The 132,625-nt window shown below is 51.4% G+C and overlaps 3 protein-coding genes across 3 annotated transcripts; 1 reads left to right on the top strand and 2 right to left on the bottom strand.

The window, feature by feature from the left end:
* Positions 1-12,469: 12,469 nt before the first annotated feature.
* LOC142912424 (TPR and ankyrin repeat-containing protein 1-like) lies at positions 12,470-48,226 on the bottom strand. The gene is made up of 21 exons (XM_076060621.1): positions 47,961-48,226; positions 45,138-45,286; positions 42,509-42,623; positions 41,238-41,394; positions 40,310-40,434; positions 39,734-39,835; positions 36,256-36,391; positions 32,967-35,602; positions 30,723-30,966; positions 29,829-30,028; positions 28,471-28,608; positions 28,045-28,206; positions 25,175-25,337; positions 24,244-24,332; positions 23,373-23,476; positions 22,171-22,300; positions 21,218-21,285; positions 18,270-20,118; positions 15,723-16,866; positions 13,423-13,512; positions 12,470-12,996 (listed from the first exon to the last, which is right to left on the bottom strand). Exons 1-21 carry the CDS (start codon positions 48,003-48,005, stop codon positions 12,863-12,865), a joined length of 7,980 nt encoding a protein of 2,659 aa, XP_075916736.1. The 5' UTR covers positions 48,006-48,226; the 3' UTR covers positions 12,470-12,862.
* Positions 48,227-48,798: 572 nt separating this feature from the next.
* LOC142905344 (3'-5' RNA helicase YTHDC2-like) lies at positions 48,799-101,946 on the top strand. Its single transcript, XM_076060546.1, has 24 exons — positions 48,799-48,886; positions 53,886-54,035; positions 54,758-54,960; positions 55,168-55,334; positions 57,298-57,403; positions 58,369-58,525; positions 59,047-59,154; positions 63,632-63,777; positions 64,128-64,263; positions 65,207-65,333; positions 66,296-66,361; positions 72,339-72,517; positions 73,546-73,642; positions 74,727-74,814; positions 78,392-78,472; positions 79,587-79,669; positions 80,492-80,597; positions 82,640-82,759; positions 83,477-83,752; positions 85,632-85,758; positions 92,995-93,203; positions 94,017-94,281; positions 95,963-96,066; positions 99,470-101,946. Exons 2-24 carry the CDS (start codon positions 53,900-53,902, stop codon positions 99,851-99,853), a joined length of 3,471 nt encoding a protein of 1,156 aa, XP_075916661.1. The 5' UTR covers positions 48,799-48,886; positions 53,886-53,899; the 3' UTR covers positions 99,854-101,946.
* Positions 101,947-112,912: 10,966 nt separating this feature from the next.
* Positions 112,913-115,273, bottom strand: LOC142912385 (N-myc proto-oncogene protein-like). The gene is made up of 2 exons (XM_076060545.1): positions 114,519-115,273; positions 112,913-114,124 (listed from the first exon to the last, which is right to left on the bottom strand). The coding sequence occupies exons 1-2, from the start codon at positions 115,090-115,092 to the stop codon at positions 113,574-113,576; spliced, it is 1,125 nt and encodes a 374-aa protein (XP_075916660.1). The 5' UTR covers positions 115,093-115,273; the 3' UTR covers positions 112,913-113,573.
* Between the last annotated feature and the right edge of the window lie 17,352 nt (positions 115,274-132,625).

Here is a 132,625-nt window from a genome sequence, read left to right as displayed (position 1 = left end):
AGACTGATGGCTTTAATCTTAGTTGTCTTGTGGTTGTTGTTGTTGTTATTTGACTTGCATCCCACTGGGATTTTTTGCGCACAGCGTTGGTGTACGGTGCTATTTCAGGAATATTTTGATATTTTTTCCCTGTATTTTCTGTTTGCACAGTCACATAATCACTTTAAGATGTTTTCTTGTTCATGTATTTTGTTTGTTGCGGTTGCACCCGATTCAAGAGCCGAATGGCTCACAGGGCTATACCTAATAAATGAACTAACTATTAAATGAACTCAGCCCAGACCACTGGCTGCATGCCCAGGGAATCGCCAATCGTCAAGAAAAATGATTTGGGGGCATTGTGTTATGCTGGTGTGTTGGTTTCAGTTACATTTCTTTGGACGATTTACCATAAAAAAACCATCGTTGTGTAGACTTGCCACTCACTACCAGTCTGAACGGATTGCTCTGCTGTGTTGGTCAACTTTGGTGATTTTATCTCCTGCATAACATTTCAAATGAACGTGTGTAATAAGTATGTTAAGATAAGCATTTACTCCTATGCTTATTTCATTTACTTATTTAGCATGTTGACATTTCTTTACAAACAGATTTTTTTTTAAAATTAATCGACCTATTGCTTATTTGGGTTAATAGTATTTCATTAAAAAGCATACTATTTTTTTTTTGCTGTGAATCACATTTTAAATATATGTATACACAATGCTGGGTATGTTATTGTTAGAATGTTTAATAATTGCACCACACAGTGGAATGCAAACCTATAATTTGTCAATACATAAAAAAAAAATATTTGTTACAAGTTAAAACGGAATGCATTTAAGAAAAAAAACACGAATGTAGTTTGCTTGGTAATAATGAATATTAATATATTTTTTTATTTAAAGCTTTCGTAACTGCAGGGATTCATATTGTTGGTTCTTTCGGTAAAGTCACCACGTAGAAGGGAAACAATAAAAAAATATAAAACAACAAAATTCTCACGACGTTTCGACTGCAACCACAAGCAATCATCATCAAGCGTGAAAAACCACAGCGGGAAAATTTTCATTTTATTGTTTCCCTTCTACGTGACTTTACCCAAAGAACCAAGAACGTGAATATTAATCGTATATTAAGGACACTCTTAATAATGCAGGGCTAGTAGATTAGACATCGCCCTGCATGTCAAACACCCCGTTTGTTGGGCTATGGAGACACCGAGTTAATGGAAGTACATTAAGTAGGTTGGGAGACCTACTATCTATACAGATGTTTGAGTATCAACCCTCTGTGTATTGCAATGGTAGTCTCTGTGTAATGGTTTTGTTTCTCATAAGCAACGAAACTAAGTAAAAAAAAAATTGGACAAATGTCCCAAGGCATTTGATAAAACACTCCCTGAGTGCTTGGGGAAAAGTGATGATGGGAAGGAATTTGAATGCTGACCAGTGTGAAGGAAGAAGCCGACATAGTTGTGTTGTGACTTGCAAAATGTTGGTTGAACGTTGCATGGATTAGACAAAACAGTCTGCTCAACTCAATCTTCCACATTGATGCGGAAACAGAGACAACAACACCAAGTTGGTCCTAAGTAGTTCAAGAAAAAAAACATTCAAGAGCCTTCACTTCAGTTTCATTTCGTTGTAAAGTTTAGTATTAGGTATGAGAAGAGGTTTTCCACTTCTTTTCTGGCAACACAAGATGCAAAGTCTATCGTGGAGGGAGGGGGAAATGGAAAGCTTGCACGCAGTGTACGCTAAGTCGATCCACGTTACGTCCACCCACATTAAACTAATTTCAATGGTACAGTATATTTTTCAAGTAGTGGTACCCCAAACTTTCGCAGCTCTTATAAATTCCCTTTTCACACCATCAATAGGTAAACTCCCCCCCCCCCCCCGCGCCAAACGGCAAGTCCACCGGCACGTACACCACCTCTTTTCTAAAATCGGCCAATCAAATGCTAATTTTTATGCTAATTTCTTTGTCAGGACACCTTGTTTGCTCGCACACAGTTTAAAGGTCCGCGGTCTGAGCGTGGTTGTGTTTCGCTAAATTCTCCTGTTTGATTTGTACTAGGTGCCTCGGTGAATGTATATGCTCTGACTTTAACATAGCTATTTCTGTGACCAATTACAAGCTAATCACTCAGCTATTTCAATGCTAAATTCTATGCTAATTCCTTTGTCAAGGGGTGCCTCTGCGGATGTGTATGCTTTAACTTAGCTATTTCAATGAGCCATTTCAATGCTAAATTCTATGCTAATTCTTTTGTCAAGGCACTTTGTTTCTTCTCACACAGCTTAAAGGTCGTGATCTGAGCGTGGCTTTTTTCACTCCAGCGCTGTCCTCCAGACAGTCTCGTCCCTTCACCTGATGAAGGCCGCTTGTGTTGTGGCCGAAACGTCGTGATTTTTGTTATTTTATTTTTTACCTACGTGACTTTACCAATAGAACCAAAGAGTATCGATCCACGTTGTCCAGAGTGCACACATCAGGTGGGGCTTACATGGTCCACTGAATGCCAATTGTCCATGGAGTTCGCTTTAACTCTTATTAACTACACCGGGGTTTGGCTACTGTGAAAAAAAACATTTTAGAATCGCTTGGCCTGATTGGAATGGACTTAAAATCACTTAGAAAATATAATATACAGTATGCGAAGTTCCCAGCCTAAAACAATATCGTCATCTATTTGTCCGTAGACCTGAAACGTGGATTACGCACGTGGGCAGGCTCAGCATGCGCTTGTTCCGCCCTTGTTTCAATCTAGTGATGGATGAGGGTCTCCTCATGGCATTCAGGGTCGTGGGGGCTTATTTCACTTTACTTCAACGCTGTTCAGCGAATGTTGGTGAAGGCAGGGAGCATAGACGCAGGAGCATAGTGCAGCACAACACTTTTTATGCAGTTGCTAAAACGCAAACCCCCGCATGTGGGGAATATTGACGTGTAAATGCACATTCTTCCGTCTACGTGTGGAGAATATTTATAAAGATTTTGAAAAACCTGATGCTCTATCGATGATCTCCGCGGGTAGGTGTCTACCGAGTTTTGTAAGGACCCAGGTGAGGAATATTTGCGTTTGTAATCTAAAGGTCACGGACTACCACGCACCATAGGTCACCAATTATGATGCTGAAGACGTGAGTATGGTGAGCTTGACGTACTGAGCTTTTAACAATTTCTGGCAAATGTAAAACCTCAGTACGAATTTGTACGAATTTGCATGTTGACATTTCTTGACAAACAGATTTTTTTTGTTAATTAATCGACCTATTGCTTATTTTGATTAATAGTATTTCATTAAAAAAGGAAAACTTTTTGGGGAAATTTTTTGTCGGCTGCGAATCACAATTGAAGTAAATACATGCATACACAATGCCGGACGTGTTATTGTAAGAACGTTAAATAATTGTGTCGTGACATGGGGGCATGTCACACCGCATGGTGCCGGGCCCGTGGCGTGTAGTTTGAACAACGTTACCGTCCTCTTGCCCCGACGTTATCTGCTCGCCACACAGAGTCGTGAGCAGCGATGACACCGGTACGGAGGGATATAAAGGGGGGCACGTCCATAAATGACGTCACACGATTTGGCCGATTTTTGACCCCCCCCCCCTCCTCCTCGTCACACGGCGTCACAAAAAGTCAGACCCCCCTTTCAAATATGACGTCACAAAGCTCTGCCCCTCCCCCCCTAAACCATATTTCCATTTTGAAAATAAAACACGCGGCAAATCACTTTAAACTATTGTCATTGTAGTGCGTATTTAATTATTTTATGGTCTGCCTACCAACGAGACGACTTTACCGACAGAACCAAAGAGTGTGGATTCCTGTAGTCACGAACGCTTCAACTCGAGATTGTTTGCTTCAACATTCTCCCATAGAGAAGCAACTCACTCACTCAACCACCCACTCACTCACCCACCCACTCACTCACCTACCCACTCACCTCACCCACCCACTACTCACCCACTCACTCACTCACCTCACACACCCACTTACCCCACCCACCCACTACTCACTCACTCACCCACCCACTCACTCACCCACTCACTCACCCACCCACTCACCTCACCCACTCACTTACCCCACCCACCCACTACTCACTCACCCACTCACCCACCCACTCATCCACCCACTCATCCACCCACCCACTCAACCACCCACTCACTCAACCACCCACTCACTCAACCACCCACCCACTCACCCATTCACTCACTCACCCACCCACTCACCCACCCACTCACTCAACCACCCACTCAACCACTCACTCACCCATCCACTAAACCACCCACTCACCCATCCACTCACTCAACCACTCACCCACTCACCCATCCACTCACCCACCCACTCAACCACCCACTCACTCAACGACCCACTCACCCATTCTCCCATGGAGAAGCAAAATGCTCCTTCGTGGAAGAAATAAAAGATGGCCTTAGTCAATTTAAATAATCAAATAGTGAATAATGAATCAAAAGTAGCTGTGACAATTCTATTTAATTACGTTTATTTAAAGTTGCGCATTTTTACGTGACGTCACATTTCTCAAACCCCCCTCCTCCCTCCACCTCGTCACACATCGTCACAAATGTCTGACCTCCCCCCCCCCCCCCCATAGGTGCGTGACGTCATTTATGGACGGCCCCTGAACTTGACTTTCCAACATCGGAGGAAGCCCCCCAAACTCAATTGGGTAGCGCTCTAATCCCGTCGTCTGAAACGTGCCGCTGTTTTGCCGCTTGCACGAAGCTGGCCCGTGGTGAACACCGTGGCTGGACTCACCCACAACAACATTTGGGCTACTCGCGCTGCTAGTGGGGCAACGAGAAAAAGCATGTTGGCGCCAACAAAGTTACAGGCCATTGGCATGTTTGTACATGATGTGTATTTATTTAAAAAAAAAAATATTAATATATCGTCGTAGGAAGGAGATATCACTTGATTAAAAACATTGCTCACGTATGTCTGGTAAGTACGCTGACGATGTACGGTGGCAGTTCAGTACTATGTTCTTGTATATATGGCTTCTGGTTCATGTATATATGGCTTCTGGTTCATGTATATATGACACTTTTGTGAGGAGCAATGTGGATGAGGTTGGTCTAGTTAATTGTGTGAACGTAGCTCCTTGAATTTAAACGTGCCCCATTTGTTGCAAAGTGTAAATCTATACAATTAATTGTGCAACCGCCAAAGGTTTTTACAGTGGGGAAAATTACCGGTAAAAACGATGTTGCAGAGTTTCACCCTTACCAAACCCCAACTCCCTGGAATTTTGACAATGCAATAATCTATGTCGCATTTGCATTGTCTGCATTGAATTACATTTTGCCCAAGTACGCAAAATGTATCGGCGTAACATTTGCGCGCATTTCAATTCCCACTGGCGCAATTCTACGCGTGCATTTTACACGTTAGAACTGGTTACAGTAATAATAATAATAATTGCGTTACTTGCTCTCAGTATTGAAAATACAGCGACACGTTCGCCGGCGTTGTTGGCGCTTTCAGCACCAGCTCCACGCCGTGGTTCTCACGGTGAAGTCGCACGGTGGGTAGAAACACAATAATAGATCACGTGACGTTTCCATCGCAACACGAGCAAGCGTCTTGTTCTTACCTGCTGTGCGACGACGTTGCCGAAAGAACCAGACGGCATGGATTCCTGCAGTCACGAAAGCTTAAAATCAAGAGTCATTACACGCTCGTTATGGAGACGCGTGCAATGATACTATTTTGTTCAATGTTTACTTTTCTAAGGCCGCCTTTCAGAACAAATTAACTATATGGATGCCTCTAAATTAAGGGAATATATTTACGTGATCAATAACTTCCCCCCACCCCCCATAAAAAAACGGCGGCCCAAACGGATCCATAGAATGTGGCCAAATTCCCTTTCCAGTTTACTAGACGAACAAATCTTTAATTTTTCCCGGTAATGCCGACCGAGCTAAATGACCGCTTTTTCAGAAGTTGACCGGGCGATCACAAGCGACAGTCTCAGTTCTCATCCTCCTGCTTTACGGCGACTACATCCACCAGGAGGTCGCCACCTGGAGTCGAACCCTGACCTTCACGCTCCACCGTTATCTCCTCTTCACACTCCACCATCACTCCGGGCCACGTAGCGAAGTTGTTATTTTCTTCCGGTTCTTGTTTCATGAGAGATGGGCTCATGGCAGCGGCGCTGTGGCAATCGCTTTTTGTGTGTCAATGAGTGCCGTTCCGTCCACAGGACACCGACTGTTGGGGTACCTCGACACCAAATCGGGCCGCATCTACCGCTTGCCTGTAAATTCCCCGCTTATCTTTAACTAGAATTGTTTAAAAAGACCAGTGGATACCTTCTGCGAGCACAGGCAAAGGTTTGTTAGGTATTGTGTTTACATGATGGATGTATTTGCAATGTTATAATGTGCGCCAGGTGTAAAAGTAATGCATGTTGGGCAATTATTTTTAAAAGTGCATAATTCCGGTGGCTTATCGGAAGTCAGAGCGTTCCAGACGGCCGCAAGGGCCCGCCAGAAGCCGCTGATGTGAGGATGACCACCGGAGTTTGCGTGACGGTGGTTTTTTGCTCTTTGACGAGACCAGCGAGGTTACTGCGGCTAATTCGTGGCAAAGCGCTTTGCGTGTTAAATGAGTGCCGTTCCGTCCACGGGATACCGACTGTCGGGGTAACTCGACACCAAATCGGGTAGCAACTACAGCCCGCGAAACACGGAGGGGATGCCACGGAACCCCCACGCGGAGAGGCGCGCCGGCCGAGCGCTTGGTCCGGGGCCGTGCGAGCGTGGCGTGGCTGGAATCTGGGGTGACCGCTTTGTACCCACGGATAACGCTACGGGTCTTCTCGGTTGACGCTCGCATTCCAACATCTATTTAACTCTTTACGCGCAATCTCTGTAAACTTATTATATATGCAGGGCTTGGTTTCTTTAGAGCGTATATGCTGTCAGTTTCCTGCCAAGTCAACTGCATTTTCATAAGTTTAGAACGGCCAGGTATAATTGTATTGGTATTAGTTTTTTTACAGGATCTGATTGGTTGTTTGTATGCACGTGGTGGATTGTAGAGAAACCTTTCCTAAACCCACTTGCTCACCCTGTGCTTGGTTGACATCTAAATTTACACCAATAAAATATACATGCAGTAAAACCTTGGATTGCGAGCATAATTCGTTCCGGAAACGTGTTTGTAATCCATCAATAAAATATACATATACTCGTATATCAAAGCACTCGTATATCAGTTGTGATCACGTGACGCTCCGCAGACAAAGCGTGTACTGTACGTACTGCTCGTATTGCAAGACCTCGCTCGTTTATCAAATTATTTACTTAAAATTTTTGCTCGTCTTGCAGACCAAGTTACTCGCAATCCAAGGTTTTACTCTGCTGTATGCAAAGGGGAGATAAAGGAGACAGTTTCTCCAACGTCAATCAGTGAAATGAACACGTGTTGCAGAGACAGCAATTCATTTGGTGGCAGATCTGGAGCAACTCTAAAGCAGTGTCTGTTGTGTCAATCAGTGGCCCCTCGCAGATAGAAAAAAAAACGAAATCCAGGCCCTCCATCGTTTCTCCAGGAATTGATCAGAGATCCCTCCAATCACAACTCAAAGCTTTTCATCACATAATAAACAAGGATCTATTTATATTCTTGGTTCTTTCGGTAAAGTCACGTATAAGGGAAACTTCTACGAGACTTTACCAAAAGACCAAGAATATGAATCCCTTCAGTCACGAAAGCTTTAAATCAAAATTTAAAGGCTCTATTTGACAATGTAAATCAAGTAGACGCCTTGTAGGTGCAATGGCCGAAGGGCTTTGTGAACCGATGTTTTTTCAGCAGCAAACTTTGGACCAATTTAGATTTTCGGATTCTCAACTGCAGGACGTGGCCCGTAAAAAAGGTCGCTGGGCTAATCAATGTTATGGGGTCAGCGGCATTCTCGAGCGAACCCCGCGGATGATCGCGGTCAGTGCTCGCTGCATGTCCTCGTGAAATGTTCTCAGGCACAAATCGCCTTGCTGCTCAATCCATCAGCGAGGCGGCGGCAGTAACAGGAGCACTTCACCCCCTACACTAACAAAGGCGGAACAAAGAAGTGGCGAGTAAACTTTGTTTAAATCAAGCCGACGCTTTATTTCTATCTCACCATCGTCGTCATCATCATCAAACAGCAGCAGCGGCCAACGCAAAGATCGTGATCGCAATCATCGCGATCATTTATCAGTCGCCGTATTTCACGTGCGACTGCGGCCTCTTCTGTCAACCCGTCTGTACCGATTTGAGCAACGCGATTTTTTTTGTTGCTCCGAAGTTTTCTGATGATTAAAAAAATGTCCCTGGCACCCCCACCCCCACCTGACAGCGTGAACCACCACCACCACGACAAGACTGCACGGGAGCAACTCCTCAGTGCCCAGGGGCACCGTAGCACTGCGCCCTTTCACCCCGGCCGCTGTGGGCCACCCTCAGTCTGCGGGAGTGAGTAGAGACACTGGAGTGTTCTAGATTTAAAGCTTTCGTGACTGCAAGGACCCACACTCTTTGGTTCTATTGGGTAAAGTCACGTAGGTAACAAAAATAAAATAACAAAAATCACGACGTTTCGGCCACAACACAAGCAGTCTCGTCCCTTCACCTGATGAAGGCCGCTTGTGTTGTGGCCGAAACGTCGTGATTTTTGTTATTTTATTTTTTACCTACGTGACTTTACCCAATAGAACCAAAGAGTTTAGAGACAGAGTGGTTCGATGTTCAATTGCAAATGCGGCCGTCATTCCTGTACAAAGTGGTGGAATGTTGACCACAATCGAAAATGAATTGGACCTTTTAATCGTCTGATTATCTTTTTAATGTAAAACAATTACAATTTTGGCATGACATCATTCACGTGTCTACATTGCTATTGTAAATAAAAGGCTACTCATCTTGTTTCAGAACAATACAGACAAGATGCAAAAAAGTGTTACCAAAACGGAATGCCGAATTTATATTCGTCGCGTTGACAGCTAACAAAATCCATTTAAGATGTTAGAGAAGTAAATTAACGTGTACAGCGGAAGAAATCTGGGATGCGAATCCCATGCGTGAAGATGAATTTCTAAATGATCTACCGTGTTCTTTCGTTGCTGTCATTCTGTCAATCGCAGGAAGCGCCTGCTACGTAAAATGAACGCGTTCGGTGGTTACACAAAACTAGTTAAACCCCACGTAAACTATTACAAACAAACTACATTCACGTCCATCACGCCGACTTTTGGTCAATGATGACCTGGACACAGGCCCAGGCACGGTCCACAAAACTACGATTCAGTTTAGCGGCAAGAGAAGCACGTGCGGGACGCGGCCTGCTCGGCATTCTGGGTAGCTGCGTGAAAAAACGAAGTTGTGCATGTCGCGCGGCGGTCTCTCCGGCACTGCGAGCTCGGCTCGTGATGGTGTCACTGTAGAGAGTGGAGCGTGATGGTGTCGCCGTGGAGGAGAGTGGAGCGTGATGGTGTCGCTGTAGAGAGTGGAGCGTGAGGGTGTCACTGTAGAGAGTGGAGCGTGATGGTGTCACTGTAGAGAGTGGAGCGTGATGGTGTCACTGTAGAGAGTGGAGCGTGAGGGTGTCACTGTAGAGAGTGGAGCGTGATGGTGTCACTGTAGAGAGTGGAGCGTGATGGTGTCACTGTAGAGAGTGGAGCGTGATGGTGTCGCTGTAGAGAGTGGAGCGTGATGGTGTCGCTGTAGGGAGTGGAGCGTGATGGTGTCACTGTAGAGAGTGGAGAGTGATGGTGTCACTGTAGAGAGTGGAGCGTGATGGTGTCGCTGTAGAGAGTGGAGCGTGAGGGTGTCGCTGTAGAGAGTGGAGCGTGATGGTGTCACTGTAGAGAGTGGAGCGTGATGGTGTCGCTGTAGAGAGTGGAGCGTGATGGTGTCACTGTAGAGAGTGGAGCGTGAGGGTGTCACTGTAGAGAGTGGAGCGTGATGGTGTCGCCGTGGAGGAGAGTGGAGCGTGATGGTGTCGCTGTAGAGAGTGGAGCGTGAGGGTGTCACTGTAGAGAGTGGAGCGTGATGGTGTCACTGTAGAGAGTGGAGCGTGATGGTGTCACTGTAGAGAGTGGAGCGTGAGGGTGTCACTGTAGAGAGTGGAGCGTGATGGTGTCACTGTAGAGAGTGGAGTGTGATGGTGTCACTGTAGAGAGTGGAGCGTGATGGTGTCGCTGTAGAGAGTGGAGCGTGATGGTGTCGCTGTAGGGAGTGGAGCGTGATGGTGTCACTGTAGAGAGTGGAGAGTGATGGTGTCACTGTAGAGAGTGGAGCGTGATGGTGTCGCTGTAGAGAGTGGAGCGTGAGGGTGTCGCTGTAGAGAGTGGAGCGTGATGGTGTCACTGTAGAGAGTGGAGCGTGATGGTGTCGCTGTAGAGAGTGGAGCGTGATGGTGTCACTGTAGAGAGTGGAGCGTGATGGTGTCGCTGTAGAGAGTGGAGCGTGATGGTGTCGCTGTAGAGAGTGGAGCGTGATGGTGTCGCTGTAGAGAGTGGAGCGTGGTGGTGTCGCTGTAGAGAGTGGAGCGTGAGGGTGTCACTGTAGAGAGTGGAGCGTGATGGTGTCACTGTAGAGAGTGGAGCGTGATGGTGTCGCCATGGAGGAGAGTGGAGCGTGATGGTGTCGCTGTAGAGAGTGGAGCGTGAGGGTGTCACTGTAGAGAGTGGAGCGTGATGGTGTCGCCGTGGAGGAGAGTGGAGCGCTCGTTGATCACTGCACCGCGACACGAAGGAGATGCACCGTGCACGTTTTTCTCCGTTAGCCTGAATAACAAAAGCCAAACGCATTGGTCCGTACCAACCGTGGCCTTGAAATGCAAAATGTTATAAAGAACAGCTTTAAATTGGCATAGGAACTAGTTGCCTGTTGGTAAATATTAAGGTAACAGACAAACCCTTCAAAACGTACTAACACAAACTAATTTGTATTCAAATGTGAAATGTTGCAGGCACGTGGAATCCACGCACATTGCCTGGTCCGGAAGATGGTGTGTGTGTGTGTTGCGCTGGGGATGGTGTGTGTGTGTAGCTGGGGATAGTGAATGTGTGTAGATCTGGGGATGGTGTGTGTGTGTAGCTGGGGTTAGTGAATGTGTGTAGATCTGGGGATGGTGTGTGTGTGTGTGTAGCTGGGGATAGTGAATGTGTGTAGATCTGGGGATGGTGTGTGTGTGTAGCAGGGGATAGTGAATGTGTGTAGATCTGGGGATTGTGTGTGTGTGTAGCTGGGGTTAGTGAATGTGTGTAGATCTGGGGATGGTGTGTGTGTGTGTGTGTAGCTGGGGATAGTGAATGTGTGTAGATCTGGGGATGGTGTGTGTGTGTGTGTAGCTGGGGATAGTGAATGTGTGTAGATCTGGGGATGGTGTTTGTGTGTGTGTAGCTGGGGCTAGTGAATGTGTGTAGATCTGGGGATGGTGTGTGTGTGTGTAGCTGGGGTTAGTGAATGTGTGTAGATCTGGGGATGGTGTGTGTGTGTAGCTGGGATTAGTGAATGTGTGTAGATCTGGGGATGGTGTGTGTGTAGCTGGGGTTAGTGAATGTGTGTAGATCTGGGGATGGTGTGTGTGTGTAGCAGGGGTTAGTGAATGTGTGTAGATCTGGGGATGGTGTGTGTGTGTGTGTAGCTGGGGTTAGTGAATGTGTGTAGATCTGGGGATGGTGTGTGTGTGTGTGTAGCTGGGGCTAGTGAATGTGTGTAGATCTGTGGGTGGTGTGTGTGTAGCTGGGGTTAGTGAATGTGTGTAGATCTGGGGATGGTGTGTGTGTGTGTGTGTAGCTGGGGATAGTGAATGTGTGTAGATCTGGGGATGGTGTGTGTGTGTGTGTGTAGCTGGGGTTAGTGAATGTGTGTAGATCTGGGGATGGTGTGTGTGTGTGTGTGTAGCAGGAGTTAGTGAATGTGTGTAGATCTGGGGATGGTGTGTGTGTGTGTGTGTAGCAGGGGTTAGTGAATGTGTGTAGATCTGGGGATGGTGTGTGTGTGTGTAGCTGGGGTTAGTGAATGTGTGTAGATCTGGGGATGGTGTGTGTGTGTAGCTGGGGCTAGTGAATGTGTGTAGATCTGGGGGTGGTGTGTGTGTGTGTGTAGCTGGGGTTAGTGAATGTGTGTAGATCTGGTGGTGTGTGTGTGTGTGTAGCAGGGGCGGAGTCCCCGTTCAAAGCCTGAGTGCCGGAGCTTGGGGATAGTGAATGTGTGTAGATCTGGGGATGGTGTGTGTGTAGCTGGGGTTAGTGAATGTGTGTAGATCTGGGAATGGTGTGTGTGTGTGTAGCTGGGGTTAGTGAATGTGTGTAGATCTGGGGATGTTGTGTGTGTGTAGCAGGGGTTAGTGAATGTGTGTAGATCTGGTGGTGTGTGTGTGTGTAGCTGGGGTTAGTGAATGTGTGTAGATCTGGGGATGGTGTGTGTGTAGCAGGGGTTAGTGAATGTGTGTAGATCTGGTGGTGTGTGTGTGTGTGTAGCTGGGGTTAGTGAATGTGTGTAGATCTGGTGGTGTGTGTGTGTGTAGCTGGGGTTAGTGAATGTGTGTAGATCTGGGGATGGTGTGTGTGTGTGTGTAGCAGGGGTTAGTGAATGTGTGTAGATCTGGTGGTGTGTGTGTAGCAGGGGTTAGTGAATGTGTGTAGATCTGGTGGTGTGTGTGTGTGTGTAGCTGGGGCTAGTGAATGTGTGTAGATCTGGTGGTGTGTGTGTGTGTGTAGCTGGGGCTAGTGAATGTGTGTAGATCTGGTGGTGTGTGTGTGTGTGTGTATAGCTGGGGTTAGTGAATGTGTGTAGATCTGGTGGTGTGTGTGTGTGTGTGTAGCAGGGGCGGAGTCCCCGTTCAAAGCCCGAGTGCCGGAGCCGGGACTCCTCGGCGTCGCCGTGGCCCCGGCCTGCGCTCCGTCTTGTGCAGCGGGTCGAGCTCCTTGAAGGTCGCCGCCCCCTCTGGCTCTCCTTCATCCTCATGCACCTCGTCTGATGAACACCACCAGGGCCCGGTCAACCGCCCGCAACGGGCAAAACCACAGAGCGCGTCCCGCCAACAACGCAGGGCCCGCCGATCGACGCGCCGCCGAGCACGGGGGGCCCCACTCCTCCACCGGCCGCCTCCGCCGCGCACTCAAAATCCGACGCGGACGCCCCCGCGGGGCGGCCGAACACGAGACGGCGGAGCGAGGAATGTGGACTCAATGGGTCGTACACGGTCGCGCGTTGGCCATCTTTGTCCATGAGGGGTACGGGTGAAAGGAGAAACCCCCCCCCGTACGGCAAAACTGGTTCACGCGAGCTCACTTGGCCGACTCCAGCAGCAGACAGAGAGAGAGAGAGTTGACCGCCGTGAGCTCGTCACTCCGACCGGATGATTAAAAAACGACCTCGGGGTAAAATCGAGCGACAAACCTGCGTCGGCCGCTCCGCGGGCCACGATCGACTCCAGCTCCGTGGTGCACCTGTCCAAATGCTCCACCGCCGATCGCAGCTTCTCGCCGACTGCATGGTGAAATTCCCGACACGCACGCCAACACGCAAACACGCCCAGGCGGGGGATCATCAGGGATGCTCGTGGAATCGTCCTCCGCGGAGCCTGGAAGCCCGGAACGCCGTTTTCCCATCGCGACAAACCACCAATGCACCGGAACGAGACGAATTATTTGGCGATGCTGCGCAGAGCACAGCCTAACAAAGAAAAACCTCGCGTTAGTCACGGCCTCAAAACGTATCTACGTAACGCGACGTTTCAGGCAACGGCCCTCCTTCACAGCGCTGAGAAAGCGCCGGTAGAGGTCGCGTTAACAATTGCACGTCACCCTGCTGCGCACCGTGGCAAACCGGCCGTGTGGCTCAGTGTTGGAGAGAGGGGGGGGAGGCTCGCGATGGCTGCGAGTTCAAATCCTGGTTGGCGCTTCCTCTCCTCTCCCCGCGTGAACCGCCACCTCAAGGTGCTTGCGCCGACCTCTAAGGCCTCATCATTGCAAGCCTCCTCCGCGGAGGCAGAGCCGCGCGCGATGGCCCGCTCGGTCAATCCGAGGCCTCTAAGGTTGCGTTCGCATAAGCGGAGGGGATTGCCGAGAGGCGTCAGGGTCGGGATGTAACCCGCGACCTCCTGTATGCCGGGCGAGGTAGTTCACATCTCAAAGCCACCGAGGCGCCCCATCACGAGGCACCGCGACCGGGTCTGAGTGGCATCGCGGGTTTGGTGTTGCCCTGATGCGGTACTGGAGACCCGGCACCAAGGAGTCCGTGATCCGATGTGAAGATGCGGTGCTCTCACCATCTTCGGATTGACGACCACACGGATTAATTTGCTCTGTAAGGTTCCATCTGCCACAAGATGGGACCGCAAATCGCATTTATGTTAAGGGAGTTAATCAAGTAAACGGTGTTCAAAGTAATCTCTTTAAAAAGGAGTTAGGAGCCTTCACTCTGACAGGATACAGTTTTGATTACAAAGCGACGCTTCTCCAAGATCCATCATCAGCGGATGCGATTAATTAATAAACCGCATCCGCACAGAGCGGGGGCAGAAGCAGATACCTGATGCAGAAATGGAATATTAAAAACTCTCCTGGATGCGACTGTGGACACGTAACGACGCAATTCCCGATCATCCAACAAATACGCAGAAGACATCGTTACAGCGATACACCCGGTGTTCCTGACGCGATTGTCCGGCTTGACCCCCCATGCACGTCAAATTGTGCACGTTGCTCTGCATCCATATCGGCAGCCGTACGAATGGAAAATAAAAGATCGCCGTGATCAATCCACCGCCGAGTGAAGGCCTCCCGGGGCCACTGCCACCGCCCGCGCAATCCCGCGGTGCAACAATCTCGATCTCGTCGCTCCGGTGGACGCGACCTCTCTCTCTCTCTCTCGGACGCAATGTCCCTTCGCCGCTTGCTCCGTTATCGGCGTCGACCATCGGGTAACCGTCGTTCCTCCCGGTCCGTTGACGACGCGTCCTGCCCAAGCCCCCCAAGCTCGCTTCTCCTAGCAGCAGCACTTTGGATGTCTTTTGCTGGTGTTTTTTTAATACTTTGCCCAAGCTTTGATAAATACGAATACAAATCATCACTTTTGATTTAAAGCTTTCGTGATTGCAGGAATTCATATTCTTGGTTCTTTCGGTAAAGTCACCACATAGAAGGGAAACAATAAAATAATAAAAATATAAAAAAAATATTCTCACGACGTTTCAACTGCAACACAAGCAATCATCGTCAGGTGTGAAAACCACAGCAAGAACATTTGAAAAAAAAAATTATTGCTGTGGTTTTCACACCTGATGATGATTGCTTCTTGTGTTGCAGTCGAAACGTCGGGAGAATTTTTAAAAAAAATATTTTTATTGTTTCCCTTCTATGTGGTGACTTTACCGAAAGAACCAATAATACAAATGATCACTTATTTATATTTAGTGAATTGCTTAACCATCTTCTCAGTGTTGCACTCCTATCGGTTTTTATTGCATTGATTGCTGTTGTAACTGGCTGACCCAGCCCCCCCCCCCCCCATTCTGGACATCCGCGGGAAAGAGCTTCACAGCTCACCGGATTCCTCCTTGCAGTCTAAATTAAGATTCCGATCGGACGCGGCGAGCAGGAAACCGAGGAGGACATCTTGGTAAAACAAATCAAGGCGAGCGGATATTTAAACCCCCGATAGCCGTGCACGCGACGAGGAGGAGCAGCGACCCTTACCATCCCAAAGCACGCCGGTGCGCTGCTCGCGCTCCAGCAGCTCCACGCGCTTCATCGCCTCCCTCAGCTCCTCCCGACGCATCTCCAACCGCGCGCCGGCGCGCCCCCGGCGGCGCGGCCCTTCAGACCGCCGGAGCCCCGCCGCCGCCTTCCGCGTCGCCGGATCTACCAGGCGACGGAACTCGACGACGTAGGCGTGATACCGCTCCGTCCCGGACGCGTGGCCCCGGGACCCGTAGTGGCCGCTCGCCGAGACGCCGGACGCGCCGGCGGCGGCGGCGGCGGCGTCGGCGTCGGCGTCCCGCTCCTCGGCGAAGCTCACGCCGCACACGCCGCAGCGCCCCTGGGTCAGCCGCGCGGGTCTGAGGACCGTCTGTCCCGTGGCTTCCTCCCTCAGCCCGGCGCTCAGGGCCACGGCAAACTGCAGGGCCCGCCGTGCCGCTCTCCACCTGCGCCGAGCCTTCAGCCGCGTCCGCTCCTCCGTCTCCCGCCGCGCAGCCAGATGACGCAGCAAGAGCAGCTCGCTCCGCTCCTCGTCCTCGTCCTCCTCCTCCTCCCCCCTCTCCTCGCCGCCGTCGCCGTTCGGGAACCGCCCCGGGCTCGAAGCGGAAATCCCCGGCTCCCCCGGGTCGCGCTCAAATCGCTCGGGGAATCGGGAGGCCGACGACCCGCGGTGGAGGAAGAAGCCGCGCCTCCGCGAGCTCCACACGCAGTCGTAGAGACGATCGCCATCCCTCTGCCGCAGAAGCGCGTCCAGGGCAGCCGCCACGTCGCCGGGTCCTTTGGCCGCGTCGGCCGCTTCCAGGCAGCGCAGGAGACGCGGCGGCAGCCTGTCCCGCCTCTCGGGCGGGAGGCCCTCGCCGGCGTTCCTGACGGCCGCGCGGATGCGGGACTGGAGCTTCGCCCTCCTCAGAATGTGGACGTTAACGAGCATGACCAGGCACAGCACGACCAGGCGCTCCGCTGCCCCCGACTCCACGCAGGGGTCATCGCCGCAGGCGTCGAGTAGGAACTCGTTGCGCTCGCCGCACACCATGAGGGCCAAGTGGTCGACGTGCCTCAGCACTCTGTCGTGGCCGGAAGGTTGCTGCTGGCCTCTGCCGAACTCATTAATAGCCTCGAAGACGTCACGGTGATGTTTCGCCTGAAGGGGGGAACGATGAAACAATCTTGATTTTAAGCTTTCGTGGCTGCAGGAATCCACACTCCTTGATTCTTTCGGTAAAAGCCCACGTGGTAGGTAGAAAATAAGACGAAATAAAACGAATCGCGACAACAGGTGGGACAACCACAGCAAGAAAGAATTGCTGAAGTGGGCGAGAGGTCTTCCGTGACAAGAGGTCATATAGGTAAGAGAGGGGGGAGGAGAGAGAAGCGCTAGGGGAAGAGAGGACCTGAGACCGGGGGGGAAGTGGGCAGGGCTGGGAGTGGGAGGCTGGGGAAGCTGGAGATGCGGATATGAAGGCAACAACCATGAAGCAGTTAAGTTTTTTACCTGGTTAATAACATCCTTCCAATGATTGCTCAATTTGTATCCAAACCTTAACTGCTTTATGGTTGTTGCCTTCATATCCGCATCTCCAGCTTCGCCAGCCTCCCACTCCCAACCCCGCCCACTCACCCCCCCCTCTCTCTCCCCCCTTACTCCTCCCCCCTCTCTTACCTATATAACCTCTTGTCACGGCAGGCCTCTCGCCCACTTCAGCAATTATTTCTTGCTGTGGTTGTCCCACCTGCTGACGGACGCCTGTTGTTGTTGCGCACGAAACGTCGTGATTTAATTTATTTTATTTTCTAACCACCACGTGGACTTTACCGAAAGAGCCACAGAGTGACAATTAAACGGCGTGAGAGAGCGAGCGTCCGGAGCATCGCGCTCACGTGCTCCGTCAGCGTGTGTCACGTTGCGAGAGCCGTACGATGATACAATCGCACCAAAACGCGTCGCCAACTCTGCGCCTGAGTTGCCGTGGCCAATCTCCTCGTTGAGTTTTGGGCTCGGAGGCGGTTGCTGAATTTGGTTGTTGCGGATTGTCCGTCAGCTTACCGGTGAGCCGCAACTTTAAAAGTTTGCGTGCCGCGCCCGACGTTCAATTTGTTTGGCCGTGTGCGGCGGGTGCGGTGTTTCTAATGACACGCAGTTGGCCAGATCAACAATCGATTACGATTCAATACACGCCAAGACTCCGTCCACACACACACACATACACACACACACATACACACACACACGTACACACACGTACACACATACACACACACGCGCCTATCTGCTTGGTGCCGGCTGTTATAGCCACATCGTGGGCGCTTAAACTTTTCGATCAACGGGGACGGTTTTCTCACGATCAAATTCCGTTCGTGTCGGATCATTCTCAGCAGGAGAGAGCCAACGCAACCCCCGCGTTACAGAGAGACGGACGGACGGACGGCCGGACAGAGTTGACGCATGACTAACTTTCACTCTCCGTTGGAAAAGCCTCACGGAAAAACGTCCGGGAGGTAAATATCCGCGAGGCGCCCCCCCCGGTCCGCGCGTGGCGCACCCACCCGCGGGTTGGGCGGATGCATCCAGCTCCACAGGTTCAGCGTGGCGAGGTAGCCCTGCGGCAGGCAGACCGTGTTCACGTCGGGGCGCGCGCTCGCGTGGACCGCGCAGACCAGCACCAACTGCAGCTCCGCCATCGCCGCCGCGTTGGCCACGCTGGGCGCGAGGCCGCCGCCGCCGCCGCGACGCTGCCGCCGCGTCCCGATCAGCTTGCGGAAGCGGCAGAAGGCGTGGATCGAGCCCAGCACGTCTCCCCGCGCGAACGCCTTCTCCGCCGATTCCGCGAAGAGGTTGAAAAAGCTGGCGTAGCGTCCATTGGGCAGGACGAGCATGCCGGTGGCGCCGCCCGGCCCCGACCTCTTCCGCTCGACGCGCCGGCGAAACGCTTCTTCTTCTTCTTCTTCTTCGGCGCGCAGGAGCCTGCCGGGCTCCGTCGGAGAATTGACGGCGCGCGCCGCGCGGTACGCCTCGAGCCAAAGGTCGGTCGATTCCCTCCGGCTCTCCTCGCCGCGGGAGGCGACTTCCCGCGCCACGAGCTCGCGCATCGCGGAGCCGACGTGAGGGTTGCTCCGTATCGGCGCCAGGATGTCCCCGCAGGACGCCGGGCTCTCCGACAGCCCTCGCGGGTGGAAACGGCTGGGGAACAGCAGGGCGAGGAGGTCCTCGCAGTCAGCCAGCTCTGGCTTGGGAAGGAGCGCCTCCACAAATTTTGCCGCTTCGGGGCTCCGGGACTCCAGTTGCGGGATCGCTTCCAGGAGAATTCCGGACAGCGTCACCAGGTGAACTTTGCTCGCCACCAACTTTTTCAATTCCGCCCCGCCGGCCGCGCCGCCGTGCGCGCCGCGGCAATCTCGGAGCGGGCACGCCCCTCCCGTCGGGTGGCGCCCGCAGACCCCCGGCGTCTGGCGCGCGCGGGACTCCGCCGCCCGGGCGAGGCGCTCGCAGCGACCCAGCAGGTGCCGCGCGAGGACGCGGTCCGCCTCGGGCGTGGGCACGCGCGGCGGCTCGCCGTCGCCGTGCCTCGGGCCGCCGGGGACGTCGAGGAACCTGGAGCCCTCCTGCGTCAACACCCTGCAGGTCCCCTCGCTCCGGCTCAAGCCGTAAAACTCGCAGCTCTGCGCCAGCCACTGCTCCCGATGAGCCGCGGCCTCCCCTGATCTCGCGCCGCCGCCGAGGAAGCTCGCCACGAGCCGCAGCAGGGGCTGCAGCACCTCGAGTATGATGGGGACGACGTGCGGCGACCCCCCGCCCTCGACGTCCAGCAAAGCCGCGGTCGCTTCGGCAGCGCCCACGACCACGTCGGCCTCGAGGAAGAGCGTGATTGCTTCACGCAGGAGGTCTTCGTCGCTTTCCAACTTCCCAAGCATGTAGCAGGCTTCGGCCTTCCCGCTCACAAAGTTGTTATTCTCGCACGTTTCCCTCACGCTCTGGAGTTCTGCTTTTATTTCGCGCAAAGCTTCCTCCTCCTCCGCCTCGTCTCGTCGGCTGGCGCGTGCCCGCAACGCCCGCAACGCGGCACGGGCCTTCGCCAGGAGGCACTCGCCAGCGAATTGGCTCCCGGGCCTGGCGAGCCGCAACGCGTCGGTAATCATCCCGTGTTCTCGAAGCATCTTCCCGGCTTCTTCGACCCTGCCCCTCTGCTCGAGGAGGGCGACGGCCTGGGCCAAAAAGTCGTTCATCCTGAGGAAGGCGAGCTGCTCCTCGAAGGCGACGCGGGACAGCGAGCTCATCATCGCGCCCTCGTTGCCCCGCTCCACGTGACGCCTGGCGGCCACGAAGCGGAGCTCGCGCCACTTCCACGGGAAGTCCACGGGGGCGAGGCCTCCGTCGGGGCTCTGCTCGGCCTCACACCTGGGCGCACCGCACCGTGGCACGGGGGGGGGGGGGTCCAGAGTGACGGTGGCACCACGCCGTTCAACACTTTTAAACGTATGGCCGATCACGTTTTGATTCCATACAGCCCCTTCGCTAAGGTGCCCAATGGAGAATTGGCAATGATACATACAAGTGTTTTTTTGGGTTAGGTCGCTTAATTATAAACGTGTCCACATTAAGCCGGCCACCACCTGACACAGCCAATTGGTAATGTTTGGCACGTGAACGGAACGTGGCAATTGGTTACTAGTACAGCACACCGGTGTGTTGGGAGAGTAAATCCAAAACAACATTCATTTACAATCTGACTACGATGTTTCGCCAGCAATTACAACTAGCATCATCAGGCGACAGCCAGATTTATGGAAAAATCCTGCTGTTTCGCCTGATGATGCTAGTTGTAATTAATGGCGAAACGTCACTTGGATTGTAAATGTGGATTTACTCTCCAACACACCACCGGTGTGCTGTACTAGTAACGAATTGGCGTGTTCTGTTTAACGACACATTTATATTTACGCAATTTAACCCCAAAAAACCCCTGTATTATGAACGATATTGGTCGTGAAAGCCTACGTGTTGGAAATCGAACGGTGCGATGAGTAGCCCGTGAATATGATGAGTGCAATAAACGATGATGAAAGTGACAATCAGTAGTTGATGATGAATGAGTGTGATGAATGGGTAGGGAAGTTGGGAAGAGAGATCGTGTAAAAGATGGGGAATGGATGGGGAAGGGGAGTTGAGGGTAAGCAAGGGGATATTCGTCAGTTTTTAGAGAAGAGTGAAAAATAACGACGCTGATTGTTTGGCGATAATGCGCAAACCGTGGTTTCTCAATCATCCAGCTGTAAAAACACGCCAAACAATCTCTCAGAAACTTCACGAACTGTCTAACCGTTACAACAACTGATGCAGCGCCAAAATCGAAGCGTACCAGATCGCGCAGCGACACACGAGGACGACGACGACGGTGGGTTGTCGTACGACTTTAACATGCGAAGAGGGCAACCTGGTTGAGCGGATGAAAGTCGCGCGATTGAAATGCAACCCGGGGCACGGGCGGAGTACAAACCGTTCAATGAGCCTCGCGGCCTCGTCGTAGCACGAGCTCTTCATGTACCACCCGACTGCCTCTCGCACCTACTCGCACACCACGTGCAGCACGCGAGGTCAACACGAGGTCAACACGAGGTCAACGCCGGGTCAACACGAGGCAGTCCGACAGCGCTGCTGCTGCTGCTGTCCTCGCATTTCGACGTCATCGTTCGGTCACTGGGCGACCCATCGGCTCGCTAACACTTGAGAACCCGCATTATTCACAGGTGGCTGCAGCCCGGATTCGAATCCGGTTCTTCTCAGGGGTGGCCATCGCAGCGTTTGGGAACTCTTTGAGCCACCCGGCCACTTGGCCCCTAGCCCTGTATCATTAACGAGGCTCCAGCTCGTGCCAGGCAGCTCGGGATAGGCAACACTCGGTGAGCACGTGACACAAAGCCACGCCGTCCTTCAGGACGTGCCTCCTGCGTCGCTTGGCAATTGTCGCGATATCAATAATGGGGCAGGATCCAATGTCGTGGCTTATAATAACGGGCGACGTACTTAAGATGATGAATAACTTTTGATTTAAAGCTTTCATGACTGCAGGGATTCATATTCTTGGTTCTTTCGGTAAAGTCACCACGTAGAAAAGAAAAAATAAAATAGTAAAAATATAAAACAATAAAATTCTCACGACGTTTCGACTGCAACACAAGCAATCATCATCAGGTGTGAAAACCACAGCAATAATTTTTTTCCAAATTTTCTTGCTGTGGTTTTCACACCTGATGACGATTGCTTGCGTTGCAGTCGAAACGTCGTGAGAATTTTATTGTTTTATATTTTTATCATTTTATTGTTTCCCTTCTACGTGGTGACTTTACCAAAAGAACCAAGAATATGATGAATAACGTTTACAGGCGTGGGATGAAAGATGGTAAGGGGGGGGGGGGGGGGGTGGTGGTGGTGATGATGCCGGAGGCTCACCTTGCCGAGATGCTCGCACAGCCTGCCGCAGAGGGGGTAGCTCTTTGCGTTCTGCAGGCACTTGAGCGCCATGTGGGGCAGGCCACACTCGAGGTACGTTTTGGCCAGGGCAAGGTAGTCCTGGGCCTTGCTGCTCGCAACACGCGGGCAGCAGCAACAGCAGCAGAGGGGGAGCGTCGTTGCATACCGAGAAGCGGCGACGTTCTGTGGTGCTCAAGCCTGGCTCGGTATCCTTTAAAGCAGACGTGGGAAAAGTACGGCCCCCGGGCCCTATACGGCCCGTTGGGCTTTTTAATCCGGCCCGCCGAACTTGTCCAAATATTATTATTAAATTAAATTTTACCTTTCTCCTGTAATGCCCCCAGTTTCCCCATTAGATGGCGCACTTTGACCGTGAGTGTGGTGTATAGGCCCTATGTTCGTGCAATTTGTTAAACTGCCTTGCAAATAAATGCTTTGCTACCTGTTAAAGGCCAAATCCTTTCACGTAATGATTTTTAACACGTAATTTTTATTCAGTTCACACAAACACTCCATCCATCTGTTCCTGGCCCGGCCCCTCTGTCAAATTTTAGAAACCATCGTGGCCCGCGAGTCAAAAAATTTGCCCACGCCCTGCTTTAAAGTCATGGGCAGTGACAAAGGCTCGCGAGTTAGAGTTACAGTGTTAATGTGCGTCCCATTGTTTAAACAAAACTAAATATCATCGCCGGCTGTGTTCTATCAACCGTTAAATGAAGGCCTCCCCGAGCCGCCGCCATTCCTCATTGTCTAACAATTCAGCAATTAAATCAGCTTCTAGCACAAAAAGCCGGTAATCGTGGCTCCGTCTCCCACGGCGGTCGCCCTTCACCGGCGTTGCGTTCTACCCGGGACAATTTACTCTTTTCCGGTCAACTTGACGTCTCTGATTTCTGTCTCTTCTCTGATCCATGCGTTTTACCTTTTAGTCTCTCAGTGTAATTCCCCCCCCCCCCACCCCCCACCCCCCACCCCCATGTACCTCTGCACACTTCTTTGCGCCTTTCGTAACAAAAAACATTTGGAGGATTGGGAAGCGTGGAACCGACTCGCGGGTGGCACGGAACCGGCTTCCCCGGGCGCTCTTCCCCCCCAGGCGCCGCCGACGCCGGCTTCCTCGCTACCGAGCGCCGACCCCCCGCCTGGCCCTCCGCGAGGGAGCGGCGCAGGTGCGGCCGTACCCGGGGCTCCATCCGCTGCTCTGCGTGCGCAGCGCCGCGTCGTGAGCCAGCGCCAGCTTCTCCTTCACCGCAACCCCACCCTTGCGGTAGCACTTGGCTGCCACCTGGACACAAAGACAAAAATCTGTCGGGGCAAGCGCTGGTTGCGAGCGCGCTACGAAGCTCCGGCACGGCGCACGAGAGGCCGGTTGCCATCGCGCCGCCGTTTCCTTATCCTGGAGGAAACTTCCTTGCGTGGAAGCAAGCGCTTCTGTTTGTTTGCCTGCGTCATCACACGTGCGCGTGTGTGTGTGTGTGTGCGTGCGATTCCTCGCGTCTTATTTTGCGTTGCAAAATATGAACGCCTCCGGTATAATGCCAGCAAGGGTAAAACCTTTTTTTTTATCATCTCAAAACTGGCAAAAGGGTCGCCGTGGAAATGTTTTAGCTCTGCTATGTTCTGAGTGGGCCACCTCTGCCAAAGGCCTTGGGTTACAAGATGTTAAATACCTCGCCTGGGTTACAGGAGGTTGTGGGTTCAATCGCGACCCTGATGCCTGGAGTTTGCATGTCTCCCTCCCTCTATCTCTCTCTCTCTCTCTATTCGTGGACGCATGGAGTTTTCTCCGGGCACTCCGATTTTTCCCTCCACGTTGATCAATGTGCGTTAACAGGATTTGGCTGCTAGATTAGCCAGCGCATTGAGCTTTGATTTGTGGCCAGGTTGCTTCCGAAAAATAGCTCTATAACTCAGTGGGCCTTGCCTGGTCAAATAAAAAAGCTCAGTTTAGTGAAATTGGTAACCGTGAATTCAATAACAAGCACTGGCAAGCGACGGCTGGACTGCCACGCTGAGGCCCAGGTGTCCAGACCGAGCTGTCTCGGCACTCACCTTCCAGCGACGATGCTTGAAAAAGAAATCTCCCTGAGCGTTCCACTCCTCCGGCGTGGAAGAGCGCACAAAGACACCATCATCCAGGCCTGCAGGGCATAAGACAAAGGTCTCCCGTATAGCCTTAACAGACTGTTGGGGAAAGTGCTGTTAAGCGAGCTAAATCTTACAATGAGAGGAGAGAGGCAGGAGAGAGCGTGGAGGGTGGTGGGGTGAGATGAGAGGGGAGAGGCGGGAGAGGACATGGAGGTGAGTATGGTGAGATGAGAGGGAGGAGAATGCATGGAGGTGAGTATGGTGAGATGAGAGGGGAGAGGCAGGAGAGGACATGGAGGTGAGTATGGTGAGATGAGAGGGAGAGGCAGGAGAGGACATGGAGGTGAGTATGGTGAGATGAGAGGGAGAGGCAGGAGAGGACATGGAGGTGAGTATGGTGAGATGAGAGGGGAGAGGCAGGAGAGGACATGGAGGTGAGTATGGTGAGATGAGAGGGGAGAGGCAGGAGAGGACATGGAGGTGAGTATGGTAAGATGAGAGGGGAGAGGCAGGAGAGGACATGGAGGTGAGTATGGTGAGATGAGAGGGGAGAGGCAGGAGAGGACATGGAGATGATTATGGTGAGATGAGAGGGAGAGGCAGGAGAGGACATGGAGGTGAGTATGGTGAGATGAGAGGGGAGAGGCAGGAGAGTGCCTGGAGGTGAGTGAGATGAGAGGGGAGAGGCAGGAGAGGACATGGAGGTGAGTATGGTGAGATGAGAGGGGAGAGGCAGGAGAATGGAGAGTGCCGTGGAGTGAGACGAGTGCTAGTCAGTGGCTGAATGGAGGCTCTTGGGACAAGCAGGATCGTGCGAGCGCCAGTTGGACGGCCGATCGGCTCGGGAGCCGGCGGAGCGTTATCGCCGAAGCGGCGACGCGACTCCGCCACCCACCCTCCTCTTCGCCCGGGGTGGCACGGACGAGCGTGACGAGGTTCCTCCCGACGAGGTAGCGGAACATGGGCGTGCGCTTCTCCTCGTGGTCATCGAACACCCACAGGTTGACCCGGGCGCGCGTCACCGCCGTGTACAGGCGCTTGAGCTCGCCGACAAGCACCTGGGGGAATGGATACGGCGCGGTGAGCCGGCGCGCCGGCGTCGCCGCGTGGCCTCGGTAAAACCCCCTTGGCAAGTGGAAACCCTGCCGCTCGGTGTAGCCGCCGCCCTCCGCAGCATGTGTGTGTGTGTGCGTGTCTGTGTGTGTGTGTCTGTGTGTGTGTGTGTCTGTGTGTGTGTCTGTGCGTGTGTCTGTGTGTGTCTGTGTGTCTGTGTGTGTGTGTCTGTGTGTCTGTGTGTGTGTGTCTGTGTGTGTGTGTCTGTGTGTCTGTGTGTGTCTGTGTGTGTGTGTGTGTCTGTGTGTGTGTGTGTCTGTGTGTGTCTGTATGTGTGTGTCTGTGTGTCTGTGTGTGTGTGTCTGTGTGTGTGTGTGTCTGTGTGTGTGTCTGTGTGTGTGTGTCTGTGCGTGTCTGTGTCTGTCTGTGTGTGTCTGTGTGTGTGTGTCTGTGTGTGTGTGTCTGTGTGTGTGTGTCTGTGTGTGTGTCTGTGTGTCTGTGTGTGTGTGTGTCTGTGTTTGTGTGTCTGTGTGTGTGTGTGTGTCTGTGTGTCTGTGTGTGTGTGTCTGTGTGTGTGTGCGAGAGACGCGCCGAGTGTGCGGAGGCGCCCGGCGCGTAGCGTCGAACGTCTTTCACGCCGTACGTAGCCAACCGACCTTCGTAGGAGGCGCATGGGATGAAGAACAACGAAACTAAACAATGCGAGAAGCGGTCCTGAAGAAGGAGGGGCGTTTCAGAGAGCTGTGGAAGCGCACCCTGAAGGCGCGCGATGCGGCGGCCGTCTTTGTTCAACGGGCCAGCCAAAGGCCGCTGCAAGGGTGGGGCGGAGTTTGCGGCGATGGTTTGCGCTCGGTGACGAGATCAGCGATGGTTTTGACACAAACCGTTCCAGCTTGCCAATTTTCACGAGGGTACAAAAAAATGAAACCCCGCGCCAATTTTCACCCCGGGGGATTCTTCAAATGCCTTTTCATCGAACAATGTCGATGACGGCAACGGTTTGCGTTTGACAGAGTGCCACCTCCCTCCTGTACGCTGGGTCGTCCCAGAGTGCTGTACACCTTACATCTATCTATATTCTTGGTTCTTTCGGTAAAGTCACCACCACGTAGAAGGGAAACAATAAAATTATAAAAAAATAATTAAAATAAAATTCTCATGACGTTTCGACTGCAGCACAAGCAATCATCATCAGGTGTGAAAACCACAGCGAGAAAATTTGAAAAAAAGTGGTGCTAACGTTAAAAATAACCGCCACTTGTTTCAAATTTTCTTGCTGTGGTTTTCACACCTGATGGTGATTGCTTGTGTTGCAGTCGAAACGTCGTGAGAAATTTATTGTTTTATTTTTTTTATTGTTTCCCTTCTACGTGGTGACTTTACCGAAAGAACCAAGAATATGAATCCCTGCAGTCACGAAAGCTTTAAATAAAAAATCTTACATCTAATCTCAGATGAGGTCAAGCGCCAATTCACAAGGTGACTCGGCACTTGACCCGCCAACAGGCATGAGTCTGCCAGTCGCGGGCGATGATTACTGCCACGTGTAATCGCCACTGAGTAATCGCCTGGAATATTTGCTCAATATGCTCATCAGTTCTAAGAAGCTAAGCTGGTATTTGGGCCTGGCTAGTGCTTCCACGCGTGACCGCCATGCATAACACGTGCTGGAGGCCGCAGAGCTCCGTGATGAGCAGCAGTGGGAGAGGTGTAGCAACATCAAATTGTTATACTGCGCTTCCATGCTCACACGTCTAAGCTCCCCGACTTCGTCAACCGACGTTGACCGGCGTGGTGAAGTATGGTCAAATCACCCCCCCCCCCCCACCACAGCCCGCCTGGCCAATGGGGAGGCCCTCATCCAGCAGCGGAGTGACGAGACGGACGAATGTGCGCACGGGGTTCAAGCGCTGCTCCGAAGTCGACTCGGGTTTGTGAACGTCAGGTGGAGAGGCCCTGTGGGGGGGCGAACGCTCGGCACGGTCAGCGGTGTCGGTGGAGCCGGCTTTGTGTGCGGCGGCAACGACGTCAATAACCGGACGACGCGTCCCGTTCAACCAGATCTGTTGCCGCCGTGTGAAAAATAAAGTCGCTTTTAAAAACTTCCTGTCTACCGCAAGGCACTCTGGGAATGCGCGATCTGAGAAGCGTTGCGTGACGAGGAATGTGAGAAGTGCTTTCACGTGGAGGACAGGGATGTGCGGGTGCCACAGTGGCGAGATGTTAACTATCTCGCGTGGTACAGAGAAGGTCACTGGTTCCATCCCCAAGCCTGGCACCTGTGTATTTGGAGTTTGCCTGTTTCTCCCCCGTGGGCACGTGGATTTCTCTCCGTTTCCACATTTAGAAACATGCATTTGGAGTATTTGGCTGAGGAAAAATGAAATCCACATCATAAGTTAATTCACTGAGCTATGATTTGTGGCCAGGCCACTTCTGAAAAAGAGCTGTGTAGCTCAGTGGGCCTTGCCTGGCATGATTTGCCACAAGTACTGTGTGTGGTGGTTAATGCAGACTTGATGCCTTGCAAAATGTTTCTATTTTTAAACCTCCTGTTTAATTTCCCAGAAAGGGTTAAAACCTTTTCTTATTTTTAATTATGTAAAAAAAACATCTTTAAAATATCAACGAAGGAGAGGTATCGTCCGCTTGCTTTGTGTTGTGCAGCGATAGCTGGCCAGACAAGCGAGCGACCGTTAGCGAGGAGCCGACCTTGTGGGCAATGGGGTCAAAGTTGAGAGGGCGGGAGCCGGGCAGCAGCACCTCCTCCTCCAGCAACGTCTCCTCCAGCGGCCGCGGCGAGGGCACGGTGCCGGCGTCGTCGCTGCGGGCAGGCGCCTCGTACGAGTTCACCACCCGCCACTCCTTGGTTGCCTGCGCACGGCCCCCCCCGCGGGCGTAAAGAACGCGACCGGAGCGAGGAGGGTCGGCGGGGACGCGCGCACGCCAGACGCACGAGCGAGAGAACGAGACGAGCGGAAAGAGTTGAGCCGGCGTGACCAGAAGGAGGGCGAAGACGTGCCGCCAGGGCATGATGGCCGCACCGAGGAGTCCCCTGACAAGGAGGGAAAGGTGGCAATATCGGGGACACGTGCAACGGGCACCAAGCGGAGGCCGTGGGGGGGGGGGGAAGCTCGCCTCCGAGTCGGAGAAGAAGTTGTAGAGGAGAACGTCGTCAAACTCCAGCCCCTTGGCCTCGTAGACGGTGAGCACCAGGCCCAGGCTCAGCTCCTCTGGGAGCTGCTCCTTGGCTTTCTCATTACAAACCAGGATCACCTGTCGCGCGCAAGAGGCAAAGGTACCCCCTGTAGCGGCACCACGCAAGACTATTGGGGCGAGTGGCTCTGCTGAGCACGAGGGGGGTGGTGGTGGTGGCCAGCACCACGCCCGGCCGCCTTTGTTTCCCGAGCGCTGAAGTTTACACGCCGCACAAGATGGTCCTTTAAGGCTGAATCGACCAGTAATGGAACCCAGGTTTCCGGCTGATATCCACTACACCATGCGTGTTTACCTGTGTAATGACTCGCGTGTAAGGGGGCATACGTGCACACTCACAAGCAGACGATAACAATGCGCTACGTGTAGACGAGCCCTAACCTGCACCGAGCACTCCTTACGCTCGAGTACGGGCTCGGCTTGGAACTGCGAGGCTACATCTGAACACTAGCACGGTTGGTTACGTACGGAGGCGAAAGAAGTTCAACGTACGTTACATCCAGAGGTATCTCGGTAACAAATCGTTCGGGCCCATTTCTCAAACGAGGGTGCCATGCGCTTCGTACGCGAGTGGAAAGCTAAGACACGTACAAACCGCTGTTGCTAACTGGTAACTGATCCGATAACCGGCTTGAGCAACGATTACCGGTTATGAAAGTCTAGGAAACGGCAACCGATTCCAGTGGAACTTTTAAGTAACGAATGCACCGATTGGCGCACACGCGGACGTACAAACCTCACGGCGGCCTAGATCACCCCTCGGTTACATTTGTCCTAGTTACTGGGTCGAAAAGAGATAGAGGGGCAAGCCCTGCAATTGATTTATTGCTCATGCCACTTCCGGAAGAAGGGCTTCCAATAGAGGGTATCTGGCATTGTCTCCTAAGCTAACGTCTTGGAAGGAGGAGGCGTACCCTCACTTGATCCCACCACGCGTAACCTGCCAGTCGACTGCGGTGCGCCCGTGTATATTGCAGAGTGGATAGTGGGGGAGGGGAGGGATTTGAAAAACCTGCTCCATTGTTGCAGCTGCTGTGCCCCGGAATCAACGACCGCTGGATTGCAAGTCCAGCGTGCTGCCTATGACACCCACCGCGGCAGGCAGCTCCCTTCGTTGCCGAGTTTAAAAGGTTACGTTTACTGCTGCAGATATCTACACGTGCCGAAAACCGGTTCAGACCGCTTTATACCGGTTTCATACCGGTTTCCACCAGGTTGTACACGGATTACAGATGACAAAAAAAACAAAGCCGACCTCCGCCGCCCAATGGCAAACAAACCTGGTGCGCCCCGAACTCTATGGGCTGGGCGCGGCGCTGGTGGCCTCGCAGCAGGATGGCCAGGTCCTCGGAGCTGCACGAGTCGAGCAGGACGGGCAGCGGCCCCGCGAACAGCCCCTGGTCCCGTGGCAGCCAGTCCAGCGACTCGGGGAAGAAGTGCTGGAGCAGGTCCACGACGCTGGAGGCGAACGCCAGGATGCCTGGCGCGAAGGGACGCGGGGGGCACGTGGGAGAGGAAGGACCGGCGGTGGTTACGTGGGGGGGGGGGATCGTGCGGAGGCCGCGTGTTAACGGACCAAGTGTTTAAACTCGTGGTCCCGACCTGAGAAGAAGGCGCGGCTTGACTTTGCGCCGAGGTTGTCGCGTTTTTAATAGCATTACGAGAACCGGCGATACTCAGCAGCAGTAACTAATTGGCACGTTTTGATTACGTGACAAACCTTACCAATTTGCTGTGTTGGGTGGTGGTGGGTTTAATGACGCATTTTCACATTTACGCAATCTAATAATGGTTGCGAAAAGCCTCCATGTTAAACTATCTGCTGCAGGCTTCACCGTTCAATGAGCCCGACTAGTTTTGCTCCCGGCTGCATTCACGGAAGGGCGGCGGTGTACGGCAAAAAAGGGCCCTTCCCCAATAACCACAGCGGATTCATTAGATGCCGGTTCAGAGCCCGAGTCCAACCAGCTCGCTCAAGCCGACTCTGCCACACGGAGCCAAGGAGAGTCACCGAACACGGGCGGACGCCCCCCCCAACGCAAGGGCGCGTACCTCGCGCCGGGGACATCCGCAGACCCGGACCTCGGTGGCAGCGACGGCGGCTCGGCGTGCCACCCGCCTGCCCCCCCCCCCCCCGCCCAGGCGCAGGCCTGCACGTGTTCGCGGGCGCTCACCCGAGTGCGAGCGGTAGTTCTGGCAGAGCTCGTACAGACGCTTGGGCTTGCGCACGTCGATGCGCGAGCGACGCGCCGCGCCGCCGCCGCCGCCGCCGCTTGGCGGGAGGCTGGCGAAGTGGAAGAGCGAACGCAGCTCGCTGAAACGGAACGCCACGCCGCGCACGATGCTCTGGGCCGTGTCCCCCGTGAGGAACATGGCGTTGGGGTCGGCGCAGCAGCGCATGAGCAACGCCAGCTCGGCCTGCGCACGGGACACGGTGGAGTGGTGGTGGGTGGAGGGGGCGAAGGGGGGGCGGCGGTCGCAGGTGACGGCGCTCGGTCAGTCGGCACCTACTTTGCCGTCGTCTCTCCACCGTCAACGTCCTCCCGCTGCTGGGCAAACACCTCCCGGCGGTGTCGGCGGCTCTTCGCCGTCGCTTCTCCGAATCGCGTCGTCTGTCTACACCGCTTTCTCCTTCCTTGGAACCTCTACTCCGCCGTTAGTCTCGCCCGTCAGTCCCCCGACGTCCTAGCCGGATGTCCCGGCCCAGGGTCTATCTCAGCGTTTTTATTTTGTGGGAGACGTTTGTTCTGCTCTTTTTGATTCCCAAGTGTTGCTTCACACTTTGGCCCGTCGCTCCTGGTTATTTTCACTAATGGCGTGCTGTACACCTCCCTAACCTTGCTATTTAGTTATGGACCCGGTGAATGCTCTGTGGGTCACCGTGGTGGAATACAAGAATCCACACGTGCGCAATGCAGTTTAACACGTCACGTAGGCTTTCGCGACCAATATCATCCGTAATAGAGGTTTTTGGGTTAAATCGCGTAAATATATAAATGTGTCGTCAAAACAGCCAACTAGTAAGGATTGTCACGTAAACAGAACGTGGCCAATTCATCACTAGTACAGCACTAGTGTGTAGTGTCATGTATAGTAGTGTAGTGTATAATGTAGTGTATAGTGTAGTGTATAGTAGTGTATAGTGTAGTGTATAATGTAGTGTATAGTAGTGTAGTGTATAATGTAGTGTATAGTGTAGTGTACTAGTACAGCACACCGGTTGTGCGTTGGAGAGCCAAGCCACAACATTTACAGTCTGAGTACCGTGACGTTTCGCCAGTAATTACAATTAGCTTCATCAGGCGACAGCCAGATTTGTGGAAAAGTCTTACTGTTCCGTTCCTTATATAGAGGCATAGATGTGTTGACCACGCAGCTGGTCTCTTGCACAATTGAGGGGGGGGGGGATTACTGAGGCAACGTACATTATGCATGTGCATTATGCGAGGCCTTTGAACTTGTCCTTCCTCTTTATTATTCATTGTTTATTAAAATAGCCCTACCAATGGCAATCCCTATTGAAGTACGCTGCTCTTTGTAGGCACGCATTTAAATAACGTGTTATTTGATGATTCGCTAACCACGCAGCAATAAGGCAGTAGCGAATCATCAAGCTCGTCCCTTGGTGTGGACCAATCAGTTTCAAGGACAATTCCACATATATTATCATAGTGTGTGTTTTTTGTTTGCATTTTGACTGCAGGTATTGTGGTTAATGCAGTAACATTAATCCTTGTAAAAAGGTTTCAGTTTTGTTGCCAGAAAAAAAAGGGGAAAACCCTATTATTTTATTTTGGTACTGGCAAAGGAGGTCTAATGATGTAAATTCTGATCTCGTCCGAAATTCTTATCTAGGTACCAATTTTCATAATTTTTCAGATGCATCCAAAAATCAGGAACACATCTCCAAATGTGCCCTGAGATCTGGAGATCTGTAAAAAAAAGAGCTTTATAGTTCATATTCTTGGTTCTTTCGGTAAAGTCCTTTCATTTCGGGTCTTAATTGATTGTTCACGCTTACGGTGGCTTTCAGACCGCATCCATTATTTTCGTCTCCCCCCTCCTCTTTTCCAAACATAGATGGACTCGTCCATCTGAACAAACTTGTCAAATCGCTCTGCGTGGTGCTGACGTTAAGAAAAAAACGCCACTTTTTTCAAATTTTCTTGCTGTGGTTTTCACACCTGATGATGATTGCTTGTGTTGCAGTCGAAACGTCGTGATGGTTTTATTTTTATTATTTTATCGTTTCCCTTCAACGTGGTGACTTTATCGAAAGAACCAAGAATATGAATCCCTGCAGTCACGAAAGCTTTAAATCAAAATTTAGCTTCATAGCTCATCGGATTCCTCCAATGCAAATAAACGTTCCGATTCCGACCGACTTAACGCGTGCACCGGCACGGTTGATTTTGCACCTGCGTGAAGTCCTGGATCTCGTCCCCGTAGAGCTCATGTATTGACCAAGGCGTGACCTCGAGCCGGCAGAGGCGAGAGTAGATGTGGAACACCAGGTCCTCCTCGTCAAAGAAGCACCTCTGGGACTTGACGTGCTGGTAGGCGCGGAACAGCCGATGCACCTCGCCACGGTCCCCGGTGAAGTTTGGCGCCCGCTTCCGGCCCAGCTCCTCGTAGTGCTCCAAACCGAGGACCCCGTTGGGGCTCTGGAGGGCCTCCACGGAGCCCTTTACGAAAGACTTGATCTCCATCCACACCGTGGCAGGGTTATACGGGCTCTTCCCCTTCACCATGGCGGGCCAGATGTCGCTCGTGAACACTTCGTACGTCACGAACTTCCTGGGGTCCTCTTTTTTGGATTCGTGAAGTTTGCCGATGTCCGCCCGGTGGTCTTCCTCGTCGTCAGGATCCTCTTCCATCGCGTCTTCTGTGTCGCCGAGGCCCAAAATGTCGTCGTCCATGGACCACCCGCGGACGGCTTCCTTTAAGCTCCCGTCTCCGTTCCTGGCAAAGAACGGGTTCGCGAGCGACGCGTCGAGCAGCAGGAGGAGTTGTCGCGAGTTCAAGAAGAGCGGAAAGTTCTCGTCTTTGACGTCCTGGAGCCTGTACACGCCGCTGATGTCAACGGGCGAGTAGTGCCGGGTGCCGGCGGTAGATTTGGACAGTTCCACAAAGTTCCTTTGCGCCTCTCGAGACAGCACGTGGTTCTTGGTGACAAACAGCTGATGAAGATGTTCACAAATTGGAGCGGCACCTCCCTCGGGCTGGTGACTTGCGAGCCGTGCGGCACCGAGCTCGGCCGCAGGTTCCAAGAAATCATTTCCTCGGTCGACGTCGAAAAGCTCTGAAGCATGGAGGCAAGCTTCTCGTTCCGGCTCGCGCGTTCCCTTTCGGCCGGTATCACCCACACAGCCGTTCTTCACGGGGCAGTCAAACGCAACGTCCTCCCCGACTCCCGCGTCGTCCGGCAACGGAGGCGGCGGAAGCGCGGCCTTCGGGATCCACGGCTCTCCCCGGAGCGCGGTCGTCTGCCAATACCTGTCGAACGTGTTCCACAGCCGGTACATCAGGCACGTGGTCTTGCCGGTGCCCGAGCGGCCAACGAGGATGATGGCTTCCGAGGGCGTGGGGTTCAGGTTGATGACCGCGTGCTCCAGCTCTCCCACGCGGAACGGGTATTCGATCATCTGCTCGGGGCAGCGCAGGACGTTGAGCGCCACGGTCGTGCCGAAGGTGTGGAACTTCTCGATGTTGTACTCGTTCTCCGTCGTGCTCGCCGGAGGAAAGTAATCCCGGGCTTCCGCCGACACGGGCCGGGCACCGGCGGAGCCGCCCGCCTTGACGAAGAGCAGCGGGTACCTCCGCCGCACGTTCTGCTGCGAGGGGAACGATGCTCGCTCGATGCCCTTCAGCTTGCGGCGGAGCGAGCAGGACGTCCCACGGTCGCAGGAGGAAATGATCCTCTTTATTCTGTGGTCGAGTTGCTTGTGATCAAGGACAATGTCCCAAATGCGGATGATCTCGCTGTAGACTTCTCCAGTCGTCTCTCCTCCCGAAGCAGACTCTTCGGAGCCGGTGATTTTCTCGGGCTTGGCACTGCAACGTGGCGAAAAGTCGATCGCCAATTCCCAAAGCAGCCTGGCGGCCCTGTCTACCCTGGCCTCAAACAGCCTGATCTCGCTGGACTCGGCGACGCCTTTCACTTTCTTGATGCGGTGAAGGTGCCAGTCACCGTTGCCCAGCGAGTAAATCACCCTCACGATATTCCTCCTCGCGGCGCGCGGGAGGCTCTTGTCGTTGAGGGTTCTGAGGGCGTCGCGAGTGCACTCGATCTCCCAGGTCAGCGATTCGAAGTCAGGGCCCGCCGTGCCGTCGTCACCGTCGTCGTCGCCGCCGCCGTCCCCGACACCGTCATCGTCGCGGGCGTCTTCGCCGTCGGACAAACCGTCCGCTTCGTCGGGCGCGTCCGGAGGGCCGCCGCCGCCGCCGCCGCCGGCTTGGCGTTCGGCGACGCTCGGGGGCGGCTCGGCGGCCGTCGGCGCGGGAGACGCCGGCTCCGCGGATCTCGCCGCCCGCGTCTCCGCGGGGTCGTACTCCTCGATGAGCCCTTCGATTTCTCGGGCCAAGGCGTCTCGGGCCAAACTGACCGCATCCTCCTTCGCGGCGTCCACTTTTTCCACGCCGTCGTCGTCGCCGTCGTCGTCCTCCCCCGCCTCCTCGACCGTTTCGCCCACGGGATCGGAGGCGAGCGCCTCGGGCCCGGCCGCCCTCCTGCGCTCCGGCGGGCGCCTGCGTCTCCCGCCGTCGCGTCCGCTCCCGCCGCCGCCGCCGCCGCCTTTCTGCTCGCGGGCGAGGCTGTTCCACGTCCGCACGCGGGGGTCTTTCGGCCCGACGCCCCAGAACGCGCGCCTCCCCGCCTTGTCGCGGCACGCGCCGTCGACGCGGCACGCGGCGAGCAGGCGCAGTATCTCGTCGTGGCGCTTCGAGGGCGGCGAAGAGAAGACGAGGTGCAGCAGGGAGTTGCCGCCCGCGTCCCTCGCGTTGACGTTCGGGGCTTTCTCCAAGAGCAGCTTCAGGACGCGCAGCCCCTCTTCGTCTGGCGACAGATAAAAAAAACACGGCGCAAAGCGATAAGCAGCTCCTGAGAAACGCGGCTCTCTGCGCCAATCGCCCGGAGGCGCGCCTCCCGACCCTGTCGGTTCTCGCGAGCTAAGCAGGCGCCGAGCCCGCGACGTGGCCCGGGTGGCGAACCGACGTGCCGGCCAGTTTGCCCGTAGACGGCCGCTCACCGCCACGTGGCGGAGTTAGACTGATGGCCTTAATCTTAGTTGTCTTGTGGTTGTTGTTGTTGTTATTTGACTTGCATCCCACTGGGATTTTTGCACACAGCGTTGGTGTACGGTGATATTTCAGGAATATTTTGATATTTTTGTTCCTGTATTTTCTGTTTGCACAGTCAACACAAAGTCACTTTAAGATGTTTTCTTGTTCATGTTTTTTGTTTGTTGCGGTTGCACCCGATTCAAGAGCCGAATGGCTCACAGGGCTATACCAAATAAATGAACTATGAACTATGTACTGTAATAAAGAAGTTGCCTATCCAAAGTGTCTCCAGAACCCACCACACAAAACGGCGCAAAATTAATTAAACATACGTGCAATACAATAGCACCCCTGGGTTAACACACACTCTTACGCGTTTCCCACTTGCGCACCTCGAAGAATCACCGCGCACTTCTTGCTACTTACCATCAATGCCCTTGTGAAGGATGAGGATCATCGCGGCATGCAAGGGGTTGGCGCCGATGGAGGCGGGCTTCGCGCCGTGGCTGAGGAGCCACGTGACCAAAACGGCGATCCACTTCTCTTGACCCGGGGCCAGCAGCTGTGGCAAGAGGACACTGGTCAAAAAGTACACGGGAGGGCCCTCCACACGCCAGTTCACCACGGGTCTCCTCCCTTGAAACCGTTCTCGCTTAGGTTAAGTCAAAAGTGATTTGCCTACCCCAAATTAGTTGAAGCGGTGCTCATCTGCTGTTTCACGGCCCTAGCCAGCGGTGTAAACTCTGCGTTTCTACGGTGGGAGGGCGAGTCGATCCACACGCCAACTGCCGCTGACATCCTCACAAAGTGGTTGCTCATTTTAAAGTTTTGATTTAAAGCTTTCGTGACTGCAGAGAGAGATTCATATTCTTGGTTCTTTCGGTAAAGTCACCACCACGTAGAAGGGAAACAATAAAATACGTGACTTTACCGAAAGAACCAAAGAAGATGAATCATTGCAGTCACGAAAGCTTTAAATCGAAATAAAATTCTCACGACGTTTCGACTGCAACACAAAAGCAATCATCATCAGGTGTGAAAACCACAGCAAGAATTTTTTTTTTTTCAAATTTTCTTGCTGTGGTTTTCACAGCTGATGATGATTGCTTTGTTATCAAACGGTTGAGGGGTGATGATGATGGGTGAAGTGAACTCCCAACCAGGATTAGAACTCACAGCCCTCTAACTGGGAGCCGTTTGCTCTGCCACTGAGCCACCCGGCAGGTTGCTTAGATCACAATCACCGCCTAATAAGACACGGATGAGAAACGCAGAGAGCCACTGGGAAAACACCGGAAAATAAAAGCTGGAAATTACGCAAAAAATCACAGCGAGACATCCGTTGGAATGCACCGAGAGACAGGGAGAGGGAACAACGTCGATTAGAGAATAAGCACGCGTTAGAGGCTGCTGTATATTTGACTTTTCCAAAAAAGATTTTAAAAAATGCGATCTTGTCTGTCCCTTGTAGACATTTGTGTGTTATCTTTGAGTTCCAAGAGTTAAAAAAAACAGATGCATCAAAAAATAAATTAGCACAGTAGTTGGAAATCGAACAGGCTTGGTGGCTTGGAATGATAACAAGTTCACGTGAACCTGGGAAACTCCTTCCTCGAGCACAGGCATCACCAGAGAGGCCATACCCTGCTGTTTGAACTGTGCCCAAGACAGGGAACTGGCCACACTCAGTATCTGAACATTAATTTAGAATACATCCTGGTGATTGGAGTCGAAACGTTGATAATGACAGCCACCGCATATGAATATTCTTGATCATGGTATTAAACTTAACTTTGATGAGGACATACGACTACATGGTAATGCAGCTCAGGGTAAAAAAGGTTTTGACTATTTTGCATGACCTTATGAACAATCACCGACAGGTTGAGTCAGCCTACAGTGCGAATGCACTGTAGGCTGACTCAACAGGGGTATCAGTTGTGAGTGTGAAGGGACTGGTGGCTACGGGAGGTAATGACAAGGGTATCAGTTATGAGTGTGAAGGGACTGGTGGCTACAGGAGGTAATGACAGGGGTATCAGTTGTGAGTGTGAAGGGACTGGTGGCTACAGGAGGTAATGACAGGGGTATCAGTTGTGAGTGTGAAGGGACTGGTGGCTACAGGAGGTAATGACAGGGGTATCAGTTGTGAGTGTGAAGGGACTGGTGGCTACGGGAGGTAATGACAAGGGTATCAGTTATGAGTGTGAAGGGACTGGTGGCTACAGGAGGTAATGACAGGGGTATCAGTTGTGAGTGTGAAGGGACTGGTGGCTACAGGAGGTAATGACAGGGGTATCAGTTGTGAGTATGAAGGGACTGGTGGCTACGGGAGGTAATGACAGGGGTATCAGTTGTGAGTGTGAAGGGACTGGTGGCTACGGGAGGTAATGACAAGGGTATCAGTTATGAGTGTGAAGGGACTGGTGGCTACAGGAGGTAATGACAGGGGTATCAGTTGTGAGTGTGAAGGGACTGGTGGCTACGGGAGGTAATGACAGGGGTATCAGTTGTGAGTGTGAAGGGACTGGTGGCTACAGGAGGTAATGACAGGGGTATCAGTTGTGAGTGTGAAGGGACTGGTGGCTACGGGAGGTAATGACAGGGGTATCAGTTGTGAGTGTGAAGGGACTGGTGGCTACAGGAGGTAATGACAGGGGTATCAGTTGTGAGTGTGAAGGGACTGGTGGCTACGGGAGGTAATGACAGGGGTATCAGTTGTGAGTGTGAAGGGACTGGTGGCTACGGGAGGTAATGACAGGGGTATCAGTTATGAGTGTGAAGGGACTGGTGGCTACAGGAGGTAATGACAGGGGTATCAGTTGTGAGTGTGAAGGGACTGGTGGCTACGGGAGGTAATGACAGGGGTATCAGTTGTGAGTGTGAAGGGACTGATGGCTACAGGAGGTAATGACAGGGGTATCAGTTGTGAGTGTGAAGGGACTGGTGGCTACGGGAGGTAATGACAGGGGTATCAGTTGTGAGTGTGAAGGGACTGGTGGCTACGGGAGGTAATGGCAGGGGTATCAGTTGTGAGTGTGAAGGGACTGGTGGCTACAGGAGGTAACGACAGTGGTATCAGTTGTGAGTGTGAAGGGACTGGTGGCTACGGGAGGTAATGGCAGGGGTATCAGTTGTGAGTGTGAAGGGACTGGTGGCTACAGGAGGTAACGACAGTGGTATCAGTTGTGAGTGTGAAGGGACTGGTGGCTACAGGAGATAATGACAGGGGTATCAGTTATGAGTGTGAAGGGACTGGTGGCTACGGGAGGTAATGACAGGGGTATCAGTTGTGAGTGTGAAGGGACTGGTGGCTACGGGAGGTAACGACAGTGGTATCAGTTGTGAGTGTGAAGAGACTGGTGGCTACAGGAGATAATGACAGGGGTATCAGTTATGAGTGTGAAGGGACTGGTGGCTACGGGAGGTAACGACAGGGGTATCAGTTGTGAGTGTGAAGGGACTGGTGGCTACGGGAGGTAACGACAGGGGGAGTCAGCTGTGAGTGTGAAGGGACTGGTGGCTACGGGAGGTAATGACAGGGGTATCCGTTGTGAGTGTGAAGGGACTGGTGGCTACGGGAGGTAACGACAGGGGTATCAGTTGTGAGTGTGAAGGGACTGGTGGCTACAGGAGGTAACGACAGTGGTATAAGTTGTGAGTGTGAAAGGACTGGTGGCTACAGGAGATAATGACAGGGGTATCAGTTATGAGTGTGAAGGGACTGGTGGCTACAGGAGATAATGACAGGGGTATCAGTTATGAGTGTGAAGGGACTGGTGGCTATGGGAGGTAATGACAGGGGTATCAGTTGTGAGTGTGAAGGGACTGGTGGCTACGGGAGGTAATGACAGGGGTATGACCAGAAACATTCTACGGCCACATCGCAAACTCATCGACCCACCTGAAAGAGGGAGTAGAGACTCACTAATGACGCCGGCTCCACTCCCACCACAGAATTTAGGGGTCGGAGGTCATCGGGCGTACACGCCACTATGTACATCTCCTGTTATTTGCACACCGGACACAAATAAAAACCAACATCACCCACACACGTTCCACGACAAGAGGGCTATCCCCCCCCCCCCCCCCCCCAAGCATTAACGTCGGCCAGGTTAAAACCAGCACGAGTCGTTGGAAAACACCGCCGTTAATTCGAACAGGGCACGATCACTACGGGAACTGCGCGTGCATCGAACGGATCGCGCAACATTAAAACGCCGCTCGTTGAGCGTTCGCGCGCGTCTAAGACGGCGCGAACGCTGCGCGTGCCAATTCACACGCGCCAAGCTGACGGCAGAACGGAGCGCCGTAAAACCCCCATCGTTGTGCCGTACGATGCTCCAGGGTGCCCGCAAACGTCGCCTTGCTCTCAGCAGACGCGTGACACGATCCCACGAGGCCGAGCGGGAGATGCCGCCGCGCCCGTAGGGGCATCAGACACGACTGGCGTGCGCGACTCGCGGTCGGCCGCACGTGCCTTCCAGAGGCCCTGCTCTGCCATCTCGCGCAGCAGCTGTTGCCACACTTTCTCCGTGTGCAGCAGCGGTTCTTCTTGAAGCATGCGCAGAACCCCTACGAACAGGCTCTTGTTGTCGGTCTTGCCTGCGGCCAACACAGACAGAAAGGCCACCAAGTCAAGCGTGGGAGCATACGTAAAAGACAAAAACGTAGCAATGTCACACCGTAGGGTGTAAAAACGAAGGGAACATTTACGTGAAAAAAACTTACCATTTGTGTGTGCGCGTGTGTGCGCGTGTGTAAACGTGCGTCAGCTGCTGGTGAGAAAAGTGGCGTTCGTGTGCGTGTTGATCATACGTCCATGTGTGTGTCAGCTTCGAGTGAGGAATGCGGTGTTCGTGTGTGTGCGTTCCCAATGTGTACAAAATAACAACGCGCACCGTCCACTTACAGCACCTTGAGATGAAATCACATTTAGATGCACGCTACACAGATCCACATTATCTAGGAGGTGACCTCTGTGTCTAAAACCACACGTGCCTAAGAGATCAAATCACATTTAGATGCACGCTACACAGATCCACATTATCTAGGAGGTGACCTCTGTGTCTAAAACCACACGTGCCTAAGAGATCAAATCACATTTAGATGCACGCTACACAGATCCACATTATTTAGGAGGTGACCTCTGTATCTAAAACCACACGTGCCTAAGAGATGAAATCACATTTAGATGCACGCTACACAGATCCACATTATCTAGAAGGTGACCTCTGTATATAAAACCACACGTGCCTAAGAGATCAAATCACATTTAGATGCACGCTACACAGATCCACATCATCTAGGAGGTGACCTCTGTATCTAAAACCACACGTGCCTGTGTTGCGGTAAGTGTGCCCACAAACCGTATGACATTGCGCCTAATGATCCCAAGGCATACTAACGGTTCATGGCCTTGAACATTTCCATGAGGAATTCAACGGTGAGGTTGACAGTGTGGCCAGAGGAGACAAGCAGGACAGCCAGGCCATGTTGCAGCGCAGCGACCGCTTCCTTTGCCTCGCCCAGCCCAGCGAGCGCCGTGCCCAGCTGATAGTAACCCTGCACACAAAGACAAAGATCCCCCCTTGGAGCCTCAACAGACTTTTGGGGAAAGTGCTGTTTTGCAAACCACCTATGAAGACCAGCGTGGCACACGAGGGGGTGGGTGGCCAGCACCATGCTGGGCTGCCCGTGTCTCCCTAAGTTGCGATTATTTACACAATGCACCAGGTACTCATTTGAGGTCGAATCGAACTCGGCGGAAGCCTAGGAACGGTTCGGATAATGGTCACTGGTGTTGGCAATGAGTGTGGGATTGTTTCCTGAAAAAAACTTTCTATGAAATTGCAGTTCATGTGGGTAGGCAAAGAATTTACCTTGTTTTTTACTTTAAATTTTACTGTGCAACACAGTATAGTAATTAATAAATACATACACTATATAGTTTATACAGTACGGTACTGTAAATTGCTCTGTTATGCTAAATTATCACCATTTCTTGAGACTCCTGGGTAGGGCTAGGCCATTTTTCGACTTACGATGGGGGGGTCGTCGTAACGCATCTCCGTCGTGAGTCGGGGACTACCCTGTACACCGGGGCAAGGGCCCAGGACAAGTGTGGATATCTCTCACAACAGTTTTAACTGTGGGTGGACATTGAACACAGGTGGTGGGGTCGTTAAGAGCAACGCGCTAAACCGCTGAGACGCTTACTCCACACGTAACACGATCGCCTTCGCCGGGGCTGTGCCAGCCTTAGAGAAGGTGCTTGGTCGGAGCACGTGCACCAACAGCATATGCAGGTTATCTAGGAAATATTTGATACGTGTCTAGATTTGTGTCTGTCTCTGTGTGTCCCTCCCATCTCTCTCTCTCTGTGTGTGTGTGTGTGGCTGTGTTTCCCTCAACTCCCCGTCTGCGTGACATCCCACATTGCTGTTGAGCGGGCCTATCTCTCCCTGGGGGCTGTAAAACAAATTCCGTTGGGGGGGGCCACATGATGGCACAACTTCCAAATGCATTTGAAAAGCAGTTGGCAATGCCAAAAGGATTATACCAAATATGAATTAACGTAGCATCTGACCAGCGTACATATTTACACAGACGACAATTCGCGTTGTTGACTATGATGATGACTCGTGCAAAGGTGTGGCTTGCCGCCTGCAATGAATACCTTGCACCATTGCCGGTCAGCGTCGATGGACTTGCACGACATGGTCACAGCATCTTCGAATCTCCCCAACTTGACGTAAGTCATGGCCATGTTGCAGAAGAGCAGGGAAACAACTCTGCCAGGAGTCACACGTCAGCTGTCGCTTAATGCCACGACTCGGGGTTTGTTTCACTGAAATCCACTCGCAGCGATTAATGAATGAATGTCATGATTTACAGCAAAGGTCTCTAGTTTTTTTTTTAAAGGGCATTTACTGCCAATGCAACAGTTCATCCCACGAAAGCACAAACACCTCCTGGCATAGGCCTGGCCTACAAGGGGAAGCATTATCACCCGTTATTACATCTCGGACCCAGCTGATGCCTGTCTCTATGTGTAGTGGTTGGTGGCACTGTGCCATGAACTCAGTTACCCGGGTTCGATTCCCAGTCACGGCCACCACCAGTGACGATTATCTGAACCGGTCCTGGGCCTCTCCTAGGTCGACTCAGCCTCAAATGAGTACCTGGTGTGGTGTGTAGTAAACATCGCCACTGGGGAGACAAAGGCGGTCGGGCGTGGTGCTGGCCACCCACCCCCTCTTGTGCGGTGCCGGCTTCGTAGGTGCTCGCTAACAGCACTTGCCACTACAGTCTGTTAAGGCTACACGGGGGATCTTTGCCTTTGTATTTTGTCTTGCTGTCTCTCCTGTATCTCTGTATTCCTTTGTCTACCCTCGGTGCCTGTCTCTATTGGTAGTTCTCTTCACTTTAAGTTAATTTCACGAGTTATTTACTGTGGGTACTTTATTTAATGCAATTACATTGATTGTTTTTGGTCTCAGCCAAGAATGATTGGTACAAGTCTAGGCCTAGCCTAATGCATGGTAAATAAACAGTCAAAAGTGACTACTTTCTGTTAAAACAATTACTATTAAAATGTTTCGTGGTATTCCTTTGTCTACCCTCGGTGCCTGTCTCTATTGGTAGTTCTCTTCACTTTAAGTTAATTTCACGAGTTATTTACTGTGGGTACTTTATTTAATGCAATTACATTGATTGTTTTTGGTCTCAGCCAAGAATGATTGGTACAAGTCTAGGCCTAGCCTAATGCATGGTAAATAAACAGTCAAAAGTGACTACTTTCTGTTAAAACAATTACTATTAAAATGTTTCGTGGTATTCATAAACAAGACGGAAGCTTGTGTTGCCTCCGAAACGTCGCGATTTCATTTTTAGTCGTTTTCATTATTTTATTTTTTTACCTAACGTGGGACTTTACCGCAAAAAAACAAAGAGCACGAATCCTTGCAGTCACGGAAAGCTTCAAATCAAATTCTAGATTTGAAGCTTTCGTGACTGCAAGGATTCATAACTCTTTTGGTTTCATTCGGTAAAGTCGCGTAGATAAAATGAAATAAGACAAAACAATTAAATCACGGACGTTTCGGAGGCAACACGAGCTTCCGTCTTCGGGTGTAAAAGTCAACGCAGAATATCTGTGTCGGGAGCACAGTTCAGAGACGACCTGGATTATATATACACAGGTTAAGGGAGGGGCTGGGATAAGTTACCCCTTTGATAGCGATCAAAGGAGCACTTGCCCTGAAACGTGAAGCAGGCGTCTTCTTTGGTTCTATCGGTAAAGTCACATAGAATGAGAATAAAATAATAAATTGATAAAATAAAATAACACAATAAAATTCTCACGACGTTTCGGCCACAACACAAGCGGCCTTCATCAGGTGAAGGGACGAGACTGTCTGGTAGGACAGCGCTGGAGTGAAAGAGCCACGTTCAGATCACGACTTTTAAGCTGTGTGAGAGGAAACAAAGCGCCCTCAACTTTAGCACCACGGATAGCTACGGGCCCCGTTCAGACGGACGAGTTCATCCATGGTCGGAACAGAGGAGGGGAGAGAGAGACAGCTTAGAGTCGCGGCATCTCTTCAGAAAGGTGAGAGACTCGATTAGTTGAGCCTTCTTATCCCAGGCGGTTGAGGGAAGGGGGGGGGGGGGAGGAGTCAGCAAATCAAAGTTCAAATAAAATCCCGACTCGGGATGGTTGCGCAACAAGCGCCGAGTCTCCATCGCACAACGCACAGCAGCTGCTACCTCGCGACCGCGTTCCTTGACCCTGTAACAATCTCACGTTGTGACCTCCAGCCGATCAGCGCCACCACATTGATTATTCTTCTTTGGTTCTTTCGGTAAAGTCACCACCGTCACCACGTAGAATGAGAATGAAATAATAAATTGATAAAATAAAATAACACAATAATAATATTCTAACACGACGTTTCGGCCACAACACAAGCGGCCTTCATCAGGCGAAGGGGACGAGACTGTCTGGTAGGACAGCGCTGTAGTGAGAATATTATTATTGTGTTATTTTATTTTATCAATTTATTATTTTATTCTCATTCTACGTGGTGGTGGTGGTGGTGGTGACTTTACCGAAAGAACCAAAGAAGATGAATCCTTGCAGTCACGAAAGCTTCAAATCGAAATTTAACCACGTTGATTATTATTATTGTCAACGCCGGGGCAATCCCGTGACGACGTACGCGTGTGACCAAGCTGAGATGTCACAAATTCCATTTGGAACCTGCCCGTTAGATGTCACGATATGCGTCTGCATTTGACGATACCTGCCGACAGAGGCGGAGTGGCAGAGTTGCAGGGACAGAGCCTCCTCGTAGATTTTGAGGGCTTCAAGGTAGTAGCCCATGTGAAATAAATCCTTCCCCATCCGATTCATTACGATGGAGAGCGCATCCACTTCTTCTACAAATTCAGCCTGCACACATCACCCAACACAACATCAACACATCACCTGCACACATCACCCAACACTACATCAACACATCACCTGCACACAACATCAGCACATCACCGACAAACATCACCTGCACACAACATCAGCACATCACCTGCACACATCACCCAACACAACATCAACACATCACCTACACACATCACCTGCACACATCAGTACATCACCTGCACACATCACCTGCACACATCAGTACATCACCTGCACACAACATCAACACATCACCTGCACACAACATCAGCACATCACCTACACACATCACCCAACACAACATCAACACATCACCTACACACATCACCTGCACACAACATCAGTACATCACCTGCACACATCACCCAACACTACATCAGTACATCACCTACACACATCACCTGCACACAACATCAACACATCACCTGCACACAACATCAGCACATCACCTACACACATCACCCAACACAACATCAACACATCACCTACACACATCACCTGCACACAACATCAGTACATCACCTGCACACATCACCCAACACTACATCAGTACATCACCTACACACATCACCTGCACACAACATCAACACATCACCTACACACATCACCTGCACACAACATCAGTACATCACCTACACACATCACCCAACACTACATCAGTACATCACCTACACACATCACCTGCACACAACATCAGCACATCACCTACACACATCACCTGCACACAACATCAACACATCACCTACACACATCATCCGCACACATCAGTACATCACCTACACACATCACCCAACACTACATCAGTACATCACCTGCACACATCACCTGCACACAACATCAGCACATCACCTGCACACATCACCTGCACACAACATCAGCACATCACCTGCACACATCACCTGCACACAACATCAGCACATCACCTGCACACATCACCTGCACACAACATCAGTACATCACCTACACACATCATCCGCACACATCAGTACATCACCTGCACACATCACCTGCACACAACATCAGCACATCACCTGCACACATCACCTGCACACATCAGTACATCACCTACACACATCACCAAACACTACATCACCTGCACACATCACCTGCACACATCACCCAACACAACATCACCTGAACACATCACCTACACACATCACCCAACACAACATCAGCACATCACCTGCACACAACAACATCAGCACATCACCTACACACATCAGCACATCACCTGCAAACAACATCAACACATCACCTGCACACATCACCTGCACACAACAACACCAGCACACTACATCACCTACACACATCACCTACACACATCACCTACACACATCACCTACACAATTCACCTGCACACTACATCACCTGCACACTACATCACCTGCACACAACATCACCTGCACACTACATCACCTACACACTACATCACCTACACACTACATCACCTACACACTACATCACCTACACACAACATCACCTACACACAACATCACCTACACTACATCACCTGCACACAACATCACCTGCACACAACATCACCTACACACTACATCACCTACACACAACATCACCTACACACATCACCTACACACTACATCACCTACACACAACATCACCTACACTACATCACCTACACACTACATCACCTACACACATCATCACCTGCACACTACATCACCTACACACTACATCACCTACACACTACATCACCTACACACATCACCTACACACTACATCACCTGCACACTACATCACCTACACAATACATCACCTACACACTACATCACCTACACACTACATCACCTGCACACAACATCACCTGCACACTACATCACCTACACACTACATCACCTACACACAACATCACCTGCACACAACATCACCTGCACACTACATCACCTACACACTACATCACCTGCACACTGCATCACCTGCACACTACATCACCTACACACTACATCACCTGCACACAACATCACCTACACACTACATCACCTGCACACAACATCACCTACACACTACATCACCTACACACTACATCACTACACCAAACAACATCAGCACATCACCTACACACTACATCACCTACACACTACATCACCTACACACTACATCACCTGCACACAACACCTGCACACAACATCAACACATCACCTACACACATCACCTGCACACAACATCAACACATCACCTGCACACAACATCATCAGCACACATCACCTGCACACTACATCACCTACACACATCACCTACACACATCACCTGCACACTACATCACCTACACACATTACCTACACACATCAACTACACACTACATCACCTACACACTACATCACCTGCACAATACATCACCTACACAATACATCACCTGCACACTACATCACCTACACACTACATCACCTACACACATCACCTACACACAACAACACCTACACTACATCACCTACACAACAACATCACCTACACAACAACATCACCTACACACAACATCACCTACACTACATCACCTACACAACATCACCTACACAACAACATCACCTACACACAACATCACCTACACTACATCACCTACACAACAACATCACCCACACACCACACCACCGTGTGAACCACGTGGTGCACCACCACCACCCCCTCTCCTCTCTCCCCGTGTGCGCCCTCCTACCTGGCTCATCGTTGCCTGCTGACGGGTTCCGCCGATGCCAGCCATTGGCGAGGTTACACGCGAAAAACTATTCCCTCGCGTGGCGGTGCCGGCGGGCTGATAGGAGGGGGAGGTCCGACGTTTCGCGCCGCCGGGCCCGGGGTGACGCGACCCCCACGCTCGTTTGCGACCACGTGCGAGGCCTTAGCAGGGCGCGTTTAGAAAACGTAGCGCGGATAAGGCGACCACGTGACAGCGAGGCTAGAATTTCGTAGAACTGATAAGTGCTGCCCCTCCCCCGTAGACTCCTGTTAATACGCACTGTACTTTAACACGCGCAAGAGTACTGTACCTGCCCCCCTGTTACAGTCGTCCACAAACCCCCCCCAGCTTATAACCAATTTGGTTTCGCCCTCCCCCCCAGCTTGTAACCAATTTGGTTTCGCCCACCCCCCCAGCTTGAAACCAATTTGGTTTCGCCCACCCCCTCAGCTAGTAACCAATTTGGTTCCGCCCACCCCCTCAGCTAGTAACCAATTTGGTTTCGCCCACCCCCTCAGCTAGTAACCAATTTGGTTTCGCCCACCCCCTCAGCTTGTAACCAATTTGGTTCCGCCCACCCCCCTCAGCTTGTAACCAATTTGGTTCCGCCCACCCCCCTCAACTTGTAACCAATTTGGTTTCGCCCACCCCCTCAGCTAGTAACCAATTTGGTTTCGCCCACCCCCTCAGCTTGTAACCAATTTGGTTCTGCCCACCCCCCTCAACTTGTAACCAATTTGGTTTCGTCCACCCCCCCCAGCTTGTAACCAATTTGGTTTCGCCCTCCCCCCCTCAGCTTGACACCAATTTGGTTTCGCCCGTCAGCGTCACGATTTTGGTTCCACTTCACTTTGTAAGATCTCGGCTGGCCTTGGGAGTTTGCGGCTGAGGGAGTTTGCGACTGAGTGAGTTTTTTTTTAAACTTCCATCTTAATCCACCCGCACTTTTAAACATTTAAAACAAACAAAATACAAAATGTACCGACCGAGATTAATCGATTAACCCCTCGTTTTAAAAAAGCGATCGAAACTAAAAAAAAGCCGGCTTCGGGGCCTGCAAGTCTGGGGGCCTTTCGCCGATTTCTTCCCTTCAATCGATCGAATGATCGATCGATCGAACTCGTGGTGGTGGTGGTGGTGTTTAACGTCGTTCGCGTGGACATCGTGAAACAACACGCCACGTGAACACAAAGACAAAGATCCCCCGTGTAGCCTTCGCAGGCTGTAGGGGGCAAGTGGTGTTAGTGACCCCCTTCACATTCTAAAGATAAACACGTGTACACACAGTGTACACACACACAGTGTACACACACGTGTGTACACACACTCAGTGTACACACACACACACGTGTATACACACACGTGTACACACACACAGTGTACACACACACGTGTACACACACACACACGTGTATACACACACGTGTACACACACAGTGTACACACACACAGTGTACACACACACACAGTGTACACACACACACACACGTGTACACACACACAGTGTACACACACACAGTGTACACACACACACAGTGTACACACACGTGTACACACACACGTGTACACACACACAGTGTACACACACACACAGTGTACACACACACAGTGTACACACACGGTGTACACACACACACGTGTACACACACACACGTGTACACACACACACAGTGTACACACACACACGTGTACACACAGTGTACACACACACAGTGTACACACACACACATGTAGCAAGAACAACAACAATAACAACAACACTTATTTGCCCTCTGCTCGTCTCGTTGTGATCGTGCATGTGTCCGATTTGCTTGTGTTCACCGCCTTTGTATTCCTCAACTGTGTTGCTTAATTTTATTTTACGGGAAGCATATTAAGATATATTCTTAGTTCTTTCGGTAAAGTCACGTTGAAGGGAAACAATAAAATATATATAAAACAATAAAAATAATATGAATTACTGCAGTCACGAAAGCTTTAAATCTAAATTTAAGCATATTAAGAGTTTACATTTTAACGTAAAGTAACAAGAAAATGTTGACACTCGTGAGAACTTTCAACGAGAAATGTGTCTCTGGGGAAGGATTCCAGAGGCACGCGTTGACCAACGAAGGCGGACAAGTGGGGAGGAGAGATAATCTTTTTGACTTTGTGAAGATATTAACATCACGTTTGTTATCATGTTGCAAGTGTGTTAACCGTTCATTTATTTGGGTTGATAGTATTTCATTAAAAAGCATACTTAATTTTTTTTTGCTGTGAATCACATTTTAAATATATGTATACACAATGTTGGGCACGTTATTGTTAGAATGTTTAATAATTGCACCACACAGTGGAATTAAAACCTTTAATTTGTCAGTACGTAAAAAAATATTTGTTACAAGTTTAAACGGAATGCATTTAAGAAAAACACACGAATGTAGTTTGCTTGGAAATAATTAATGAATATTGATATATTTTTTATTTAAAGCTTTCGTGACTGCAGGGATTCATATTGTTGGTAATTCGGTAAAGTCACCTGCACGTAGAAGGGAAACAATAAAATAATAAAAATATAAAACAATAAAATTATTGTAAAACAATAAAATTATTATTCTTGGTTCTTTCGGTAAAGTCACCACCACGTAGAAGGGAAACAATAAAATAATAAAAATAATAAAACAATAAAATTATTGTAAAACAAAATTATTATTCTTGGTTCTTTCGGTAAAGTCACCACCACGTAGAAGGGAAACAATAAAATAATAAAAAATATAAAACAATAAAATTATTGTAAAACAATACAATTATTATTCTTGGTTCTTTTTGTAAAGTCACCTGCACGTAGAAGGGAACCAATAAAATAATACAAAATATAAAACAATAAAATTATTGTAAAACAATAAAATTATTATTCTTGGTTCTTTTTGTAAAGTCACCTGCACGTAGAAGGGAACCAATAAAATAATACAAAATATAAAACAATAAAATTCTCACGACGTTTCGACCGCAACACAAGCAATCATCATCAGATGATTTTATTGTTATTGTGTTATATTTTTATTATTTCATTGTTTCCCTTCTAACGTGGTGGTGACTTTACCAAAAGAACCAAGAATATGAATCCCTGCAGTCACGGAAGCTTTAAATCAAAATTCGTTCTTTTTTTTCTATTAAAAGCGACAGCCCCGTAATGTGTTAACATTTTTGTTGAAGCCCTCTATTGTATATTGTGTGCCGTTGTATTGATATGGGCAAGGATAACTTAGGCGACTATCTCTGCGAGTCTCGGTGAAATCCCCTAACCCCCTTCATCTCGCGAAACGTCGTGGGAATTGTATCGCGTGATTTTATTATTTTATTCTCATTCTCTCACGTGGTGGTGGTGACTTTACCGAGAGAAGCAAAGAAGACGAATCCTGTATCATTATCACTTAGGGGCCGCCCATAAATGACGTCACGCACCTATGGAGGGCGTCAGACGTTTGTGGCGATGTGTGACGTAGGGGGGGAGGAGGGGTTGAGAAATGTGACGTCACATCAAAATGCGCAACTTTAAATATCTATATTCTTAGCTCTTTCGGTAAAGTCACGTTGAAGGGAAACAATAAAATAATAAAAATATATAAAACAATAAAAATTCTCACGACGTTTCGACCATAACACAAACGGTCGTCATCAGGCGTTATGGTCGAAACGTCGTGAGAATTTTTATTGTTTTATATATATATTGTTATTTTATTGTTTCCCTTCAACGTGACTTTACCGAAAGAGCTAAGAATATGAATTACTGCAGTCACGAAAGCTTTAAATCAAAATTTAAATATCTACTTAATTAAATAGAATTGTTATAACGGCACTAATTTTGAATAATTTTCATTATTAACTATTTGATGTTTTAAATTTACTAAGGTCACCTTTTATTTATTCCATGAAGGAGCATTTCGCTTCTCCGTGGGAGAATGGTGATGCATACATTTAGTAAAAAACATTTTGAATGATTGTTATTAAACATTTTGATTTTAATGATTCTACCAGGGCTTTTCATTCTGTGGAATGAATATGTAATTGATATTATTGTACTCTCCATTTTGCTTCGTTCTACTGCAAAGTTTCAAGTATTTTTTTAATAGAATTACTTTTAATATTTTATAATTCTACAAATGTTTTCTCCTACAACATCAGAGTGCAGCGCCACATTAAATACGCACTACAATGACAATAGTGTAAAGCGATTTGAAGCGTGTTTCATTTTAAAAATGGAAATATGGTTTGGGGGGTGTGGGGGGCAGAACTTTGTGACGTCATATTTCAGGGGCGTCTGACTTTGTGACGCTGTGTGACGAGGGGGGCAGGGGGGGGGGTCAAAAATCGGCCAAACTCGTGTGACGTCATTTATGGACGGCCCCTTATGGGAACATTGCTTTTGACATACACGATTTTGAGATAGGCGTGCTTTTCGCGTATGCCAAGGAGTGCCTGTGGGGAGCGGTTAGTGTAGCGGTTAGTGCGCCGAGCTACAAACCTGGCGACCCGGGTTCGATTCCCACTCACGGCCAACACCAGTGACGATTGTCTGAACTGCTCCCGGGCCTCCCCTAGGTCGACTCAGCCTCAAATGAGTACCTGGTGCGATGCGGAAACATTGCCACGAAGGAGACAAAGGGTGGCCGGGCGTGGTGTTGGCCACCCACCCCCCTTGTTTGCTGTGCCGGCCTTCATAGGTGCTTCCCTAACAGCACTTGCCCCGACAGTCTGTTACAGGCTACACGGGGAGGGGGTCTTTGTAATGGAACAAATTCTGAATTAAACTCTAAGAGACAGGGACAGGAGCGTGTGTATGTTGAGCGTCTTTCGCACCGTACGTAGCCAAACCGTGCTGACCAGAGGCGTGGGGGAAGGGCAACGAACTTCAACGCAAAATCAGCTTCAAAGAAGTTTGTTTTCGGCATAGAGAAAGCACATTGATTAGAGAACGTACGAAAAGGTAAGAGACACATTGTCAAGAGAGAGGCGAGCGGGATTGTGCGGGGCGTTGGCGTTCTAAGGCACGGCCAAGGGCAGTGTCAGAGAATGTAAGTGTGTGGGCACGTCTAGTAGAACCTCTTTTGCACTGCACGTAGCTACCCGTGCTAATCGGGACAGCGGCCCAGCCAAGAGGAGAAAACGTGCCTGAGACCATCCCACTGCCGAGTTGGGAGCGATGAAAATCGGCTCATTCATTGGTTACGTTTTTTTGAAGCCAGCTGGCCAGGCGTTAGGGCAAAACGGAGCCCAACCTTTCACCCAGGCAACTGGCGAGCACGGACTAAGCTTGTGATTCGCATGCACTAACCTACGTACCCGCTCACCTACCCACCCAACCTATACAAGACAAAGATCCCCCGTGTAGTCTTAACAGGCTGTTGGAGGAGGTGCCGTTAGCGAGCACCTATGAGGGCCGGCACGGGTGGGTGGCCGGCACCACGCCTGATCGCCTTCGTCTCCCGAGTGGCGATGTTTACATACTGCATTCGGTAATCATTTGAGGCTGAGTCGACCTAGGAGAGGCATATGATCAGTTCAGATAATTGTCACTGGTGTTGGCCGTCAGCGGGAATCGGGTTCGTAGCGCAGCAGCGTGCTAACCGCTACAGTACCGCTCCCCATATCTACCTGTGCACCTGCCTGCCCACATGCATGTCCACCTACATGCCTACCTACCTGCCTGCCTGCCTCGTCACGCACTCGCAAACCCACTCATATACTTGCCCACCTACACGCCTACCCGTGCGCCTGCATGCACACCTATCCGTCTACCCGCTCGCCCACCCACCCAACCACCCACACACCCACACGCCCACACACCCACCCACCCACCTAACCCGCCCGCCCACCGGTAAATTAACGCTGCCCCCCACGTTCCTCGCTGCGTTTCGGTAGCAAGGGGGGGGCCGATGCAGCGCCTCACCGTGCGCAAGAAGGAGACAGCGGAGGTGGCGGGCGCCGAGATGTCATTTGCGCTGTCGCAACGGGCGCGCCACGCCGCCCGTGTGCTTCTGCAGCGCTTCCCCGACACTGGCTCTGACCCAGGTTCGTTCCCGCTTTGGAGTTGCCGGCGACGTTTTTTTTTTCCGTGGTGCTCCATTGGTGCCCTCTATCAACTAATCTATTCAGGCATTATTTTACCGGGTAAGGCTGCGCTGAGCTGCGTAGCCATTTATCAGCAGCGACCTGGCCACAAAATGATTGCTCGAATGAAGTGGCTTATCACGTGGACGTTCGCAGCAGCCAAATACGCTCAACGCACGTCGATTCGAGAGAGACACCGCAAACTCCAAATATACAGCAGCAGATGTCGGGGTTGGGATCGAACCCACGACCTCCTGTATACCAGGCGAGGGAGTTAACATCTCCTAGCCACCATGATGATGATGAGGGAGAGAGACACAGACTCCAAATATACAGCAGCAGATATCGGGGTTGGGATCGAACCCACGACCTCCTGTATACCAGGCGAGGGAGTTAACATCTAGCCACCATGATGATGACGAGGGAGAGAGACACAGACTCCAAATATACAGCAGATGTCGGGGTTGGGATCGAACCCACGACCTCCTGTATACCAGGCGAGGGAGTTAACATCTAGCCACCATGATGATGATGAGGGAGAGAGACACAGACTCCAAATATACAGCAGCATATGTCGGGGTTGGGATCGAACCCACGACCTCCTGTACACCAGGCGAGGGAGTCAACATCTAGCCACCATGGCACCCGTGACGCTGATGCAATTCGACGCGTGTCACTCACAGGGGCGAGACGCGAGGCGAGCAGGCCGAGCGGACGGCTCAACGACGGGATCGCTCAGGTCCCGCCACCGCGGGGGCGATCGGAGCTGGAGGCGTTCCGCCAGACCCTCCCCGTGGCCGCGTTCCGGGAGCAGTTGCTGGGCACCATCGCCAAGTCCAACATCCTGCTGGTGCTGGGCGAGACCGGCTCCGGCAAAACCACGCAGGTGCTCGCAGCACAGTCCTAGAACTCGGCGCTCCTTCATTCAGCATGTCGGGCTCATTTCCCCAGGACCACCACCACGACGAGCGGGGTGAACGTGGATTATTATTTTATTTTTTACCCCCGAATTGCGATCTTGAGGACTGCCTCCGATCACCGCTTAACACTCGGCGCGCGCCGCCGCCCGTGTCGTCCCCCACCCCCCCGGCAGATCCCTCAGTACATCCTGGACGAGGGCAGCCGTCTGGGGTCGCCGTGCCGCGTGATTTGCGCGCAGCCGCGCCGAATCTCTGCCGTCGCCGCGGCCGAGAGGGTGGCGGAGGAGCGAGGGGAGGGCGTCGGCCAGACCGTCGGCTACCAGATCCGGTTGGAGAGCAAGTGCGTGTACGCGTGTTGGCGCTTCCGTTGTGCGCGCGTGCGCGTGTGTGTGTGTTCTGTTGTTTTTGTTGTTGTTGTTGTGTTTTCCCTCTGGGCCGTGTGCTATTGTAATTTTTCTCGTCGTTTCATTCCAACTGTGCTAGTCGCGCCCCCACAATTAGCGCGGTCGGCTGCGTACGGTGTGAAAGACGTTCAACGTACACATGCGCACATGCACACATACGTTTGTTATTGTGTACTTTTACCGCTGTGTCCTGTCGTGTTTCTCCCTGCCCTGCGCCGTGTCCTTTCGTTGAGTTGTGTGATTTTTAGGGTTGTGTTCGGTTTGCGTTTCTCCGTCCTGTCTGAGCTCTGCAGTGACACAACTCTACGAAAACCGAGCCGGTGCAACAATATTTACGGCACATTTATTTTTGGTTAGGCAACGAAGAAATTATCTTGACAAAAACAGCTGTCGTGAAATCCTTCCTCTGCACGATGCAAGCCAAACAACAATTTGCCATGGGTATGGGTGGGGGTGCAGAACAATTGTCACAAGGAAATTTAGCATATCGCTTTATAGGCATTGTATACGATTGCTGAATTTGTGTTGATGGAATTGTTCTTCAACTCAACTGTCGGTGGTGAGCTGAAACAATCTTGTTGGGCGCACAGTGAAACACTTTTACCACCATGTGGTAATTTAATTGGTTTGGCTGTGTCGGCTGGTGGGGGGAGGACTTCACACACGTTGGACCATTGAGCACGGTTGGCTACGTACGGTGGTGCGAAAGAAGTTCAACTTGCATACCTACGTTAAATTTACGAATCGTAATATTGACTGACAACCTAGATGTTAGGTTAACAGGAAAACACCATGTATGTATTTGAGATCCCTTATACCTCAGCTTATCACTCAGCTATTTCAATGCTAAATTCTATGCTAATTCCTTTGTCAAGGGGTGCCTCTGCGGATGTGTATACTTTAACTTAGCTATTTCAATGAGCCATTTCAATGCTAAATTCTATGCTAATTCCTTTGTCAAGGGGTGCCTCTGCGGATGTGTATACTTTAACTTAGCTATTTCAATGAGCCATTTCAATGCTAAATTATATGCTAATTCCTTTGTCAAGGGGTGCCTCTGCGGATGTGTATACTTTAACTTAGCTATTTCAATGAGCCATTTCAATGCTAAATTATATGCTAATTCCTTTATCAAGGGGTACCTCTGCGGATGTGTATACTTTAACTTAGCTATTTCAATGAGCCATTTCAATGCTAAATTCTATGCTAATTCCTTTGTCAAGGGGTGCCTCTGCGGATGTGTACACTTTAACTTAGCTATTTCAATGAGCCATTTCAATGCTAAATTCTATGCTAATTCCTTTGTCAAGGGGTGCCTCTAGCGGATGTGTATACTTTAACTTAGCTATTTCAATGAGCTATTTCAATGCTAAATTCTATGCTAATTCCTTTGTCAAGGGGTACCTCTGCAGATGTGTATACTTTAACTTAGCTATTTCAATGAGCCATTTCAATGCTAAATTATATGATAATTCCTTTGTCAAGGCGCTTAGTGTTTTTCTTCTCACACAGCTTAAAGGTCGTGATCTGAGCGTGGCTTTTTTCACTCCAGCGCTGTCCTACCAGACAGTCTCGTCCCTTCACCTGATGAAGGCCGCTTGTGTTGTGGCCGAAACGTCGTGATTTTTGTTATTTTATTTTTTACCTACGTGGTGACTTTACCCAATAGAACCAAAGAGTATCCCTCATTAAAGGTCGTGATCTCAGCGTGGCTTCTCTCACTCCAGCGCTGTCCTCCAGACAGTCTCGTCCCTTCACCTGATGAAGGCCGCTTGTGTTGTGGCCGAAACGTCGTGATTTTTGTTATTTTATTTTTAACCTGCTACGTGGTGACTTTACCCAATAGAACCAAAGAGTATCCCTCATACCGTCGCGTTCCGCACGCGGCGTTGCGCGCAGGGTCTCGCCAAAGACGCTCCTCACGTTCTGCACCAACGACGTGCTGCTGAGGACCCTCATGGCCGGAGACAGCGCCACGTCTACCGTCGTGACGCACATCATCGTGGTACGTGCCGAGCTACAGTCGATCCACCACACACCGGTGCTCAAAAGTTTTCTTTTCAGTCTAATCTAGATTTGAAGTTTTCGTGACTGCAGGGGTCCACGCCCCTGGGTTCTCTCGGTAAAGTCACCGTGGTAGGTAGAAAATGAAATGAATTAAATCACGGCGTTTCGGGCGCGCGCACACGCAAGCGTCAGTCAGCAGGTGGGACAACCACAGCAAGAAAGAATTGCTGAAGTGGGCAAAAGGGCTGCTGCTGCTGTCACAAGAGGCTATCGAGGCCTGTAGATGTGGTTGTCCCACCTGCTGACGGACCCTTGTGTGTGCGCTCGCTCGAAACGTCGTGATTTTAATTTATTTTATTTTATTCGGTCTAACCCAAGATGTGGCCAGTTCCGGTTTCTGAGTTTTTGTTCGGTTTTAGTGTCTCAATCATTGGATTGACAACGGACTGTATGTACATGGTGAAGTTTAATTATTGTTATGAAGCTGGTGCTGATGCTGTTGCTACTGGTTGGTTAAAGGTGATGATGGTGGTGATGCTGGTAGTGTTGTTGCTGCTGCTAAGGGTGGTGGTTATTGATGGTTCTGCTGGTGGTGGTGATGGTTAAGGGTGGTGATGATGGTAGTGATAATTGTGGTGGTGGTGGTGATTAGGGGTGGTGATGATGATGGTGGTAGTGCTGGTGTTGGTTCTGGTGGTGGTATTGGTGGTGGTTCTTAAAGAGTGGTGCTTGCCACCCACCCCCTTGTGTACCGTGCCTGCCTTCATAGGAGCTACTCGCTTACAGCACTTGCCCCAACGAGTCTGTTAAGGCTATACGGGGGATCTTTGTCTTGTCAGTTGGTCATGATAGATTTTTGTTAACTGGTGGTGGCGAAATTGACAATGGTGATGATGGCGGTGGTGGTGGTTACATTGACGATGATGATGATGATGGCAGCGTTGGCGGTGATGTATCCACTAGGACGAGATCCATGAACGCGACCGCTTCTGCGACATCCTGCTCATCAAGCTGCGCGACATTCTGGAACGGCAGTGCAACCTCCGCGTCGTGCTGATGAGCGCCCCCCTCAACGTCTCACTCTTTTCAGAGTACTTCGGCGGCTGCCCCGTCGTCAGACGTGAGAGACGGCTAAATCCATCCGTCGGTTGAACACGTAGCGGTAGGCTTTCGCGACCAATATTATCGATAATGTATTAGAGGTTTTTTTGGGTTTGATCGCGTCAATGTAAATGTGTTGTTAAACCCGAGGGCCAATTTGTAAGATTTTGTCACGTAAAACAAAATATCGTTACTAGCACGGCGCACCGTTGTGTTGGAGGAGTAAACCCACAACATTTACCATTGGAGTGCGACATTTGCCGGTTGTAATTACCGAATGGTAAATGTTGTGGGTTTACTCCTCCAGCACACCGGTGTGTGCCGAATTAGCAACTCGTTGGCCACGTTTTGTTTACTTGACAAACCTCGCTAACCTGCTGCTGCGTCGGGTGGTGGCGGGTTTAACGACACAACATTTATATTCACTCGATCTAACCGTGCGTCGGCGGCGGCGGCGGCGGTGGCGGCGGCGGGCCAAACGCAACGGCGATGTTGGACGTGGCGGTGTGCACGCCATGTTGCCTCTCGTCCGTGGGCCAGTGCCTGGGAGGCTTTTCGAGGTGAAGCGGTTCTTTCTGGAGGACATCCTGCCCACCACTGGTTACAAGTCTAAGGAGATGGAGAGACGCCAGAAGGAGAAAGATCAACGTACGTACAGCCGGCAAAAACCACCCCCCCCCACCACCCACCCGCCCCCCGCATTGCTTGAGAGAGCCTCCCATTGTGTTGAGGCGGCGATCTCCAACTGTATCGGAATCAGGAGAATATTGATAGCGGTAGGAACCTCCTGGTTACACCACCAGCCCACACGGGGATTATTGTTGTTGTGTCCGTCCGTCGTGCATCCAAAAATGGGAGAGGTGGGGCTGGGTGGAGAGGGGAGGGTGGGGAGGGGCTGGGTAGGGAGGGAGGGGCTGGGTAGGGAGGGGAGGGTGGGGAGGGGCTGGGTGGGGAGGAAGGGGCTGGGTGGGGAGGGTGGGGAGGGTGGGGAGGGTGGGGCTGGGTGGGGAGGGGAGGGTGGGGCTGGGTGGGGAGGGGAGGGTGGGGAGGGGCTGGGTGGGGAGGGTGGGGCTGGGGGTGGGGGTGGGAGGGGTGGGGCCGGGGGGGCAGGGGCTGGTCACCCCGTGGTGCCCTTATAAAACTCAACGTTTAACCTACTCACGCCGGCTTGTGCCCGCCCTCACAGTCGGGCATATTTGCGGAATACACCACGGAGCCGCCGTTGACCCTGGTCGTTGACCAAGCAACCCAACGTTCCTACCGGCTCCCTCCGCAGGAGAATGTGTTTGTTCATATTGGAGGAATCCAATCAGCCAATGTCAACTGGGCTCTTCCGTCGCTCTTCTTCTTCATCATGATTGTGCAATCGCATCGCCACCGTAGCCGTGTTGTTATTATTAACACTGTGAATGTTGTCGTTATTGTTGTGTGTTGTTGTTGTTTTATAAACTGTCGTCCGTGTCGTTGTTATTATTATTAACACTGTGAATGTTGTCGTTATTGTTGTGTGTTGTTGTTGTTGTTGTATAAACTGTCGTCCGTGTCGTTATTATTATTAACACTGTGAATGTTGTCGTTATTGTTGTGTGTTGTTGTTGTTTTATAAACTGTCGTCCGTGTCGTTATTATTATTAACACTGTGAATGTTGTCGTTATTGTTGTGTGTTGTTGTTTTATAAACTGTCGTCCGTGTTGTTATTATTATTAACACTGTGAATGTTGTCGTTATTGTTGTGTGTTGTTGTTTTATAAACTGTCGTCCGTGTTGTTATTATTATTAACACTGTGAATGTTATCGTTATTGTTGTGTGTTGTTGTTTTATAAACTGTCGTCCGTGTTGTTGTTATTATTATTAACACTGTGAATGTTGTCGTTATTGTTGTGTGTTGTTGTTGTTTTATAAACTGTCGTCCGTGTTGTTGTTATTATTATTAACACTGTGAATGTTGTCGTTATTGTTGTGTGTTGTTGTTTTATAAACTGTCGTCCGTGTTGTTGTTATTATTATTAACACTGTGAATGTTATCGTTATTGTTGTGTGTTGTTGTTGTTTTATAAACTGTCGTCCGTGTTGTTGTTATTATTATTAACACTGTGAATGTTGTCGTTATTGTTGTGTGTTGTTGTTTTATAAACTGTCGTCCGTGTTGTTATTATTATTAACACTGTGAATGTTGTCGTTATTGTTGTGTGTTGTTGTTGTTTTATAAACTGTCGTCCGTGTTGTTGTTATTATTATTAACACTGTGAATGTTGTCGTTATTGTTGTGTGTTGTTTTATAAACTGTCGTCCGTGTTGTTGTTGTTATTATTATTAACACTGTGAATGTTATCGTTATTGTTGTGTGTTGTTGTTTTATAAACTGTCGTCCGTGTTGTTGTTATTATTATTAACACTGTGAATGTTGTCGTTATTGTTGTGTGTTGTTGTTTTATAAACTATCGTCCGTGTTGTTGTTATTATTATTAACACTGTGAATGTTGTCGTTATTGTTGTGTGTTGTTGTTTTATAAACTGTCGTCCGTGTCGTTATTATTATTAACACTGTGAATGTTATCGTTATTGTTGTGTGTTGTTGTTTTATAAACTGTCGTCCGTGTCGTTATTATTATTAACACCGTGAATGTTGTCGTTATTGTTGTGTGTTGTTGTTGTTGTTTTATAAACTGTCGTCCGTGTTGTCGTTATTATTATTAACACTGTGAATGTTATCGTTATTGTTGTGTGTTGTTGTTTTATAAACTGTCGTCCGTGTTGTTATTATTATTATTAACACCGTGAATGTTATCGTTATTGTTGTGTGTTGTTGTTTTATAAACTGTCGTCCGTGTCGTTATTATTATTATCACTGTGAATGTTATCGTTATTGTTGTGTGTTGTTGTTTTATAAACTGTCGTCCGTGTCGTTATTATTATTAACACCGTGAATGTTGTCGTTATTGTTGTGTGTTGTTGTTTTATAAACTGTCGTCCGTGTTGTTGTTATTATTATTAACACTGTGAATGTTGTCGTTATTGTTGCGTGTTGTTGTTGTTGTTTTATAAACTGTCGTCCGTGTCGTTATCGCTAATGTCTGGTGGGGCCACGTGATGGCTTGTCAATTCCCACTGAAGTGTTGTGTTAGGCCATGTAACGATCTGGCCAAATCTGTGTCGTCAAGACCCCCTCCGCCACCCCGAAGCAGCCAAACTAATTAGACCGTCACGTGCTGCAACAGGCGCTTCACGATGTGTCTGTTGTCATTGTTTCAGTTGTCCCACCGGTGAGTTGAAGGACAATTCCCGTAGCCGGATTCAGCGATTTAGATACGCGGCGTTTCGCTTGAAGCTACGTCAGGCGTTGCCGGGACGGTACCCAGGAATTCATATTCTTAGCTCTTTCGGTAAAGTCACGTTGAAGGGAAACAATAAAATAATAAAATATATATGACAATAAAAATTCCCACGACGTTACGACCGTAACACAGGAAGTCCGAATAATCGCATCACCTGACCGGGCTTCTTCATAGCTGCCATGACCTGTGAAGGTGTAGCGCCATGGATGGAACGGTACCTCGAACAATCAGGGGAGGGACTGCAGCACCAGCCCAAGAGCGGAGGGGCTGCTGGGGGCTCAGGATCCCCAGATAGTTGTCGTTGTTGTTGGCTTGCACCACATTGTGATTTTTTTGCACGCAGCGTTTTAATAAGTTTTTTTTGTGCGCGTGGAATATTTGCTTTGTTGAATTCCAGGATGTTTGTGTTGCGCGTCGTCGCTTTGGGATGTTCCGCGTTCAAATTTAGTTTGTTGCGGTTGCACCCGACTTAAGAGCCGCATGGCTCACAGGGCTATACCCAATACATGAAAATGAAAAATGAAAAAAATTAAAAAGGGCCGGGACGCTGTGCGGGCCGGTGGTGGGACTCTGGGCCAGTGGTGGGACTCTCAGCCGGTGGTGGGACTCTAGGACTGCCGGGGCCAAGGAAGCCAGAGTCTAGACCCGCACCTTGGCTGGGTCGGGTCAGGCGTAGCCTCCCCTAGGGTCATCATAGCCGGAGGAGCCGAGAGCGTAGCCAGTGTCAAGGCACGCTAGGAGTAGGCCGTGTCCCCTAGGCTGTAGCAGTGTATCAGGAGGACTGCTGGGAGTACCGTGTTGTCATAAAGAAGTTGCCTCTCCGAAGTGTCTCCGGAACCCACTACAAAGGCGTGTACACTGCTGTGTGTGTGTGTCTCTGCCTGCGTCTCTGTTTGTGTGTGACCCTCGTGGTGGGGAGCGGCGGTGCAGCGGTCAGCGCGACGCTGCGCTACGAACCCGGCGACCCGGGTTCGATTCCCGCTCGCGGTGATTATCTGAACCGGTCCCGGGCCTCCCCTAGGTCGACTCAGCCTCAAATGAGTACCCTGGTGCGGTGTTTAGTAAACATCGCCGCTGGGGAGACAAAGGCGGTCAGGCGTGGTGCTGGCCACCCACCCCCTCGTGTACCGTTGCCGACCTTCATAGGTGCTGCTCGCTAACAGCACTTGCCCCTACAGTCTGCTAAGGCTACACGGGGGATCTGTGACCTTTGACCCTCGTAGCCAATATCAGTGGCGGTTATCCGAACCAGTCCTGCACCTGCCACAGGACCAGTCTTGCACGGTGGGCGCCACTGTGGCTAGGAGATGTTAGCTACCTCGCCTGGTATAGAGGAGGTTGTGGGTTCGATTCTGACCATAACACCTTTATATTTGGAGTTTACATTTTCTCTCTCTCTGTGCTCGTGTGGATTTTTCTCCGGGTCCTCTGGTTTTTACTCTCCGCATTTGTAATCAACGTGCATTTAGAGTGTTTAGCTGCCGCTATAAATGTCCACTTGGTGACAAGCCGCTTGCTTGAGCTGTCATTTTTATGTGGCCAGGTCACTTCTGAAAAAGCTACGTAGCTCAATGGGCCTTACCTGGTAAAAAAAAAAAAGTTTTTCCTTGTTATTTCGGTCGACTCAGCCTTAAAATGAGCACATGGTGCAGCATATAGACAACCACCACCTTCTCTTGCGCCGTGCCAGCCTTCACATGCGCTCGCGAACAGCACTTGCCCCAACAGTCTGTTGAGGCTTTATACCGGGGGGGTGGGGGGTGGATCTCTGTGTCTGCGTGTGCGCAGTGGAGAGCCAGCAGAACAATCTGAGCGAACGGTACGAGGAGGAGACCGGACCGAGCGTGCCAGTGCGCGGTGCCAGCGTCGCACTCCTCACGGATCAAACCAAGATTCTCAACATCGAAGGGGGGGAGAGCGCCTTCGAACAGGAGGTATGTCGTGTGGAACGCTGGGGTGGGGGCGGGAGATGTTAACTACCTCGCCTGGTATACGGGCGAGGTAGGTGCTCGCTAATGGCGCTTGCCCCGACAGTCTGTTGCAGGATATGTGACGATTATCTGAACCGCTCCTGTTCCTCGCCTAGATCGACTTAGCCCTCAAATAAGTACCTGGTACGGTGCGCCAGCATCGCCGCTCGGGAGACAAAGGCGTGGTGGTGCTGGCCACCTGCCCCCTCGTGCGCCGTGCCAGCCTTCGTATCGGTGCCACTGGCGAACAGCGCTTGCCCCCAACAGTCTGTTTCGGCTACACGACGGGGATCTTTTGTCTCTTGCGCGGACAGGCGGAGCGCGACGGCTCCAAGTTGGAGCCGTGGCTCGTCAAGGAGATGGACGCGTGCATCACCAACATGTGGCTGCACAGGGACGAGGACGCATCCACGCAGCTGCTGCACCTGCTGATCAGCGAGCGCGTCAGCGGTGCGTGCCGGGGCCAGCGTGCCAATGGAACAGGGTGGCCTGGGAAATACCCTCCCTCCCTCCCCCCCACCCCCCACCCCTTCCTCCCCTCCCAACTTCTTCCCCCGTTAAACCGGTAGCCCTTTCCTGAATCGGTTACCACCTCGGTGGCTAGGAGACGTTAACCACCTCGCCTGGTGTGCAGGAGGTCGTGGGTTTAATCCCGACCCTGACGCCTGTTGCTGCTGCTGTATATTTGGAGTTTGCGTGTCTCTCTCCCCGTGGTCACGTGGATTTTTCTCCGGGTCCTCCGGCTTTTCCCTCCACATTTGGAATCAACGTGTGTTCAGGGTACTTGGCTGCTATAAATTTCCACGTCGTGATAAGTCACTTTTACCGAGATGTCATTTGCGACCAGGTCGCTTCTGAAAAAGTGCTGTGCATATATTGTTCCGTGTTTTGAGAGTCAGGAATCGGTAAACCGTTTTTTTTTTAATCGGTGGAACGGTTTGCGACGGGTTGCGTCGATTGGCCCACGTGCGCTGTGGCCCCGGTCGAAGTTTGGCCTTGTTTCTTATTTAACAGATTAAGGTGCAGCCCCGCTATTGCTGGCTTGCTTGCTTGTGCCACTGTTCTTGAAAGAGCCTACACTGAAGAGGGCTCTAGGGGGCGGGGGTGTTGTTTGGACAGGCGGTGGTGAAGGTGAGCGGTTGGGGAGGCTGGGCAGGGGCGGGGGGGGCTGTGATTTAATAAACTTGCTTCATCGTTTAAAATGCCGAATTGGAAGGCCAGTACTGCCAACCATTACAGCTCGGAATACTCCCTACGTGTGAGCGTCAGAATTCGAATGGTCGAATAAATTTGTTGCTGCACACCTGCCGCTGAAGCTGCTTCTGCTGCCCCTGCCACCGCCGCTGCCGCCGCCGCTGCCGATGATGATGATGATCGTCTCTCTCCTGGGCAGTCGACTACAGGCACAGCGAGAAGACCGCCACGCCGCTGATGGTGGCCGCCGGCCGCGGCCTCATTGACATCGTGGAGCTGCTGCTCCGGATGGGGGCCGACGTCAACTTGAAGGACTCCAACGGCATGTGAGGGCACACCTGCACCCCCATCCCCGCTTGATCGCAATCGGGCGTTGACACAGCCCCGGTGGAAGGTTGTAGCGGGTTCTCGGAGACGACTTGTGGAGGCAACGCGTTTGTTCAATAAACGCTTTAACAGCAACGGTCTCAGCCTTCGCTAAGGCTGCAGCCATTTTTACTCATCACCTAGGGAGGTGCAGCCTCTGGACGATCGCGAATTTACACCGGACTACAGCCCTCAGCTCCTCCCGCTACGAGTGACCTAGGGGAGGCTCCTCTGACCACTGGCCCACTCGGACACGACCCTTAACAAGGACGTCGGGCCGCGGGTTGCCAGAGTCTCACACCACTGGCCCACAGAGTCCCCGCCCTTACAAGGACAGCGGGGCTAGGGGGTCCCCAGGGTCCTGGCCAGCTGCTGGTCTTCTGGCTTCTGTCTTGGACTGGCCCCGGACACGTTGAGAGATCCCGGCTTTTATACACCTCCCCTGTGTGTCAGCCTCTGGCCACGCCTCCCTTCCAGAGAGTTCCAAGGGGGGGGGGGGAGGTCCCGGGGGATCCTAGAACACCCCACAGCCCCCTCCTGCTTATGGGCTGTTAATAACCGGGGTGGCCTGCCGGATGCGAATCGACAAACCTTCAGCAAGCGGCGAGCGGACCTAACCGCTCGGCCGCGTCTCCGCCGTTTGTTCCCCCGTCGCCCGACATCCGGCCTCGTGGTGCCTGACGCCCATCTCGTCGCGAGCAACATCCGCCTCTCCCCCTGGTTTAGTGGTTTTTGGGTCCGACAGACGGTCAAGCGCTGGTGCGGCCTCCCCTCCGCAAGATGCGCCGCCCCGTGCTCGTTTTCCCGGTTCGGCGCAATCGCCCGGTGTCGCCACGGTCGAGACGACCCCCACCCCACCCCCCCCCACCACCCCCGCCCCCCAAATGCCCTTGCCGTAGTTTCTTTTTTTTCATTTCCGCAGGAACACTTTCGACTGGGCGAAGAAATTCCATGAATCGGACGTGGTGGAGCTCCTGGAATCGTCTGCGTACGTTATCGGCGATGGCACCGCCTTATTCGGGCAACCGGTTTAATGTAATTCATTGTAGAAAACGGGGGCCTGGATTCGATGCCTGACTCGGGATACTTTGTCCGTGTTGTTGAGTTTGTGCGCTCCCTCTCCACGGCTGTCGTGGATTTCCCCTCCAGCTTCTTTGGTTTCCTCTCAAAGCTTAAAAGCGACAAAAAATTAACATACCTCGTCATTAGCATTGGTCACGCATCCCAGTGCTGAGAAATGTATCCTGCACGTTACTCAATTGGGGGGTGTCGCGCGTGACGGCAATATTTCTTCCGTTTATTTTTGAATGAAATAACTCGGCGGCATCTTCATGGAAAAATTGCCTTGAGACTCAGTGAGGATTTCCTGGGTACTTAACAGTCGCAAAAAGAGATCGTCATGTTTCAATCCACTGGAAGAATGCCTCTCAAATACGTCTCGTCTCTCACAACCTCACGATGCAACAATCTACCCCAGAGACAAGTCTTTCACAACCTCACGATGCAACAATCTAGCCCAGAGACAAGTCTCTCACAACCTCACGATGCAACATTCTACCCCTGAGACAAGTCTCTCACAACCTCACGATGCAACATTCTACCCCATAGACAAGTCTCTCACAACCTCACGATGCAATATTCTACCCCGCAGACAAGTCTCTCACAACCTCACGATGCAACAATCTAACCCCGGAGACAAGTCTCTCACAACCTCACGATGCAACATTCTACCCCAGAGACAAGTCTCTCACAACCTCACGATGCAACATTCTACCCCGGAGACAAGTCTCTCACAACCTCACGATGCAACAATCTACCCCAGAGACAAGTCTCTCACAACCTTATGATGCAACATTCTACCCGGGAGACAAGTCTCTCACAACCTCACGATGCAACATTATAACCCCTGAGACAAGTCTCTCACAACCTCACGATGCAACAATCTAGCCCGGAGACAAGTCTCTCACAGCCGCACGATGCAACATTCTACCCCAGAGACAAGTCTCTCACAACCTTACGATGCAACAATCTACCCCTGAGACAAGCCTCTCACAACCTCACGATGCAACAATCTACCCCAGAGACAAGTCTCTCACAACCTCACGATGCAACAATCTACCCCGGAGACAAGTCTCTCACAACCTCACGATGCAACAATCTACCCCAGAGACAAGTCTCTCACAACCTCACGATGCAACATTCTACCCCAGAGACAAGTCTCTCACAACCTCACGATGCAACAATCTACTCCAGAGACAAGTCTCTCACAACCTCACGATGCAACATTCTACCCCAGAGACAAGTCTCTCACAACCTCACGATGCAACAATCTGCCCCGGAGACAAGTCTCTCACAACCTCACGATGCAACATTCTACCCCTTAGACAAGTCTCTCACAACCTCACGATGCAACAATCTACCCCAGAGACAAGTCTCTCACAACCTCACGATGCAACAATCTACCCCGGAGACAAGTCTCTCACAACCTCACGATGCAACAATCTACCCCTGAGACAAGTCTCTCACAACCTCACGATGCAACAATCTACCCCAGAGACAAGTCTCTCACAACCTCACAATGCAACATTCTACCCCAGAGACAAGCCTCTCACAACCTCACGATGCAACATTCTACCCCGGACACAAGGCTCTCACAACCTCACGATGCAACATTCTACCCCAGAGACAAGTCTCTCACAACCTCACGATGCAACATTCTACCCCAGAGACAAGTCTCTCACAACCTCACGATGCAACATTCTACCCCAGAGACAAGTCTCTCAGAACCTCACGATGCAACATTCTACCCCAGAGACAAGTCTCTCACAACCTCACGATGCAACAATCTACCCTGAGGCAAGTCTCTCACAACCTCACGATGCAACAATCTACCCCAGAGACAAGTCTATCACAACCTCACGATGCAACAATCTACCCCAGAGACAAGCCTCTCAGAACCTCACGATGCAACATTCTACCCCAGAGACAAGTCTCTCACAACCTCACGATGCAACATTCTACCCCGGAGACAAGTCTCTCACAACCTCACGATGCAACAATCTACCCCAGAGACAAGTCTCTCACAACCTTATGATGCAACATTCTACCCGGGAGACAAGTCTCTCACAACCTCACGATGCAACATTATAACCCCTGAGACAAGTCTCTCACAACCTCACGATGCAACAATCTAGCCCGGAGACAAGTCTCTCACAGCCGCACGATGCAACATTCTACCCCAGAGACAAGTCTCTCACAACCTTACGATGCAACAATCTACCCCTGAGACAAGCCTCTCACAACCTCACGATGCAACAATCTACCCCAGAGACAAGTCTCTCACAACCTCACGATGCAACAATCTACCCCGGAGACAAGTCTCTCACAACCTCACGATGCAACAATCTACCCCAGAGACAAGTCTCTCAGAACCTCACGATGCAACAATCTACCCCAGAGACAAGTCTCTCACAACCTCACGATGCAACAATCTAACCCCATAGACAAGTCTCTCACAACCTCACGATGCAACAATCTGCCCCGGAGACAAGTCTCTCAGAACCTCACGATGCAACAATCTACCCTGGAGACAAGTCTCTCACAACCTCACGATGCAACAATCTACCCCAGAGACAAGTCTCTCACAACCTCACGATGCAACGATCTGCCCCGGAGACAAGTCTCTCACAACCTCACGATGCAACAATCTGCCCCGGAGACAAGTCTCTCAGAACCTCACGATGCAACAATCTACCACAGAGACAAGTCTCTCACAACCTCACGATGCAACAATCTACCCCTGAGACAAGTCTCTCACAACCTCACAATGCAACATTCTACCCCGAGGACAAGTCTCTCAGAACCTCACGATGCAACAATCTACCCCAGAGACAAGTCTCTCACAACCTCACGATGCAACAATCTAACCCCTGAGACAAGTCTCTCACAACCTCACGATGCAACAATCTGCCCCGGAGACAAGTCTCTCAGAACCTCACGATGCAACAATCTACCCCAGAGACAAGTCTCTCACAACCTCACGATGCAACATTCTACCCCTGAGACAAGTCTCTCACAACCTCACGATGCAACATTCTGCCCCAGAGACAAGTCTCTCACAACCTCACGATGCAACAATCTACCCCTGAGACAAGTCTCTCACAATCTCACGATGCAACAATCTACCCCAGAGACAAGTCTCTCACAACCTCACGATGCAACAATCTACCCCGGAGACAAGTCTCTCACAACCTCACGATGCAACAATCTAACCCCGGAGACAAGTCTCTCACAACTTCACGATGCAACAATCTACCCCTGAGACAAGTCTCTCACAACCTCACGATGCAACAATCTACCCCGGAGACAAGTCTCTCACAACCTCACGATGCAACAATCTAACCCCGGAGACAAGTCTCTCACAACCTCACGATGCAACAATCTACCCCGAGGACAAGTCTCTCACAACCTCACGATGCAACAATCTGCCCCGGAGACAAGTCTCTCAGAACCTCACGATGTAACAATCTACCCCAGAGACAAGTCTCTCACAACCTCACGATGCAACATTCTACCCCTGAGACAAGTCTCTCAGAACCTCACGATGCAACAATCTACCCCGGAGACAAGTCTCTCACAACCTCACGATGCAACATTCTACCCCAGAGACAAGTCTCTCACAACCTCACGATGCAACATTCTACCCCAGAGACAAGTCTCTCACAACCTCACGATGCAACATTCTACCCCTGAGACAACTCTCTTACAACCTCACGATGCAACAATCTAATCCCGGAGACAAGTCTCTCACAACCTCACGATGCAACAATCTAACCCCAGAGACAAGTCTCTCACAACCTCACGATGCAACATTCTACCCCAGAGACAAGTCTCTCACAACCTCACGATGCAACAATCTACCCCTGAGACAAGTCTCTCACAAGCTCACGATGCAACAATCTACCCCGGAGACAAGTCTCTCACAACCTCACGATGCAACAATCTACCCTGGAGACAAGTCTCTCACAACCTCACGATGCAACAATCTACCCCTGAGACAAGTCTCTCACAATCTCACGATGCAACAATCTACCCCAGAGACAAGTCTCTCACAACCTCACGATGCAACTATCTACCCCGGAGACAAGTCTCTCACAATCTCACGATGCAACAATCTAACCCCGGAGACAAGTCTCTCACAACTTCACGATGCAACAATCTAACCCTGAGACAAGTCTCTCACAACCTCAAGATGCAACAATCTACCCCGAGGACAAGTCTCTCACAACCTCACGATGCAACATTCTACCCCGAGGACAAGTCTCTCAGAACCAAACGATGCAACAATCTGCCCCGGAGACAAGTCTCTCACAACCTCACGATGCAACAATCTACCCCAGAGACAAGTCTCTCACAACCTCACGATGCAACAATCTAACCCCAGAGACAAGTCTCTCACAACCTCACGATGCAACAATCTACCCCGGAGACAAGTCTCTCACAACCTCACGATGCAACAATCTACCCCAGAGACAAGTCTCTCAGAACCTCACGATGCAACAATCTAACCCCGGAGACAAGTCTCTCACAACCTCACGATGCAACAATCTACCCCAGAGACAAGTTTCTCACAACCTCACGATGCAACATTCTACCCCAGAGACAAGTCTCTCACAACCTCTCGATGCAACAATCTACCCCAGAGACAAGTCTCTCACAACCTCACGATGCAACAATCTACCCCGGACACAAGTGTCTCACAACCTCACGATGCAACAATCTACCCCAGAGACAAGTCTCTCACAACCTCACGATGCAACATTCTACCCCAGAGACAAGTCTTTCACAACGTCATGATGCAACAATCTACCCCTGAGACAAGTCTCTCACAACCTCACGATGCAACAATCTACCACAGAGACAAGTCTCTCACAACCTCACGATGCAACATTCTACCCCTGAGACAAGTCTCTCACAACCTCACGATGCAACATTTTACCCCTGAGACAAGTCTCTCACAACCTCACGATGCAACATTCTACCGCGGAGACAAGTCTCTCACAACCTCACGATGCAACATTTTACCCCGGAGACAAATCTCTCATAACCTCACGATGCAACATTCTACCCCGAAGACAAGTCTCTCACAACCTCACGATGCAACATTTTACCCCGGAGACAAATCCACGCGACCACGGGGAGAACGTGTAGACTCCAAATATACAACGCGTCACGGTCGGGATTTACCTGGCACTTGCACAAGGGCTAATTTTCACCACACTGTCGCCATGTCAGATGTTCCGTCCGGCACTGAAAATCAATGTTAGAAATAGTTTTTATCGTTAAAAAGGTTTACACGAGTTTGAGACGTGATTTGACTACTTTTTTAATGAGTGGGCTTCGGCAGGATGAAGATGAGAACACGACCGGCCAAGACACACATTCACCGTGGAGATTAAATCAGTAATTTGCAGGTGCCTGGATAGATTCTTGCATTGCAGGACCATGAGGGATGGTGACAGCTTGGGATGTCCCTGATCCAGCTGTAGATCGATCATGGCTTATTATTAATATGTGGCCAACGCTCTTAAACCTCTTTCACTGCCTCTGTCCACCCAGCAGTGTGAGGCGCCACGGTGGCTAGGAGATGTTAACTACCTCGCCTGATATACAGGAGGTCGTGGATTCAATCCTGACCCTGACACCTGCTGTATATGCTCTCCCCGTGGTCACCTGGATTTTTCTCCGGGTCCTTCGGTGTTTCCCTCCACATTTTTAGAAGCACGCGTGTTAGAGTGTTCGTCTGCTGTACATTTCCATGTGATAAGCCGCTTCGTTGAGCTATCATTTGTGGCCGGGTCGCTATCGAAAAAGAGCAATGTAGCTCAGTGGGCCTTGCCTGGTAAAATACAAAAAATACTTTTAGTTGAATTCACCACCCTGTTTTTTCTCGCCCGGTCTCCCAGGGCTTCGGTAGGCGAGCCCGGGCCTGACCAGAGCAAGCTGGCGAACGCCAGCACCGAGCTTAGCCCCGAGTGCCGTGAGCTGCTCGGCGTCTACCACCACACCTTGGACGACGACGACAAGGTGGACCTCGATCTCATCCTGCACCTCCTCAACCAGATCTGCCAGAGCCCCAGCGATGGTGGGTGCCATCCACCGCGCCCCGGCCGGACGACGGCGGCGATGGTGATGGTGGTGGTGATGATGGTGGTGGTGATGGTGGTGGTGGTGATGGTGGTGGTGATGGTGGTGGTGATGGTGGTGGTGGTGACGGTGGTGACTGTGGTGATGGTGATGGTGATGATGGTGGTGGTGGTGGTGGTGATGATGGTGGTGGTGATGGTGGTGGTGATGATGGTGGTGATGGTGATGGTGATGATGGTGGTGGTGATGGTGGTGATGATGGTGGTGGTGGTGATGATGGTGGTGGTGATGGTGGTGGTGATGATGGTGGTGGTGATGATGGTGGTGATGGTGACGGTGGTGACAGTGGTGATGATGATGATGGCGGCGGCGATGATGATGATGATGGTGGTGGCGGTGATCGTTATTATTATGATGGGAATGATTTGCTGTTGACACAACTGCCCTCCATCACGCTGCGAGCGTCTCGGAGCGATTTGCGCTTTTCACTGGTGACATCTCAACAAGACTTTTGAAAGGGCAACCCCCCCCCCCACCAGTGGCAGCTGTCCCTGTGCGCCACGAGGTGACACGGCACCTGGCCTGTAAGCGGGGCATTAGTCTGGCCAACAAGAGGCAATGATCACCGCTTTGTATAATCCCAGAGAAGCAATTTGCAAGGGTGTTTTTAAAGTCTACAAATAATCATCATAACACCGGCATGCAGTTGGAGAACATCTCTGCTGTATAGCTGGAGAAAGGAAGTGCTGTGGTTCCCCAGGCAGCGGCGGATCCAAGCCAGCACTTGGATCAATTCATGTTCACGTGTTATGAAGAAGAGCTGTTGCCCGAAACGTCGCCTATTTCATGTTTGATGGCCACGTACTGAATAGACTTTTCAAGAGTAATCACGCCTTCAAATGACAGACAGACAGAGAGAACTTGTGCATTGACTCTTTCAACCTCAGCTGATAGAGCTTTAAACAAATACCGTTGAGCTCTTTGCTGATGTTTGTTGTTGGTGCTGCTGGTGCTGCTGTTGTTCAGGAGCTGTGCTGATTTTTCTGCCGGGCTACGATGAGATCATCGCGCTGCGGGACCTCATTCTCTGGGACGACAAAAGATTTGCGTGGCAGAGCCACAAGTGAGTACGCTTTACCCACCTTCCCGACTCTGATGGGTGGCCTGCCGCTGCGGACGTGCGTGCGTACGCGTCTGGGAGGAGGTACGGGCTCGTGTCCTACATACAGCTCGGCGGCGTTTTTTGGCCCTGTTAGCCGCCCGCCTGCACGCATGGCCATTGGCGCTCGTACCGTGCGTACGAGGGGCCCTTGACGACGGCGATCGTCATCATCGTCGTTTTCTGACTGTGAGCGCCTTGTGAAGGTTGCCACCTCGCACGCGGAAACATTTCTCTCAACTCTCTCGGCGACCGCGAGACCCTTCTTCCGTTCAGCTCCGTCCGTGATATTTTACCGAAGAACTCTGCTCGAGAACGCTCCTAGTTGCGTCCCATTGGTCAGATTGCTCGTGGACATTTTTTTTTTATCATCGAGGCAAAGGACGGGGCCCGTCGCGTCTCACTGCGACGCGCGTAGTACACACCGTCAACGTCAACTAAACCGGTTGTGAAAAGCAAGAGGGTAGAAAGTTGGGGAGCAGTCCCGCTGCCCCAAACCAGACTGGTCCCCACTGAAAGGGGTAAATTGTTCACTTGATTCGCTGCCTTGACCCGGCTTCTTGCATTTGCAAATTGCGCGTATTACGAAATAAGACGGAGCGGGTAGGAGGGTGCGACGTTCACCTCCCTGGCCTCGTGAATGCAGGAGGTCGTGGGTTCGATGCCGACCTTGTGACCCCTGCTGCGTATTTGGAGTCTGCGTGTGTCTCTTTCTTCCGCGTGGTCGCGTGGAATTTTCTCCGGGGTCCTCCGGTTTTTCCCTCCACGTTTAAAATCACCGTCACGCGTTCGGAGCATTTGGCCGCAGCGTGTTCCCGCGCGATAAGCCACTTTGCCGAGCTGCCCTTTGCTTTTAAGTAAGAGCTGCATAAGCTCAGTGGGCCTTGCCTGGTGAAATAAAAAAAATAGTTTAGTTTAGACGTCGCCCAGCAGCTCACCGCTCGTTTGCAGAGGTTCACGTTTTGGGAATCCAGCGGCCCGCCCCGCTTGAGCCGCTACTCGTCGGCCGCCGGTCGGCGCTAAAGAGCTCTGTCGCTTGTTGTGGCAGGTACCACGTGTTCACCCTCCACTCCAACATGCAGACGTGTGACCAGAGGAGAGTTCTCAGGAGCGTGCCGCCGGGAACCCGCAAAATTGTGCGTATTTTATAATGTTGTCTCCTCTTCTAGCCTTGGTCGCTCCCATGTTGGTCCACCGGGGTGGGAGCAGGACGGCGGTAACGCGCGTGCCTCACAGCGAGAAGAGCCTGGGTTCGACTCCCGACTCAACCCCCCGTCGTGCATTGGGTTTCCTCCGGGTTGTCGGAGGCTTTTCTCCCGTAGCAAAAACAACAAAAAAACTTGCACACCAAACTCTTTGGTTCTATTCGGTAAAGCCACGTTAAAAAAAACAACAACAAAAAATAATAAAAAATTCACGACGTTTCGGCCCACAACACAAGTGGCCTTCATCAGGTGAAGGGAGCAGACTGTCTAGAGGTCAGCGGTGTCCTCTAGACAGTCTGCTCCCTTCACCTGATGAGGGCCACTTGTGTTGTGGCCCGAAACGTCGTGAATTTTTATTTTAATTTTTTGTTGTTGTTTTTTAACGCGACTTTACCGAATAGAACCAAAGAGTATGGATCCTTGCAGTCACGAAAGCTTTAAATCTAGAATCGATAACCTGCACACCGTGTTACCGGTATTGGGCAAACATCCAAACGCTTGCAACAAAAATTAACCTTGCGAACGATTCAGTTGGAATTGCGCACAGCGGCGGCGGCGACATCGCGCCCCTACTGCAGAAACGCTCACGAACGACAGTGGAGAAAGCCAGCGAGGCCTTTCCAGGGTAAAGCAGCGTAAATAATAATAATAACACATTGAGCTCGAATGTTCAAAGTCTGTTCAAAGTTTGTTGAACTGATTTGTTTTATTTGCGTGCGTGCAGTTGGGGTAGATTCATTAACTCACAGACTGCTTAATTTTGGAATGAAGAACGCGAAGCAACATCGCCGCTTAACTTGTATAGACAAATTTCCGTTTTTCGGTACGCCCCAGCGTACACCTTGAGCCACAAGTGGACAGCTGCCACCGGGGGGGGGGTCCCTTGGCTACATCTCAGCAGGACTTTGGAACGATTGAGATGAAATGCGATGTCGGCCGCTGTGAGTTGCTGAGGCTTCTAAGCAATGCCCTGTACGTGCAAATCCATGAAGTCTTCGTCAGAATAACCGAGTCACCTGACTCCTGACTTCTTAAGCAGGTGTTAGACCGCATCCATTATTTTTCATCTCCCCTCCTCTTTTCCGAACATAGATGGACTCGTCCATCTGAAGAAACTTGTCAAATCGCTCTCCGTGGTGCTAACGTTAAAAAATACGCCACTTTTTTCAAATTTTCTTGTTGTGGTTTTCACACCTGATGATGATTGCTTGTGTTGCAGTCGAAACGTCGTGAGAATTTTATCGTTTTATATTTTTATTATTCAATTGTTTCCCTTCTACATTACTTTACCGAAAGAACCAAGAATATGAATCCCTGCAGTCACGGAAGCTTTAAATCAAAATGTAGGTGTCATGGATGTTGAACTTCTTTCACGCCATACGTAGCAACCGCACTAATTGGACAACATGCGTTTGTAAAAAAAAAAACGAGAATTAAATTTAGATTTAAAACAACAGATACTGTGTATAACAACAGTTTGGTTAAAATGATAGTTTTTCATTACGGGCGGTCCTCGACCTACAAACATCCGCACTTAGGAACACCCCACATTGACGAATATCCGCACTTACGAACACCCGCACTTACGAACCGCATTCCGTGAAACATAAATGTTTCTAACATCGACTTCGAAACGTGAACTCGTGCTTGCAAACTGAACCACGGGACCATTTTGTTCGGCGGTGCGGCGATCCTGTCTAGATTTAGAAGATTGTTTTCACGGTGATGAACGTGTGCGTGTGTGTGCGTGTGTGTGTGTGTGCGTGTGTGTGCGTGTGTGTGTGTTTGTGCGTGTGCGTGTGTATGTGTGTGTGTATGTGTGTGTGTGTATGTGTGTGTATGTGTGTGTATGTATGTGTGTGTGTGTGCGTGTGTGTATGTGTGTATGTGTGTGTATGTGTGTATGTGTGTATGTGCGTGTGTGTGTGTGTATGTGTGTGTGTATGTGTGTGTATGTGTGTGTATGTGTGTATGTGTGTGTGTATGTGTCTGCTTTATTGACCTGGTCAAGGCCTATGATACCATCAGTAGGCCTGGGCTCTGGGTCGTTCTTCGTGCTTTTGGAGTACCTGACCCTCTGCTCACGATCATTAAGGACCTTCATGATGGTGAGCGGGCCCGGGTAAAACTACGTGGCCGGGAGTCAGAGCCATTCCCTGTACACCTTGGGGTGCGACAGGGATGTCCTTTGGCTCCCACATTATTTAACATCTATTTTGACCACGTAGTTCGTGAAGCCTTCAATAGCTGTACCGGGGGAATCTCCATATGGTACAGATATAATGGGAGGCTAATCGATGCCCGGGTGCGGTCAAGGGATGGCTCCCTATTGCTCAACCACGTTATGTATGCTGATGACTTGGTAATAGCTGCTCAGTCAGAGGAGGAGTTGGAGACGCTGCTGCTGAGACTGGAGCATGCCACTAAGAGGTGGGGCCTTACCATCAGCCCCACCAAAACTAAGCACCTGCCTGGGTATTTTGTACCATCGGACACTCCACCACCACAACTCCCAATCGGTGATGGGGCAGTTGTGGAGAGAGTGGAGAGTTTCCCATACCTGGGCAGTGTGCTTATGACTGGCTCCAGTTTAACAGCAGAGGTCTCACTCCGAATCAGTCGAGCGGCAATATCTTTTCATCGGTTGCGTAACGCTGTGTGGAAGCTACCTGGTCTGTCGCTCCGCACTAAGCTTCAGGTCTTCTCGGCCACGGTCATTCCCTCCCTTCTCTATGCTTGCGAAACGTGGACCCCCCTAATGGAACATCTTCGCCGGTTAGAAACATTTAGGCTGGCCTGCCTACGATCCATCCTGGGTTTAACCAGACTGGATTGTGTGAGGAGCTCACAAATCCTTGAAAGATCTGGGCAGGGTCCCATCGGTGAGCTCCTCCGGCAGGCAAGGCTGCGATGGCTGGGTCATGTAGCCCGCATGCCCAGCCACCGCATGCCGAAACAGCTTTTGTTTGGCCGGATTGAGGGGGCTGAGCGGGCGCGGCACGGGCTAGAGAAGAGATGGAGTGATGTGGTACAGGAGGACGTGGAGCTGAGTGGACTTGCCGATGACTGGTACCAGCGGTGTCAAGATCGGCCTCTGTGGAGGAGGCTCGTGAAGGATGCTACTGGGCAGTTGGAGGCAGTCGCCCTCCAACAACAACGGAGGGCGGAGGAGCGACGCTCACAACAGCGAGCGGAGCGCCGGGTGGCTAAAGCACAGCAGGTTGGCACAGTAGGGGGCACAGGTGGTGCATCAGCCAGTCATCTCAGTCAGTCGACCCGTGGCACCTGGGCCTGCCCCGTGACCTCCTGCCAGCGGGCGTTCGACACTTCACGTGGCCTCAGGGTGCACATAGCCTGGCACAAGCGTCGTGGTGACGTCACCGCCACTTAGTGGCGAATGGCGGTTGTTGTTGTTGTGTGTATGTGTGTGTGCGTGCGGGCTGGAGGCGGTCACAGCTCGCTCCGTCCCTTTTCATTTTCTGTTTTAACCCCCAAACCCCGTCGCAAGATCCTGTCGACGAATATAGCGGAGGGCGGCATCGCGTTGAACGACGTGGTGTTCGTGATCGACTCGGGGAAAGTGAAGGAGGTGCTGACACACGCGTGCAGAGAGCGCGTGCACGCACACACACGCGCACACACGCGCGCATCAGCGACGGAACGCTCTTCCTCGAGATATCAGGGATCCCTGAATCTGTGTACATTTTTTTAGATGCCCCTCAAGACCTATTTATACGCTTCCGCTTATTACATTTTTTGTTCATTTAGCTAATTATTTTAAAAAATGTATTTATAATATTCTGTTCATGCTGAGTGTCTGCTGCTGCTGCTGCTGCATCTTGTACAGCAGCAGCCTCAACATTTTTGGCACCAGGGACCGGTTTCGTGGAAGACAATTTTTTTTCACTTGGGGGGCGGTCACGCTGCCGTGCGCCGGCTAGCCCATTCGCCGCTAGCAGCAAGAGGTTCACGGTTCGAATCTGGCAGGCGCCACCCTGGCTATCGCCGCGAATGTTTTAACGATCCGATACGTTTCCACTGCGCGTGCGTCTGCTTCGGTGGAATGTTAAAGACCCCGTGACGTCATTCGAGATGAGTAGGCCATTGTGTACCGGCTTCACCGGCCATTTTTTTAATATCACCCCCCCCCTCCTCCTCCTCCCAGCCAGTGCAGATTATTACTCAATTGGGTTCATAATAAGGTTTTTTGGATTTAAATTTCGATTTAAAGCTTTCGTGACTGCAATGATTCATCTTCTTTGGTTCTTTCGGTAAAGTCACCACCACGTAAAATGAGAATAAAATAATAAATTGATAAAATAAAATAACACAATAATAATATTCTAACACGACGTTTCGGCCACAACACAAGCGGCCTTCATCAGGTGAAGGGGACGAGACTGTCTGGTAGGAAGTCTGATTTTTTCCGATATAACAAGGAAATAATATTGGTCGCGAAAGCCCACGTGTTAAACTACTCAAATTGGGGTAGCAATATCGTCCCACCCCCCCCCCCACCCCCCCCTATTGCGAATACTTAGCAGGACCCTCCTGAGACAAAGAGTTTTTTGAGACTGGGTGGCGATTCCCCCCCGGGTGAACAAGCAAAATAATAAATGATGGCTATAATTTTCGGAGAGATAAGCGGGGGTGGTAATGTTTTGCCGCTGGTTGGGTGACCGTGCGTCCGTCCTGCCCTGCAGAAATCGTACGACGCGCTCGCCTCGGCCACCATGCTCAAGACGGTCTGGATTTCCCAGGCCAGCAGCCTCCAGAGGAGCGGCAGGTATGGGTTTTCACGGGCGTGCATCAACACTGTTGGCACCTCCGATTAGCGAGAGAATGTCAACTATACACACGTACATAAATGCATCGTCTCTCGACGTCATCTCATCTGGTACAAGGTGACTCGTCACCGAGTGGGCTGTCGGTAGCTCCCAACACGACCGTTTGCATAGTTCCCCGGCTGTAAGCGCGTCGGGGCAAAAGAGATGATGGGAGCGTGAATTCTGTAGCGAAAAAGTGCAAGGGGAGAAGCAAAGTGGGTGAGCGTTGTTAGTGAGGTGAGTGGGTGAGTGAGTGAGTGAATGCATCGTAGTGTCGGGGTTTAGCACTACGCTGCGCTACGAACCCGGCCACCCTGGTTCGATTCCCGCTCGCGGTCAACCGCGGCGACGGTCATCTAAACCGTTCCTGCGCCGGGCGTGGCGTCGGCCACCCGCCTCCCCCTGAGCCGCAATGCCGGGCCCTTCGTAGGTGCCCGCTAGCGGCGCTTGTTCCCGCGGTCTGTTAAAGGCCGTACGGGGGGGGGCAGGATGTTTACATTTCTGTCACGAGGACACGACACGCCACGAACCGAGCGACCTGGGGTTTTTCATCGCCGTGCTTTGCGACTCAGTTGGGGAATCTTCGTGTTGGCGTGACCTGCTGCGCTCGCGAGCGGTGGGACACGGCGGCGTCGACAGAGACGGAGGCACCGGTCCCGTGGGACGCGTCCACGGCGCGATTTGTGGAAGAAACGACAACGAGTGCCTGGGATATAAACACACACGCGGGGGGAATTCTCTCTCTCTCTCTCGTCTTCTTTGCGTTTTTTGTGTCGGGGCAGGGCTGGGAGGTGTCGCCCCGGCATCTGCTTCCACCTGTTCAGCAAGGTGCGCTTCCGGAACATGCCGGAGTTCCAGGCCCCCGAGCTGCTTCGAGAGCCGCTGCAGGTACGGACGACGCGGGCCAACGGGCAGCCAGAAGGCGCGCGAGGGTAAGAGCGCGTTCCAGACGGCGCGGCGAGTCGCAGACCACCAACAAATACTCGCCCGGCGCAACTGATGAATACGAAGCGCTCGCAGCGCTCACAGCGAACACCCCCGGGGAGGGGGGGTGAGGGGGGCGCCGTCGCGTGCCGTCGAGGGCCTTCAGGCTGACGTTGGCCCCCGTTCTGAAGAGATTTTTCGACGATCCTCACGAAGCCACGGCCGGTGGACACCGTCAGCGGTGTGACGCTCTGGCTCACTGTGCCTCTCTTCAGTATCCCAGGGATAGACGTTCATCATCGTCAATATTCATCATCGTCAATATTTATTATCATCATCGCCATCTTCATCATCGCCAATATTTATCATCATCGCCATCTTCATCATCGGCAATATTTATCATCGCCATCTTCATCATCGCCAATATTTATCATCGCCATCTTCATCATCGCCAATATTTATCATCATCGCCAATATTTATCATCATCGCCAATATTTATCATCATCGCCAATATTTATCATCATCGCCATCTTCATTATCGCCAATATTTATTATCATCATCGCCATCTTCATCATCGCCAATATTTATCATCATCGCCATCTTCATAATCGCCAATATTTATCATCATCGCCATCTTCATCATCGCCAATATTTATAATCATCGCCATCTTCATCATCGCCAATATTTATCATCATCGCCAACTTCATCGTCGCCAACTTCATCATCGTCATCAGCAGCATCATAGCCCCTGACCAAGAGTGCCCCGGAATGCGCCACGTCTTGTGACGCGTGTGACGTGAGTGTAGGAAACGGCTTGCGTTGTGTACGGTGGGTGATGATCCATCATGAATGGTTCAGGTCGACACGTGAGCACAACAGCGACGCGTTGTCGTACAACCCCTCCAGCCAGCAAGGTTTTGTCACGTCAACAAAACGCGCCAATCAGTTTACTACTTCGGCACCACCGGCAGTGTTGGAGAGTGAATCCGCAACAATTACGATTTCAGCAGTACAACGTTTTGCCGGCAATTACGTCCCCGCATCATCGGGCAATTTTGCCGGAATAGATTTTTCCAGAATATAAAACATTCTCCTGCGGAGGGAGCTGGTAGGAACCTGTTGCGTTGCTCGGTCAATAGCCAGGGTCAACGGCGGCTCCGTGGTGTAGACCGCAAATATGTAGTGTTGTAAAGACGAGTAAACTTCTCAGGAGGCACACTCTGTTTATTGTAACTGTTCCTTACACAATCCTTAACACACACAGAGGGATATTCTGTCCCCTCACCCGATACCCTAGGGAGGTACAGCCTCCTAGCTTGGCGGGACTCGCACGTCTACCGCTAACCTCCTAGCTTGGCGGGACTTGCACGTCTACCGCTAACCTCCTTGATACCTAAGGAGGTACAGCCTCCGGACTTGGCGGGACTCACACGTCTACCGCTATCCTAGCCTAGAGTCCTCCGGCTTGGACCTAGGGGAGGCTATCTGACCCACCGCTGGCCCCGGTGGGTCCTGACCGCCGGGTATGGCGAGCCTTAGCCCTCAAAAGGGCTGGAAGGCTGGTCCAGGGTCCTGGCCTCTTGTTGCTGTGACAGCTCTCTCGCTGGTTCAGCTGTTCCACTGCTGGATTGTTTTTTTTCGCTTGCTGTGTTGCGATCGAAACATCGTGATGTTTTACCAAAAGAACCAAACACTGTGGATTCCTGCAGTCACGAAAGCCTCAAATCGAGAATCATTAATTCGTTTATTCATTTGAGATTTTTTTTCTTGGTAATCGGGTTTTCATTTTCTTGGTAGTGGCTGTAATAAGCGATTCGGTCCTCATAAATAACTAATGTGTAGCGTCATAGGATACTGTTGTTGTTGTTATTATTATTACAACGCTTTTAAAGAATAGAAAAAGAGGATCAACGGGAGGGGGGGTGCCATCACGGTGATATTTATTTTGGGGGGGGGGATCACCTGCACCACCTCTGCCGCTGCCGCTGCCGCTGCCGCTGCAGGAACTGTGCCTGCACACCAAGCTGCTGGCGCCGGCCTGCATGCCGGTCGCCGAGTTCCTGGCCAAGGCTCCGGATCCCCCGCCCAATCTCATCGTCCGCAACGCCCTGCAGATCCTCAAGGTGCGGTGCGGTGGTGTGCGTGCGTGTGCGTGCGCGTGTGTGCGCGTGCGTGTGTGCGTGTGTGTGTGCGTGTGTGTGTGCGCGCATGTGTGTGTGCGTGTGTGTGCGCGTGTGTGTGTGCGTGTGTGTGTGTGTGCGCGCGTGTGTGTGTGCGTGTTTGTGTGCGTGCGTGGAAATTCACGTGGCCTGACCCAAAAACCAATTGAGTCGCAACAATATACGTACGAAGGAGAAAAACAAAAACCCCGGGTCGCTGGGTTCGTAACGCAAAGCGAGCTCACGGCACAGAGACAAATATCCCCCACGTAGCCTTGTCAGACGTTTCGGGGGCAAGGTGCCGGTAGCAAGCGTGCACGAAGGCCGGCGCCGCACGCACCGGGGGTGGGTGGGTTGCCAGCACCGCAGCCGGCCATCATCTCTGTCTCCCCGAGTGGTAATGTTTACACACACCGCACCTGGTGGTACTCATTAAAGGCAGGCCATTTTAGGATCGGTTCAGATAATTGTCGGCGGCGTTGGCCTCGAGCGGGAATCAAAACTCGACGATGACCGCCGTTCGCCGCCGAGCGGCGGCGACATCACCGCGGCGCTCGCGCCGGTCCGCGTGCTCTCTAAGGCCGCGTGAAGCGTCACGGGGGCCAGACCCCCAAAGCGCCGTGGCTGACGACGACGCGAAGGCATCAACCCAGGAACGCGCGAGCGTGTTCGTGCTCGCAGGCGATCGACGCGATGGACGACCGGGAGGACCTGACGGAGCTGGGTCATCGCCTGCTGGACCTGCCCGCGGAGCCTCACCTGAGCAAGATGGTGCTGCACGGCGTCGTGCTCAAGTGCCTCGACCCGGTGCTCACCATCGCCTGCTCGCTCGCCTGCCGCGACCCCTTCGCGCCGCCCGGCCAGCCGGCGCACAGACGCGCTGCCGCCGCCTTCTCGCGCAGGAATCTCGCCGCCTTCACGTTCAGCGATCACATGGCCCTGCTCCGGGCATTCCAGGTGGGGTGACTGACGCAGGTTGCAGTTGTCACGTGGGTGGGTGGGAGGGAGGGAGGGGTGTGTTTGGCATGTCGGTCGGTCTGTGAGATTTGCATTTCATCGAGCGCCACTCCGTTACACTGTGGCATTTCGGAGAGCGCTTTCCACGTGATAAGCGACATCCATAATAAAGGTTTTTTGTTGTCGGTTATCGCCACCACCCGACGCAGCCAATTTGTGAGGTTTGTCACATCAACAGAATGAGTTTCGTCTTCAGCACACCGGTGTGTTGGGAGAGTAAACCCACCACATTTAAAATTCAAGCACAAACAAACCTTACTTATTGGCCGTGTCGGGCGGTGGCGGGTTTAACGACACATTTATATTTGCGTGATCTAACCCAAAAAAATATACATTTTTCTGGATATAATTTGTCGTCGAAGCCCACTGCGTTTTTTGGTTTTGGCCATGTTTGTTTGTTGTAGTACGGAGTTCGACTGATGGCCTTAAATCTAAGTTGTCTTGTGGTTGTTGTTGTTGTTGTTTGACTTGCATCCCACTGGGATTTTTGCACACAGCGTTGGTGGTTTACACGGTGCTTTTTCTGGAATATTTTGCTGTTTTTTTCCTGGATTTTCTGTTTTTGCACAAAGTCACAGAGTCACACGTAGCAGTCACTTTAAGATGTTTTTCTCGTTCGCGTTTTGTTGCTTTGTTGCCGTGGCACCACGATTCAAGAGCCGAACGGCTCACAGGGCTCGCCTGCCTGCACCAAATAAATGAAACTGAAACCGATAGGCGACACGCATCATCACACCTCACCCTGGACGCGCTACGAAGGGGCACCCCCTGTGCGGCACCACGAGGTGGCTCAGCACCTGGGCCTGCACGCGGGAAATTCGTCCGTCTACAGCGGGCATCGATTTTTTTGCTCCTGAAAGTGCGATCCAAGCGGTGGTGTAATATTTTGAAAATGGCACGTTTTGGAGCGTGACGCATTTAAGGATCTGTAACATCCACTCTAAGGCATTTCTATTTAAAGCTTTCGTGACTGCAAGGATTCATCTTCTTTGGTTCTTTCGGTAAAGTCACCACGTAGAATGAGAATAAAATAATAAATTGATAAAATAAAATAACAATAAAATTCTCACGATGTTTCGGCCACTTGTGTTGTGGCCACTTGTGTTATGGCCGAAACGTCGTGAGAATATTATTGTGTTATACTGGTAGGAACGAAGTTGTAAACTGAGTGTACCAGCCTGCAATAGATTAATGTGTCCGTCCGTCCGTCCCCTTTCAATACTTTAACGAAGTGAAATCTCGTGCTGTTGGGTGTAAAATCAGCAATAGACAGCGCAGAGACTTGTCCTACCAGCCCACCCTGCAGGGACCTGTTATTTTTTTTATCAATGTATTGTTTTATTCTCATTCTACGTGACTTTACCGAAAGAACCAAAGAAGAACACTCTAAGGCAGTCAATTTTTTTTATTATTTTATCAAGCGAGGGCCATCGAGCTACGTGGCTCTTTTTCAGAAGCGACCTGGCCGACAGACGATAGCCCAATGAAGTGGCTTATTGCGTGGAAATTTAACGCAGCCAAATACTTCTGAAACGCACGTTTCTGAATGCGGAGAGAGAACAAAAAACGGAGAAACATCCACGCGACCACGGGGAGAATATGCAAACTCCACGTGTGCAGCGGGCATCAGGGGTCAGGATAAAACTCACGACATCCCGTATACCAGGCGAGGTAGTTAACATCCCGCAACCAAAAAAACCAGGGCCGGCCCGCCAGATTCGAACCGTGAACCTCTGCTGCATCTCCTGCCGGGCCACGTCACCGCCGCCTCTTTAAAAAGTTTATTTCCGTTGCGCTGTCTGCGTCTCCGTCCTGCCAGGCGTGGCAGAAGGCGTGCGCCGGAGGCTCGGAGCGCTCCTTCTGCGAGCGTAGCTTCCTGAGCCGGGGCACCATGGAGATGATCGTCGGCAAGAGGACGCAGCTGTTGGGTCATCTGCGCGCGTCCGGTAGGGCGAGCGGCCGGGTCGGCTCGGAAAGTTTCGGAGGGCGTCCAGCCGGCGGCCGCTGTGATCCTGGGGTACCAGGTTTCGGCTTCCCGTCTGCGATGAAACTGGGTTCTCAAGTGTAGCGACTTCTTGGTCTGAGCCCGGCTACTAATGACTAGCGTAGAGACCCATAGACTCACATAGAGACCCATAGACTCACATTGAGACCCATAGACTCACATAGAGACCCATAGACTCACATAAAGACCCATAGACTCACATAGAGACTCAAATACTCACATAAAGACCCATAGACTCACATAGAGACTCAACTACTCACATAGAGCCCCATAGACTCACATAGAGACCCATAGACTCACATAGAGACTCAAATACTCACATAGAGACCCATAGACTCACATAGAGACCCATAGACTCACATAGAGACACATAGACTCACATAGAGACCCATAGTCTCACATAGAGACCCATAGACTAACAAAGAGGCCCATAGACTCACATAGAGGCCCATAGACTCACATAGAGACCCATAGACTCACATAGAGACCCATAGACTCACATAGAGACCCATAGACTCACACAGAGACCCATAGACTCACATAGAGACCCATAGACTCACATAGGGACCCATAAACTCACACAGGGACCCATAGACTCACATTGAGACCCATAAACTCACACAGGGACCTATAGACTCACATAGAGACCCATAGACTCACATAGGGACCCATAGACTCACATAGAGACCCATAGACTCACATAGAGACCCATAGACTCACATAGGGACCCATAGATTCACAAAGAGACCCATAGACTCACATTGAGACCCATAGACTCACATAGAGACCCATAGACTCACATAGAGACCCATAGACTCACATAGAGACCCATAGACTCACATAGAGACCCATAGACTCACATAGACACCCATAGACTCACATAGGGACCCATAGACTCACATAGAGACCCATAGACTCACATTGAAACCCATAGACTCACATAGAGACCCATAGACTCACATAGAGACTCAAATACTCACATAGAGACCCATAGACTCACATAGAGACCCATAGACTCACATAGAGACCCATAGAATCACATAGGGACCCATAGACTCACATAGAGACCCATAGACTCACATAGAGACCCATAGACTCACATAGAGACCCATAGACTCACATAGAGACCCATGGACTCACATAGAGACCCATATACTCACATAGAGACCCATAGACTCACATAGAGACCCATAGACTCACATAGAGACCCATAGACTCACATAGAGACCCATAGACTCACATAGAGACCCATAGACTCACATAGAGACTCAAATACTCACATAGAGACCCATAGACTCACATAGAGACCCATAGACTCACATAGAGATACATAGACTCACATAGAGACCCATAGTTTCACATAGAGACCCATAGACTCACAAAGAGACCCATAGACTCACATAGAGACCCATAGACTCACATAGAGACCCATAGACTCACATAGAGACCCATAAACTCACACAGGGACCCATAGACTCACATAGAGACCCATAGACTCACATAGAGACCCATAGACTCACATAGAGACCCATAGACTCACATAGAGACCCATAAACTCACACAGGGACCCATAGACTCACATAGAGACCCATAGACTCACATAGAGACCCATAGACTCACATAGAGACCCATAGACTCACATAGAGACCCATAGACTCACATAGAGACCCATAGACTCACATAGAGACCCATAAACTCACATAGAGACCCATAGACTTACATAGAGACCCATAGACTTACATAGAGACCCATACACTCACATAGAGACCCATACACTCACATTGAGACACATAGACTCACATAGTGACCCATAGACTCACATAGAGACTCAAATACTCACATAGAGACCCATAGACTCACATAGAGACCCATAGTCTCACATTGAGACCCATAGACTCACATAGAGACCCATGGACTCACATAGAGACCCATAGACTCACATAGAGACCCATAGACTCACATAGAGACCCATAGACTCACATAGAGACCCATAGACTCACATAGAGACCCATAGACTCACATAGAGACCCATAGACTCACATAGAGACACATAGACTCACATAGTGACCCATAGACTCACATAGAGACTAAAATGCTCACATAGAGACCCATAGACTCACATAGAGACCCATAGACTCACAAAGAGACCCATAGACTCACATAGAGACCCATAGACTCACATAGAGACCCATAGACTCACATATAGAGACCCATAGACTCACATAGAGACCCATAAACTCACACAGGGACCCATAGACTCACATAGAGACCCATAGACTCACACAGGGACCCATAGACTCACATAGAGACCCATAGACTCACAAAGAGACCCATAGACTCACATAGAGACCCATAGACTCACATATAGAGACCCATAGACTCACATAGAGACCCATAAACTCACACAGGGACCCATAGACTCACATAGAGACCCATAGACTCACATAAAGACCCATAGACTCACATAGGGACCCATAGACTCACATAGAGACACATAGACTCACATAGAGACCCATAGACTCAGATAGAGACCCATAGACTCACATAGAGACCCATAGACTCACATAGAGACCCATAGACTCACATTGAGACCCATAGACTCACATAGAGACCCATATACTCACATAGAGACCCATAGACTCACATAGAGACCCATAGACTCACATAGAGACTCAAATACTCACATAGAGACCCATAGACTCACATAGAGACCCATAGACTCACATAGAGACCCATAGACTCAGATAGAGACCCATTTACTCACATAGAGACTCAAATACTCACATAGAGACCCATAGACTCACATAGAGACCCATAGTCTCACATAGGGACCCATAGACTCACACAGTGACACATAGACTCACATAAAGACCCATAGACTCACATAGAGACTCAAATACTCACATAGAGACCCATAGACTCACATAGAGACCCATAGACTCACATAGAGACCCATAGACTCAGATAGAGACCCATAGACTCACATAGAGACCCATAGACTCACATAGAGACACATAGACTCACATAGTGACCCATAGACTCACACAGAGACCCACAGACTCACACAGAGACCAATAGACTCACATAGAGACCCATAAATGTACGGAGACCCTGCAGACATTAGATTGAGATCCATAGTGTCACAGGGACTGAGCTGTAACAATGCCGGGTGCTCAAGTGTAAGGTAGCTGAAGGTCTCATCCCGGCTACTCATGACTCGCATCGAGACCCATAGATTTACAGAGACCCATAGACATTACAAAGAGATCCCTAGCCTCACAGACACTGAGTTATGATTAAACCGGCTTCTTAAGTGTAGCAAGTTTACGGTCTCGGCCAGGTCACCAAATGACCGCACACAAAATAAATCCTATTAAATTTGCTTCTGCACTTAATTTGGCTAAGATTCCAGCTCTGAGAATTTAACATTTTTCAGTTTGACCGTCATGCAACTGATATTAGTCTCATACAACAGAGCGACGTGTCAACTGGAGGTCACTTGAACGGGAGCTCTGTAGTAGCTCTACGATATCCGCCTCCGTTGGTCGCTCTCCATCACGGATGGTTGAGAGACCTCTGAAAGGATGACGCATCTCACGTCACGATGCTTGTGGCACGATGGGAATGATATTGAGGATTGATTTAAGGGAAAAAAAAAACTCGGAATATATATTGTGGTCCGTCTCTTCTTATTGTTGAGAATTCTGCACTAACTCTCCCGGCAGGTTGGCAGCCTTACACACACTGCAGTGTCAACACTTGTGCATCACAGCAAACAGGGTCTGGGTTCGATTTCTGATTTTGGCGACTTTCTGTGTGCAGTTTATTTGTTTGTACAGTTTCCTCTGGTTTCTCTGATTTCATCCCATAGTAAGCACTGGCGGAGCCAGTAGGGGGGGGGGGGGTGGCACGTGCCCAGCCAATGATCCGATCGAAATCCCTAATTTCGATCGGATCATTGGGGTTTATTGGTAATAAATCGGCATTTTGCAACCCCCATATTATTACTACGTGCCAGGGACTCTATGAGATGATAGGTTAATAGTCTGAGTCCACAATTGGCAATAAGTAACGGCAAAGCGGTTATAAGCGACTCACAGAATTGTGCGCAGTTGCGTATATACAGGATACGACTTCGCTGAAGGCATCAACACCTTCAGCGAGCGCGATGCTGATCACAAAACGGGGTTCAAATTCACCCCTCGATCACCGCACACGCGTCGAATAAAGAGCAAGGGACAATTTTTAATTGCTGGAGGGGTTGCCCCCACCTTCCTGAAAAGCCTGGCTCTGCCATTGATAGTAAGTAAATAAATATTAGCATAAAATGTAACTGATATTGGTCAAACATCCCAATGCTGTAAAACAATTATCTATAAATTACTCAATTGGGATCACACACACGGAGCGGCAACATCATCGCACCTCTACCACAAAAACTAGGCAGGACCCTTCTGTGCCATGGTGGGAAAATGTTAACGACCTCGCTTGGTACACAGGAGGTCGTGGGTTCGATCCCGACCCTGACGCCTGCTGCTGCTGTATATTTGGAGTTTGCGTGTCTCTCTCTCCGTGGTCACGTGGATTTTTCTCCGGGTCCTCCCTCCACATTGAGAATCAATGTCACACGTGTCAGAATTTGTTTTCCCATTTTTTCTGGCAACAACAACAGGTGTTAAGATCATTGGTGAAGCCATGTTTCTCGCAAAAGTGCGGAGTTGGCCTGATAACTTTAATCTAAATTGTCTTATGGTTGATCATTGTTTTTTTACCCTTTTATCTGGCAACAAAACTGACACCTTTTTTAAGACAAGGAGTCATGGTTGCGTTGACCACAATACCTGCAGTCAAAACGCAAACAAAAAACACACTCTGATAATATATGCATTAAATTTCGATTTAAAGCTTTCGTGACTGCAATGATTCATCTTCTTTGGTTCTTTCGGTGAAGTCACGTAGAATGAGAATAAAATAATAAATTGATCAAATAAAATAACACAATAATATTCTCACGACGTTTCGGCCACAACACAAGCGGCCTTCATCAGGTGAACGGACGAGACTGTCTGGTAGGACAGCGCTGGAGTGAAAGAGCCACGTTCAGATCACGACCTTTAAGCTGTGTGAGAGGAAACAAAGCGCCTTGACAAAGGAATTAGCATATAATTTAGCATTGAAAAGGCTGAGTGATTAGCTTGTGACTGGTCACAGAAATAGCTATGTTAAAAGTTAAAGCATACACATCCGCAGAGGCACCCCTTGACAAAGGAATTAGCATAGAATTTAGCATTGAAATAGCTAAGTTAAAGCATACATATCCGCAGAGGCACCCCTTGACAAAGGAATTAGCATATAATTTAGCATTGAAATAGCTGAGTGATTAGCTTGTAACTGGTCACAGAAATAGCTACGTTAAAGTCAGAGCATACACATTCACCGAGGCACTTAGTACAAATCAAACAGGAGAATTTAGCATTGAAATAACTAGGCGAATTTAGCATTGAAATAACTGAGTAATTAGCTAGTGACTGGTCACAGAAATGACTATGTTGAAGTCAAGGCCTACACATCTGAGCTATTCACAGTACTATATAGTGAACCAATAAAAAACTAAAATATAAATTACCTTAATGTTATCAATAAACTCTATATTCTCCAATCAGCTAAGCTACCAACAATAAGTCGTTATATATCACAATGCTATATGGCGAAAAAATGGGTGGATTCTTACCCTCAACTTTAGCAACACGAATAGCTACGGGCCCCGTTCAGACGTACGAGTTCATCCATAGTCGGAACAGAGGAGGGAGAGAGAGACAGCTGCGAGGCGCTATTATACTCCATGTTGTAAACCATACCATTAACCGTGGTGTGAGAGGTATTAAGAGTCAATGCTGGCGAAAGAGCTGCGGTCTGAAGGTCATTGTAAAATAAATTAATTAAGAACAGAAATGATTTAAAACATCTTTCCAATGGTTACTAAGCCAGAATCCATCTTCTCGGTTGAAATTGTCTCTGTGCTTGTATATGTGAATGGCCTCATGAACGAATCTCTCATGGTAGCCGGTTGGTTTGCAAAGAACCTCCGTCTTGGAGAAGTCAATGTCATGTGAGCCCACTGAATTATAACAGTGATCTGCCACGGCAGAGGAGTTCGTCCTACCGTGTTTCAAGTCTGCTTTATGTTCGCGGATGTGGTCCGAGATATGTCGTTTGGTTTCTCCAATGTAGCTACTACCACAGAGGCACTTTAGTTTGTAAACGCCCGGGTACTGTATGTCTGGAACAGCATCTTTTACAGATGGAACTAAATCACGGATTTTATGTACTGTCTTGAATCGGACCTGGATCTTGTGTTTATTCAGGATTTTGGAGATCTTTTTAGTGACCCCTGCAATGTAGGGTTAGGTGATGGTTTTGAGTGGCTCCACAAGAGGATCCTTCTTCATGACTGGAGTAATGGCTTTGCGGATTGTGTAGTCAGAGTAACCATTAGCCCTGAGAGCCTGGTGTACGTGCTTGAGTTCACTGGTAATGTGTTCCTGGTCGGATATGCATTGGGCTCTATGGTACAGAGTCTTGATGAGAGAATTCTTCTGGGATGGATGGTGGTGGGAATCCGGTTTCTAGTAAGCATCTGTATGGGTAGCTTTCCTGTAGACAGAGTGGCTCATTGAACCATCATGTCTCCTTTTAATTAAGACATCCAAAAAAGGTAGCTTGCCATCTTTTTCGACCTCCATGGTAAATCTGATGGCTGGGTGTATGGAATTGATGTGGTCGAAGAATATATGCATTGTCCTAGAAACCGATTGGTCCACACCAATGTTTGCATTCTGACCACAAGCATTGTGGTTAATGCAGTGACATGATTAAAAAAACCTCTTCTCATATTTTAGTACTGCCAAAGGATGTCCCATGAAATGGCACACGTTTAGAGTATTTTTGCTACTGCTTTAAATCTCCGCGTGATGATTAGCCACTGTTGCGCTATCATTTGTGTCCAGGTTGCCTCTGAAAAATAGCTACGTGGTTCAGTGGGGCCTCAACTGGTAAAATGTAAATTATTTTACAGTTACGTTTTAAAACACGGTTATCTTTCCTGTGTAAACCAGTGTCACTGACAGTCACACCACTAACAACAACAACAACAATAATAATAATAATCGTGCGCCAGGTTTCGTGCGGCCGAGAGGCGTGGGCGACATCCGCGACCTCAACACGAACTCGGAGAAGTGGCCGGCGGTAAAGGCGGCGCTGGTGGCGGGGCTCTACCCCAACGTGATCCACGTGGATCGCACCACTCAAACGCTCACCACGAGGCTGGAGCGTAAGGTGCACCTCCACCCTTCCTCCTGCGTGCCCGACCAGTGCGTCTTCAATAAGGTACCACCGTGCGTGCACGTGTCCGTATGTGCGCGTGTGTGTGCGTGTGCGTGCGTGCGTGTGTCTGTGATGATTGCTTGTGTTGCAGTCGAAACGTCGTGATAATTTTATTGTTTTACATTTTTATTATTTTATCGTTTCCCTTCTGTAGGAAAATGCATTAGAAAGATATTAACTCGTAATTAAAACTCAATATCTCATTTAATTGATTGTTCACGCTTACGGTGGCTTTCAGACCGCATCCATTATTTTCGTCTCCCCCCCTCCTCTTTTCCGAACATAGATGGACTCGTCCATCTGAATAACTGACAAATTGCTCTCCGTGGTGCTAACGTTAAAAACAAAACGCCACTTAATAAAATGTCTTGCTGTGGTTTTCACACCTGATGATGATTGCTTGTGTTGCAGTCGAAACGTCGTGAGAATTTTATTGTTTTACATTTTTATTATTTTATCGTTTCCCTTCTAACGCGGTGGTGATTTTACCGAAAGAACCAAGAATATGAATCGCTGCAGTTGCGAAAGTTTTAAATCAAAATGAAACTGAAACAGTCACCGTAAGCGGGGGGGGTATCATCATTCAGTCAAATGGCACGCAAAGTTGACGAGAGCCAATTGGAAGCATTGTTTGCAAGGGATGCTGCTTCACAAAGGTCAACAGGCGGGTGAGACGGTATCGGAGTAACCGATGAGACGTCGCCGTTCGCGAACACACGACGTCTTAAACATCGGCCGTCTCTGCTTTCCCACACCCCCTGCCCGCTCTCACCTCCCCGTGTCTCCCTTATCGTGCGCGGTCCTCCCCCCTCGCAGCAGGAGGGCGTTCCACAGGGGGTGGCGGCGCTTCCCACCGACTGGCTCGTGTTCGGCGAGATGACGCGAGTGCACCGCCTGCCAATTGCTCGCTGCGTCACGGCCGTGAGCCCCGTGGCGGTGGCTCTGTTCGCCGGGGCCCCCCCTCGCCTCACCGCCTCCGCCGCCGCTACCAACGATGCCGGCCGCCAAATGCCACCACCATCGATAGACACCGCCACCGATCGCCACTGCCAACAACAGCCGCCGCCGCTCCACCTTCACCGTAAACACTTTGCACCGCCAGACTAAGGCAGATATACCCCGTGTAGACCTCAAGATAGCTTTGGGGCAAGTGTTGTTAGCAAGCGGCGATGAAGGCCGCCAGGGTGGGTGGCCAGCGCCACGTGAGGCCACCTTTCTGTCCCCAGTGGTGATGTTTGCACACTGCGCCTGGTGCTCCTTTGAGGCTGAGTCGACCTAGGGTCGACATAGGGGAGGCCCGGGAGCGGTTCAGATAATTGTCACCGGTGGCCGTGAGCCAGAATCGAACTCGGGTCGCCGGGTTTTGCAGTGCAGCCTGCTGACCGCTACACTGCCGCTCCTCGCTAATACCACCTAAGACAAATTTCTCCTGTGTTCTACAGAAACTTTTTAATAGTAGGGTTTTTCCCCTTTTTTTCTGGCAAAAAAAACTGAAACCTTTTAACAAGGATTCATGTTACTGCATTAACCGCAATACCTGCAGTCGAAATGCAAACAAAAAAACTACTATGATAATATGATGCATTGTCCTTGAAACTGATTGGTCCACACCAAGGGACGGCTTTCTTTTGAGCCTCGACCCAATTGGTGCTCGACCAGATGACACCACAAGGCGTTCAGCTCAAAGACAATGCCACTATCAAATTAATGAGGGCTCGGGGTGAGCATCTACATCATTAGACCTCCTTTGTCAGTACCAAAATATTATAATAGGGTTTTTACCCTGTTTTCTGGCAGCAAAACTGAAACCTTTTTTGACAGAAAAAAGGGGAAAAACCCTATTATTACATTTTGGTACTGGCAAAGGAGGTATAGTGATGTAGAAACAATTTTAATCAACATTTTTTTTACGTTACTTTACCGAAAGAACCAAGAATATGAATCTCTGCGAGTCACGAAAGTTTCAAGTCAAAAATTCTAAGAGAAACTGTTGTGGAGAGTGCTCTCAGCGATCGTCGATTGTGGTTGACGTGGCTCAAGAAGGGGAGGTGTGGGCACCACCGCACCCCGATGATGTTTGCACACGGCACAAGGCGCTCATTTCAGGCTGAGTCGACCCAACGGGAGTCCGGGGGATTGGTTCAGAATATTCATCACCGATGTTTAGCGGCCAAATACTCGACACAAATCTTTGTGACAGGGCTATCCTGTTTGATGTTGTTACAGACGAGGGTCAAGTTGTTTTGAAATGTTACCAGCCAGAAAGAACCCCTACGTGGTGACTTTACCGAAAGAACCAAGAATATGAATCCCTGCAGTCACGAAAGCTTTAAATCAAAATTTTTTTTTCGCTGCTGTAAATGTCCACATGTCAAGCCACTGTTGAGCTATCATTTGCCGCAGGTTGCATCTGAAAAAGAGCTACACAGCTCAGTGGGCCTTATACCGGCTAAAATAAAAGTAGTGTATAGGTATGTTGAACTTATTTCACACTGTACCTAGCGTAGCCAACCGTGCTTAATCGGAGGTGCGGAGGAACAACAATAAACTAAAACACAAAAAGCAGTTCTAAAGAAATGAGTTTTAAATTTATAGTGTTTACATCGATGATGCCGATGAATTTGGCTCGTGTGCAGGTCACGGCTCGGTGTTTATGAGCCGGTGGTCTCGGGCCGGTGGTCACGGCTCATTGGTCACGGGCCAGTGGTCACGGCTGCTACGGTGACCGCGTCTTGCGTGAACTTGCGCGTGTGCGTGTGCAGTGGAGGGGATTCTACCCGATAGCGGCGACAACGAGATTGAGGAGGAGGTGAACACGGCCGTTCTGCATCTAGACGAGTGGATCAACTTCAAGTTGGACCCCGAGGTGAGTGACGCCGCCACCGCCACCATCGTCGTCGTCGTCGTCATCAGCCATGGTCGTATCCACTGCTGGATGGTGAATGTGTAGAGTTGGCTTTTGTCACTGCTGGATGAAAGCCTCCCCATGCCGCCACCGCCGCCGCCGCCGCCACCACCTCTCTCAATCGTGCAGTGCAACAAGAACAACAACAACAAGAACAACAACAACAACCCGTTCCGCAGCTGGACGCAAACTCTCATCGCTCCGTCTGCACGGTGGACGTGCTCTCGGACACGTCCGCGTCCCTTGGCTCCCGCTCCGTTATCATTCCTGACCGTTCATCTTCGCTTCTTGACCGTGGCAACGCTCCTGCCCCAAGCCCTCCCTCTGCTTTCTGAACAGTTTAGTATGATGTCATGAACCTCACAATAATGGTTTTTGTTTGGGGTCAGATTGTGTTCAATGTCAATCCGCCGTTAACCCACCACCACCACCACCCGACAGCCAATTTTAGTGAGGTTTGTCACGTCGAACAATACGTGCAAATTAGTTACGACTTCAGCCCACCGGTGTGTCGGAGAGTGAATCCACAACATTCACAATTTGACTACTGTGACGACATTTTGCCAGAAAGTGGCCCAAAGGTGTAACTGATTGGCACGTTTACGTGACACGTGACACATCTTCCTAATTTGCCTCGTCGGGTGGTGCTGGGTTAACGACACATTTATATTTACGCGATCTAACCCATAAAAAAAACCTTTTATCTGTAATATTGGTCGCGAAAGCACGATTACTACTACTGCTGCTGCTGCTGCGTGTGAAACTGTCATTAACCTTTTGATTTAAAGCTTTCGTGACTGCAGTAATTCATATTCTTAGCTCTTTCGGTAAAGTCACGTTGAAGGGAAACAATAAAATAATAAAATAAATATAAGACAATAAAAATTATCACGACGTTTCGACCATAACACAAACGGTCGTCATCAGGTGTGTTGGTCTGCATTAATTAATTTATTTTTAAATGGTGTATTTATTTATAAAAACACGTCAGCGCCACGCGCAGCGATTCGGCAGTTTATTTAGAAGGACTAGTCCATCTATGTTCAAGGGGGGTACCTCTGTTTAGTCCTTGATGAACCAAGTCTTCAATGATTGCGATTACCTGACACCATCGCAATCATTGAAGACTTGGTTCATCAAGGACTAAACACTGAGGTACCCCCCCTGAACATAGATGGACTAGTCCTTCTAAATAAACTGCCGAATCGCTGCGCGTGGCGCTGACGTGTTTTTATAAATAAACAAATACACCATTTAAAAATAAATTAATTAATGCAGACCAACACACCTGATGACGACCGTTTGTGTTATGGTCGAAACGTCGTGATAATTTTTATTGTCTTATATTTATTTTATTGTTTCCCTTCAACGTGGTGACTTTACCGAAAGAGCTAAGAATATGTCATTAGCCCGTGCGTGTTTTCTCGTGCACGTGTGCGTCGCTCTGTCTCACGGTGCACATTCCCAGCACGAGTGAGGCTGTGAACACGCAAAATACCCGACAAGAAGCCAACAGTCGGATGAGGCTGTCGCGTTGTTCTTAAGAGCCGGCTGCGTGGAGCGCTTCGCCGAGACGGCTGAGAATCCTGGGTTTCACGACCCGATTTTTTTGACCGCCTGCGATTACACCGCGGTGCGCACAGCTGTGGCGACTTGATGGTTTCGACCCCGGCTACCGATGGCCGTACAAACACACCCCATCACATTTACCCTGGTGCGCGTTTTGTTTGTATGTAATTACATCCCGGCTTAATTACAACCGACCTCTGTTGCTAGTCTATGGGTCTCCGTGTGAAGGTGCGTGTGTCTCTGTGGGGCCCCACGGTTACGAGATGTTAACTACGTCGCCTGGTATGAAGGGAGCGCGTGGGTTCAATCCCGACCCTGACGCCTGCTCTATGTTTGCAGTTTGCGTGTTTCCCCCCTTGGTCGTGTGGATTTTTCCCTGGGATCTCCGGTTTTTCCCTCCGCGTTTAGAATGAGCACGCATGCCGAGTATTTGGCCGCTATTAGTGTCCACGTGATAAGCCGCTTTGTTGAGATATTATTTGTGGCCAGGTTCTGAAAAATATCTCTCTAGCTCAGTGGGCCTTACCCGGTGAAATAGAAAGTTTAGTTTTAGTTTGCAGAAGAGTGGACGAGGCTTTCCTGGGGAAACAAGGATCTACGTATCACTACAAATGTAAATTTTTATTTAAAGCTTTCGTGACTGCAGGGATTCATATTCTTGGTTCTTTCGGTAAAGTCACCATGTAGAAGGCAACCAATAAAATAATAAAAATATAAAACAAAATTCTCACGACGTTTCGACTGCAACACAAGCAATCATCATCAGGTGTGAAAACCACAGCAAGAAAATTAAAAAAAAAATTATTGCTGTGGTTTTCACACATGATGATGATTGCTTCTGTAGCAGTTGAAACGTCGTGAGAATTTTATTGCTTCATTTTTTTATTATTTTATTGTTTCCCTTCTATGTGACTTTACCGAAAGAACCAAGAATATAATACAAATGTACTTATAGTAATTTACTTGTTTATCCAGGAGCTGTAGGACTCTTTTTCGGGAGGGTCCTGTAATTGAGTTTTTATTTCAAGATATTTTTTTAGCAAATCGGCGATGAGTCGTGTTTATTATTCACGTGTGAGAGGAAACGGGAGCACCCGAAGAAAACCCACGCCTTGCGCGAGGGGGCAACGCTCTATCCCCGCACAGATGGAAACAGATGGAGATCAGTCCACTTTGCTCTACTGCCTTGTGGCGTACCAGGGGTACGGCTCCCCCTCGACTCTTGCGGCCGGGGAGTTTTAGAACATTGGCGCCGCAATCAACTTCTTTCTTTAAAACTGCTTTTTGTTTTGAGTTTTTTCCCTTTCCTTCACCCTTCACCTCCAATTAGCAAGGTTGGCTACGTACAGTGCGAAAGAAGTTCAACATGCACACATAAAGGGACTCCTCTGCTTACGAATGTTCGACTTACGAACAAACCCGGTCCGTATGTCCAGTTGCCTATTCGGACCGAGAGTCGCGAGCTCAACTGCTGTGCAATAGACGGCGGTGGTGGCTTCTGCATCTGTAGAACGCGAAGAGCCCAGTGGCACCCACATCTGACGGGAGGTTACACAACTTTTAAAGCCATTCCCGGTGCTCAGCGCGCAGTGCCGTACGACGCCGTTAGGAATCGACAGGGGTACAGTTGGCACTTACGGACAAATCGGCTTTTACGAACAGACCCCCGGAGCCTATAACTCGTCCCTTAAGTAGAGGAGTCACCGCCCACAACCCTCGCCGCTGCTGCCTCAAAAACGCCGGGCGATTGATCCTCGTTCACGCCCTCCGCTCCGCTCCCCTACCCCCCCGCCAGGCGGCGAACCTGCTGCTGCGGCTGCGGCAGAAGTGGCGCGCGCTGTTCGCGCGCCGCATGCGGGAGCCGTCGCGCGCCCCGTCGCAGGCGGATGAGGCGACGGTGAGCGCCGTCGTCGCGGCGCTGGCCCGCGAGGACGAGGCCCTCGGCCTGCGGCGGCCCGCCGGCATCGGCCGGCGGCCGACGATGCCGATCGCTCCCGCGGCGAGGTTTTCGCCCCCGGCGGCGGCCGCGGCGGCGGCTTCGTGGATGGCCGATCGTTGCCGGATGAGTGGCGGTGGTGGTGGTGGTGGTGGAGCCGGTGGTGGTGGAGCCGGTGGTGGTGGTGGAGGTGGGGCCGAGACAAACCGAGGAGTTGCTTGTGACCAAGATGTGAGGCCATGATCGTTTTCACGTTATTTATCGGGCAGGGAGGTCGGTGGCAGTTGTGTAGATAGCAACGATCTGTGGGTCTCTGTGTGAATGTAGAGGTCTGTAGGTCTCTAGGTGAGTGTAAATAGACCTCTATATACATCATTGGCTTAGATCGTCAATTCGCTATACTTGCAACGTGGATGTGAGAGGTCGTGTCACGTCCGTGGCTTGACAGGAGAAATAAAAACACGATTACATATCACTCTGAAACCAGTTCAACACGTAGTCAGTAGGCGTCCGCAACCATTATTATCCGTAATGATGATTTTAAGGTTAAATCGCATCAATATAAATGTGCCGTTAAATCCGCCACCACCCGACACAGCCAATTAGTAGGGTTATTCATGTAAACAAAGCGTGCCAATTCGTTACTGGTACTGCACGCCGGTGGTGTGTTGGAGAGTAAACCCACTACAACATTTACAATCCGTTACTGATACTGCACTCCGGTGGTGTGTTGGAGAGTAAACCCACTACAACATTTACAATTCGTTACTGGTACATCACACCGGTGGTGTGTTGGAGAGTAAACCCACAACAACATTTACAATTCGTTATTGGTACTGCACACGGGTGGTGTGTTGGAGAGTAAACCCACTACAACATTTACAATTCGTTACTGGTACATCACACCGGTGGTGTGTTGGAGAGTAAACCCACTACAACATTTACAATTCGTTATTGGTACTGCACACCGGTGGTGTGTTGGAGAGTAAACCCACTACAACATTTACAATTCGTTATTGGTACTGCACACCGGTGGTGTGTTGGAGAGTAAACCCACTACAACATGTACAATTCGTTACTGGTACTGCACACCGGTGGTGTGTTGGAGAGTAAACCCACTACAACATTTACAATTCGTTACTAGTACTGCACACCGGTGGTGTGTTGGAGAGTAAACCCACTACAACATTTACAATTCGTTACTGGTACATCACACCGGTGGTGTGTTGGAGAGTAAACCCACTACAACATTTACAATTCATTACTGGTACTGCACACCGGTGGGTGTTGGAGAGTAAACCCACTACAACATTTACAATTCGTTACTGGTACTGCACACCGGTGGTGTGTTGGAGAGTAAACCCACTACAACATTTACAATTCGTTACTGGTACATCACACCGGTGGTGTATTGGAGAGTAAACCCACTACAACATTTACAATTTGTTACTGGTACTGCACACCGGTGGTGTGTTGGAGAGTAAACCCACTACAACATTTACAATTCGTTACTGGTACTGCACTCCGGTGGTGTGTTGGAGAGTAAACCCACTACAACATTTACAATTCGTTATTGATACAGCACACCGGTGGTGTGTTGGAGAGTAAACCCACTACAACATTTACAATTCATTACTGGTACTGCACACCGGTGGTGTGTTGGAGAGTAAACCCACTACAACATTTACAATTCGTTACTGGTACTGCACACGGGTGGTGTGTTGGAGAGTAAACCCACTACAACATTTACAATTCGTTACTGGTACATCACACCGGTGGTGGTGTGTTGGAGAGTGAACCCACTACAACATTTACAATTCGTTACTGGTACTGCACACCGGTGGTGTGTTGGAGAGTAAACCCACTACAACATTTACAATTCGTTACTGGTACTGCACTCCGGTGGTGTGTTGGAGAGTAAACCCACTACAACATTTACAATTCGTTACTGGTACATCACACCGGTGGTGGTGTGCAGTTCGGGGCTTTGTGTGTGTAAGTTTGTCCGTGCGCGGAGATGAGCCGCGTCAGCTCCTCGCACTGCAAACCCTCTCTTGAGTCCTCTGCCCAGCGGTGGGAAATCACGGCCGCCTTATATCTTGTCGGATCCATCAACTTTCTTCCTCCCTGCCTGGTGCCTTCCAATTCTTCATGCAGCAGACTTCTCTCAGTGCCTCTTTCCCCAACATCCCCCAAACCCTTCGAGAATTTTGAAAAACTTTAAAATTTTATTTCGAACTGTTTGTCGTGTTTAGTTTGCTTGTCCTTCACCCGCACTTACGATTTGCGTGGTTTGGCTGCGAACGGTTGCGAAATAAATTTTGATTTAAAGCTTTCGTGACTGCGGGGATACATATTCTTGGTTCTTTCGGTAAAGTCACCACCACGTAGAAGGGAAACAATAAAATAATACAAATATAGAACAATACAATTCTCACGACGTTTCGACTGCAACACAAGCATGATGATGATTGATGATGATTGATGATGATTGTGTTGCGGTGCGAAAGAAGCTCAGCGTGCACACAGCTTCCTTTCGTCCAGCTGTCACCTCTGAGAATGTGCCCAATGCACGTGCGTAGCCCTTCCTGGATCGTCGGCGTCACACACACACAAAGCGTCGCCTGTTTCATCGCACAGCGCATCGTGACACAGCGTCGTCATGTGCAGCAGCATCAACAGCAACCCTTCTAGAACTTCCTATCACGTGGTTTGTGTCCATACCACGTGTTTAGCCCCTCTTCTGTATTGTCGTCGTCACACGCACGGCATCACGGCACGCGGCAACATCACCAGATCGCGTAAACTATAAATGCGTGTTGTTACACCCACCACCACCACCCGACACAGCCAATTAGTAAGGTTTGTGACGTAAACAGAACGTAGATTTAAAGCTTTCGTGACTGCTAGGATCCATACTCTTTGGTTCTATTGGGTAAAGTCACCGTGTAGGTATAAAAAATAAAATAACAAAAATCATGACGAGGCTGTCCTCCAGACAGTCTCGTCCCTTCACCTGATGAAGGCCGCTTGTGTTGTGGCCGAAACGTCGTGACTTTTGTTATTTTATTTTTTACCTACTACGTGACTTTACCCAATAGAACCAAAGAGTATGTAAACAGAACGTGCCAATTCGTCACCAGTACAGTCTCACACCGGGCGCTGTGTGCCGGAGAGCAAAGGCCACGACATTTACAATCCACACCGCGACGTCGTTTCGCCGGCAATTGCAACCGGCGTCATCGGGCGACGGCCAGATTCGCGGAGGAAACTTTTCCCAAAGGACTTCCTCCACGCAGCGCCGCACCGCTGAGAACGTGCCCCAATCCACGTCCTCCTCGCCCTCGCCCAGATCGGCTGCTGCTGCTGGCTGGCTGCTACGCCCCACGAACGAACCCCTTCGGCCGACGCGAACCCCCTCGCGGTGTGCCGTTCACTCGTTTGCCTGCCCGTCCGCTCTCGCCGGTTTCGCCGCCCACCGGCTGAAGCCTCCGTCTCTCCGCGAGCGAGCGCCGCTTCGTCGCGAAGAGCAGCAACGTGCGCAGCCTGGAGCTGTCGCAGCAGAGGGCCGTCTGGCCGACGAAACTGAACGGGAGCGTTTTCCCGTTCGTGCGCCGTCGTCCACCTCGTCTTCTCCGTGCGGGGCTCCGGACGCTTCCAGGTTTGGCAGGGGTGGTGGTGGTGGTGGTGATGGTGGTGATGGTGGTGGTGGTGATGATAGTGGTGATGGTGGTGGTGATGGTGGTGATGGTGGTGGTGGTGATGGTGGTGGTGATGGTGGTGATGGTGGTGATGGTAGTGGTGATGGTGGTAGTGATGGAGGTGGTGGTGATGGTGGTGGTGATGGTGGTGGTGATGATGGTGATGGTAGTGGTGATGGTGGTAGTGATGGAGGTGATGGTGGTGGTGGTGATGGTGGTGGTGGTGATGATAGTGGTGATTGTGGTGGTGATGGTTGAAGTGGTGATGGTGGTGGTGATGGTGGTAGTGGTGATGGTGGTGGTGATGGTGGTGGTGATGGAGGTGATGGTGGTGGTGATGGTGGTGGTGATGGAGGTGGTTGGAGGGGCGGCGGAGGTGGATCGTAACGACCCGGACCAAACTGGACATATCTGTCAAACGGATCTTCGTAGATCTCATCGGAATCCTCCCGCAATTTAAATAAAGATTCTGGATTGTGAATTGTTCGGTACGTTTGGTGTTGTTGGCGCTGTTGTCGCAGTGCAGGGCCATCACGAACGAAGGCAACATGTTAACTACCTCGCCTGCTACGCGGGAGGTCGTGGGTTCGATCCCGACCCTGACGCCTGCTGCTGTTTATTTGGAGTCTGTGTCTCTCTCATCATCATGGTGGCTAGGAGATGTCAACTTCCTCGCCTGGTCTACAGGAGGTCGTGGGTTCGATCCCGACCCTGACGCCTGCTGCTGCTGCTGTATATTTGGAGTCTGTGTCTCTCTCATCATCATGGTGGCTAGGAGATGTCAACTTCCTCGCCTGGTCTACAGGAGGTCGTGGGTTCGATCCCGACCTTGACGCCTGCTGCTGCTGCTGTATATTTGGAGTTTTCGTGTCTCTCATCATCATGGTGGCCAGGAGATGTTAACTACCTTGCCTGCTACGCGGGAGGTCGTGGGTTCGATCCCGACCGTGACGCCTGCTGCTGCTGCTGTATATTTGGAGTTTGCGTGTCTCTTCTATCTCTTCCCGCGATCGTGCGGATTACTCTCCCGGGTCCTCCGGTTTTTCCCTTCCACATTTAGAAAAAGCTTAGAGCATTTGGCTGCCGCAAATTCCCACACGACGAGTCGTTTCGTTGAGCGGCGCTAACTCGTTGGCCGGGTCGCTTTCTGAAAAAGCGCCGTGTGGCTCAGCGGGCCTCTAAACCTGGTAAGTAAAAAATAAAAAAATCCGTTAAAAACCACAAAAAACACGACGCGCCGTAGGGCCGACGCACGACGAGCCGAGCGGCCCCGGGTTGGGGCGTGGCGGCGGCCGTGTTGCCAGGGCTACGCACGGACGGTGTCGGAGATCGGCAAGGAGCGGTGTCGGAGACCGGGGGCTCCCCCACGCTGGGCGGAGCCGTTTCGGGTGCTGCGGCTGTACCTGGGGCAGAATCCCCTTCCGGCAGGTGCAGCACCCTGCTCAACCCGTAGTGTAACAACAACAACAACAAGAGGGTGCAGGTGAGCCGTGACGGGCAGGTGAGCGCCCGTCCCCCCCCCTTCCCCCCATTTTTTTAGTTCGAGAAGCTTTCCACGGCTGAAGCCATTCCACAACACACAGAGCTCTTTGCAGCGCACGTCTGGCTCATTCGTTCTCTGTCTTCCCTCCACTCTCATCATCGTCATCACCCTCTCGTCATTCCTTCTCCCCCTCCTCCTCTCTCCCTGCCTTTCTCCCTCATCTCTTCCCGCTGTCCGTCTTGAGCCATGCCCCTCCTCTTGGCGAACCTCCGTCCTGACATCGCTTCCCTTTTCGCGCACCGCTTGATCCTTGACCGTACACACCCCGCACATGCTATCCTTGACTCTGCATCCTTTCCCGGTAGTGTGCCCTGGGTCAAATCCATTCCGAACGGAAACATCAATACGGGCTAAAAAAAATAGGTATTTGGGGCGGCAAATGTCACTCGGATCGCCGGCTGCAGACATTTGAGAAAATTACGGCCGTCCCAAAAATTGTCGCCTCTAGGCGAGTGCTAATTGCATTTCCACAGAGTGTCGGGGTACAAGTTTCTCCGTGCAGGGTTCTCCCGGGGGAATATGGCAGCAGCGAACAATGATTGCTGGTGCGCTGATGATTCCTCATGCCGACGAAACCGGCCTACTGTTGCGTCCTCGTTTCACCGCCGTCTGTCAGAACGGCCACATTTTCTCAGCTCTCTTTGAGTCGGTGATTTTAAACGGAAAGTTGGCACACGTTCAGTTACCACCTTTTGTGTGGTTACATCTGCGCATGACGGTGGTGGTTGTGATGGCGGTGCCCGTGATACAGTCGGTGGTGGCACGTGTGGGGAGCGATACTGTAGCGGTTAGCTATACGGGGGGTGAGGGTCTTTGTTGTCTTTGTTTGTGGCACGTGTGTGACGGTGATGATGGGTAGCGGTGCTTGTGACGGTAGTTGCGGTGCGTGCGGTCGTGGGTTTATTTCTGCGATTGCGATGATGTCGTGGGAGGGCACGTGGCGGCGGTGACGTTGGCATGACGTGGCGTCGTTGCTGAGGCCGACTATTTACCACTCTGGGAATGTCCATCACAGGAGCTCGAGACTCGGGTTGGAGAACAGCTGCTCAAATTGTGGGACAGATGGCCCCATGTCGCCGGTGATGGTGGTGGCGGCGGCGGCGATGGCGGCGGTGTCGTGGGTGCCTCTGGCGCCGCTGGCGGCGCCGACGACGACACGGCGGAGCTAATTGGAAGCAGAGCAACACGCACCCCGACGGCGGATGGGACCCCCCCTCTCCTCGAGGGCTGTGGTAATTTTTGTATTTTTATTCCCGTGAAAATAAGCAGCGACGGAAACCGATAAAAAACACCCCCCATTTTAATTCCCTTTACGAGTTGTGGCACGTGGCGGGGAGAGACACCGGAGAACCCGGAGACAACCCATTCGTACGAGAGAGTCACACTCACAGATGTCAGCGGCAAGGTTTGTGTGTGTGTGTTTTTTTAAATGCACCGCTGTCCTGTCACCTCCCGAATGCTTCTCAGGCACAAGCCCACAGCACCACCTCCTCCTGGCATCCCCCGGTATTAAGCAAGCCCTGAAACCTGCCTCGCTTTGGAGAATCGCACGCCAAAAAATGACCTCATGTAAACATCCAAACTACGAGTGGCATTGTAAATGCTCCCTCGTATTCATTCGCACGTTCTGCCTCCCTTGAAACAATCCGCGCTGGGCTGCACGCGGGTCCCTGCGCCGTGTTCACGGGCTGTGCCCGCCGTGCATCTGCCCCGCACGGCGATGCCCGACGTTTCGTCGCCGCGTGGCGGGAGCTTCCCCCGGCGGTGCATAAATTTTTGCACCGTATGTACGTTGGGCTCCTTTCGCACCGCACGTAGCCAACCGTCGCCAATCGGACGCGAGGAGATTTCGTTCGCTGTGTTTTATTTGTTTTTTTTTTTCCCAGCGAAGGCCGCAGCAAGTCAGTCCCCTCTGCAGATGCCGAGGTGCTAACCGGCGGCCCCGCCAAACAGACGCGCCGCTCTCGCTGTGTGCGCGTGGGCGAGTCCTGCGGCACGGGGGGGAGCGATGGCCAACAAGCAAGCGATGATTTATCCGGACCGGTGCTAGGCCCCCCTCCCCAGGAGTTCCTGGTGCCGTGCGTAAAAAGATCGCCGCGAGGGAGACAAAGGCGGTCGGGCGCGTGGCGCCGGCCACCCACCTCCCCCCTACTCGTGTAGCCTTGACGACTTTCGCAGGCGCCGCTCGCGAAACCGCGCTCGCCCCGACGGCCCGCGGAGGTCCACGCGGGGGACCTTTGTCTTGGGGGGTGCCGGCGGAGGGACGGCGGGTGGCTCTTTGTTAGTGGGACTAAAATAACAAAAGTGCGGATTCCCGCGAGATGGACACGTGGGCGTCCCGCGCGGTCTGCTCGCTGAATCGTGAAGATGCGCCGAATGACCTCCGTCGGATTGTGCGCGTTTACATTGTGGTCGGCGAGCGTCTCGCCGGTTGCGCTGCTGCTGCTGCTGCTGCCGCACGGCTTGCCCGTTGCTTTTGCCGAGTTGTGCGATTGTCCGACGTTTCGCTCCGCGTGCTCCAAATGTTGGGCATCGAATGCGTGTGTTGTGCTTTGCGCGAGTAGCGTGGAGGGGGAGGAGGAGGCGGGTTAGGCTCTGTTGCCGTGACTGCGGTGCGTCTGTGAGCGAGGCTGATCGCCTCGAGGAGCCAAATCGGTCTATCCTCTTGGGAGCTGTTTATTTTTGCCGCTTTTGAAAATGTGCGAAAAATGTAAATGAGCAAGAAAACGTTCGTGAAGTATCAGTCGCGTGACAAGCCAAGAATGTGTGTCCCGTGTGTGACGTCACTCCACGTGCCGCACCCCTCCCCAATAACCATGAGGGGGTGACGTCACTCCACGTGCCGCACCCCTCCCCAATAACCAATGAGGGGGTGACGTCACTCCACACGGGGCAACCCCCCCCCTCATTAATAATCATGAGCTGAACAATTTTTCTCTTGAATATGTCAGATTTACTGTCCTTGGGACGGACAAATAAGCTCGTTAACAATATGAGCCGGTACACGGTAAGCCCTCGCTCGGCACGTGTTCACACCGCGACGCGTTTTCTCTGTAGCGCCGTGCTTCCACGAGATGCTCTCTGGAGGCCCTGAAGCCAGCTGCATCAAGTGCAGCGCTGCATCAAGCGACGTCACTCCACGTGCCTCGCCACAACACAGCCGTCGCCTTAACAACATTCAGTCGCCCCGTTGAGAACAAGAGGGGGGGGCCCAACACAGGCATCGGTGGCTCATCTATCGACGGATCTCTCCTCGCGACGCCAGGCGCGTTGGTGGTGTAGCTGTCTCACGCCGGACTCGCGGGGTGTCACGTGCGGTGTCACGTGCGGTGTCACGTGCGGTGTCACGTGCGGTGTCACGTGCGGTGTCACGCACGGCGTCACGCGCTGTGTCACGTGCGGTGTCACGTGCGGTGTCACGTGCGGTGTCAACGTGCGGTGTCACGTGCGGTGTCACGTGCGGGGTGTCACGTTCAGTGTGTCACGTGCGGTGTCACGTGCGGTGTCACGTGCGGTGTGTCACGTGCGGTGTCACGTGCGGTGTCACGCGGCGAGCGGAGTGCGCCGGGGAGCACAGGCGGAGCGTCCATTGTCCGTCCCGGTCTGCGAACCCCTAACGCCTGGTGTCTGCGCGCCTTCGCGCGCTCTGCGCGGGGCCTCGCGGCGCACCTAGCCTGGCACGGGTAAGGGTAGTGTGAAAAAAAATGCGACGGCCGTTATTCGGTTCCCTTCTACGTGACTTTACCCAAAGAACCGAGTCTATGAATCGCTTGCAGTCACGAAATCTTTAAATCAAAAGTGCCACATTGCCAAGCCAGTTGAACTCAATCATGCCCCGCGTCAATAATCATGAATTAGGTCAATGTTGAGAATCCCAGACCCCATCCTCCACGCTCGCCCGAGAAAACTGGCTGAGCGTGTCTGGCAGGGGATGGCAAGCCGTCACCCGTCTCTTAGGGGCTAGCGATGCAACAACCATGGGGGGTGGGGGGTATGGAACTTGATGATCGCGAGTATTTGTAGGGATCCGCGACCCACGACCTCCTGCGTACCAGGCGAGGTAGCTAACATCTCGTCAACCATGGCGCTCCCACACTGCTGAGATGTCTGGGAGTAGCCATACTTTTACCCCACCGAACGTCACCTGCCGATCGACTTAACTGCGTGGACAGAGGTCGAGAGCGGTGGGGGTGGGGGAGGGAGATTTATAATCCCTGCCCGATGATTTCAGCTGCCGCACCGGGAGGTCAAATCTAAGCGACGACCTCTCTGGACTGCCAGTCCAGCTGCTGGCCACTGGCACACTGGCACAGTGGCCAGCAGCTGGACTGGCAGTCCAGAGAGGTCGTCGCTTAGATTTGACCTCCCGGTGCGGCAGCTGGCCAGCAGCCCCCGTGACTCAGTGCTGTCAACGTCACGTTTCAAACCCGGAATGCAATGACATTGGCGAACATCAATTCGTGGCTAATGTTTATTCCTTAAAATGGCACAGGGGAAGTCAAATCGAGGAAATATTCAAATCAAGATGTTATGCATCGTGTGTGTGTGCGTGTGTCGGGTTCCACATCTGACTTTGCATTTTGAAGTTGGCCTGGTCTGTGAGTTGTCTGGAGTGTCAGCACAGCACGGGCTGTCCACGTCTCCAATGACAATGTCTGGGAAGGCAACCCAATTTCTGATAAGCAAACATTCCTGCCGTCAAAACAGATTTGAAAAAGGGAATCTGTAGGAAAATGCATTAGAAAGATATTAACTTATAATTAAAACTCAATATCTCATTTAATTGATTGTTCACGCTTACGGTGGCTTTCAGACCGCATCCATTATTTTCGTCTCGCCCTTCCTCTTTTCCGAACATAGATGGACTCGTCTATCTAAATAACTGCCAAATCGCTCTCCATGGTGCTAACGTAAAAAAAAAACGCCACTTAAAAAAATGTCTTGCTGTGGTTTTCACACCTGATGATGATTGCTTGTGTTGCAGTCGAAACGTCGTGAGAATTGTATTGTTTTATATTTGTATTATTTTATTGTTTCCCTTCTACGTGGTGACTTTACCGAACGAACCAAGAATATGAATCCCTGCAGTCACGGAAGCTTTAAATCAACATTTAAGAAGAATATGACAATATTGTTGTTTCTAGATTTAAAGCTTTCGTGACTGCTAGGATCCATACTCTTTGGTTCTATTGGGTAAAGTCACGTAGGTGAAAATAAAATAACAAAATTTTCACCTACGTGACTTTACCCAATAGAACCAAAGAGTAATATTGTTGTTGCGGATTCCTCGTGCTTGCAAGGAAAACACAAAACATTCGTGCAGGAGTGCCAGCTTCGTTATGATTTTGCTCCTCACTCGTCGAGTCGGTGACTCACTCCCACCACGTGGCCAGAAATAAAGCTGTAAAATAAACGGATTACTTTAAGAAGAGACAATAAAGTCCGATGGCCCCTTCTCTCGGGCATCACCACCCCCACCCCCCACATTCTAGACAGGTCGTTGCATCGCCAGACAGCGTGATGGGAACGGCTTGTGGGAGGCCTCTGACCCCGCAGCAGATAGGTCATGGCTCACAATGAGCAACAGCTGCACGTGCTCCCATGAAGCGTACGTGACAATTCTTCGTGGGTTCTAAACTTCCGTGAGTAGTAACAATACCAATACGTTATGAGACCTCCTTTGCCAGAAACAAGATATAGGAATAGGTTTTACCCTTTTTAACTGGCACAAAAACTGACACCTTTATTCAAGGCGTCATGTTTGCAATGACCACAACACAAGCAGTCAAAATGCAAACAAAAAAGACAACTCTGATAATAATATGCACTGTCCTTGAATTTGATTGGTCCACACCCGAGACAGCTTTTCTTAGAGCCTAGTCTCCATTGGTGTTTTGTGCCAGTTAAAAGGGTAAAACCTATATTCTTAGTTTTTTCGGTAAAGTCACGTTGAAGAGAAACAACAAAATAACAAAATATATATATAAAACAATAAAAAATTCTCACGACGTTTCGACCACAACTCAAACGGTCATCATCAGGTGTGTCGGTTTGCATAAATTCCTATATTCCAATACCAATAGGCCCGCCATGAGAAGACTCGCACGCGACAAATTGTACGCGCCCTACGAATATTTAAAAGGCTATACAGCACAGGGCAGTGTGGGCATTTCATTGCATTGCAGCGTGTGGCCAGCAACACCTGGTGCCGGTGTCTGGCTCACGAAGATGTTCGAGGAGCAGGAGACTCACTGCCACGTAGAGATATTTATGTTTTTAGATGAAGCCCTGTGCCATTGATTACGAGGGCGATTAGACGGAGGGCATCGAAGCCTCCTCCTTGTTTGCACAGTCACACAAAGTCACTTTAAGATGTTTTCCTGTTCATGTTTTTTTGTTTGTTGCGGTTGCACCCGATTCAAGAGCCGAATGGCTCACAGGGCTATACCAAATAAATGAACTATGAACTAAAAAAACACGGGGGTTTCTGGCACGTTATTACGTCTCACGGAGTCTATCTCGTGACCAAAATCGTGTTTATCAAGCAGTGTTTGCACCTGCTGTTTATCCCACTATTGGAATAACCTGAGAAACGTGTTCAAACCTTTGTAGAGTATTAATTAATGACGTCACGATCACCCCTCCGGTGCAGTGACGTCAGAGAGTGACGTCACTGCACGGCGGGTGGGGACGGTGACGTCATGTCCCCCTGGGGTATTCAAGGTTGGGCACCCGTGACGTGAACGAGGTGGTCGCGAGGAGCCAGAAAAGTGTGAAGTTGGAAGCTGTGACCCAGGCTTAGGGGGAGATTGGCACCAGGCTAGGGTAGCCTGCAGGTGTGCTAGGGACCTCCCCAGTACCCTACCCCTGGGGGAGCGATGGCACCCAGGCTTAGGGGGAAATGAGCACCAGGCTAGGGTAGCCTGCGGGTGTGCTAGGGACCTCCCCAATACCCTACCCCTGGGGGAGCGATGGGACCCCGGGGTAGGGGGAGATTGGCACCAGGCTAGGGTAGCCTGTGGGTGTGCTAGGGACCTCCCCAGTACCCTACCCCTGGGGGAGCGATGGGACCCAGGCTTAGGGGGAAATGAGCACCAGGCTAGGGTAGCCTGCGGGTGTGCTAGGGACCTCCCCAGTACCCTACCCCTGGGGGAGCGATGGGACCCAGGCTTAGGGGGAAATGAGCACCAGGCTAGGGTAGCCTGCGGATGTGCTAGGGACCTCCCCAGTACCCTTCCCCTAGGGGAGCGATGGGACCCCGGGGTAGGGGGAAATTGAGTCATTGAGCCATCGGGCTACCATGAGAGATTCGTTCATGAGGCTATCCACATATACAAACACAGAGACAATTTCAACCGAGAAGATGGATTCTGGCTTAGCAATCATTGGAAGGATTTGATAAACCATTTCGGATCATAATTGATTGTTCACGCTTACGGTGGCTTTCAGACAGCATACATTAAATTTTCGTCTCCCCCCCTCCTCTTTTCTGAACATAGATGGACTCGTCCTTCTAAACAAACTGTCAAATCGCTATCCGTGGTGCTAACGTTTAAAAATAAATAAATACAAACCGCCACTTCTTTCAAATGTTTCTTGCCGTTGGTTTTCACACCTGATGATGACTGTTTGTGTTACAGTCGAAACGTCGTGAGAATTTTATTGTTTTATATATATTTTATTGTTTCCCTTCAACGTGACTTTACCGAAAGAACCAAGAATATGAATCCCCGCAGTCACGAAAGCTTTAAATCAAAAGTACAGTAAAACCTTAGGATCGCGAGCACAATTCGTTCCGTAAACGTGTTTGTAATCCAAAGCACTCGTACATCAAAGCACTCGAATATCAGTTGTGATCACGTGATGCTCGGCAGTACAAAGCGTGTAAACGTGCTGCTCGTATTGGAAGACCCTCGCTCGTTTATCAAATTAAGATTTACTTACAATTGTTGCTCGTCTTGCAAAACACTCGCAGACCCAGTAAACTCGCAATCCAAGGTTTCACTCTATCCGTTTGATATCCATGCATTTTTAAGTGAAGGCAAGTGTACAAAAGGGTGCAAAACAATAATAATGGGCTTTATTTAGATGTTCCGATAAGAAAAACATATATACTGTGGTATATCAAGTGCTGTAATGAATGCTTTTACAGCTGCTAAGCCCGCTTTCAGCTACACGCCAACTGCAAAAGACCAAGTTTATTAGCCATGCAAAGTAAGCAAGAAAACCCCACGTTTTAAGGACATTCATAAAAGGTTACTAAATATAACTTGTGCACTTATTGACATGTACAACTTTGTACAAAAAGTTACTCGTGCTAAATCTTACAAAAACCCTGGGTAATTATATAGCAACTTTTTGGTGCCTACATTTTCCATGTTATATGGAAAATGTAGGCAAAATATATATGAAAATATATAACAAAAACAACGATTTTTTTTTAAATAACATGAATAACGCCATGAAACAGCATTAATGGCAGTCTTTGCAAAATTGAGGCATCATTTGTGCAGAAATGTCTATTGAGGTATAACAACCATTCCCATCAACTCAAACCTTGGCAGTCAAATATTCAAAGGCATCATGTTGCGAACGAGGTCACAGTGGATACAAAATCACGAAATAGCAAAGTGGCTAAACTGTGCTGGTTGCCAAAGGCTTTAGTCCAATATCAAAACAAAAGTTACCTTTGGTTTAAACTCTTTAAACAAGACGCAAATCAAGACCGCTTGGCCTGTGAGTTCCTCGCGCTTTCCAGCCTCTTCAGTAGCTCCCGCTGTCGAATTTTCAGCTGCCGTTTCGTCTCCTCGAGTTGCTCCTCCTGACGCCGCAGGGTGCGCGAGTATTCCGTCGCTTTCTGCAGGATCTGCAGCGTGCCCGCCTTGCCGTTGTGCGCCAGCTCCGGGACGTGATCACGCAGCCGCAGGAAGCCGTTCCTGATGTCGCGACGCCGCTGCCGCTCGAGGTGGTTGTGCGTGCGCCACCTGGCCCGGTACGACAGGGGCGGCACGGCGGCACCAGCGGGGCGCGGGTCGGGGCCGAAGCGTTTGGCGGCCGGGGGATTCTCCGGCGGGGGAGCGGCGTGGTTGTGGTGCTGGTGCACGAGCGGGATGTGGCCGCGCGATGCGTAGGCCGGGGCGGATCGCTGCTGCTGCTGCTGCTGCTGGTTGTACTGGCGGACCGTGTTTGTGTTGTACACGGCGCGTACCGCCACGCTCTCCACGGTCACCACGTCAATCTCTCCATCTTCCTCATCGTCGTCGTCGTCGTCTGCAGAAGGGAAACGTGTACACGTCAGCAACGCAACGTAGAAGAATTCAACATTATAAACCTAAACTTGCACAGGTGCACGACCTGTTGAAATGGTGCAAGGACACACGCAACATTCGTGTAAGTTAACTTGACAACTTTAAGTTTATATCCTTAGTTCTTTCGGTAAAGTCACGTTGAAGGGAAACAACAAAATAATAAAATATATATAAAACAATAAAAATTCTCACGACGTTTCGACCATAACACAAACGACCGTTTGACTTTACCGAAAGAACTAAGAATATGAATTACTGCAGTCACGAAAGCTTTAAATCAAAACTTTAAGTTTGTTGCAAACGAAGATGAACAAGTTAACACACGACCCAATAAAAAAACACACAACACAAAGCACCGTGCAAGTCCGCAGGGTCCACCACGGCCGAGGTCGCCACGAGCGGGACGGAGCAGGGCCCCGCTCCGCCGACCCCCGCGCGGCCGCCCTCCCCGGGGCTCCCGCCGCCGGGACCCGGCTCCGGGGGCACGGCGCGGGAGGCCGCGGGCAGGCGCGCGGAGGGCAGAGACGCGCCGCCGGCGAGGCCCCCCAACTTCTCGGCGGCCGGCTTCTCGGTCGCCGACTTATCCGGCGTGGCTCCGGCCGAGTCCAAGCCGCTCCACATGCAGTCCCGCAGCACCACGGCTTCCGCGCCGTGGATGGGGTCCGATAGGGCGCCGGGGCCCTCGGCGTCGTTGTCTGGCGAGCTGGCGGTGCCGCCGTGGCACGGGCCGCCCGAGGGCAGCAACGGCGTCGGGCGCGCCCAGTTCGGCGGCAGGGGCGGCGTGGGCAGGAGCTCGAACTTTTTCCAAATGTCCTCGCCGGGCGCCGTGGACTGGTTGAAGTCCCAGGCGCGGTCATCGTCGTCGTCGTCGTAGAAGAAGTCGAAGAAGGGCTGGCAGCGGTCGAAGTCGCGATCCCCGCCGGCAGCCATCGCGTGCGGGGCCGCGGCCGCACCCGGCGCCGAAGTTTATTGGCAGCATGCAGCCCCGCGGCCGCCCTTCTGCGTCCACATGTGCCGCCGCTACTTTCGTCACGCGACACGCCGGGGAGGGGGTTTGTATTACACCCTCCTTGTTGATGTGGCGCTTAAAAGTATTCAGCAGGGGGCCGGGCTCGCCTGTAAAGAAGCAACAAACAATAAAGAATGCAGCAGCGTCGTTAACAAAGCGAGCAAACATTTCACTCAATACGTCATCTCCATATATGTAAAAGGCAAAGTTGTGATTGTGTGTGTCTGTTCAAAATGTTTAGCGTACTTCCCCACATGCAACAAACTTGAAATTTGCCATGTGGGTACCTTCCAGACTGTACACCATGCAAACATTATAAAAATACACTTTATTTTTTTTTAGGGGAGCTCAATAATGCTTGTTTGTTTGCACGGCAAGTGAGCTGTAATGTCAAATCTGTCACGTGACCCGCGCATGTGGAAGCCTAACGCATTGTAGCGTAGTGGTTAGCGCTACGCCTTAACTTGTCGGAGCAAAAGAGTCTTGGCGCGTGTTTGAGGCGTCTTGAATCAAACCGTTTCTTTATTTCTCAGTTGCACAAAAACGGGCGTTTTCTAAAGTTATATCATCGCCTGTTCACGTGCTGTATCATCCCTGTCGCACGGTCAAACGACTGTATCCACTCGCTTCCCACCGGCTCTTCCCGTAGCCCCCCGTTTATGCTGTGAAAACCGGAAGTGACGTCATGGGTTCAACCAACGGAGCGTCTAACCACAGGGGGGATTTCTACACAGTTGGGGATATTCCAAATCAAAATATAACCAGACACACCTGATGACGACCGTTTGCGTTATGGTCGAAACGTCGTGAGAATTTTTATTGTTTTATATATATATTTTGTTATTTTATTGTTTCCCTTCAACATGACTTTACCGAAAGAGCTAAGAATATGAATATAACCAGTCCGTCAACAAACGTGTGACGGACGTACATCAAATGTATATACGGAAACAATAATACACTCGCTTTCTGTCTCATGGCTCTTACAGAGGGGTAAAGAGCGGTGGGACAGCGATCGGGCGCACTGCTGTGTTGTGTGGGTGACTCCGATCAGTGTGGGTACGGCGCGTGCACTTACAAATAAATAATGAAATAGATCATTAATTGATTCTGAGCGCCTGCTGCTTGTTGACACAACGGCTTAGTACAATAATTAATTAATTACAAACAGCTGCGAGCGGGCGAGTTAACAACATTACGTCATCTGCGTGGGTAGGACGCGTGAGTGGGTGGGAGGGCTGTGGCTTTTACACCTGATGATGATTGCTGTGGCTTTCACACCTGATGATGATTGCTGTGGTTTTCACACCTGATGATGATTGCTGTGGTTTTCACACCTGATGATGATTGCTGTGGTTTTCACACCTGATGATGATTGCTGTGGTTTTCACACCTGATGATGATTGCTGTGGTTTTCACACCTGATGATGATTGCTGTGGTTTTCACACCTGATGATGATTGCTGTGGTTTTCACACCTGATGATGATTGCTGTGGTTTTCACACCTGATGATGATTGCTGTGGTTTTCACACCTGATGATGATTGCTGTGGTTTTCACACCTGATGATGATTGCTGTGGCTTTCACACCTGATGATGATTGCTGTGGTTTTCACACCTGATGATGATTGCTTCTTGTGTTGCAGTCGAAACGTCGTGATTTAATTGTATTGTTTTATATTTTTATTTTTTTATCGTTTCCCTTCTACGTGGTGGTGACTTTACCGAAAGAACCAAGAATATGAATCCCTGCAGTCACGAAAGCTTTAAATTAATGTCATTATTATTCTTAGCTCTTTCCGTAAAGTCACGTTGAAGGGAACACAATAAAATAATAAAATATATATAAAACAATAAAAAATGGTTTCCCTTCAACGTGACTTCACCGAAAGAGCTAAAAATATGAATTACTGCAGTCACGAAAGCTTTAAATCAGTAAAAATGTGTTGTTATTATTATATTTTGGTACTGGCAAAGGAGGTCTAATGATGGTCACTGCATCTTACGCGCTTCTGCGGCGGTCTGCAACACCCTTCCGATATTAGGAAGCAACTGGAGCTATATTCACTTTTTAAATCTAGATTGAAAACTTTATTTGGCTAGAACCACTTTGTGTGCCGTGTTAGTTTGTTGTTGTCCTTGCCCACCCGCTGCCCACACCTCCGATGAGCACGGTTGGCTACGTACGGTGCGAAAGTAGCAGCAGCGATCCGCCCCGGCCTACACATTGCGCGGCCACATCCCGCCCGTGCACCAGCAGCACCACCAGCAGCAGCACCACCAGCACCACCAGCAGCAGCACCACCAGCAGCAGCAGCACCAGCAGCAGCAGCAGCACCAGCAGCACCAGCACCACCACCAGCACCACCAGCAGCAGCAGCAGCACCACCACCAGCAGCACCACCACCAGCACCAGCAGCAGCAACAGCACCACCAGCAGCAGCAGCACCAGCAGCACCACCACCAGCACCACCAGCAGCAACAGCAGCACCACCAGCAGCACCACCACCACCACCACCAGCACCACCAGCAGCAGCACCACCACCAGCACCACCAGCAGCACCACCACCAGCACCACCAGCACCACCAGCAGCAGCACCAGCACCAGCACCACCACCAGCACCACCAGCACCAGCAGCACCACCACCAGCACCAGCAGCAGCAGCAGCAGCACCACCACCAGCACCACCACCACCAGCACCAGCAGTACCACCACCAGCAGCACCAGCAGCAGCACCACCAGCAGCAGCAGCACCACCACCAGCACCACCAGCAGCAGCACCACCACCAGCACCACCACCAGCACCACCACCAGCACCACCACCACCAGCACCAGCAGCACGACCACCAGCACCAGCAGCAGCAGCACCAGCAGCACCACCACCAGCACCACCAGCAGCAACAGCAGCACCACCAGCAGCACCACCGCCACCACCAGCACCACCAGCAGCAGCACCACCACCAGCACCAGCAGCACCACCACCAGCACCACCAGCACCACCAGCAGCAGCACCAGCACCAGCACCACCACCAGCACCACCACCACCAGCACCAGCAGCACCACCAGCAGCAGCAGCAGCAGCAGCAGCAGCACCACCACCAGCACCACCACCACCAGCACCAGCAGCACCACCACCAGCAGCACCAGCAGCAGCACCACCAGCAGCAGCAGCACCACCACCAGCACCACCAGCAGCAGCACCACCACCAGCACCACCACCAGCACCACCACCACCAGCACCAGCAGCACCACCACCAGCACCAGCAGCAGCAGCACCACCACCAGCAGCAACAGCAGCACCAGCAGCAGCACCACCAGCAGCACCACCACCAGCACCAGCAGCAGCAGCACCAGCAGCAGCACCAGCAGCAGCACCAGCACCACCACCACCAGCAGCACCACCACCAGCACCACCAGCACCAGCAGCAGCACAACTACGCCGCTCCCTCGCCGGAGAATCCCCCAGCTGCCAAACGCCTCCGCCCCGACGTGCACACCGCTGGTGCCCCCACGCCGCCCCCGTCGGCACGCGGGGCCCTCACGCAGAGCCGGGGCGGTGTTGGTTGGGCCACCTCGTCTCGTGCCAAGTCGACGGGCTGCCGCAGCCCTCGGAGCTCCGACTCGGGGAGTAACCACCACCATCACCATTACCACCACAATCACCACCATCACCATTACCACCATTACCACCACAATCACCATTACCACCACAATCACCATCACCACCACCATCACCACCACCATCACCACCACCATTACCACCACAATCACCACCACCACCATCATCACCACCACCACCATCACCATTACCACCACCATCACCATCACCACCACCACCATCACCACCACCATCACCATCACCACAATCACCACCACCATCACCACCACCATCACCACCATCACCATTACCAACACAATCACCATCACGACCACCACCATCACCACCATTACCACCACTATCACCACCACCATCACCACCACCATCACCACCACCTCCATCACCACCACCTCCATCACCATCACCACCACCATCACTAGCACAATCACCATCACCACCACCACCATTACCACCACAATCACCACCACCATCAACACCACCTCCTCCATCACCACCACCACCATCACCACCACCATTACCACCACAATCACCATCACCACCACAATCACCATCACCACCACCATCACCACCACCACCACCACCATTACCACCACAATCACCACCACCACCATCACCACCACCATCACCGCCATCACCATTACCACCACAATCACCATCACTACCACAATCACCACCACCACCACCATTACCACCACAATCACCATCACCACCACCATCATAACCACCTCATCCATCTCCACCACCACCACCACCATCACCACCACCATTACCACCACAATCACCACCACCATCACCATCACCACCACCACCACCACCATTACCAAAACAATCACCACCACCACCACCATCATCACCACCACCATTACCACCACAATCACCACCACCACCATCAAAACCACCATCACCACCATCACCATTACCACCACAATCACCACCACCACCATCACCACCACCATCACCACCATCACCATTACCACCACAATCACCATCACCACCACCATCACCACCATTACCACCACTATCACCACCACCACCACCATCACCACCACCATCACCACCACCTCCATCACCACCACCATCACCACCACCACCATCACCACCACCATCACTACCACAATCACCATCACCACCACCACCATTACCACCACAATCACTACCACCACCATCACCACCACCTCCTCCATCACAACCACCATCACCACCACCATTACCACCACAATCACCACCACCACCATCACCACCACCATCACCACCATCACCATTACCACCACAATCACCACCATCACCACCACCACCATCACCACCATCACCATTACCACCACAATCACCATTACCACCACCATCACCACCACCATCACCACCACCACCATTACCACCACAATCACAACCACCACCATCACCACCACCATCACCACCATCACCATTACCACCACAATCACCACCACCACCATCACCACCACCATCACCACCATCACCATTACCACCACAATCACCATTACCACCACCATCACCACCACCATCACCACCATCACCACCACCATCACCACCACCTCCATCACCACCACCTCGATCACCACCACCATCACCACCACCACCATCACCACCACCATCACTACCACAATCACCATCACCACCACCATTACCACCACAATCACCACCATCACCATTACCACCACAATCACCATTACCACCACCATCACCACCACCACCATCACCACCACCATCACCACCACCTCCATCACCACCACCTCGATCACCACCACCATCACCACCATCACCACCACCATCACTACCACAATCACCATCACCACCACCACCACCACCATTACCACCACAATCACCACCACCACCATCATCACCACCTCCTCCATCACCACCACCACCATCATCACCACCATTACCACCACAATCACCATCACCACCACAATCACCATCACCACCACCATCACCACCACCATCACCACCACCACCACCATTACCACCACAATCACCACCACCACCATCACCACCACCATCACCACCATCACCATTACCACCACAATCACCATTACCACCACAATCACCATCACCACCACCATCACCACCACCACCACAATCACCACCACCACCATCAACACCACCACCATCACCACCATCACCATTACCACCACAATCACCATCACCACCATCACCACCACCATTACCACCACAATCACCATCACCACCACAATCACCATCACCACCACCTCCATCACCACCACCTCCATCACCATCACCACCACCATCACTAGCACAATCACCATCACCACCACCACCATTACCACCACAATCACCACCACCATCAACACCACCTCCTCCATCACCACCACCACCATCACCACCACCATTACCACCACAATCACCATCAACACCACAATCACCATCACCACCACCATCACCACCACCACCACCATTACCACCACAATCACCACCACCACCATCACCACCACCATCACCGCCATCACCATTACCACCACAATCACCATCACTACCACAATCACCACCACCACCACCATTACCACCACAATCACCATCACCACCACCATCATAACCACCTCATCCATCTCCACCACCACCACCATCACCACCACCATTACCACCACAATCACCACCACCATCACCACCACCACCACCACCATTACCACCACAATCACCACCACCACCATCATCACCACCACCATTACCACCACAATCACCACCACCACCATCAAAACCACCATCACCACCATCACCATTACCACCACAATCACCACCACCACCATCACCACCACCATCACCACCATCACCATTACCACCACAATCACCATCACCACCACCATCACCACCATTACCACCACTATCACCACCACCACCATCACCACCACCTCTATCACCACTACCTCCATCACCACCACCATCACCACCACCACCATCACCACCACCATCACTACCACAATCACCATCACCACCACCACCATTACCACCACAATCACTACCACCACCATCACCACCACCTCCTCCATCACAACCACCATCACCACCACCATTACCACCACAATCACCACCACCACCATCACCACCACCATCACCACCATCACCATTACCACCACAATCACCACTATCACCACCACCACCATCACCACCATCACCATTACCACCACAATCACCATTACCACCACCATCACCACCACCATCACCACCACCACCATTACCACCACAATCACAACCACCACCATCACCACCACCATCACCACCATCACCATTACCACCACAATCACCACCACCACCATCACCACCACCATCACCACCATCACCATTACCACCACAATCACCATTACCACCACCATCACCACCACCATCACCACCATCACCACCACCATCACCACCACCTCCATCACCACCACCTCGATCACCACCACCATCACCACCACCACCATCACCACCACCATCACTACCACAATCACCATCACCACCACCACCACCATTACCACCACAATCACCACCATCACCATTACCACCACAATCACCATTACCACCACCATCACCACCACCACCATCACCACCATCACCACCACCATCACCACCACCTCCATCACCACCACCTCGATCACCACCACCATCACCACCACCACCATCACCACCACCATCACTACCACAATCACCATCACCACCACCATTACCACCACAATCACCACCACCACCATCACCACCACCTCCTCCATCACCACCACCACCATCACCACCACCATTACCACCACAATCACCATCACCACCACAATCACCATCACCACCACCATCACCACCACCACCACCATTACCACCACAATCACCACCACCACCATCAACACCACCATCACCACCATCACCATTACCACCACAATCACCATTACCACCACAATCACCATCACCACCACCATCACCACCACCACCACAATCACCACCACCACCATCAACACCACCACCATCACCACCATCACCATTACCACCACAATCACCATCACCACCATCACCACCACCATTACCACCACAATCACCATCACCACCACAATCACCATCACCACCACCATCACCACCACCATCACCACCACCACCACCATTACCACCACAATCACCACCACCACCATCACCACCACCATCACCACCATCACCATTACCACCACAATCAACATTACCACCACAATCACCATCACCACCACCACCACCACCACCACAATCACCACCACCACCATCAACACCACCACCATCACCACCATCACCATTACCACCACAATCACCATCACCACCATCACCACCACCATCACCACCACCACCATTACCACCACAATCACCACCACCATCACCACCACCACCATCACCACCATTACCACCACAATCGCCATCACCACCACCACCATCACCACCATTACCACCACTATCACCATCACCACCACCACCATCACCACCACCATCACCACCACCTTCATCACCACCACCTCCATCACCACCACCATCACCACCATCACCACCACCACCATCACCACCTCCATCACCACCACCACCATCACCACCACCATCACCACCACCATCACCACCACCATTACCACCACAATCACCACTACCAGCACCATCACCACCATTACCACCACTATCACCATCACCACCACCACCATCACCACCACCATCACCACCATCGCCACCACCATCACCACCACCACCACCACCATCACCACCACCATCACCACCACCTCCATCACCACCATCACCACCACCATCACCACCTCCATCACCACCACCACCACCATCACCACCACCTCCATCACCACCACCATCACCACCACCACCATCACCACCATCACCACTACCATCACCATCACCACCATCACCACAACCTTCATCACCACCACCATCACCACCTCCACCACCACCTCCATCACCACCACCTCCATCACCACCACCATCACCACCACCATCACCACCACCATCACCACTATCATCACCACCACCATCACCACCACCACAACCTCCATCACCACCATCACCACCATCACCACCTCCACCACCACCTCCATCACCACCACCTCCATCACCACCACCTCCATCACCACCATCACCACCACCACCATGACCACCACCATCACCACTACCATCACCATCACCACCACCATCACCACCACCATCACCACCACCATCACCACTACCATCACCATCACCACCACCATCACCACCACCACAACCTCCACCACCACCTCCATCACCACCACCTCCATTACCACCACCTCCATCACCACCATCACCACCACCACCATCACCACCACCATCACCACCACGATCACCACCACCATCACCACCACCGTCACCACCACTACCATCACCACCACCACCATCACCACCACCTCCATCACCACCACCATCACCACCACCATCACCACCACCTCCATCACCACCACCATCACCACCATCACCACCACCTCCATCACCACCACCCCCATCACCACCACCATCACCACCACCTCCATCACCACCACCATCACCACCACCACCATCTCCACCACCACCACCATCACCACCACCACCACCACCATTACCACCACCATCACCACCACCTCCATCACCATCACCACCACCATCACCACCATCACCATTACCACCACAATCACCATTACCACCACAATCACCATCACCACCACCATCACCACCACCACCACCACAATCACCACCACCACCATCACCACCATCACCATTACCACCACAATCACCATCACCACCATCACCACCACCATCACCACCACCACCATTACCACCACAATCACCACCACCATCACCACCACCACCATCACCACCATCACCATTACCACCACAATCGCCATCACCACCACCACCATCACCACCATTACCACCACTATTACCATCACCACCACCACCATCACCACCACCATCACCACCACCTTCATCACCACCACCTCCATCACCACCACCATCACCACCATCACCACCACCACCATCACCACCTCCATCACCACCACCACCATCACCACCACCATCACCACTACCATCACCACCATCATTACCACCACAATCACCACTACCAGCACCATCACCACCATTACCACCACTATCACCATCACCACCACCACCATCACCACCACCATCACCACCATCGCCACCACCATCACCACCACCACCACCATCACCACCACCATCACCACCACCTCCATCACCACCATCACCACCACCACCATCACCACCTCCATCACCACCACCACCATCACCACCACCATCACCACCACCTCCATCACCACCACCATCACCACCACCACCATCACCACCATCACCACTACCATCACCATCACCACCATCACCACAACCTTCATCACCACCACCATCACCACCTCCACCACCACCTCCATCACCACCACCTCCATCACCACCACCATCACCACCACCATCACCACCACCATCACCACTACCATCACCACCACCATCACCACCACCACAACCTCCATCACCACCATCACCACCTCCACCACCACCTCCATCACCACCACCTCCATCACCACCACCTCCATCACCACCATCACCACCACCACCATGACCACCACCATCACCACTACCATCACCATCACCACCACCATCATCACCATCACCACCACCATCACCACCACCATCACCACTACCATCACCATCACCACCACCACAACCTCCACCACCACCTACATCACCACCACCTCCATTACCACCACCTCCATCACCACCATCACCACCACCACCACCACCATCACCACCACGATCACCACCACCATCACCACCACCGTCACCACCACTACCATCACCACCACCACCATCACCACCACCACCACCATCACCACCACCTCCATCACCACCACCATCACCACCACCATCACCACCACCATCACCACCACCTCCATCACCACCACCTCCATCACCACCATCACCACCACCACCATGACCACCACCATCACCACTACCATCACCATCACCACCACCATCACCACCACCATCACCACCACCATCACCACTACCATCACCATCACCACCACCATCACCACCACCACAACCTCCACCACCACCTCCATCACCACCACCTCCATTACCACCACCTCCATCACCACCATCACCACCACCACCATCACCACCACCATCACCACCACGATCACCACCACCATCACCACCACCGTCACCACCACTACCATCACCACCACCACCATCACCACCACCTCCATCACCACCACCATCACTACCACCATCACCACCACCTCCATCACCACCACCATCACCACCACCACCATCACCACCACCTCCATCACCACCACCCCCATCACCACCACCATCACCACCACCTCCATCACCACCACCATCACCACCACCACCATCTCCACCACCACCACCATCACCACCACCACCACCACCATTACCACCACCATCACCACCACCTCCATCACCATCACCACCACCATCACCACCATCACCATTACCACCACAATCACCATTACCACCACAATCACCATCACCACCACCATCACCACCACCACCACCACCATCAACACCACCACCACCATCACCACCATCACCATTACCACCACAATCACCATCACCACCATCACCACCACCACCATTACCACCACAATCACCACCACCATCACCACCACCACCATCACCACCATCACCATTACCACCACAATCGCCATCACCACCACCACCATCACCACCATTACCACCACTATCACCATCACCACCACCACCATCACCACCACCATCACCACCACCTTCATCACCACCACCTCCATCACCACCACCATCACCACCATCACCACCACCACCATCACCACCTCCATCACCACCACCACCATCACCACCACCATCACCACTACCATCACCACCATCATTACCACCACAATCACCACTACCAGCACCATCACCACCATTACCACCACTATCACCATCACCACCACCACCATCACCACCACCATCACCACCATCGCCACCACCATCACCACCACCACCATCACCATCACCACCACCTCCATCACCACCATCACCACCACCACCATCACCACCTCCATCACCACCACCACCATCACCACCACCATCACCACCACCTCCATCACCACCACCATCACCACCACCACCATCACCACCATCACCACTACCATCACCATCACCACCATCACCACAACCTTCATCACCACCACCATCACCACCTCCACCACCACCTCCATCACCACCACCTCCATCACCACCACCATCACCACCACCATCACCACCACCATCACCACTACCATCACCACCACCATCACCACCACCACAACCTCCATCACCACCATCACCACCTCCACCACCACCTCCATCACCACCACCTCCATCACCACCACCTCCATCACCACCATCACCACCACCACCATGACCACCACCATCACCACTACCATCACCATCACCACCACCATCATCACCATCACCACCACCATCACCACCACCATCACCACTACCATCACCATCACCACCACCACAACCTCCACCACCACCTCCATCACCACCACCTCCATTACCACCACCTCCATCACCACCATCACCACCACCACCACCACCATCACCACCACGATCACCACCACCATCACCACCACCGTCACCACCACTACCATCACCACCACCACCATCACCACCACCACCACCATCACCACCACCTCCATCACCACCACCATCACCACCACCATCACCACCACCATCACCACCACCTCCATCACCACCACCATCACCACCACCACCATCACCACCACCTCCATCACCACCACCCCCATCACCACCACCATCACCACCACCTCCATCACCACCACCATCACCACCACCACCACCACCATCACCACCACCACCATCACCACCACCACCACCATTACCACCACAATCACCACCACCACCATCACCACCATCACCATTACCACCACAATCACCATCACCACCACCATCACCACCATTACCACCACTATCACCATCACGACCACCACCATCACCACCACCACCATTACCATCACCACCACCACCATCACCACCACCATCACCACCACCACCATCACCACCACCACCATGACCACCACCATCACCACCACTACCATCACCATCACCACCACCATCACCATCATCACCACCATCACCACCACCACCATCATCACCACCATCACCACCACCATCACCACCACCATCACCACCACTACCATCACCACCATCACCACCACCATCACCACCACTACCATCACCATCACCACCACCATCACCATCATCACCACCACCACCACCACCATCACCTCCATCACCACCACCACCACCACCATCACCACCACCACCACCATCACCACTACCACCACAATCACCATCACCACCACCATCACCACCATTACCACCACTATCACCATCACGACCACCACCATCACCACCACCACCATTACCATCACCACCACCACCATCACCACCACAATCACCACCACCACCATCACCACCACCATCACCACCATCACCATTATCACCACAATCACCATTACCACCACCATCACCACCACCATCACCACCATCACCACCACCATCACCACCACCTCCATCACCACCACCTCGATCACCACCACCATCACCACCACCACCATCACCACCACCATCACTACCACAATCACCATCACCACCACCACCACCATTACCACCACAATCACCACCATCACCATTACCACCACAATCACCATTACCACCACCATCACCACCACCACCATCACCACCACCATCACCACCACCTCCATCACCACCACCTCGATCACCACCACCATCACCACCACCACCATCACCACCACCATCACTACCACAATCACCATCACCACCACCATTACCACCACAATCACCACCACCACCATCACCACCACCTCCTCCATCACCACCACCACCATCACCACCACCATTACCACCACAATCACCATCACCACCACAATCACCATCACCACCACCATCACCACCACCACCACCACCATTACCACCACAATCACCACCACCACCATCACCACCACCATCACCACCATCACCATTACCACCACAATCACCATTACCACCACAATCACCATCACCACCACCATCACCACCACCACCACAATCACCACCACCACCATCAACACCACCACCATCACCACCATCACCATTACCACCACAATCACCATCACCACCATCACCACCACCATTACCACCACAATCACCATCACCACCACAATCACCATCACCACCACCATCACCACCACCATCACCACCACCACCACCATTACCACCACAATCACCACCACCACCATCACCACCACCATCACCACCATCACCATTACCACCACAATCAACATTACCACCACAATCACCATCACCACCACCACCACCACCACAATCACCACCACCACCATCAACACCACCACCATCACCACCATCACCATTACCACCACAATCACCATCACCACCATCACCACCACCATCACCACCACCACCATTACCACCACAATCACCACCACCATCACCACCACCACCATCACCACCATTACCACCACAATCGCCATCACCACCACCACCATCACCACCATTACCACCACTATCACCATCACCACCACCACCATCACCACCACCATCACCACCACCTTCATCACCACCACCTCCATCACCACCACCATCACCACCATCACCACCACCACCATCACCACCTCCATCACCACCACCACCATCACCACCACCATCACCACCACCATCACCACCACCATTACCACCACAATCACCACTACCAGCACCATCACCACCATTACCACCACTATCACCATCACCACCACCACCATCACCACCACCATCACCACCATCGCCACCACCATCACCACCACCACCACCATCACCACCACCATCACCACCACCTCCATCACCACCATCACCACCACCATCACCACCTCCATAACACACACCACCACCACACCAACCCATCACCACCACCTCCAGTCACCACCACCATCACCACCACCACCTCACACATCAAACCATCACCACACCATCACCACAACCTTCATCACCACCACCATCACCACCTCCACCACCACCTCCATCACCACCACCTCCATCACCACCACCATCACCACCACCATCACCACTATCATCACCACCACCATCACCACCACCACAACCTCCATCACCACCATCACCACCATCACCACCTCCACCACCACCTCCATCACCACCACCTCCATCACCACCACCTCCATCACCACCATCACCACCACCACCATGACCACCACCATCACCACTACCATCACCATCACCACCACCATCACCACCACCATCACCACCACCATCACCACTACCATCACCATCACCACCACCATCACCACCACCACAACCTCCACCACCACCTCCATCACCACCACCTCCATTACCACCACCTCCATCACCACCATCACCACCACCACCATCACCACCACCATCACCACCACGATCACCACCACCATCACCACCACCGTCACCACCACTACCATCACCACCACCACCATCACCACCACCTCCATCACCACCACCATCACCACCACCATCACCACCACCATCACCACCACCTCCATCACCACCACCATCACCACCACCACCATCACCACCACCTCCATCACCACCACCCCATCACCACCACCATCACCACCACCTCCATCACCACCACCATCACCACCACCACCATCTCCACCACCACCACCATCACCACCACCACCACCACCATTACCACCACCATCACCACCACCTCCATCACCATCACCACCACCATCACCACCATCACCATTACCACCACAATCACCATTACCACCACAATCACCATCACCACCACCATCACCACCACCACCACCACAATCACCACCACCACCATCAACACCACCACCACCACCATCACCATTACCACCACAATCACCATCACCACCATCACCACCACCATCACCACCACCACCATTAAGACCACAATCACCACCACCATCACCACCACCACCATCACCACCATCACCATTACCACCACAATCGCCATCACCACCACCACCATCACCACCATTACCACCACTATCACCATCACCACCACCACCATCACCACCACCATCACCACCACCTTCATCACCACCACCTCCATCACCACCACCATCACCACCATCACCACCACCACCATCACCACCTCCATCACCACCACCACCATCACCTCCACCATCACCACTACCATCACCACCATCATTACCACCACAATCACCACTACCAGCACCATCACCACCATTACCACCACTATCACCATCACCACCACCACCATCACCACCACCATCACCACCATCGCCACCACCATCACCACCACCACCACCATCACCACCACCATCACCACCACCTCCATCACCACCATCACCACCACCACCACCACCATCACCTCCATCACCACCACCACCACCACCATCACCACCACCACCACCATCACCACTACCACCACAATCACCATCACCACCACCATCACCACCATTACCACCACTATCACCATCACGAACACCACCATCACCACCACCACCATTACCATCACCACCACCACCATCACCACCACAATCACCACCACCACCATCACCACCACCATCACCACCATCACCATTATCACCACAATCACCATTACCACCACCATCACCACCACCATCACCACCATCACCACCACCATCACCACCACCTCCATCACCACCACCTCGATCACCACCACCATCACCACCACCACCATCACCACCACCATCACTACCACAATCACCATCACCACCACCACCACCATTACCACCACAATCACCACCATCACCATTACCACCACAATCACCATTACCACCACCATCACCACCACCACCATCACCACCACCATCACCACCACCTCCATCACCACCACCTCGATCACCACCACCATCACCACCACCACCATCACCACCACCATCACTACCACAATCACCATCACCACCACCATTACCACCACAATCACCACCACCACCATCACCACCACCTCCTCCATCACCACCACCACCATCACCACCACCATTACCACCACAATCACCATCACCACCACAATCACCATCACCACCACCATCACCACCACCACCACCACCATTACCACCACAATCACCACCACCACCATCACCACCACACCCTCACCACCATCACCATTACCACCACAATCACCATTACCACCACAATCACCATCACCACCACCATCACCACCACCACCACAATCACCACCACCACCATCAACACCACCACCATCACCACCATCACCATTACCACCACAATCACCATCACCACCATCACCACCACCATTACCACCACAATCACCATCACCACCACAATCACCATCACCACCACCATCACCACCACCATCACCACCACCACCACCATTACCACCACAATCACCACCACCACCATCACCACCACCATCACCACCATCACCATTACCACCACAATCAACATTACCACCACAATCACCATCACCACCACCACCACCACAACTCACCACCACACCATCACACCACCACCATCACCACCATCACCATTACCACCACAATCACCATCACCACCATCACCACCACCATCACCACCACCACCATTACCACCACAATCACCACCACCATCACCACCACCACCATCACCACCATTACCACCACAATCGCCATCACCACCACCACCATCACCACCATCGACCACCACTATCACCATCACCACCACCACCATCACCACCACCATCACCACCACTTCATCACCACCACCTCCATCACCACCACCACCACCATCACCACCACCACCATCCACCACCTCCCATCACCCAC

Source organism: Petromyzon marinus, unplaced genomic scaffold (assembly GCF_048934315.1).
Source record: "Petromyzon marinus isolate PM22_M1 ecotype Great Lakes invasive population unplaced genomic scaffold, UKy_Petmar_22M1.pri1.0 PM_G_Scaffold_20, whole genome shotgun sequence".
Classification (NCBI taxonomy): domain Eukaryota; kingdom Metazoa; phylum Chordata; class Hyperoartia; order Petromyzontiformes; family Petromyzontidae; genus Petromyzon; species Petromyzon marinus.
The sequence above is the reverse complement of the archived record's forward strand: the minus strand, read 5'-3'. Positions and strand labels throughout refer to the sequence as shown.

Coding starts and splice junctions, on each gene's coding strand:
- LOC142912424 (XM_076060621.1), bottom strand. CDS start 48,005: ATGGCTGGCATCGGCGGAACCCGTCAGCAGGCAACGATGAGCCAG. Junction 45,287..47,960: donor AGCAGGCAACGATGAGCCAG/GTAGGAGGGCGC, acceptor TGATGTGTGCAG/GCTGAATTTGTAGAAGAAGT. Junction 30,967..32,966: donor AGATCCAGGACTTCACGCAG/GTGCAAAATCAA, acceptor TCCCGTGCGCAG/GCCGAGCTGGCGTTGCTCAT.
- LOC142912385 (XM_076060545.1), bottom strand. CDS start 115,092: ATGGCTGCCGGCGGGGATCGCGACTTCGACCGCTGCCAGCCCTTCTTC. Junction 114,125..114,518: donor GGACCCTGCGGACTTGCACG/GTGCTTTGTGTT, acceptor TCCCTTCTGCAG/ACGACGACGACGACGATGAG.
- LOC142905344 (XM_076060546.1), top strand. CDS start 53,900: ATGCAGCGCCTCACCGTGCGCAAGAAGGAGACAGCGGAGGTGGCGGGC. Junction 65,334..66,295: donor TTGAAGGACTCCAACGGCAT/GTGAGGGCACAC, acceptor TCATTTCCGCAG/GAACACTTTCGACTGGGCGA. Junction 80,598..82,639: donor TGCTTCGAGAGCCGCTGCAG/GTACGGACGACG, acceptor CTGCCGCTGCAG/GAACTGTGCCTGCACACCAA.